Raw genomic sequence first — 144179 nt, forward strand, 5'->3', positions numbered from 1 at the left:
TATGGAAAAGACCTCTGTATTTATCTCAACTCACTTAGGGGGCGGTTGACTCCCAGTTTTCTTCCTCCTCCTCCGAGCATGAATTATTCAACATGCTAAACTCCTCCTCCAATTTTCTTTTAATTCTTTTCATCTGGTCGGATAGTTTTCCTTGATAAATAGCTTCATCAATATTTGGCATAAGAGCTTTAAAAAAACTCCAGTCTTTTATAGAAAAATTAATTTCACTCACTCGATCCTTTATCACATTTTCTTTATCTTCCTCTTCGTGACCGCATCGCTATATTCGGTAGGATAGGCTCCTTCTTGGAAACGGCGATCGTGAGCTGTCCCTCTGCATTTCTTTTACCTCTACCCCGGCACAAAGCACAGTTAGAATCGTACCAGACAGAGCTGAAGTGTGGTTCCCGTAACTCCCGTAAGGCCCTGTTAGCTTTCAGTTTCTTAGGAGCGTTCACAAGACCGTCCATTCTGTCTGCTTTTGTGTGTGTCGTAGCGTTTTCACTAAGTGAGTAGAATTTTATACAAGAACTCTTTCATTTCCTCCCACAGTCGGGGTTGGGAAGGGGTGGAGCGATATGCCTCTCCCTAACCCTATAGGAGGATAGAGAGATAAAGGCGTAACTCGGGGGCGTGAGTATTGTTAATGGGGAGTGACAAGTGTCCGGTTTATGAAAGACCCCCCTAAAAGGCGGGTTTAGAGATGATCAAGTATGACGGTGGTCCAACCCCCCCAGGGGCGGGGTATAGTTCATATTTTTATATTTTCATATTTACATAAATTATATTTTCATAGTTCATATTTTCATATTTCCATATTTTCATAATTTTCATATTTTTCATATTTTCATATTTGGGGCGGGCTTAATGTCATCCATCATATTTGGGGGCGGGGCTTAAAGTCATCAATCAAATTCACACCTCTTTTGACACTAACTATCTATATGTACTACTGATGATGGAGGCCACTGTGCTCATTGGGACCTTTAAAGCAGCAGAAATTTTTCTGTAACCTTCCCCAGATTTGTGCCTCGAGACAATCCTGTCTCGGAGGTCTACAGACAAATCCTTTGACTTTGTGTTGTGTTGTGTTCTGACATGAACTGTCAACTGTGGGACCTTATATAGACAGGTGTGTGCCTTTCCAAATCATGTCCAATCAACTCAATTTACCACAGGTGGACTCCAATTAAGCTGCAGAAACAGCTCAAAGATGATCAGGGGAAACAGGATGCACCTGAGCTCAATTTTGAGCTTCATGGCAAAGGCTGTGAATACTTATGTACATGTGATTTCTCTTTTATTTTTAATAAATTTGCAAAATCCTCAAGTAAACGTTTTTCACGTTGTCATTATGGGGTGTTGTGTGTAGAATTCTGAGGAAAAAAATGAATTTAATCCATTCCATTCCATTTTGGAATAAGGCTGTAACATAACAAAATGTGGAAAAAGTGACGCGTTGTGAATACTGTCCGGATGCACTATAATGTACTGTAAGTTATACTAAAACACAAAATAACATACAGTACAGCACAAAACACTACACTTAACATAAAAATAAAGTGTTTTATAATTTTCCATTCATTAGTATCCTCAACAGGGTTGGCTCCTGTTGCTGTGGAGTGCCCCAGCATGAAAACTACTATTCTTGGATTAAGTGAGCTGATGGATGGATGGACAGTTGCAAGCCCTGCCTCACAATCTGACAGTGACCAATATGCAGGCTGACCACAACTAAAACATGTGCCATTAGTTTCTGTTAGAGGATGAGCGGCAGAGGTTGAAAACACCAGACTTAATCAGTAACCTATAAATGGACAGAGATCAATCAATTTTACAAACTTTCTTAAAGTGCAAAACTAAATTGTAGTTGTGAATGAGCTCTAAAGTTGTAAATTTCAAACTCCTTATAAATTCCATTTTATGTGAAAATGAGTCATCCTTTTCATTAAATTCAAATTTCAGACAGTTGAATATTCAAAACCCCTGACTGTTGTGTCACCAATTAGTGGCACCACTGCAAAAGTCTATAAATCTGCACACTTATAAACATGAAAAAAGTAATCAAAACATATTAAAATGGTTTAAATATCTACAGATCCTAAAACTGACCAGATTGAGTTGGGCCTGCTGGTCTACGTAGGTTTCTTTTGTGTTAGAAAAGAATGCAGCTGGTGCTTCATTAAATGTACACAGGTATATTTGTCTAAAGTTTTATTTGTCTTCCATTACAATATCATAGTATCCTCAGCAGTATCCTTTGACCTGCAAAGCAGTTAATTCCAACGTCCCAGACTAATGTTTTTGTTCCAACCCAGGTGCTTAATTAAAAAACAATCCTTGCCAATAACATATTTTATTTAATATCACGACTTGTTAGTGTTTTAATTCTGCATTGTCAGGTCATTCTTAAATCATAGATGTTTTTCCTTTCTAATGATATCATTCAGATTATTTGAAGCCTAAAATGGATGAGTAACTCTCAGTTCTTCACTTTTTCACTTCAGTTTCTTTTTAACTATTTTATTAAACCAAAAAGTGCATGATGAATACCCACAGGTGTAAATGGAAACAAGATAGATGGAGAATTGCTAGTTCCCTTGTCATTTACGTCTCATTACTAATAAGGAGCAATTATAAACAACAAAAGCAGCTGTTTATGACTAAAATAAGAAATTAAGGGTTTAAACTCCTAACAAGTGAGGCAATGAAATTGATGCAGAAAAATGTCATTTAGCAATAAATGCTTCATCAGCAATAAATTACTTCTCATGGAGCAACTGGGTTGGAACAAAAACCTGCAACCATTGTGGTCCTCTGGTACCAACATTGCTCACTCCAGATTTAAAGGAGTTGAGTCCTAAATTGCAAATCAATTAAGTGAAGTTAAGTAGCATAAAAACACTTTCTATGAAAATAGTTAGAATGAAAACTTGTAACTATTGTGGCTCTCTAGGATTAGAGTTGGGAACCCCTGCTATATGAAGACCCACCAGACCCTTAAACTCCACATGGCCACTGCTGCTCACTAATCATAACCTCACTTAGCTTCCACTACTCTTTGCCAAAGCTTCATGCTGTAGCTCATCAATTGTATCCCCCTGTAGTTACAACAGTTCTGCACATCCCCTTTATTCTTAAATATTGGCACCAGTACACTTCTTCTCCACTCTTAAGATTCCATTAAACAATCTGGTTAAAAACTCCACTGCCATCTCTCCTAAACACCTCCATGCTTCCATTGGTATGTCATCTGGACCAACAGCCTTTTCATTTTTCATCCTCTTCATAGCTGTCCTTACTTTCTCCTTGCTAATCTGTTGCACTTCCTGATTCACTATCTCCACATCATCCAACCTTCTCTCTCTCTCTTCATTCATCAGCCTCTCAAAGTACTGTTTTCATCTGCTAAACGCTTGTGAGTACGTTTCCATCTTTATCTTTTATCACCCTAACCTGCTGCATGTCTTTCCCAGCTCCGTCCCTCTGTCTAGCCAATCGGAACAGGTCCTTTTCTCCCTCCTTACAGTCCAACCTCTCATACAAATCATCAAAGGCCTTTTCTTTAGCCTTCGCTACCTTTCTGATGATCTTGCGCCTTATGCCCTTGTACTCCTTGTCTACTTTCTGCATCTCTCTGACAATCCCACTTCTATTTCCCTATTCTACCACCAGGTTTCATTTTCCTCCTTCCTCTGTCCAGATATCACACCAAGCACCCTTCTTACTGTCACCCTTACTACATCAGCTGTAGTTGCCCATCTGTCTGGTAACTTTTCACTGCCACCCAGTGCTGGTCTCACCTCCTCCCTAAACTCAACCTTGCAGTCTTCCTTTTTCAACTTCCACCATCCTATGCTGCTTAACTACAGTTCACTTCATTCCTCTCCTTGACACCATACCTACCCATACTCCTCGTCTTCTCTGTTCCCTTCACCAACATGTCCATTGAAATCCGCTCTAATCACCACTTTCTGTCCCTTGGGTACACTGTTCATCCCTTCATCCAACTCACTCCAAAAATCTTCTGTCTCATCTATCGCACACCCAACTTTTGGGGCATATGCACTAACAACATTCATCACATCTCCAATTTACAGCTTCATAATCATTACTCTGTCAGACACTCTTTTCACCTCCAAAACACTCTTGACATACTGTTCCTTCAGAACAACCCCTACCCCATTTCTCCTCTCATCCAAACTTTGATAGAACAGTTTGAATTCACCTCTGATCCACCTGGCCTTACTCCCCTTCCATTTTATTCTCTTGCACGCCCAATATATCAACTTTCCTTCTCTCCATCATATCTGCTAACTCTCTCCCCTTACCAGTCATACTGCCAGCATTCAAAGCTTCTACCCTCAGTTCCACTCTCTTTACTTTCCTCCTCTCCCCACTCTTCTTCTCCTTCTTTGCCCAACAGTAGCCCAATTGCCGCCAGCACCCTGTTGGCTAATAGTAATGATGGCGGTCGTTGTTAACCCAGGGCTCAACCGATCCAGTATGGAAAGTTGTATTGTTGTCCACATATTGATTTGGCAAAATCTTACACCGGATGACCTTCCTGACGTAGCCCTCCCCATTTATCCGGACTTGGGACTGGCACAAAGAAACACACTGGTTTGTGAATCCACTGTGGCTGGGCTAGAATAATTAAGTGAGTTTATCTGGGGATAAGTCATTGGTTTTCATGAAGTCAGGTATTCAGTGTGACATGTGATGCCACATGATGGTTTTAAGACCGTGAAAATGGAATGAAGAAGAAGGCACAAAGTTGGATCTTTCAAGAAGGTCTTGGAGGCATGGTAGACCTGTTGGGTCATCAGAAAGATCACCATACCACAATGTTGTACACTTTCCACATACAAGGTGAGACACAAAAATACCCAAGACTGGGCTTGGGGCTTTCCTGGAAAACTGTCTGGAGGTCGGCCAGATGTGAATCATAGAACTAAGACCTCTCCTATACGACCCCTCAAACCGCCGACCACGTAGGTTTATCCTGTGAATAGCCCAGTCAGTATTTGCACAAAAATCGCTACACAAGTTGCTGCGATAATGTCAGGTGAAAAGATCGAACAGCAAATCAACATCAAATTTCTCACAAATTTTCTCTTTTTCCGTAAAGCAGTTTTTGACTGACAAAAACATTCCTGTCTTTGATCATCCTCCCAATGCACCCGATTTAGTTCCCTGTGATTTTTACTTGTTCCAGAAAATCAAAAGTGACCTGGAAGAACACATTTTTGTACAAAAACAGCAAGCCTGTTGAAGACCCTCAAGGAAAAAGACTTCCAGCACTGTTTCAATTAATGGAAGATATGTATGAAGCAGTGCAGAGATTGGGAGGAGGAGCATATAGAAGGTGGCAATGTTTAGAATGCTGTAATTCATCAATAAATAATTTTTTTACCAATCCGGTTATTTTTGTGTCTCACCTTGTAGATGTGACACCTTTTGTACATTGTTAAGAAAATCTTTGAATCACAGCCAGGGGATTTGCAGAGGTCAAACTCCAATAATGACATTGACTGCATTGACTGTGCTCACGGTCACAGAGTACATCTGGTTTGATGCCAGGGTTGTGCAGTCTGATGTTCTGTGAACACAGAATTTTAAATATAGAATCAGGTAATGAGGCAAAGTCAATTAATTATTCACTAAGCTAGAGATGTAAAACAAAAATTGAAGTCGTAAATCAGAAACTAGACAGGACGCCATTAAAGAGATCAGTAACTTAATAGCGCACCAAAATGTTAAATGAATCCAAGCACAAATAAGCACTCAGCAACTATGACTTTTTTAGGGTCGTGCTATGATGACACATGCTGTGCACTCCCAGAGCATTCTGGGATGGAAACCATAGCAACCACTAACATTAACATCTCACAATAATAATTCCGATCAATATGCAAAATGGCATTACGATAAGACAATAAAAGCGTATACTTTTTCATAAAGCAAAATAGTGCAAATTAAAACTAGAATTAAATTATCTGAGTTCCAAAATCCCACAGTTTTTGCCAAGAAAACTGCAAAATACCCAAGAAAAGCCACAAAAAATATATAAAATTGGCTAATCATAACACCTGAGGTCCATGGTCCCACTTATTCCTTGGAAGCAATACAGGTAATGGTGCAGAATGGCTAAAACAATGGGTATCAAGATATGGACCCAATAGTCTCTGCAGCGTGTGAGGATCAGATTAATTGCACAGTGATATACAGGAGATTATGGCACCTGTGGTACAATCTTAGTGCCAGTCCCAGCAGGGCAACCCCTAACCACACTTGGATGCCATCTCTAAGGTATACCTAAGTAATGCCAGTGCTCTTCCCTAAGTTACATTCTCTTCATCTCCAAGGAGACAACAGTAGGCCTTCTGCACTCTCTGTACAGCACTGTTCTTGTGTTGGGGGGAAAAAAGGAGCAGACAGGTTAACAGGTGGCTAACTGGGAAGAGAAGTCAAAAGGCATGCAAGAATCGAAGTAGGAAGACAAGGGAAAGGCAAAATCATAATTCGAGAAAGAAAACAAAGCAGGATCAAAAACAAAAATTAAACTCAATTATACACAAATTTGGATGGTGAAAGTTTCCCCCAGATGTTATTTGTGTCATTGTGGAATTGACATGGGGGTGCGACCTTTACAAGAACGCGACTCTGGTTACTTCCTAGCAACAAGGTACCGAAGCAACAATGTTAGAATAAAAAAAAAGATTGCGTTGGGTATCTTTAAATAAAACAGAAAAATAAACAATAACTTTCATAAAGTATCTTATACAAATGAAATACTTAAACAAAAAGCTTCATGACTATAAACAACACTATTACAAGGAAAATCATTTTCTCAGAAAAAAATTAAAATAAAAGTGGTTCATGACAACAACTCACAGAATACTCAGTGAAACATGACACACAACCCACTTTGTCATCTGTGTAACTTTGACATACTACATAGCAGCTTGTACAAACAACCATTGGAGTTTAACTCCATGTGCAGCCACTTTCTGAACCAATATATAATTCCTTTGCTTCTTATCAATGTCTACTTATTTTATATTTATTCTGACATGAATACCTCACAGCCAATGCCAGATCCTCCTTTATGCCTGAGGGTCTTGTTCTTTATCCCTTCTGGGTTCACTACCTCCACTTGCAAAACCATCCGAAGTCGTAGCGTTTTCTAATCCAGTTAATCTAAACCAGGTTTGCAGTGGCTGCTGGAGCTATCCCAGAAAGCATAGAGTGCAAGGCAAGAACAAATCCTGGTCTGTGCGCCAGCCCATCACAGGTTAAACGCACAGACACCAAGCGCACATTAGGGCTAATTTAGCATCACCAATTCACCTAACCTGTATGTGTTTGGACAGTAGGAGGAAACTCGAGCACCTACAGTATAAGAAACCCATGCAGAAACAAGGAGAATATGCAAACTCCAGGCAGGGACATGAACCCTGGTCTCCTTACTGAGAGGTGGCGGTACTACCACTGTGCCACCATGCTGCCTCCATAGACAGTATTTGGCTTGGAAATATATTTGGTTTTACAAGAGCTTCTTTTTTTAGAAAAGTCTATTTTGTGCCTTTTCATTAGTGTACTGTTCTGGTACTGTGGTCCCTAAAGATCAAACCACTACTAGTTAAGCATTTGGTAAGTTTAATTGCAAACAGTAGAATTTAAATTAATAAAAGAAAAGGTCTAGGAAGACATTTTTTTCTGTTCCCTTGTTTCTCCTTCTCTCAGTTTAAACATTTTCAAACCATTTATTAAGTTTGTCAGTAGTCTTTCTCATCAGAAACTCTGGTTCTTTAATTAAATTAGGGGGCTTTGCCCCCTGCTCGCTTTGCTCGCCAACCCACTCAGCCTATGCTATGCATCAGTCACTTTGTGTCTTTGCCAATCACGTATGTGGATTTCACTTTCACCAAACAACAAATATTTAATTCTCGTGGATACTACTCTTCATTGGGAAGAAACACTACTTTACTTCAAATGTAAACTTAAAACCCATCGGTTTAAAATGGATTTTTCTCTATGATTACAGTGGCTTTGTTTGGCCTGATGTATTTTCTGATGTTTTAAGTTGTTTATAATGTGTTTTTTTTTATTTATTGTTTGTTCGGTGTCCTTGAGTTCTTAGAAAGGCGCCGTGTATAAATAAACTGTATTATTATTATTATTTTTCCCAGATGGCAACATGAATTAGACAGTCCACAAGTCTCTGACTTATAGTTTAAATCTAAACAATATATTCAATCTCTTTTCACTATGCCGTTATTTCACTGAGTAATAATTTCTGTTTGCGCTAATACAAAATTTGCAATAAGTGTCTCTCTGAAAAAGTCACGTCTCGTCTCAGACTAAAAAGTTTTGTCTCATCCCAAGAATTTTTTTTATTATAATAGAGAGAAAAACACAGGCTGCTTTTCAGCTGCTAATATCTTCTTTTGTCAGCCTCAGACCGCTGTTGGTTTTCAGTAATACTTCCAGACTCAAGCACTACTCAAGGAGGACAAGATGTGGTGGGAGAAATCACTTTCTCAACTTCCCATGTGAATAAGAGTCGCTACATGAAACATGTCTCTATGTGATTAAAGCCTTAAAAGGCTTTCCCCTGCCTCATTGCATGACTGAACATTGAACAGCTGATGAGATCACAGTACATGAACTTTGTGATCTTCCTGATATAAAATTAGTCGTGTCATAGCATGATCAAATATTGCAGTGAAGTCTACCTCACTTCGCTCTTTTGGCCTGCTACTTGTCCCAGTGATTCATTCTTTTCCTCTGCCAATTTTCTCCGAGGTCCTATTTCTGTGGGTGGATTTCAAATGCCAAAATAATTCATGATAACTATGAGATAAAAAGGTTAGTATAGCTGATCTGTTCCAAATCACCTAATTACTGTGTGTTTCATACATACTGAGGCAACTTAAGAGTCAGCAGTTGGACCAAACTGCAAGAACTTAGGATTTGGTGCCTGATTTAATATAAAGTTAAGATCTTGAATCAGAACAAACACAGCTTGGGTATCTTGCTTGGTGTTACATTAACAAGCCTGGGTGAAGAATCAAAATTGGAACCATGTATTCTCAGCTCTGTCCTTATAGAGCAAAAGTATTGTGACAAATGAGAGGAAATCATTCAGTCCATCAGGCTTACATGTTTAGCTAATAGCTAATCTGTCCCAATAACTCTTTGCTTCCTGGCTTCACTGATTAATTTTCACTAATATCCTCAAGTATGTTAATGAAGGTTAAGTTGAAAGAATTTAGCTGGATCTGCTTTACCCATGCATTTCAGAATTTTGAAAACCCATATTAGGTCCTTACAAAGTTTCCTCTGCTTGAGACTGAATAGGCTTAATTCTTCCCGACTGTCAGAGTACAACGTGTTCTTAAGTCATGGGATGCACTTGGCTGCTCTCCTCTGCACAGCATTAAGTGCTGTTATGTCTTTTTTGTAGTACACACAGTACTCTAGATTTGGTCTTACTAGTGTTTTACATAGTCTGAACGTAGATTGATTTATTTTCAACAGTTTTAATGATATAACCTTACATTTAATTTGCTTTTATAGTAGTTTCTCTACCTTGCCTAGATGATGAAAATGTTGTGTCAACATAAACCCCTAAATCATTTTCAGAAGTTGATTCTTTTATGACAGTGTCTCCCATCTTGTATTTATAATCGATAACCCTTTTGCCCATGTGTGTAGCACTTTTCTAGATTAAACTGCATTTTCCAAGTGTTCACCCTGTTCTGAAGCTTGTCTTGGGGCCTCATGTATATATGCTCACACCTGTTTCCACGTTTCCATCACGATGTATAAAAACAAAACTTGGCATATGCATATTTCTTCTCGGTTTGCAAACTGGTGGCACCCAGCGCCAAAGCAGTGCTACTGTTTCTGTGTAGTCTCCTTTTTTTTCAGATTTGCATCAGTCACACAGGATTTATCAAATATATTGAAATTAACTGCATTATCTTTTACAAATTTAATTCACTTGATTGTAATCGTTTTGTAACAATATAATGGTGCATGGAATGAACCAAATATCATAGCTGTACCACTCAGAATATTTAACCCATTGAATGTATGTGTGGAATCATAGCTGTACAGTAGTTGATTGGAAAACTCTGTGGTGGGTTGCGTCGAGAGTGCAGAGGATTATCAGGATACAGCTTCCAGCCCTGGAGGAGATTTATAACACATGCTGCCTTAAGAAAGCCACCAGCATCTGCAAGGGTTCCACTCAGCAATGCCTTGTCTATTCGAACTTCTCCTTGCCTCGTCTATTTGAACTTGTTTCTGCCTAGCACTTGAAGTTAGCTGGGGCTGTATGGATGGAATAATTAAACATGTATAATGAAGATTTTTCAATGTTTCATAAAAGTTTTGAAGAATCAGCATTCTAAGCTTACAGCTGGCTTTACATTTATTACAGAGCTCATTGTGTGGCGATTTGTTACGTGGAGAAGGTAAATGGAAGGAAAGGAATTGGGGTTGGTACTGTATGTTTGACAGAGACAGTACTGCTGCATTAAATTATTCCTTCAGGGTTGCACATGTCCCAGCAACCATCTTGCGGGAGGTGGGAACAATCCCTGGATGGGGAGGCAAGAACAATACCTGAATGGGGTGCCAGCTCATCACTACCACTGTGCCACCGTGCCCCGACATGTTTAATACAAGCTTTAATAATATCAAGTATACATCTTACTATTCTAAAATGTTCAGAGAGCCTAATATCATTAATGTGATGTGCAGTATTCTGTGTGGCAATCAGTGCCTGCACGGTCCTATTTACAAAAGAGAAAACCCATTTAAGAAGCACAAAATGATTAATGACTGGGTCGGGGTACACATGCTACTTTAGTTATGATGGGATTTGAGAAACTCTGGTAAATTAAATATCGATTTTAAGATGACGTTTATGATGTTCTACTTTAATGACAAAATAAACTATGAGATTAAAGTGAAAATTTCGAGATTAAAGTCTACATTTCAACCTTTTTTTTAACTGTGTCCCTAATTTTTTTTTCTTTTCATTGTGCAGTATATAAAATATATATTGTGGCATCCCGGCCGGGATGCCCAGGAGGACCGGAGGAGGGCTTGTACCTCCTCCAGACCGCAAGGGGGTGACCGCCCTGGTTACGTTGGGGGCCACGGGTAGAGGGCTTGGAAGCTCAGCCCTGTAGGGACCCTTGGCCACTGCCAGGCGGCGCCCTGGTGCCTGAACAACCCTGTAGCCCAGCACTTCCGCCACAGGAAGTGCTGGGGGGAAGAAGACAAGGGACACCCGGAGGGCTTCCGAGTGCGCAGCCGGCACTTCCGCCACACTGGGGCGTGTCTGCGGAGGAGTGCCGGGAAGCAGCTGGAGCCCATCCGGGTTCCTATTTAAGGGGCCGCCTCCCTTGAGTCGAGAGCGGAAGTCGGGTGGAAGAGAGAGACGGAGCTGGAGAGAGGACTGGAGGTGGCCAGGAGAAAGGCACAAAGGACTGTAAGGCCTGGACATTGGGGAAATGGTGCAAGAGGCACTGGGGAGTGCACAAACTGTAAATAATTGTAAATAAACATGTGTGTTGGGTTAACTAATGATGTCCGTCTGTCTGTGTCCGGGTTCAAGTTCACTATATATATATATATATATATATATATTATATATAATATATGTATATATATTCTCTGTGCAATATATATAATATATATATATTATATATTATATATAATATAATATATGTGCGTATAATTCACAGTAAAAAATTGCGTATGGACAAAAGTGGAAATGGGCGTATGCAGAAAAAAATCTACATGCGTAAATCTGGGCGTATGCAAAGTTTCATGCACTTCCCCTTTACAAATCCTTTACAAATCCCAATGAACGTGAAATTTAATGAACATGCATGCGCCTACAGCCCCACACCGAATCACCATCCATTCAATGTTTGGTTAAAAACCAATGGAAAAGGCATATGAGAAAAAGAAGAATTTCAGTGAATGCAAAGTGGAGGCAAGGAAAAACGTTTTATTTGCTGGCTTACCTAGTGGTAAAAGCAACAAAAGCGTGGTGAAGACACTTGAAAGTTGAAGTTCATAAGGTTGCACAGTGCCCGAAAGAAAAAGGAAGTGGTCATATATCATAGTTGACGTGAAAAGGCTTGTCTCTGTTTATTCTATTTTTAGATAATATTACAAAAGCTGACCCCCAGGCGATGGTCAGGCAGTGATGATGCTGCTGTGCTGAGCACTGGTTGCACACACACCTCTTCCTCAGAAAGCGGCCATCTGGTTGTGTGCTGATGGACGCTGTTCTGGAGTCACAAAATGCAATAGTGGATGCTGTAAGAGATGTGGCCAATGAACTAAGGAATATAAGGATTGCACTATGTGATATTAACCACAAATTAATGAATTGTTTAAAAATAAATGCTGCATCTGATTACCCATTTTAACATTCTACTAATTACATTCAAACAATATGTAATGCTGTCTGACTTGGCTAATCATTTGGTGGTTTGGGGTCAGGTTCATCATAGCGTATCTCTTTGTGTACATGCTTGCACACTGCAACACACTATCTGTGGTCTATAGAGCAGCACATTAATGGAGTGGAAATGCTTTCTATTTACATAAGCAAATTCATTATCTGAAGGTGCCTTTATAGTGTAGCAATGGCAATGAGCACCACAACAGATTAATTCTCTGAGGTGACTTGCTATTCTTAAAAGGAGTGCTTTCCTTTTGTAGCACTTGTTAGAAAAAGCACCTGTAACCATGCTCAGCTGCCGTTTTTATAGGATCTCCTGTTATATATTATGCAATGCCATTTCATTCTTTTTGGTTATTCATCCCTGGCTGATGTACAGTAACTTGTCCAGTGTCATTGCAATAGCAATGTGCATGCAACTGACTGCTCTGATTACATTTGGAAAACCAGACGTTGCTGCGAATTTCACTTTTACATTTGCCAGTTCAACCAATGTGTAAGGAAATCTTATCTATCTGGATGATAAGTGGATAATACCATCCTATACAGCTGGCACGGCACGACTCAATGACGTTTGTGAAATACCGGAGCGTCAGCAAGTTCACATTGAAAAGCTCCTGTGGCTAAAAACCTGAGAATGGGCAGAACATGCTGTAATATAATGAAACCACTCTGAAACTCCAAGAAGAGTTAGGAAATTACCCCATATAACGTCCGTCGGACTAAATGAAAAATGATGGAAAAGTCGATCAAAAAACCAAAGCATTTGATAAAACTGTAGTCATTACTTGAGGTTTATATACGTAAAATGGTGGCAGGAAATGATTTAACACAGGAAATGACACCAAAGCAGACAGACAAACGTGATGTCATCAGGGCAGAACTGGATTGAGATCATCCATAGTAGCCGGAAGTGATGTCATCACGGAGGGCCGGAAGTGACGTAATTGGTAGTAGCCAGAAGTGACGTCATCGATGGTATTAGGAGACAGGATTATAGTGTAGTGGCCATTTTGGGAAACCGGAAGTATTATAGGTAAGTGGATGTTATGATTATTTGTCTTTCGTTCTGTTAAAAGAGAGAGGCATTAGTACACACAATCAACCCTTTATCTTGTGTAATATCACTCACCTTGGGGCTTGTTGGCTGCATACACTTACACCTGAACACCAGCAAAACCAAGGAGCTGGTGGTGGATTTTAGGAGGTCTAGGAGGCCCAGGCCCCTCATGGACCCCGTGAACATCAGAGGTGACTGTGTGCAGAGGGTACAGACCTATAAACACCTGGGAGTGCAGCTGGATGATAAATTGGACTAGACTGCCAATACTGATGCTCTGTGCAAGAGAGGACAAAGCCGACTATACTTCCTTAGAAGACTGCCGTACTTCAACATCTGCAATAAGATGCTGCAGATGTTCTATCAGATGGTTGTGGCGAGTGCCCTCTTCTACGCGGTGGTGAGCTGGAGAGGCAGAATAAAGAAGAAGGATGTCTCGCGTCTGGACAAACTGGTAAGGAAGGCAGGTTCTATTGTAGGCATAGAGCTGGACAGTTTGACATCATGGCAGAGCGACGGGCACTGAGCAGGCTCCTGTCAATCATGGAGAATCCACTGCATCCACTGAACAGGATCATCTCCAGACAGAGGAGCAGCTTCAGCGACAGACTGCTGTCACTGTCCTTCTCCACTGACAGACTGAGGATATTGTTCCTCCCCCATACTATGTGACTCTTCAATTCCACCCGTGGGGGTAAATGTTAACATTATTATACAAAGTTATTGTCTGTTTTACCTGCATTTTTATCACTCTTTAATTTAATATTGTTTTTTTTATCAGTATGCTGCTGGAGTATGTGAATTTCCCCTTGGGATTAATAAAGTATCTATCTATCTATCTATCTATCTATCTATCTATCTATCTATCTATCTATCTATCTATCTATCTATACTCTGTACATGTGACAAAAAATTAACTTCAGATTATACTTAACTTGTATTGATTCTAGCATTATATTCTATTATGTGCCTGTTATGTTGGATCCACAACCCTGCCAGGGATAAGGTAGATTATAAATGTGTAAATATTCATTGATACATATGCTTTGTGGAACCTGGCCCGGACACAGACAGGCAGACATCGTGTTAAGCACCACAACACATGTTTATTTACAATATTCTATATACAAGTGCACACACAACCCCAAATATTCCCCAAAGTCCAGGCCTCAACAATGCCTTATCCTTCTTCAGGCTGCCTCCTGTCCTCTCCTCACGAGCTCCATCTTTCTCCGCTCCCGACTCAAGCCATGGCCCCTTTTATACACAACCGGACGTGCTCCAGGTGCCTCCCGATTAGCTTCCACCGGCACTCCCAAGTGTGGCAGAAGTACCAGCTGCACATCCGGAAGCACTCCAGGTTTCCCTGGTCTTCTTCCAGGGCTCCTCAGGCATTGGGGCGCCCCCTGGCGGTGACCATGGGCCCCTATAGGTTTGAGCTTCTAAGCTCTGTTCCCGTGGTACCCAAAGCCACCAGAGCGGTCACCTCCTCGTGGTCTGGTGGAGGCGTAAGCCCTCCACTGGTCCTCCTGGGCATTCTGGCTGGGTAACACCCTCAGCCACTTGCCACAGCTTTAAGAATGTTGCTGTCATAATAAATGCCATCTCAAAAGGCAATATAAAGCAGATCAATTAAAGATTCACTTCTACTAAGTTTTGTCTAATATATGTAAGACCAAACTTTCCCTTCCACACAATCATAACTGTTTCTCCTGGAGAATCTGCAAGCATTCCCAGTCATATATAAATATGTGACGGTTGACTCTCTAAAACAGTAGTCAGTTTGTGTCTCATTCCAGTCTCATAAGTCTAAAATAACTCATCTGGCATTTTTCCATTTCTTAGCATCAATCCTTGATTGCGTGTTTGTTCACAGCTGTGGAAATACCTCATTTTTGCAGCATGATTCTCTTGGTCATTGGTATATATAATGACATACATTGAAAAACATGGTAAAGTCCAGTATTCTCAATGGGGAACAATATGTACTTCCCTCACCTGCCCACTGTGTTTTGAAAGAGAATCGCGTTCCCACATACACATGTGCCATCTCTCTTCTGGACAACTCCTGAAAAGAAAGATAACATCAGGCACATACAACAGAGATGCCATGCCCAACTTATTAAAATGAACTTTGTGTGTTGTAAACCTGAGCTGCCCATTGATATCCTGTCTGTGAAAAACACAAACAGTACAACTGAGACAACATGCATCCTGATCTGGTGACATAGCAAATTTTACATCACTGTTCTGGACAGAAACAATTATCAAGTAGTCCAAGAGGTTAAAAACAGATTTAGTCTTGGCTATGGACTTCTGGACCAATTCTGTGTAATGCATATAGGTTGTACACATTTGGAGGTGGGGTTGTGACCATAGAGTAAACTGGACCAAGTATAAGTATGAGGTTCAAAGGTATTTGATCCAAGCCATTCCACCACAATATCTGCATTCTAGGTGTAAAGTTCATTCAAGGAGTACATTGTATAGCTTGGCCCAATTAGCAACCCTAATGTTTCAGCATCTTTTAAGTTTTCAGGTTTCCAACCTCAATGACAACTCGGAGGTTTTCTTCCCTGACAGCTGACTTTTACTTTAGTGAATTATTCTGTTGTACACTTCAATGTTATCATGTCTCTGTGAGGAAGAATTCATTAAATTAGATGTCCAAAAGATTCTGCTACAGAACTCAAGAAAGTAACATGATATTTCCTAAAACCTGCTTTAAAAGTGGCATCAAATGATACATTAGAGCCACCATTTTGTAACTAAAAGTAGTATTTACAGTCCTCAATGTCTTTACTTAGCTTGGTGGCCTTTGGTAATTATTTCAACAATAACAAAAATTTATTTCTAGTATACACCAAAATCACACAAGAAATGCCTCAATTGGCATTACCAGGGACTGTTAATACAAACAAGAACTTCCCTAATCTAATTTTGATGACACTAATGTCATTAGGAAAATTTTGTTGTATATTGACTGCTGACTATTTAAGGAGTGCGTGAACATCAAGAAAAGCTTGACTTAGAAATGCCACTGGCCTAGTCCAAGGGCCAAATTGATGTTCTATCCAGATCATTACTAGGTTTAACCCTGGGGGTGATTAAGAAAATGTGAAGACCCATGATACCCCAGAATGGTAGGAGTTTACTAAGATAAAGTTTACTAAGTACTTTACATATAATAGAGAGAAGTGTTTAGGACAAAACAGAACCGGCCATTTGTGAAAATGGAGGCAATTTGAGGGATGAGTTGAAATCATCAACCTGCTTTAAATATTAAATATCATATTAAAAAACTTTTGCTGCCAGGAACTATGTGTGTTTTGAAAGGTGACAGCTGTAACAATAAGCTCATTCACAATCAGGAACATTTTCACTGTAAAATACTGACTCATCTTATCAAACACCACCAACATGTCGTTTTTATGAAATGCAATTTTCTTTCCTTTTTGCTGCCGGACAGTGTGTTTTAAAGGACGCTAGCCACTAGCTATATCAGTTTTAACACATCACAGCACATATTCATTCTGATATACTGTACAATTACCAGTGAACTTGATAGCATGATCATGAACTGTAAAAGGAAATCAAACTGTTGTCTACCCATTTTAATGCTATAGTGCTTTCTGCATCATTGCTGTCCATTGTGCAATCAATTAATCAGCTTTATATAGTTTTTCTTCTTCCTTGTCACTGTGCTTTTGGTAGAGCGTCAGCTAAGTCTGTCTCCACCATCTTTGCCTATCCTCTACATCCTCCTCATGCAACTCTTCTGCCTAAATGCCCCTGCCCATACACCTGAGCTTTCTGTTTCTCACTTGACCTTCTACCTGCAACATGCCATTCTTCATGCTCTCTCAATTACCTCTCCCTTTTTTCTACTAACCACATAACGATATCATAACATTCAATCTTTCCTATTTTTCTCATTAATCTTTAACTTTTCTCTTAACCTTTTCATTTTAAAAGAAATGACTTCTGCCATAGGCTGGTATGTTATGCTGTAATTGTTGGTAAAGGATTCCAAAGATACTGTTCTCCATCAAAACCTAGGCGATTATCACAGAATTTCCTGCAGAAATGCTCGATCATTGATTCAGCTCTGCCAGTAAATCCTGCTACCACATCCTCATCTGTGTGCTCCTTGGTTTTCGCAAATGATAGAGGGTGCTTGAAAACCAGAACATCTCAGTTACAGGAAAAAAACACTATAGAAAACCAGCCATGTGCATGTAACCCCAATGTGATGTAAAAGGCAACTAAAAAGGAAGTTGAAAAAAGCTTGCCCCACTGCTTAACGATAGAGTGGTTACTCTGAGGCAAAGGATCTATGGCGGTATAGGGAATGTTGCTGGTTTAAATCTCTGTTACTGCCAAAGAAGATCCTACTCTGCTGGGCACTTGAGCAAAGCCCTTAACCTGGAATTGCTCCAGGGATGCTGAACAATGGCTCACCCTGTACTCTGACCCCAAGGCGTATGTGAAAACTATCCATCCATTTTCTAACCCGCTGAATCCAAACACAGGGTCACGGGGGTCTGCTGGAGCCAATCCCAGCCAACACAGGGCACAAGGCAGGAACCAATCCTGGGCAGGGTGCCAACCCACCGCAGGACACACACAAACACACACTAGAGCCAATTTAGAATCGCCAATCCACCCAACCTGCATGTCTTTGGATTGTGGGAGGAAACCCACACAGACACGGGGAGAACATGCAAACTCCACGCAGGGAGGACCCGGCAAGCGAACCCAGGTCTCCTAACTGCGAGGCAGCAGCGCTACCACTGCGCCACCGTGCCGCTCCATGTGAAAACTAACAAATTCCTAATACAAGAAATTGTATAAGGTGAAATAAAGAGCAAAAAAAAAAAAAAAAAAAGCTACTTCCTTACAGTTAGACCATTTAGTCAAAGCCTATGCCCACCACTGGAAATTGTGGGTAATGTCTGCAAAGGCATACATTTTGATGCCAAACAATAAACCATGCCTGATGAGTATATGAATAGTAGAAGTGCTACAACACTCACTATATGCAATGTGCGCCAGGATCCACAGTGGGTAAAGAGGCAGGCAGTAAAGTACTGTATTAGGGATTGTATTTGGGATTAAGGATCCATCAAAGTTAGGGCAGGGGAAATTGTGGATTTGTTAGGGTAGTGGAAAATAAATGTATTTACTACTATGCAGGAAACAAGGCAGAAGGGAAGAAGTATTAAGGAGACAGGAAGTGGATTTAAATCAGCTTTACACATTTACCGCCTTCTTTCAAAGTGTTTTCACAAGTATTCATGTTAAGTAAATCATACAGTATAACTGGTTTTAGGGAATATCATGTTACTTTAATGAGTTCTGCTGGTTTGGACATCTAATTTGTTGAATTATTTCTGATAGAGAAGTTTACAAAAGGAAGGTTCATTCAATTAAATGCCTCTGTCATGGGAAGAAAGCATCTGAGTTGTCATTCAGTTAGGATAAGATAAGATGATAAAAATGCTGAAATATTACGGTTGATAAATGTGCTAAAGTATCCCATGATAGTCCAGTATTCATATTAGAAAGCAGCCAGTGAGTAAAATCAAAAACTCTGCTGCTTCTGCAAGTAAAACTAATTATATGTAAATTAATCAAGCCTATAAAAAAGATTATACTCAAAAAAAGAAATAGACCACGCATCAAACAGATGTACTTATCAAGTGACATAAAAGATAGGTTGTGAGCCCCACAGAAATACGCAGCACAACACTTGTGAAAATTAAAAAAATAAAAACATCTAGTGTACCTCTAAAAGAAAATGTAATCCAAGTATCCTAAACGGCATATCGTGTCCTAAATGTATACTGTCTTGGGGCAAATCCCACATTAATCTGCTTTACATATGCATTAATATTTAAAATTACATTTGGAACTTAAAATACCACAAGTATGTTTTTAAACGTGAGCGAATGTGGAAAATACTAAATATAAACTAACGTAAATCAGCACTACCCACTAAGCTGTCTCGCAAGTTACACCCCGTCTCGCAAATGAAGGCGTGGCTTAAATGGGGACGGGCTTATATCACGTTCCCTAAACGTATGCCGCGTCTCTTACTTGAATATTCAACAGGCGTGCAGTGGGTCGATGCCTTTCCTCGCTTGCCATTGGTTCATCCGGCCCGAGCTGTTCCAGACGGAAGCAGCTTCGGTGTGTTACTATTTAAACCAAGTTCCCTGGCGTCTTTCGCTTGCACAGATTTTCTCTATGTTTATTAATTTTATATTTCATTAGTTGTGGCTGGGGAGCAGAACATTATGGCGTATTTGTACTAAGGTTTAATTTTTCTTTTCTGATTTTTTTTTTTTTTAATTTGCTTTGGACGAGCTTTATACTCAAAGGAGACAGGCATGTTCGAGCTGGAGGGTGGCTGGAATATCTCTTTCGCCGGTTGCGGATTCCTAGGCGTGTATCACATCGGCGTTGCCAGCTGTTTGCAGGAGCAGGCGCCGTACCTGATTAAAGATGTCAACAAGATCTACGGGGCATCTGCAGGAGCCTTGACTGCCGCCGCCTTGGTTTGCAAAGCCTGCCTAGGTAAGTGCCCAGTTCACATCCTTTGTCAAGCGCTGGTCACGTTGATGGGTACAGGGGGAGGACAGCTCTCTGCGCGACTCTTGTAGATTTGTCATCGACCGCTGGAAGTGCACGATATATAGTGAAACTAGAAAACACAAGCTGGTAAGTTTAGATCATTTATCATTTTCTGTTTACAAGCTTCAACATTCAACAATTATTGGAGATGCGTGTAAGTGTGTCTTATAATAACTCATCTTACTGGACCAAGATCAAGTGCCATGCAGGTTAAAAATGCAAAAATTATGTAGCTTTACAGAAAGAGTTTATAAAAAGAAAGAGTAGATAAGACAAAGTAGTTGGAAACTACTTTGCCCGTTGCACCTTCAGAAGCTTTCGATTAGTTCGTTTTATATGTCAGAATTACAAAGTTTAGATCTATCTAATACAAAAAAAAAATCCAGGTAACAGTGATATAACCATTTTCATCTGTCCGGGGACTGGCAACTATTTGCTGTCCATATACCATTTAAAACCCTGGTTTTGGCACACAGTACTACAAGAACGCATGTCCACCCTAGCCCCAGAAATGTGATGGCACTGCCTCTCTTGCGAAAATTGAACTGCTAGTTCCAGTTTTAATATGTATTAGAGAGCCACGTCATTAGACATCAACTTTTGTTGCCTGGCAACCCAGCTTTTCCAGTACTGACATCCGTAACCACTTTTATACATTTTAATGCAGTGTTTTTTATTCACGTATTTTAATTGTGGCATGTCTAATCAACTACTTTTAACAGAATGCTTTGCCCCACAGCTTATTTTTGCACAGCACCTTTCACAAGCTATAGGCCTAGCATGCTTATACAGCTCCAATGCATTAAACATAATTAAGTAAATCGTGCAGCATTTTTATACATAAATGGAATATTTACTGCACATTAACAACGTTAAATGGCACTTTGAAGTGATCTCATTGTCAAAATAATAATCTAATTTTAATTCACATTATAACCAAGATAGTCAGGTTTTTAGAGCACTAGAAGTTTTCTGTACTTATTTTTTTTTAAGTTTTTGCTCAGATAGCCATAATTTTTAAATTGCATCTGACAAAAGAATCTGTTTTATGAACCTGCTTTATCCAGTCAGGGTCCAAGTGGAACTGGAGCCTTTTCCTGTAGTACAAGCCACAATTCCATATTCAGCCTAATGTGTGGTGCCAGGGTATTGTAGGTTTTATTTGCCCACACACCCACACTTGTTCATATAGTGCAAATGTAGAATTACCAATTAACCTGCTAAAGCTATATACATAAGTTGGCCTGGCATCAAATAAGAATAGCAAGCTCAATCCACTTTGGAGTAGAGTGGCTTTAACTTTGCTGAGGTCACAGAGTTGGATTCAATAGTCATTTCTTTTAAAACAAGAATTGAGAGGAAGAGGCTGTATAAATATTAATCTTCAGGATCAGTGTTTAGTGTTCAGAAATATTTTTACCTAGCTATTTCATTGACATTGTACATTTAAATAAATTTTGGTTTTGGGGCAAAACCTCAGGGGACACACTAACATGTGTATTGAATTCACATTGTATTTGAATATTTGTTAAAGTTATTGTCTATAAATTGGCCTAATGTGTGTAAATGTGTCGTGAATGGCCTGCAAATAACTGTGTTTCTAACAATTGTTAGTATTGCTTTCCTCTAGATGTTACAGGGCTAGGTACTAAAACCAATGTGTAATCCACCCAGGAGCTAAGCTCTAGACCCTAACATTGGGGCAAAGAACTTCAGAATATGGATGGATTTAAAACTAATATAAATCCTCCATCATAATATAGAGAGGAAATCTGCAAAAAAAAGTGTACTGGGTTAAGTAAACTACATGTAGAAAGTCCAGTTTTGACTACTGTCCAATGGCATTAGTCATGATCTTGGCTATCAAATAAAGGGTACTTGTAAAAATGTACAAAGTATTTTCAAAAGCTTTCTGTAGGATTTGTAACATTTTATGTCTTTTTAACAGAAATATTTAGGGGGGATGTTTTCAAGGAATGTGCACATTTTTGTACCACTTTTTGACAAACTGTTTTGCTTGGAGTTGAATGGGAGGAAATGCATACTTATCAAAATCATTCGTCCTGTACACTAGAATTTCTAAAAAAAATTTCTAGAGCTTCAGTCTTTTTTTGACAGCATATGCTTTTTTAATCCAACAATCTGAAGACCTTGTTAACAGGTCATATTCTAAATTCTGTTAGGAATTAGGTCTTGCAATAGACTTGCACTCCATCCAAGGTTGGTTTAGTGTTCAGAAAATGAAGCAAGAGCTATACTCTCTTGTTATAAGAGCTAAAACTGTTCGCTAAGAATAGCAATACAAGTTACTGCAGTCTGGATTTTACAGTAGTAAATCAGAAGTCATGCTGTGATGCCTCTTGCCTCTATTAGCTGAATTTGCATTTCCTAGAAAGCTGGACACTTTGTCCAAAGTATGACCGTGATTTCCTCATTGACTGATTGGCTAAAGCATAAACAAAAATCAGCTGATAAGTGCAGCTTTATTGTGTGCAACAGCTGTTTGACACCAAGCCAGTAAAGGGCGTTCTGTGCTTCCACATTGTACCAGTGAAATCGGAGCAAAGGAGAGCATAAGATTATTGCTGCATTGATATAGTGTTAGAAAGAAATCTGGCCATGTGCATTTGTTTGCAGTTTTTTTTTTATATATATGTTAGTATGTCTACTGACTTTTATTCAGTCTGCACTATAATTTCAGTATGGTATTATATAATTAAGCAAGTGTATTTCTAAATGTTTATTGGATCTAGTATATACATTGCTTTTCATTGAATTTTAGTTGTACTGATCCAGTATTGTTGGCCAGACTGTAATCCACAATTTTGTGACCCTGAGTTAATCACTTCATATGGTGGTGCTTCAGCTAATACAAAAATATTCCAACATTTTCAGACCTCCTTAAGCCACTTCCAGATCTGGGGGGTGGGCTGGACACCAGGTGTTGGCAGGGCCCCCAGAGTCTGCCAATTTAGAATTGCCAATTACCCCAATTTACATGTCTTTGGGGGTCTTGGCAGAAGATTGGGGTGCCTGAAGGAAAATGTGTGTGTATGTTAGTAGTACCATATAAAAATATTTCTTTAATTTTATAAATTAAGCGCCTTTTGTAAATTCACTGGCAGCTATTCTTTCCACATTTCCTGATTTATACAATGAATGATCTATTTTTTCCACTGATCAGTTAATTTTAAAAAGAAATGTCTGTGTCCCTTTTGAAGGTGAAACAATTGATTTCTGTTTTTGCTGGGCGGTCTCCAGTGCAAGGGCTCCTCCTACTCCTCCTTTAGTTGTTCAGCACTTTTTCCCCTGAGCTTTGCTTGATTGGATGGCTGTGTGAGCTGATTTCTGTGCACACTGTGATGATAATGAGCTGAAGCCTGGGGTTACTGTAGGTTATTGACCTTACTATAGGACAGGCAGTGGTGCTGTCCTTTTTTTTTTTCTCTCCTTCTTCTTTTCAAGCTTTACAGAATTTCATTCTTGAAATTAAAGCAGAAGTAAACTGACACTTGAACAAGAGAGGCAATTAGTTCAGATTACATTTTATATGCAGAGCTCTAAGTCTTGGCCTGTCAGCTGGAATTATGCTTCAGAACCTGGATTTTCTGGTAGTCAGAACTTTGTAAAATTAAATGTTGTCATCCAGTCTTCAATTGTCTTAAAGTTAGTATTATACTTACCTCTTCTTTGGTCTTTATTTGTGGTAGTTCCTTTCTTTTTTCTTCTTCAAATTCTTTCATGTTTTTTTCTCACAGTGAGTGCTAGTATATAAAATACTATTCATTCCTTTTTTTAGTTACAAAACAAAAAAACAAACTCGATTTTGTATCTTACTTAAGAGGCTGAAACCAACTTGGTCAAGGTAAAAAGGAATAACTAGTGATTCCAATCCACTGTAAGGCACAATCAAGCATAAAACCACACTGGACCAATGTAGATTTGTCAGTCAACCTAACATTCAGAATTTTGGTGTCCTCTTTTTCTTTCGGCTGGTCCTGTTAGGGGTTGCCACAGCGGATCATCTTCTTCCATATCTTTCTGTTCTCTGCATCTTGTTCTGTTACACCCATCACCTGCATGTCCTCTCTCACCACATCCATAAATCTTCGCTTAGGCCTTCCTCTTTTCCTCTTCCCTGGCAGCTCTGTCCTTAGCATCCTTCTCCCAATATACCCAGCATCTGTCCAAACCAATACAATCTCGCCTCTCCGACTTTGTCTCCCAACTGTTCAACTTGAGCTGACCCTCTAATGTACTCATTTCTAATCCTATCCATCCTCGTCACACCCAGTGTAAATCTTAGCATCTTTAACTCTTCCACCTCCAGCTCTGTTTCCTGCTTTCTGGTCACTGCCACCGTCTCCAACCCATATAACATAGCTGGTCTCACTACCGTCCTGTAGACCTTCCCTTTCACTCTTGCTGATACCCGTCTGTCACAAATTACTCCGGACACTCTTCTCCACCCATTCCACCCTGCTAGCACTCTTTTCTTCACCTGTCCTCCACAATCCCCATTACTTTGTACTGTTGATCCCAAGTATTTAAACTGATCAACCTTCGCCAACTCTACTCCTTGCATCCTTACCATACCACTAACCTCCCTCTCATTTATACACATGTATTCTATCTTGTTCCTACTGACCTTCATTCCTCTCCTCTCTAAGGCATATCTCCAACTGTCCAGGGTCTCCTCAACCTGCTCCCTACTATCGCTACAGATCACAATGTCATTAGCAAACATAGTCCACGGGGACTCCTGTCTAATCTCGTCTTTCAACCTGTCCATCACCATTGCAAATAAGAAAGGGCTCAGAGCTGATTCCTGATGTAATCTCACCTCCACGTTGAATGCATCCATCGCTCCTACCGCAGACTTCGCCACCGTCGCACGTCCCTCGTACATATCCTGTACAACTCTTACATAGTTCTCTGCCACTCCCGACTTCCTCATACAATACTACAGCTCCTCTCGAGGCACCCTGTCATATGCTTTCTCCAGGTCCACAAGGATGCAAAGCAACTCCTTCTGGCCTTCTCTAAACTTCTCCATCAACATCCTCAGAGCAAACATCGCATCTGTGGTGCTCTTTCTTGGCATGAAACCATACTGCTGTTCACTAATCACCTTACTTCTTAACCTAGCTTCCACTACTCTTTCCCATAACTTCATGCTGTGGCTCATCAATTTTATTCTCCTGTAGTTGCTGCAATCCTGCACCTCCCCCTTATTCTTAAATATCAGCACCAGTACACTTCTTCTTTACTAGTCAGGCATCCTCTCACTTTCCAAGATTCCATTAAACAGTCTGGTTAAAAACTCCATTGCCATCTCTCCCAAACACCTCCATGTTTCCATAGGTATGTCATGTGGACCAATGGCCTTTCCATTTTTCATCCTCTTCATAACTGTCCTTACTCCCTCCTTGCTAATCCGTTGCACTTCCTGATTCACTATCTCCACATCATCCAACCTCTTCTCTCGTTCTCTTCATTCATCAGCCTCTCAAAGTTCTCTTTCCATCTTGCTGCAACATACTCTCCTCGCTTGTGAGTATGTTTCCATCTTTATCCTTTATCACCTTAACCTGCTGCACATCTTTCCCAGCTCTGTCCCTCTGTCAAGCCAATTGGTACAGGTCCATTTCTCCCTCCTTAGTGTCCAACCTCTCATACAACTCATCATACGCCTTTTATTTAGCTTTCGCCACCTTTCTCTTTACCTTGCGCCTTGTACTCTTATCTACTTTCTGCATCTCTGACTATCCCACTTATTCTTTTTCTCATTCTCTTCCTCTGTATACTCTCCTGTATTTCCTCATTCCACCACCAGGTTTCCTTTTCCTCCTTCCTCTTTCCAGATGTCAAGCCAAGCACCCTTCTTGCTGTCACCCTTACTACATCTGCTGTAGTTTCCCAGCTGTCTGGTAACTCTTCACTGCCACCCAGTGCCTGTCTTACATCCTCCCTAAACTCAACCTTGCAGTCGTCCTTTTTCAACTTCCACCATTTGATCCTAGGCTCTGCCCTTACTTTATCTTCCTCTTCTTGAGGAAGACCACCATCCTATGCTGCTTAACTACACTTTCCCCTACCACCACTTTGCAGTCTTCAATCTCCTACAGATCAACTCTTCTGCATAGGATGTAATCTACCTGTGTGCATCTTCCTCCATTCTTGTACGTAACCCTGTGTTCCTCCCTCTTCTTAAAATACATATTCACCACAGCCATGTGGCAAAATCCACTATTCTTTGACCTTCTTCATTCCTCTCCTTGACACCATACCTACCCATCACCTCCTCGTTTCCACTGTTCCCTTCCCCAACATGCCCATTGAAATCTGCTCAAATTGCCACTTTCTTTCCCTTGGGTACACTGTTCATCACTTCATCCAACTCACTCCAAAAATCTTCTTTCTCACCCATTGCACACCCAACTTGCAGTGCATATGCAGTAACAACACTCCTCATCATACCTCCAATTTCCAGCTTCATAATCATTACTCTGCCTGACACTCTTTTCACCTCCAAAACACTCTTGACATACTGTTCCTTCAGAATAACTCCTACTCCATTTTTCCTCCCATCCACACCATGATAGAACAATTTGAATCCACTTTCGATCCACCTGGCCTTACTCCCCTTCCATTTAGTCTCTTGCATGCACAATATATCAACCTTCCTTCTCTACATCATATCTGCTAACTCTCTCCCCTTACCAGTCATACTGCCAACATTCAAAGTTCCTAACCTCAGTTCCACTCTCTTTACTTTCCTCCTCTCGTCATTCATAATTTTGATGTACTTAGAGAAAACCCAAATGGGAAGAATGAATGCACTTAACAAGCAATCATCTGGCTGGGAGCTTAGCCCATATGTGAAACAGCAACACTATCAGCACTTTTATGGTGCCACTTAAAGGAAATGTGTTTGGATTGTATGTGCGTCCACTGGTTACAATGAACTTTTTAAAAAAAAAAAAAAAAAAAAAAGTTATAATCAAGTATCCGTGGTTTTCTGTGAATTTGTTATATATTTTGTTTACTGTTGTTACTGTAAATAAAGATTCCACCTCCCTATATATATCACACACAGTTACATAGGCCTACATTTCTCACTTTACCAAAAAAATAAGATTTGTAAATTAAATGAGTGGATATTCCACCTGAATACCATTGAAAGGGACTGTATATTTTAGCAATTGTATTTTTAAATGTGTATTTTTTTTTTTGGTGTTAACTGGCTAAAATCAGCCAGTTCAAAGTACATGTAACATGAAATAGGGAAATTTTTAAGAATCTTGCTACCTCTACCATTCAGATCAAAATATTTTACTATAATTTATAATACTAAACTAAACTAATTCTGACAAGAACAAATCCTGTCTACCTAACTTCTCCAAAATAACATCAAGTTGAGATTTGAAGGTCACTAAAGTCCTACTGCCTACTGCTACTTGGGTAATTTATTCATTGAGTTATAGCTCTGTTCAGAAATCATAAAATCAATACATTAAGCTAAAGACTTTGCATTTGATATTTGGAATGATTTCTGATTTGTATGTTTCCAAGAGAAAGGTTTGTGTGTAAATTTCAGTTTCTTTTAGACCTGGGTTTTTAGTGACAGATCATTGAGTTGATGATGTATAAGATTGATGTATAATTTACTACATTCCATTTAATTTTTTTGCCATTCTCTAGGCGAGTGCTGTGCTGATGTAATGGAAGTTGCTAAAGAAGCAAGGAAAAGGAACCTTGGCCCTCTTCATCCTACATTTAATTTGGTCAAAATTCTGCGGAATGGTCTATACCGCAATCTGCCTGATGATGCTCATGTGTTGGCTACGGGACGTCTCTGCATCTCTCTGACAAGAGTATCTGATGGTGAGAATGTACTTGTGTCAGAATTCAACTCCAAAGAGGAACTTATTCAGGTGTGTGATAAGAATATCATTTAGAACGGTTATGACTTATTTGGTCCATGCAGAGACACAGTGGTTACAATCTACTAATTTGAGGCTTATTTGTGTTATACTTTTATACAGTATAGTGCTATGCCAACCAATAACTTGAAGAGCAGTATAACATGGCTTTTGTTCTACAAGGTTGATGGCTTCATTATTGTGTATTTATATCTGCACCAAGTGTAGGTCTGTGACATAAGTGTTACACAGGTAAAAACAAAATTAAAGTGGGCAGAAGGTGAGTAAGTCAATAATGGATCATAGTTCAGTATTTAAGTATTTAGAATTGTGTAAATGATAGTAGGAAACCTATCATATGATGGTGGTTTTATTGTATAGCAGCAAGAGGTTGGTCTGCTCCCTGTAACAATTTAGTAACACTAAACTCCTAGGTAAAATTCATTTTGGTAAAGTGATTATGACAGGTACAGTAGTTCACCTGACAGTGCAATGACAAGCAGCAATAATGATTACCATGGCAGACTTTTGATTGTTAACTAGCTATATATGAGTAAGGGAACTTTTGGCAGGGAGCACATTTTTAAATTGCACATACTCTGAATGCAACCTTGTAGTAGAAAACTATCTCTGAAAAGTCTGCCCATTCATTTTCGACTCCACTTGATCTTGATCACTGTCCCAAAGGTCTGAGTCTTTCTAAGCAAGATCAGGTGTAAAGCAGTAACCAACCTGACAAGAAGCCAGAATGAAATACACATATAAAATACAGAAAGTTATTTACGTTAGAGATTTCTATTGTGAAATTCAATTTTTGGCATTTTAACAGTACGTGAAGTCTCCACCCTTGCCTTGGTTATAACCAGGCTTGACAAAGCCATGTGGTGTTGGAGTTTGTCACAGTTTTGCTAAACCAGTTGATACTGAGAAATAATAGGATATCCAGACAAATTCTGTCTACATGCCAATAGTGTAGTTTGGCAAAGTATCTGGGTGGGGGTTTGGGAAAGAGTTATTTCCTATTCCTGAATAGTTTTATAGTTTATATTAATTAAACCCGACTTCAGCTTTAAGAATTGTAGTTTTTTGTTATGTCTGTGTTTGGTACTACTGCATTAAGAATCAGTGTGCTTCATTTATCTGCTGCATAGTATCTTCCATTTCATTATCGCTAAAATTTAAAGATACCTATTGCAAAGCACTTGGGAGGGTGGTGAAGTTAGCTTGGTAGATTAGTAGTGCACAGCTCCCTGTGGGACCAGGGCATATTGTATAAAACCCATACTGCCGTAGAAAGGCTAACAACATTATTAAAGACTTTGAACAGCCTTTTCTCAATCCTCCATTCTGGCAAGGAGAATAGGACCACTCATAGCACCCTTTTTTATCTTCTGGTTATAAAGCTGCTCAGAAAACACTAACGCAAATAAATGTGTGAGCATTTTTTATATCTGTTGCCTATCGTATTTAATGTATGGGTTATATTTGATGTTGTGATACTGCATCCAATAGCCTGTGGGTGATATACAGGTAAAAATTGCATTGGACCATGCACGCAAGTAAAATTGTGAACATTAAGTTATTTTGAAACCGAATATCTGTAAAATGCCAAATACAGTGGTACCTTAAGATACAAGTGCACCAACGTATGAGTTTTTTGATACGAGCCATCACTAGGTCGATTTTTTTTTTTATTTTTATTTTTTTTGCCTTGAGTTACGAGCCAAAATTCAAAATACGGGCCATCAAAGATCTTGTGGCTGCACATTCCAAAAAACTGACAACGGAGGAGTTGATGGAACTACAGACGCAGCAACATACAGAGGTTCTGCAGGAGATTGGTATTGCGGAGGAGGTTATCTCTTCAAGTGAGATAAATAAACTGTTGGCAATGTGGGGAAAAGTTTCCAACTATAAAGAAAAGAAACACCCTGAAAAAGTTACAACTGGTCGTGCAGCGGCGCTATTTAGTGACACTTGCCTAACTCATTTCAGAAACATTCTAAAGGGGAGGACAAAACAAAGTTTCTTGGACAGGTTTCTTTTGAAATGCCCTGCGAATGAAAGTGGCGAAAAGCATGGCAAAAAAGAAAAAACTAGTGAAGAAAATTAAGTTAAGCAAAAGTGAAGTGAAAAAATTGGGGTGGTTTTTTGGGCGCTGGCACAAATTAATCTCATTTCAATTAATTTCAATGGGGAAAACTGATTTGAGATACGAGCATTTTGACTTACGAGCTCGGTCACAGAATGAATTAAACTCGTATCTCAAGGTACCACTGTATTCAAGTACCAAGGGAATGCATAGCTGTGGTCCATTGTGCTGTATCATTAACAACTGGCATTCTTTGCAAAAGACATTTACTGTAGAAATTTTGTTTCAGAATTTTTTTTTTTTTTTGGAAAACCTTAGCCATTCTTCCCTGTACAGGGGAAATGGTTATGGTTTAGCCTCTATCAACAAGTAATTGGGAAGTGGAAAAAAGATAAAGTCTCCTGTATCAATTTCCTGAATCTATTTAATCCAGTTTTTAGGGTTGTGGGGAACTGGAAATGTTACCTTAAATTGTAACATATGCACTTTGGTCCTGTGTGAATAGTGGCAGGTTTGGAGTTTAGAAAGATTTTTTGTTATAGTTGTGGGAGGCTGTGATAAAGAAACTAGATAAATTTTGGTGATGGGATTTTACATTTACCACAAAACCATAGTTAGCCAAAAGGGAGTCGTCTGGACCTATAGCAGTGAGTTTTCTGTGTTGATCAGAGTAAATATCTAATCGTAGAAAAATATGAATGTACAAGTTGTCACTAATGACTTTGCTGGTGTGTTTTTTAATGGTGCTTTAAAATGTTTTGTTAGGTTTGAAATCCCTGTATTTCTAATCCCTATCTCTGCTTTACCCTTCAATGAAACCTCTTGATTGACACCACCCCATCACTATCCTAAACTTTTGAAACTAGAAAGATTTTGGACTAGATTAGTGTTAAAATATGTTTATCATATTGATTTAAGTACAGTGCAAAATACTTTACAATAAAATAATGTTATATAACAGTACAGCATTAATAAAATACAGCAGGCTAATTTCCATCCTATCTGATAGTGTATATAGCCTCTATAGTATAGTATCAGTTAATTCTTTTCCCCTTTACTGTGCGATTATGTAATTTCAGGAACTTGCCTACACTCAACTTTTCTCTACATTGCAATTTGCATACTTTTGAGAAATTAAACACTTTTTTTTCATTCTGGTTAACCTGAGAATTGGTAAATTCTTCTAAGACAGATGGCTTGATGCCATAGTGCAATTTGATCACCTTTAAAATGTACATTTTTGTTCTCTTGCTTATTCTGGAATGACTGTTCAATAAACAGAATACTGAGTACAATTTTTAAAGTTAAGTAAACAAATAAAGTCTTGGTTCACATAGAAGTCCAAAGTTGAGACTTCTGCAAAGTGATGAATCGTAGAGTGAGCTTTTCTAATCTCAGCAGAGAACTTGTAAACAAAAAAAAATCTAAAAGTTCATATCTGGGTGGACTTTGTAATAGCTGAGTACTACAATTTTGTAAATTATGTTTTTCAAACTGAATTAAAACTGAACGAATATGAGTTACACATAGGCCAACAGAGTTTGCTTCTGCACCCTTAACAGTTACTGGAAAATTTATCTGGAAATATTTTTCTACCTTGTATGGAATCGCTAGTTTCCTTAGGACTTACGTGTGGTTTTGGAAAAAAAGATGACTAGCCTGGTAGAAATCCTTTTTAGTGGTGAAGAACTGAGCTCAGCTTACTCTGGTCAAGTTATTTTAATTTGACTCCCTTCCTGGATTTATACATCATGGTTTTTACACTAAAAAAAATCATTTCACATATAAAATGAAGGGTCAGTTGGTAAGCAAAATGTGGCATTGTATTTGTAAGCCCAGCTGTCTCCATAATATTTCAGATTTGTTCTACTATTCAAGGTCATCTACAAATTTAGATTATACAGAAGCAAAAAAAAAAACCACTAAAAGTAGCAAGGCGACTCCCATTGCTATAAATAATTGAAGCCTTAAATTCTTATTTTGTTTACTCATCCTTCATTTTCCTTGTGCTTACTAGACAATCTTTTATTGTTTCATGTATGGGTTTATAGTAGTTTTGTGCTTGGCATGTGCTATGTGACTGAATATTAGGTAGTGTACTAAACTGTATGCTAGCATAAAATATCCTGGGAGGCAAAAAAGGAAAAGAATAAACTGTCAATTGGGTATTGGACAACAATCTCTCATGAAATGCAGAATCTGGTCAACATTCAACCTTGTTTGCCAGCTTCTTCATTTGTAAACTGACAGCAAATGCTGACTTTACCAGCTTTTTACAGAGGTGTTGCCTCTAGTGGCTAATGCAATATACTGTAAAACACAAAGGCTGAATTTTCATTTCTCACCACAGACTCCATATGTAACCCTGAGCAAATTGTTTCACCGAACAGCGCCTTAAGGTGGAAATGTTGAATCTTTTCTTTTCTGTACCTATACATTTCTTACAGGCAGTGCTCTTTAATGAAATGTGTGGAATAAAACACAATTGCAGTTTTAATGCGTGTATTAATAATAAGATCAATTTTGAAAATTAATTAATAAGTACTTTTTGTTAACTTCACATGAATTCCAACATATCCCTTCATATCATTACTTCATGATGTGGGCACTGCACCTGAAGCTGCAAAATAAATGATCTTATATGAAATATGTTTTTGTGCAGATTTGTATGCATTTCTTGGATATACAGTATGGGTTACAGTTATGGGTAGCCCTCCTGTACCTTATATACCATAGCCACCCATCAGTCTTCCTACCCACTACTCTAGTGCATGGTTAGCAGCAGCTGGAGTCTATCGCAGCAGTCCTAAGGTGCAAGGCAGGAACAATTACTGAACATGGAGCCAGTCAATCATAGTTATGTACAGTGTAAAGTTCTTAATTACTGAAATTTTAAAATTAACCATAGTCCAAGTAAGTGTTTTATATGTATTCATTAGAGGCAGTTGCTGTCATCACAATTCTTTTATAAACTGAGTGTCATTGGAGGCTTTGTAATAAACTGAGAACATGCTAGTTAGGATAGGATTGTGTGTAGGACAACTGAAACTGTTTTACAAAAGATTAATCAAAAAATAGTGACATTAGCCATCCAGTTTTTCTGGACCCCAGCTGTCCTCTGGTAGTATTACTGTGTTTAACAAAGGCATTAAAACTAACATCCCATATAATCTACACAAATATAATTAAACTGTGTATTCCATCTTTGGAATCCCTAACCCTCGTGTAAGAGCAGTTTATCTTAATGATTGGTCTTTAAGTAGAGACTTTTGATTTCTGTACAAAAATGTCAATTCACAGTCCATGGCACTGTCTGTATGGCATTAAATTGGGTAAAACCCTAGTGTTGAGTCAATCAGAGTAGATAGAACACTCTATACGAAGGAGTACACTTTTATAATCTCCCTTTATGTACTTATTTAGTGAATTTGTTCTACTGGGAGGGGGTACCTTGTTATGCTAAGAGGAAGTTGTGTTAGTTACACAGTGTATATTGTACATTAAAATCGCTCTTCTGGTGCATTTTAAAGTAGAATTCTTGGTGTTGGTGCATTTAATTATCTCGGGCATATTTATGATCTAAATATGTTTTCTCTTTGTAGGCACTAATCTGCAGTTCATTTGTCCCAATATACTGTGGACTAATTCCTCCATCATTTCGTGGTGTGGTAAGTGTGATCTAAAAAAATCTATAAAGGAATTTATTGTTGATTGAATTAGGACTTCCAAGAATAATTCCCTAGGTTTTATCGGCATGTGGTCCCTCCTGCTGAGCAAGGCAATGACATTCTCAAAGCTGTTCTCAGAGGTGGTCACTTGGGGTCTGGTCCTGTGGAGGATGTCTTAACCATTTAAAACCTACCTGGTGATTATCAAGCCAACTGAGGATTTACTACTTTCTTCCTAGCACTCCTTCTACTATATTCCAAGAGCAAACAAATGTAAGCTTCAGTATATATTATTGGGTGGGGGAGGGGGATGTATAATGCATTCAAGTTTTACATTGCTAATTTAATCTTATTTCTGCTGTACAGCAGTAAAAAAATAAACAAAATGTTGGATTAGAAAAGAGGTTAAATAAAAAGCTTTTAAATATCTGTGGTTGTCAGTTATTCACAGATAAAATCAGCCACATATTCTCATTATTTTCAGCAAAGCATATACATGTTTTGTAAATAAGAGAATAATTCACTACAGATTCAGATGACCCTTGGGTTTTCTACCAGGCTTTTACGTATATTTACTTTGTAGCACATGTGTTCTTGTAATCTATTCACTGAAGAATTTTTCTACTGCCCATTTAGGAAATTGACATATTGCATGATAGTATTTATCCACATATGGGAAACATGAATACAGATTTCTTGTTTTACGTGCACTACTCTGCCCCTAAAGATGTCTGAAACCGCAATGACCTTTCATAACACAATCTTTCTCTGATAGGTTTTGCAGTGGTCCCAGTTCCCTCAGAACTAGGTTCTTTTGGCTCATAGCCTAATGTGAACCAACACACATATCCTATTTTAAATTGTGCACAACTTCCTCTTGCTAGGATCTACACTTTTCAAAATAGGCATCAGAAGGTAAACTGCTCAAGCATAAGAATAGCAATTGGGTTAGTGTAGATCATCCATCTTGAAACAAATAGCTAAAAGGAAAGCACATCAGTATTTTGGAAAATTCAGGTACACAATGAATATGAGAGGTTCTTGACTCTTCATCTGTGTACTGGTAGCTTGGTTCAGTGAAAATGTCCAAAGACTGGATGACTTGATGAATTTCATCAAGACCATACTCTGATAGCAACATTTCAACATCTTTTTTTATTTTTTTCTTCAAATATTGTTTACAAGTCCAATAAATGAAACAATGGCATAAAAGCCCCTTTAAGTTCCAATACATTCCTGGCTATATAAGAATTTGTGCTTAACCTTCAACTCTTATCTTATTTTGTAGCACATCACACCTGCCTAGTATCCGGTCCTCTTTCATCAGTGTTGTGGTAACTGTTGACTTTGTTTCAGGTGTGTGGTGTGTGTTTTTTTTTTTTTTTAAGCAGACAGTAGCCTAATATAAGTACAAGCTGCTATTGCAGTTTGGACTGAAGGCATTATTTAACAAATTATACAACATCACTACAATTTGTTAGGCACTTACTCTTGCTTATGCTTCATGTTTTGTTCCTTAAGTTTCAATGCTTCCATAAGTATTCTTATTTTAATAGTGTGAAGAGAGTGGAATGAGGCAGTAGCTTGCTGCTACTATTTATCTTGTTTTTGTGTTCACCACCTATCTAATAACATTGTAATACTTTTAATTGGCATTGGTCCTTTAAATCTAAACTGGAATCAGCTACTTCCCTTTCTGGTGGATTGAGCATAACTGCCATAGTTTCACTCATTTTCTTTCATCCATTTTCTAGTTAGTGTTTTTGGGTATGCAGTGGTGACATAGTAAATGTGTATTAGCATGCCAACTTGATGATTAAACAGTAAATCTGTATTAAAGCAATTATTGCCAAGGTAGACATTAACTTCCTATTTACAACCCCAACATGCTTTTAGATAAAATGCAAGTTGTGCCTTACATCCAATTATGCTGGAGCTTAAAAAGTCCTATAAATATTTTATTAACTAGTTTTACTGGGCTCAAGGTTCAAAACTACAAGGTGTTAGCATATAATTAGCAAGCCATCTTTAAAGATACAGTAGTATCTCTGTTCAAATTTTTGTGGACTGGGATGTTATTAGAGTTGTTCTCCACTGCTATTAAAATGATAAAAAGATAAGATTTTAGTATAGAATTTCAGCATAAATGTGAGGGTATTTACATAAAAAAATAGATGAATAGTGCACATCAATTTCAGTGCTTGAAAGCTGGCTGCCTTCCTGCTCCTTGGCCAGATATGTGTTATTAAAAGTTCCAAAGGATGATTCTAAGTGTGGTATTTTCATTTGAAACCTGTTGCTAATGTCACTTAAAATAAAGACCAAAGAGGGTTGTCAGTGCACCAAGAAAAGCAGGCCATTTGGAGGCTGAAAAAATAAGAATAACAAACTTTTTAGGTTTGTTAAAATCCACTATATGGTACAATATTGTAAAGAAAACACATAGTTAAGCTCCGGAATACAAAATGACCAGGTAGTCCAAGGACGACTACTTCAGTGAATGATAGAATCATCTTACCTGTACAGAAAAAAAAACTTTCAACTGTCAGGATGTAGGTGTAGTTGTATCCAAGACACACGAAGACTGCACAAGCATAAATTCAGAGGGTTCACCACAAGATCCAGACCATTTGTGTAAACCTTAAGAATAGAAATTCCAAGTTACAGTTTTCTAAGACGTCAAATAACTTTTGCAGGTTTAGAAAATGTCTTATAGACAGGTGAAGATTGATGGAAGAAGAAAAAAGAGAATAATAATTCTAGGAATTCCACTTCCTTTATGAAACCTGGTGGATGCAGTGCTAAAAGCAACCAGATTTCCGAGATGTAGAGAGAGACATTTTATCTGCTCTGATTCAACAAAGCATGTCAAAACTCATTGGACAACACTTTACACGGCAGCAGGATAATGAAACAACAAACCATATTTCTAAGACAAGAAAAGAGTTCTTCAAAGCCTAAATGGCTGAGTCATTCACATCACCGTAATATGATACCACATGCATTTCACTTGCTGTAGACAAAACTACTAGCAACAAACCCCGAAACAGGCAGGAACTGAAGATGGCAGCGCAGACCTGACAGATCACAATGGAAGTAACCCAACACCTAGTGAGATCTATGGGAGCAGGACTTAAAGCAGTCACTGACTGCAAAGGATTTGCAACCAAGTGTTAAATACGACAATTTTATTTAAGGTCATTTTAATTTGTTCAGTTACTTCTGGTACCTTAAAGGGGGATTGAGGGGCAACCACATACGAGGTGTGATCAAAACGTACGGTGAATGTTGATGCAGAGCACCATCCAAGAGCAATGCAAAACAATTCAATGCAGGTTCTGACATGTCCATTCAAGAGCCTAGTTTGTGACAAGTTAACTAGTTTGATACTGTCAGTTGTTTGTGAGCCACTGTTGAGTTCAATTGTGTTTTTCTTTTTTTTTTTTTTTTTTTATTTTATTTATTTATTTATTAATTTTATTACAATCAATACATAGCAATCAAGTTTTTACAAAAAAAAAGAATTATGCTAAGAACAGATCGATCCCCACCCTTGAGAGAGAGAGCAAGCCAAACGGTGTAAAATTTAAGGCTTTTAAAAATACCTAAATCAACAAATTCTCTGTGCTTTATAAAATCATTTCAAAATATTACTGATTAGATCCTGCCATGTTTTGAAAAAGTCTGCACAGATCCTCTAACTGAGTATTTGATTTTTCCAATTTTAAATAATATAACACATCAGTTTCCCACTGACTTAAAGAGGAGAGTTTGGGTTCTTCCAGTTTATCAGAATAAGTCTGCGTGCCAACAGTGTAGTGAATGCAATCACAGTTTGTTTGTCTTTCTCCACTTTAAGACCCTCTGGAAGAACCCCAAACACAGCTGTTAATGGGTTAGGAGGGATTGTGAGTCCAAGACTGTCTGAGAGGTAATTAAAATTATTTGTCCAGAATAATGTTAATTTGGAGCAGGCCCAGAACATGTGACCTAGTGAGGCTGGGGCTTGGTTGCAACGTTCGCAGGTTGGATCATGCCCTGGAAACATTTTGAGAGTTTTAGTCGAGACAGATGTGCTCGATATATAATTTTGAGTTGTATAATTGTATGCTTTGCATATGGAGCTTGAGTGAATTCTCTGCATTGCTACTTTCCACTCCTTTTCTGATATATTAATTGAGAGGTCATTTTCCCAGTGTCCTCTTGGATCTTTGAAAGGAAGGGATTGTAAAAGGATTTTATATATTGTAGAGATGGAGTCTAACTCCTTGAAATTGAGCAATAATTTTTCCAGCGTGGATGAGGGTGCAAGATGAGGAAAATCTGGAAGGTTCTGTTTAACAAAGTTCCTGATTTGAAGATAGTGAAAGAAATTTGTAGCTGGAATGTTAAATTTGGAATGTAATTGTTCATAGGATGCAAAGACGTTGTCTATATAAAGATCTCTAAGCAAGTTAATTCCAAATTTTTCCAGATATTAAAACTGCATATGTTTGTGAGGGTTGAAAGAGGTGGTTCTTTTGCAGGGTGCCACAGAAAGAAGCTTCTCCGTCTTAAAATGCTTTCTACATTGGTTCCAGATTCTAAGTGAGTGGAGCACAATTGGGTTATTAGTGTATTGCCGATAGCGTGTGTTTATTGGAGCACAAAGCAAGGAATACAAAGAAGTACTGCAGGATTTTACTTCTATTGCGGTCCATGCCTGTGTATGTTCTTCTATTTGTGTCCAGGTTCTTATCGACTGTATATTTGCCCAGTAATAAAACTGGAAGTTAGGTAGAGCCATGCCGCCTTCTGCCTTTTGTCTTTGTAGGGTCGCTCTTTTGATGCGTGGATGTTTAGAATTCCAAATAAATGAGGTTATTGTTGAATCTAATTGCTTAAAGAACGATTTATTAATGTATATTGGTATGTTTTGAAATAAAAAGGAGCTTAGGAAGAATATTCATCTTAACAGTGTTAATTCTTCCAGCTAGTGTGAGATGAAGGGTTGACCATCTATGCAAGTCTTGTTTAATTTTTTCCATACAGACGACGAAATTTTTTGATAAAGAGCTTTATGTTTACTTGTGATGTTTACCCCGAGGTATTTAAACTGTTCTGCAATGATAAAAGGAAGGGTGTCTAATCTAATATTATATGCTTGCGAATTCACGGAAAGAGTACACTTTTATTCAGATTAATTCTGAGACCAGAGAGCTTTTGAAATTCTGTGAGTGCTGCTAAGACTGCAGGCACAGAATTTTCTGGGTCCGATATATACAGTACCATGTCATCTGCATATAATGAGATTTTCTGTTCCAGTCCTTCTCTGCTAATCCCCTTTATCTGATCAGTATTTCGACAATGTATTGCCAGTGGTTCAATGGCAATTGCAAACAGCAGTGGTGACAAAGGGCATCCTTGTCTTGTGCCACGTTCTAGTTTAAAGTAGTCTGAGCAAATGTTATTGATGCAAACTGAAGCTTCTGGGTTAGTATACAGTAATTTAATCCATGCACAAATGTTGGGCCAAACCCAAACTTCTCCAAAATAGTAAAAGGTATTTCCATTCAATCATGTCGAATGCTTTTCTGCATCCAATGATAATAATATTTCTGGGGTGTTTGATTTAGTTGGTGAGTATATTACATTAAACAGGCGTCGAAGATTTGAAGATAAGTGTCGGCCCCTAATAAATCCAGTTTGGTCTTGTGATATTATTGAGGGAGCACTTTCTCCATCCTTCTAGCTATGATTTTAGAGAGTATTTTAACGTCGTTATTCAGAAGTGAAATTGGTCTGTATGATGCACATTGTAATAAGTCCTTATTTTGTTTTGGAAAGACAGTGATTAGTGCTTGGCGAAAGGTTTGTGGAAGAGATTGGTTATCTCTGGCTTCTGTAAATGTTGCTAATAGGAGTGGAGCTAGCTGAGCGGAGAATTTCTTGTAAAACTCTGCAGGGTAGCCATCAGGGCCTGCTGCTTTTCCACCTTGGAGTGACTTTATAGCATCCAGTAATTCTGATAATGACAGAGGTTTATCGAGCTCCTCCACACTAATAGCGTCAATTTGTGGTATCTGTAATTTATCCAGAAATGCATTAGATTGTATATTGTCTTCTTTAAACTCAGTAGTATATAGGGATTTATAGTAGTCTCTAAAAGTGTACATTATATTTTTGTGTTCGATGATTTTATCTCCATTCGTGTTAGTAATTACGAGATTGCGTTGCACTTGCTTGTGAATTTGTTGCGCTAAAAGCTTATTAGCTTTCTCTCCATGTTCATAATAATGATGTCTGGATTTGTAAATTAGTTGTTCGGTTTCTTTAGTTGTCAAGAGGTTTAATTCTGAATGTAGAGCCTGCCTCCTCTTATGTAGAGTCTCGCTTGGTAGTCTGGCATGTTCTTCATCTATTTTAGTAATTTCGCTTTTTATCTCTGCTACTTTCTTCGCTCGGATTTATTTCTGTGGGAAAGATATGAGATAATCTGTCCTCTTAAGAAGGCCTTAAGAGTTTCCCAGAGTATTCCTGCAGAGATCTCAGGGGATGTATTTGTCTCTAGAAAGAATTCAATTTGTTTGGATATAAATTCAGTACAATTCTCGTCAGCTAATAGAAGCGGATTGAGACGCCATCTGCGGGTGAGTGTATGGGGCTTAGTAATTTCAGCTCCAAGATCATCGGAGCATGGTCTGAAATAACAATAGCATCGTATTTACAAGATTTAATCTTAGGCAAGAAGTTATTATCTATAAAGAAGTAATCAATCCTTGAGTAGCAATGATGTACTGGTGAGTAGAAAGAATATGTTCTTGAATTTGGGTTTAAAACCTCCAGGGATCTGATAAGTTGTGATCAGTTATAAACTTTGTAATTATCTTTGCGGTGTTAGTTGCGTTCCCCTGTGGAGGAAGTCTTATCTAAAAGTGGATTTAGAACACAATTAAAGTCCCCAGCCATTATAAGTTTATGAGTGTTCAGATTGGGAATGGATGCAAATAAATTTTGTATAAATTCCTTATCATCAACATTAGGTGCATAAACATTTATCAAAATCATTTTACAGTTAGATAAGTCTCCCATGACCATCACATATCTCCCTTCAGGATCCAATACTACATCTGATGCTACAAATGGTACTGTTCTATGTATGAGAATTCCCACCCCTCTAGTTTTCTTTGTAAAACTAGAATGGAACATTTGGCCAGTCCAGTCTTTTGCAGCGGAACTGATCCTTACTTAGTAAGTGGGTTTCCTGTAAAAATACTATTTTAGCATTTAGACCTGTTAGGTGAGAAAGTACTTTCTTTCTCTTTAATTCGTGATTCAGGCCTTTAACATTCCAGCTTACGAAGTTAACTGTCCCATCATGGAGACACTGATTCTGAGTTTTTGGTGTCATATTATAGTCTTAACTGGAAGTGAAATAGTTTAGGTCTTAATTTCCTATTCCCCCAAGAGTTGTTGCCATGCAGCTTATTATTACGTTGATAGTTATAATTATAAAGATTGAGATGATAGATTAGATATAGATCAAGCCTGCTCTCTTTCTCTTCCCCTTAACCCCCACCCTCCCTTTTGCCTCCCCAGGTGAGGCTAAAACCCACTTCATGCAGTCCCAGTCCTCTGACATACCCAGAGACAGAGCACGTCCAAAGCACATCAAGCCCCCATGCAGTGGCGCTTTAAGGTTAAAAGATAGAGATATCTGTTACCAATATAGTCTTTAAAAGAGGAAAAAGAAAGAAAAGAATTTTGCACTTAATATATATATATATATATATATATATATATATATATATATATATATATATATATATATATACATATAATCTTCATCAATTTTAGTGCATTAAGATGATATCCCCAGATAATAAACCCAGGTGATGGTGTTAAAGATGTGTCCAAAACAAGCATAACAAGTCTTAATGCAGTAATAGCAATAACAGCAAACCAAGGGTATGATATTGAACAGTCTCATTTAGGGTACACATGAAATAATTAGAAAAGAAAAAAAAAAGAGGAGGAAAACGTAATTAAGCACAATAAAACACAAACATTTAGCCCTAGTAATACTAAGTAATGATAAGTAATAAGTAAGTAATAATAATATAAGAATATGAGAATATATGCTGATAAAAACCCGTATTTTAAAACAAATAGATCAGACAGTAGATTATTAATCCTAGCTTTATCATTTACCGCCATGACTCACAATTATGTATCAGAATAGTCCCGGGATCAGCTTTCTTAACTCATTTTCTGCCTCCTCCTTGCTAGCGAAAACATAGAAATGACCCTGCCATTCCACTTTCAGTTTTGCCGGATACAGGAGGCCGTATTTGACATTGGCTTGCCGTAGCTGTTTAATATTATAGAAGGCGGCGCGTTTGATAGCTGTTGCTGGAGAGAAGTCAGGGAAGACGCGAATGTGGCAATCTTCATATATAATATCTTCCTTTTTTCCTGAGGAGTTCCATCACCTCTAACTTAAATGATAATCGTTCAAAACGGACTATAAAAGATCTTGGTCGGGTCTGACGGTGTTTGATCCAGCGTGCTGTAAGCCGCTGCTATCTCAGATTCTGCTTTAAAGTCGCCCCCGATTATTTTAGAAAAAAGTTCAGTTGCGAATTTCACCGGGTTTAAACTTTCTCGATTCTCCGGCAAGCCTTCAATTCTGACATTATACCTTCTATTCCCATCTTCTAAAGCAGCCAGTCTGTCTCCAAGTTTTTCTCCGAGTTTTTACATTCAACTGACATTTACTGCTCTTTCCTCGGCACTGGCAGCTAGATGTTCGCTATTTCGATCCGATTCGTGAATGTCTCACTAAGATGCTCCAATCGATCAGCAAGCGTGCTCAGTTTAGCGAGTTTTTCTCAATGCGCTCTTCAATTTTACCCAGCACCTGTCGAAGTTCAAGCTGTACCTCTTGACGAAGCCTTTCATTTGCCTGTTGGATTTCCTGTCGCAGACATTCATTGGCCTGTTTCATCTCCTGTTTCAGTCTCTCATGTGCCTTTGCCGTTGCTTTCTCATTAGCCTTCTCGCTTTTCTTTATATCTTGCCTGAGGTCAGCGAGCAACACTTTCAGTTCAGATAGCTCAAATGTGCCTTCTTGTACCGTAGATGAAGCAGCAGACTCTGCTGAAGCCGGTGTCCCCGCTGCTCCAGTCCCGCGTGATTGCGTAACTGAAGCCGCGGACCTCCCGGCCTTTTCCAGTTTCAGGTAATCCTCTCCAATCGGCGAGCTATCCACATCTGCACTCACGATCGCACCTTCGCTCCCCTTTTCGCTCTCAGCAGGCGACGATGTAGCGGACCGTGGTCCCGAGGAGTCTGTACTTTCGCCCATCTGATCCAGGTCTGTCTCTGAGAGGCCGTATCTCGAACTAGGGCTTGCTGATCGCAGCTTGGATGTAGCTTTAGTCTTCGATTCTTTCGACCCCCTTCTTGTTGGCCATGTTTATATGTGTTTACATATACTGTAGCGGTCCCTCTCGGGTTGAATAAATACAGGATATCTCAGAATAATAAGCAAATAATATGAAAAATAGCACCACTGCTAGCGGAGCTCCACTTCAGACGTCCATCTCTCGCATCGGACGAGACCAAGGATGCAATTGTGTTTTTCAAGTTTGTTAATAATGGATATCGAGCAACGCATTAACATGAAATTTTGTTTCAAATTGCAAAAAGCTCAGGAAAACCCATCAGATGTTAAAATCGGTTTATGGTGACACCGCACCAACAATTAAGATTGTTGACAAGTGGTTTGATAGATTTCGTTATGGATCTGACTCGGTTGAAGACAAGAAAAGATTAGGATGTCCTTCAACATCAATAACCAAGGAGTTGGATTCAACCGCTCTGTTACCTTTCGCTAGGTAAAGATGTTTTGAAATTCATACATGGTTTTTTTTATAGATTATACATTGGAAATTGATGCTCACATTTTGGTTTGTGTGCTTTATTTTGTCCCAGGTTCTTAAATATTGGCCTTGTATGGGATTCCTGTGTTTTGCATATGTTTTCCTTTTTAAAGTGTGACTTTGAAAATTGGCTTTTAGTTGTGTATTTATCCCAAGTGTATATTTGCATCGAAGTCATATCCAGGATTCGTTTCTGTTTAGCTCTTAGTTTTTACTGCGATAGGCTTTAATTAATATTGTATATGAAATAGAGAAAGAAGATGTCTAACTTATCCATATCTTTTACACTTTTTCTTGCTAAAACACATACACTTTTAATACATTTTCTTTAATTTCCATTGGGATATTAAACCTGAAAATGGAATAACTACTTTACAGAAGTTGTAATGAAATTTTGCGTCATTGTAGTGTATCTTCACTACTGCAACAGCAATTGCATGTGCCAGCTCAATGAAGAGTTTCAGATTAACCTACTAAAATACATTGTTGAATTATGAAACTGCAGTATCTAAAAACCAATGTGAGCATGCTGAGATGTGAGAGAAACTGCAACCTACATGCAAGGAATGGACTGGGATTTGAAACCAGATCCCTTCAAGAAGTAGAGCTGGCCTTTGTGCAATCCTAAATTAGAAAACTTTAATAAAAAACCAAGGGAATCAACTATTACAAATTTGCTTCTAGATATTTATTAGGGAAACCCAGAGTGCAATAAAATCCTATTTTAGTTACATTTTAGTGTGATCTTTTTGAAGAATTAACAGGGTTTTACTGTAATGATGCATTTAGTTAAAGGTACTTTTCAGTGCCTACCCTTTGTTTTGTGGGAAATTTTGAGCTACAAAAACTGCTACATGGTGCAGTCGGTCTTCACCTGTCAAAACAAGTTCAAGAATGTGAGTGTTAGAACCTAACTAACTAAATGAATATTTACTTCCTGGCTTTGTAGATTATCCCTAATACTGTTGTATCTTTACAGGTTTACCGACTATCTTATTATTTATCGACTGCTTAGAATGTTATTTTTTTTCCCCCCATTAACTACAGTAGTTGGTTTATATTAGTAATACTGTTTCTTTAAGTGAACTGGAACATGTATCTGGCCAAATGTCATGTCAAGTACACACCGTAAAGACAATGTTGTGGCATTCTCGCTTATCTTTTAATCCAATATGTAGAAGGATGTCTTAAGAATGTTTTTCGCATCTTAATTGTCTTGGATTGACTAAATAGTGAATTAGCGTTAATGAGATAAGCCACCTTAAATAGTGTTTTGTTGCTATGGGATTTAAGAGTAGTGAGTCCTTAATGTTTTTCATTTCAACTTTTGTGTGTGTTTTTTCTTTTCTCTCTCTATATCTTTACTGTTCAAATGTTGGGGCTGGCCTAGCAACTCTCTCAGGATAGATACACTGACAATCTAGATTAGAGATTGAACTAGCAAAATGTTTAGTTTACAATACATTGTCTAACTGCAGTGGGAACATTAACAATTGTAATATATAATAACATTTTAATACACACTTAACTCTGTTCAGAGCAGCTGAAGCCTATTATTGCAGTATAAGTCACAAGGTAAGAACCATGGGCCTCATGCATAACGCTGTGCATAGAATTCACACTAAAACATGGCATACAGACAAAGGACGAAATGTGCATATGCACAAAAAATGGAGATGCATAAATCTGTGCATATGTCAACTTCCACATTCTTCCGCTCCATAAATCCTGGTCAGTGTGAAAAGTAACACTTTTCTCTCCCAGAATTAGGTCTTTTTGAATGTGCAAAAGACAATGGCAAAAACACAGGGGGAAAAAGCGTTGCAGTGATATAAACAACAAAAGGAGGTTGATTGAATGACAGAGTGGTCGAAAGTTCAAGTTCAGAAAGTGCCCAAAATAATAAATAAGTGGTCAGATATCAAAGTAGCGGTGAAAAGGTCTAGTCCACAGTTTGAGTGTCATATGGAACCGTATTATGGTACAGGGAAAAGGAAAAACTGGGATACAGTGTGAAAAAGGTAGAAATTTCCACTTTAATCACTTAGTTTATTTTGCCATTAAAGCAGAACGTCCTAAACTTCATCTTAAAATCGTTTAATTTAACAGTTTCTCAAATCCCATTGTAACTAAAGTAGCACGTTAAATGTTTCGCATTCTATGTACTCTTACATGTGTGAATCAGTACTCTTCTGTGTGTGAATTAGCACGTGTTTCTTAAACAGGCTTTCTCTTACCCCGACAGGACACAGAATACATTACATTAATGATGTTACAGCTCTCTGAACAATTTGAATACTAAGATGTATACTTGATATCATTTTTATGATGACAGAAATGAAAGCATGTATAAAACATTGAGGCACATTGGCGTAGTGGTAGAGACAAACTGGAGCCCCATCCAGAGATTGTTCCTGCCTTCCGCAAGACGCTTGCTGCCCCGTGCACAATCCTACTTTTTTAAAATAATTCATTGCAGCAGTATTGTCTTTTTCAAATGTACTAACCCCCGATTCCTGTCCTTCCTTTTCTTTCTCCAAATAACCAATCACCACACAATTGGTTCTTTAATAAATTTCAAGTCATTTGTAAGCTTAGAATGCTGATTCTTCAAAACCTTTTAAGGAACATTGAAATATCTTCGTAGTGCATGTTTCTTTTATCCATCCAGGGTCCCGCCAATCCCAGCAAGCATACAGCGCGAGGCAGGAACAATCCCTGAACGGGGTGACAGCTCTTCACTGACACTGCGCCACTGAAACCTTGCATATTTAATCATTGACAATATATATTTAAACAAAGTTAAAAATGTATCTATATAATCTATAATAATAAAAGGCAAAGCCCTCACTGACTGACTCACTGACTCATCACTAATTCTCCAACTTCCCATGTAGGTAGAAAGCTGAAATGTGGCAGGCTTATTCCTTACAGCTTACTTACAAAAGTTAAGCAGGTTTCATTTAGAAATTCTACACGTAACGGTCGACAACGTCCGCCATGTTGAACTTTCTTATTTATGGCCCCATCTTCACTATATTTGGTAAGCGGCTTCCCTGCGCTAACCGAAACCGATGTACTTACTTATTTCGATGGTATGACGCCACTGTCAGCCGACATATTGAACTTTCCAACGTCACCAATTTTCAAACTTCCGGTGTAGGTAGAAGGCTGACCCCATCTTCACGAAATTTGGTAGTTGGCTTCCCTGCGCTAACCAAAACCGATGTACATACTTATTTCGGTGGTATGACGCCACTGTCAGCCGCCATATTGAATTTTCCAACATCACAAATTCTCCAACTTCCTGTATAGGTAAAAGGCTGAAATTTGGCAGGCTCATTCCTTACAGCTTACTTACAAAAGTTAAGCAGGTTTCATTTCGAAATTCTACGCATAATGGTCATAACGGTCAACAACGTCTGCCATGTTGAACTTTCTTATTTATTGCCCCATCTTCTCGAAATTTGGTAGGCGGCTTCCCTGCACTAACCGAAACCAATGTACGTACTTATTTCGGTGATATGATGCCACTGTCAGCCGCCATATTGAACTTTTCAACAGTCGTTCCTTATGGGCCCATCTTCAAGAAATTTGGTACACGGATTCCCAACGCTAACTGAATCCTACTTACGTACATATATACATCCATAGCCTGCAGCTCGGTCACCATGTGAGGCGGCGGGTCCCCCATCCCAACGCCTCCCACGTTGTTGGCTGCCTGCCTATATAAGGCCGTTCGTCACTCCAGTCTCTAGATTCCCTTCCTTGCTTCGCCACGGGATTCACGTCTCCCTACTGATAACTACAGCCTTTTTGTTTAATCCACGGCTTCTCCGCTGTTTTATTGTTTATTACAATTATAGTTATTGTATAGATATTTTACACTTACTTTACATTGCTCAGGTACCCATTTCCTTTATCATTCCAACCCCCATTACCATGTCTATCGAGATGATCACCATCGATCAAAGAACTATCACTAACCGAGTGGTTTCCATGCCCGGAGATACTACCTACCTTTTCCATTCTCTTTGTTACATATTGCACGGCCATATCAGGCTCACACTTGATATCCGGAGAAACATTGTGTCTTATGTATTGAATGACTGGACAGGTTCAAGGTGTGGACTGATGACCGTGCACGAGATAATTTATACTACGCAGGAGCACTATAAGAGTAAAATGCTGAAGCCCTTCACCTATGGTTCTGCATGTGAGTTGATGGCTGCCGCTGAATTGTTCGGTTGTCGCTTTCAAGTGTACCGAAATGGCTAAATATTTTACACCTTTCGACAACCGCCAATGCCTCTTAAACATCTTAGATTCACAGGTGACGATTTCAGTAGTGGACACTTTGATGTTTATGAATGTTTAAACTCTCAATAGCTGGATGTGATTTTATCGCTGAAACCGGTTGTGTGCTTACAACGCTTGACAGATGCCGAATGTCACTTCAATACAACAAATCCTGCAAATACTGTCATAATTGAAACAAACCATGAAACTCGAACCTTTTTTGAGAAAAGATTACTGTTCTCATGGCCAACTGTAAGTTGCATGCACAAGAGTAAGCTCAGCGCACAGCTTGATCATGTTACAACCGGAGGGCCGAACTGACAACATGGTATACAAAGAGATCCTTAAATAATTATTGGCATATTTTCCCTCAGTTTAAAAAGGTTAAATTTTCTTCTTAATGAAAATTTTAATGCAGTACTTCGCCGCTGCGAAGCGTGGGTATTTTGCTAGTGTAATATAAATACTTTAATGCATTTCATCTTTAAAATATCAAGAGCTCCACGAAGACCGCGCCTGGTGCATCATTATATGGTTACAGGTTGATTACAATCAGATGCCTTGAACTAAAAGATTTGCGGTTAATTTCAGGGTATTTAATAAAGCCGCATCAGGGATGTGAATCAAATAAAGGGGAACCATACAGGAACAGTAACATTGCTTTGACACTGGGGGTCGCCAGTTTACAAAACTGAGCCCAAAACGTGTGTACACTATGGTTTGAGCTCATGTGAGAATGTACGTGGCTTTACGCAGTTTAGTTTTTTACATTGCGATGTGAGCATGGAAACGGGTGTACGCACCATATATACATGAGGCACCTGCTCTTAATGGGGTGCCAGTACATCCCAAGGCCTACTTATACCTACACATAAATACAGGGACAATTTAGTGAGTGGGTTTCAGTTAGAAGTGGGATTCTAGTAAAATGAGTCAATGGACAATAAAAGTAATTTGCCATCAATATAAAAAAGTAAGATTTTGTCAATCATTGCCATGCACCAAAGCAGAAGTTGCATGTCCCAACATAATTTAAAATAAAGGGTTAATCAGAATATTATTCAGTTTTAAACTCTTTAAAACGTTAGCTTCAGGCAGAGGCTAATTGTTATTACCTCTTTATATTGCACAGTGTGGAGACAAACATCTTTCTAGTTTTTACAATTAGGATGGTTTACCAGGCTGTTAAATGCTGTATGAGTAGTGTAGCGATTGATGAGCTGTGAGATAATCTATACAAGAGAATTTGCCTGCCCACTCTATGGTCTGATATGCCCAACCCTTGTGTAGAAGAAGCTAGTGCTTGCTGTAAATAGCCATGATATTTACGTTTTCAAGGTCCCTAGCAGACATTAGAGATGGGCTCACTATTTTTTTAGTATACAACTCTAGCAGGTAAATTTACTTGGCTTTTATTGAGTGTTATGCTTAGTAGGGCTGCTCCTTTGTGAGGATGAAGACCTGTCTTACCATGGACAGGTTTGATAGTTAACTGTGACAATAAAAAAGACCCTTGCACATCTCTTTTGGTTCACTTCAAGCACTGTACATACTGTCCACACATAGTTTTGTATATACAGAAATTGAATACACTCATTAAAATATGACACTATCAGTGTCTGTATTATTCCAATGTACATCTGATCCTATGCTGTTCACTATTGTCTGTGTAATAGTTTTTCCTATTAGTTTTCCCAGAGGGGACTGGGCGGTCTCATGGTCTGGAATCCCTTCAGATTTTATGATTTTTCTCCAGCTGTCTGGAGTTTTTTTGTTTTTTCTGTCCACCTTGTCCATCGGGCCTTACTCTTATTCTATGTTAATTAATGTTGACTCATTTTATTTTTTAACTGTGTCTTTTATTCTTCTATTCTTCATTATGTAAAGCACTTTGAGTTACATTTTTTTTGTATTAAAATGTGCTATATAAATAAATGTTTTCAGTGTATATGCACTGTTGTCTTGCTGCCTTTTTTTATAATATTACTGTTAGTACCTATGTAAAAGTGAAAGCAGATGACTCTGCAAAACGCTGATCTCCACACTTACTAAAGAATGATTGTCTGTTTTTTACTAAATATATTATTATCTAATAGAATAATTTGACTGTCATGCCAGGGCATTGAGCTGATATTAGTTTTAGTTGAAAAGACTACCATTAACAAACTAGCTGAATGCCTTGATTATCCAAAAGTCTGAAGATGTGCAATCTGAAAGCACCCACTGCTTGCATCAGATTGTCTAGGGCACGACTTCTAATACCTACTGTATATTGTGTTTTTTTTTTTTTTTTTTTCTCCCCTATATTAGTGTAATTTCAGGTAGCATTCTATGTATGCCGTTGTGTGTCTTTTGTTAGCAATGTGAGGATACCAGCAAGTTAAGAATTTTATTGCAATATGGACATGTGACAGTTAAGCTTGAACTTGCCACACTTTACACAGGATATATATGTGTTGTGACAGTTTAGGGCTTTCTTGCTCCCTTGTACCCTCAGACCACACGTGAGACACCAGATAAAAGTCCAAATAATTGATTTATTATTATAAATAAGTGCACAAAGCACACACCTCTCCACAATTCTCAATAAACAATAATCCAAAAATCACAATCCTTCACTCTCCCAGACGCTTAGCCACCCTGCCTCCCAACTCCGCTCAATTGTCTGGGATCTCCCACAGTCCTTTATAGTCCTCGACCCGGAAGTGCTTCTAAGCCCTCAGTCCATGTGATTATCCAGCACTTCCGGGTCAGGTAAAAACTTCTTCTCTTTTTTCTTCAGCCTGGAAGTATATCATTACTTCCGTTCCCGTGACTTGGAAATACTTCTATACTGAAAATATAAATCCCTGGGCCTTCCTGTAGCGACTCCTGGCGGCCCCCATGGTATCCAGCAGAGCTGTGTATTACGACTCCACTGTCTATAATTCCCTGCTGCAAGGAGGGCTCCATCTGGCGGCCTAGGGGGTATTGGCCGGGATGAATGGCCGGCCATATCTCGCAGTACTCCCCAACCCCCCAGTGACGAATCATGATGATTCGGAGCGGCCAGCCCCGCGAGGGATGTCCACCTCCAGGAGGAGTTGTTGTTCGGGCCCTGGCGAAGTCCAGAAAATTTCCGGGAGAACCTTGGGGGAATATTATATAAAAAAGGATTTCTGTTCCACGTCCTCCCAGGACAACTTCGCCATCAATGTCCCGGTCGGCGGCATTCGTAGCACAGCCGCCTTCCTCCAGTGTGTATCCCTCTGCGAGTCTGGAAACAGTCTGGAAACTTCCGCTCCGCCCCTTTGTCCACTGAGGAGGGTTCCACGGCCGTCCCTGAGCTTTCAGCTCGCTGCTCAACTTTGTCAGGAGACCCCCTCTTTATTCTTGTGATCTCCTGTTTAATCTGGGGCATGTACACAGTTTGGGTCTCTCTATTAGTGAAAGAGAGCCCTTTTACTGTCTGCATGCCCTTTGATTTATTAACATGGGTCGGGGTCTTTAGGACCGAATGGCTCCGAGAGACTGCACCATCCAGCTGCTCCGGCTCGACCGGCCCTTCTGTAAACGTTTCGGCCTCTCTTGTAGGGCACGCGTCCACTTGGCACCCGCTATGGATTAAACTCTGACCTGTGTCACTCTGCGTCCCTATTTCATTATATACGGTACAGGTAAAACTCGCCTGTACCGCCAAATCAATCTTGATGGGAGACTCCCGACCAAATCACTGTAGGAATTCATCCACCTTTCTTAAAGGCGCTTCAGCCGCTGCTCCCAACTCCCCAACGATCTTCTTTATTGTCTCCATAACCTGTAAGAAATTGTGCATGGGCTGAAGTAACTTCTCCAACTCGCACACGTCCAAAAAGTTACTTAATTCTAAATTAAATAGTTACTTAATTAAGGTATGCTCAGGAGATCTCTAGCCTTACCCTCCGGCTGGGAGCCAATAAGCACGCCCGCTCCTGGCATGTGCTCGGACAGGTTCTGGAAGGGAGTCTGGGAATTGGAGTTCTTTTGAGAGGTCCGCGGTGCCGCTTTTGGCTGAATGCGATCTGTCTGTCTCAATTTATCGATGGACCAATCAGTAATTTCCCGGACCTCCTTACCTTTTTGTAGGGAGAGTGGTGCTTCGCTCGCCACCCTTTCCCCTTTGGAATAACCAAGTCCATCTTTTCCTGGGAGAAGCCACAAACGGCTGGACACTGACCTTTTTCCCACAATCCTTAGGGGTGGGTCACGTGTCCGTCGCCGGTACAGCTGGACACTGACCTTCTTCCCACAATCCTTAGGGGTGGGTCACTTGTCTGTCGCCGGTACCTGACATGCCGAAGTCCTTCGTTTTATTTGTTCGCCTGAACGAGAGGGCGCCATCGCCTTCGGGTTTTTCTTCTGCCTCCCGCAGAGCCTCCGGATGGACATCTGGGAGGTATGAGCACGGGACAAAATGTGTTATTTTAAAAAGATTTTCAAACCCTTCCCTGGCACATACCTCCTTGAAGTCCTCCTCGTCCGGATGCTTTTCCCGATATGCGTAGCCGCTCCATGGCTCGTCTTGAGCGCAGGCAATGCTGAGTGCTAGACCTCCACTTGTGTTACCGCTTTGCTTGTTCTTCCTTTTTCCCATGACGGACTTGATAAAGGTGAGGTTTGGCGATTTTTTTTTTTTCTCTGCCTGTCGTGACGCTGCCTTCTTAGGGTTCTGTCCACAGTAAAATTTTTTAAATACATGTCCTCTGCCAAACCGACGGCCAGAGAATCCTGCCGAGACTACGCCAACTGTGACAGTTTAGGGCTTTCTTGCTCCCTTGTACCCTCAGACCACACGTCAGATACCAGATAAAAGTCCAAATAATTGATTTATTATTATAAATAAGTGCACAAAGCACACACCTCTCCACAATTCTCAATAAACAATAATCCAAAAATCACAATCCTCCACTCTCCCAGACGCTTAGCCACCCTGCCTCCCAACTCAGCTCAATTTTCTGGGATCTCCCACAGTCCTTTATAGTCCTCGACCCAGAAGTGCTTCTGAGCCCTCAGTCCATATGATTATCCAGCACTTCTGGGTCAGGTAAAAACTTCTTCTTTTTTCTTCAGCCCTGAAGTATATCATTTCTTCCGTTCCCATGACTTGGAAACACTTCCGGGCTATACAGAAAATATAAATCCCTGGGCCTCCCTGCAACAGCTCCTGGCGGCCCCCATGGTATCCAGCAGGGTTGTGTATTACTCCACTGTCCATAATTACCTGCTGGCATTCGGGGCACCTCTATGCTGCAAGGAGGGCTCCATCTGGTGGCCTGGGGGTATTGCCCGGGATGAATGGCCGGCTATATCTCACAGTGTATAGGTGTGGGTGTTGCACTTGTGTAATATTTTGCATTTCTGTTTTAATGGTTTTGCTCTGTGGTTTTTGTTCATTTTGTTAATTTTCTCTAGGGGATCAATAAAGAAGTGCCTGTGTTTAAACATTTACATTTCGAGATGTATGAAAATGTTGCGAATTTTTTTTTTTTTTTTTTCCCCTTAATATATATAATTCTACGTGCCTATCTTCTGGACACAGTATTATAAAATAATAAATTTAATTAATTGGAGATGTAGAAGTCCTTGTATTTGTCATTTTTACAAAGGATCTTGATAAATGCACTTTATACACATTAGTTTTAATATTTATATACTTCATACAGTTTGTAGCTAGTAATCCACAAAAGGTGAAAATGAATCATGTATTTTAAAATAGTGGGGTTTTTTTTTGTTTTTTTTTCCTTTGTTCCAAAGCTTTCAAAAAAACCTATCGGGGTTCATCAGAAGAAAATGATTAGACCTACAGGAATCAAAGGCAATATATACTGTAGCAAATGAGGGTGTGGGGGCGCAAAAGGTGGGTGGAGCAATAGGGTCGAGTTTGGAGGCTGTTGGTCATAAAGTCTTTTTTTATTATTCAAGTGTCCATCTTTTTAAGCCTGCATATGCTGGGTTCATGTCCACATGTCTGTTAATGACATTTTCATGCCATGATTCAGGCAGCTCTCTGGTACTTTTAGTATTAACCCAGAATTTTACTTGCACTGTGTCCCATTTCAACGTGTGTCTGGTTGAAATTGTATTTGTGCGTATATCTAAAACGCTTGCAACTTGCATACCAGAATATCACAATGCTGTCAGAAGGAAAGACCCATGATCTCACATATATGCACATGCAAGTTCAACCAGACACGTTTAACTGGGAATGGTGCAAGTAAACTTCAGGACTAATACTAAAATGCCAGAGACCTGGCTGAATCACATCAACAGACATTTGGATATGAAAACGGCATATGCAGGCTTAAAAGACATTATTATGACACCTAGTAGGTTGTTGAAAGCTTAGGAATAAACAATTTTATTATGCATGATTTATTTTCTTCCTTTGTGGATTACTGGCAAACCATATCACAGACCTACTCTTTCACTTAATACAGTATGCAGCCTTTAGTTGGTTGCTGTGACAGTGACAAACACAATACACATTTTGGGGGGGAATAAAATTAAACCACTTTTTTTTTTATACTTTTACCTAAATATGGTTTTAAGTTTTTACGTTGTAATATTCAGACAGAGTGACTGGCATGTTTGTAACATATCTGAGATTGTATATAATATTTTGAAATGTAAACTTGCTGTCTCTATAGATATAATTGAAAAGACACATTTCATGCTTTCATATGTAAAATTAGCTAAAATAAAAATGTGCATATTAGAAAAGCATACAATTTCAAGAAAGGAACTGGCTCAAGAACTTGCACAAGTGTCTTTGATATTTTTTTATTGCAAATACTCCAGAAACTCATTCTGTGCTGATAACAGAATTATGGGCATGTGTTCTGGATATCTGGCCCAGAGCCAGCTCTGTTTAGGAGTTTTTTTTTATATAATATAAAAGACACCAATACTTTTAATTTGCACTTCTTTTAGAGCGTTCATATCCTACTCTTAGTGTTTGTTTTTTTAAGTACCATTATTGAAAGTTTTTAGTAAATAGTTGATTCTTGTTTTAATAGACCAGAACAAGCAGCCCAAGAAAAGCTAAGAGCTCCTGGCCATTTAAGTGCAGGGATAGCATGGCCAAAAGAAACCACTGTCTATTGGTATTTGGACTTAGAGTGAATCAATTGCCTCAGGATTGTTACTGTGAATAGCCAGGAAATATACCCCAGTATTGCATACTAATGGCCATCTGCTGAAAAGAGCAGAATCAATATGGATCAGCAGTGGTTAAAAATTGGGGAAAGCATGGAAGCAGAGTGTTTGGAAATTTTCATATGGGCAATTGGGGCACCCACTCCACCAAGTTAGATTGTGGCTAGTCTTTTATTAAGCCTGTAAGGTGAGGGGCAGATAACATTTTTATTGCCAGTTATTTTGTTATACTATATGATTATCAGTACCTTTTTATTTTTTACTTGTTTTTGCTTCCTTTCTTATATACTTTGAAAATGTGCCCACCTGTGTAAATGGGAACTAATAGGATAAAAGTTAAAAAATATAAAATTCAAAACTGAACCTTTTTTAAAGTTTTTATCTTTCTCTGTAGTCTAGGCCTAGGCAGATATTTTGGCATGGAAGAAAGAAGATTGAAAAGTAACTATTGTAGTTGTATTGTGTGATGAACAACTAATACCAGTCAATCTGTTTGCATTTGAGATTAGGTTAAATCATGGCCTTGGTTAAATATCAATTCAGATGTTACAGTTGGTTGTTATTGATTGGTCTTGGTGATTGTTTCACAACATTTTGTTGCACACTAAAAAGCCTGGCTGTACTGAAGGACATGCCTTGACTGAACTTAGATTGTCCCATTAATACGACTTTACAGGGGTACTCTTCACATCTCCTCTCAATGCCTTCATCAATAGTTAAGATTTTGCACCCTAACTGCATCCCTAGTTAATGCTTAGTAACAAGTAATCATCCATTGACCCATTTTAGTAACCACTTATTCCAGTTCTAGACAAATGAGAAGCTTGGGTCTATTTCTGTCAGGAAACCAGCACGAGGTAGTTCTCATATCTATATTTAACCACTTCAACCTCCAGTAGTTGAGTCTGTCTACCACAAGGATTCTCAAACTCAGTCCTGGGGGACCCCTGTGGCTGCAGGTTTTTGTTCCAACCAGATTCCTAATTAGTGACAACACCTGATAGCACTGATCTCATTTAATTAGGTGGTATTATTTATCTTTTATTCTACATTCAGAAAAGCACAGCAGCATTGTTTTTACATTTATAAGAAACTTAGAAATATTTCTGTTTTTGCTATGGATTTAAATGCTTAACTCTCTTTTTATTATATTTTGCCCTTTCTCTGTGCAGTTTGCTTCCTTCATTGAATCTTAATAATGACAACTAAAAACAAGCAGAGCAGAAACCCAAGCAAACACTCAATTGTGAAAGGCTGAAACTACTTTAGCGTCAGCCCCACAAAGTAGTAAATAAACAATTAGAACACCTAGAAAAGTAGAATGACAAACAAGATAAAAAAACTGTTAAAAAGAAAAAAATACATATAACTGCTTAATATATTTTAATGTGTTTTTTTTTAACCAAACTTAGTTTTCTAATTTGTATATTGTTCCCAAAACAGGGAATCTGGGAAAGAACAGTTCACTTAATTAGCCCAGGAGTCCAATGAAAAACTGAGGCTGGTTGGAACAAAAACCTGCAGCCACAGGGGTCCCCCAGGACCGAGTTTGAGAACCCCTGGTCTACCATATAGCCTTAAGCAGACAAAAAAAGGTGCATTTACTCTATTACAGGATAGCTAAAAATATCAGTAGTGGCTTCAGTAAGTTTTCATTTCATATAGTGACTTTCATAGAAAATTATTATTGCACCGTGCTGATCAAACCAATTATCAGTAACTTATAATTTTTTTAAAAAATTTCAAATTATACATTGAGATATTTGGTTGATTAACCAAGAGTGAGTACAGGAAAACTAATTTTTTTGGGTGAGCAAAGAGAAATAAAGGCCTGCAATGTCAGTTGAGAATATTTAAAGATATTACTAATTATCTCATACAGGTAAGAAGTGTGTTGATTTGTCTGTATTTAAGAAATGCTCCATAGTCCTAGGTTCAAGTACTTTACCAGTTATTGCAGATGTAGACTTAAATTACATTTTTTTTTTTCTTTTGTCTTTTAGCGTTATGTGGATGGTGGAATCAGCAATAACCTTCCTCAGTATGAACTGAAGAATACCATTACAATTTCTCCATTCTCTGGAGAAAGCGACATTTGTCCTAGAGATAACTCCACTAATTTCCATGAGTTACGTGTGACGAACACAAGCATTCAGTTCAGCTTGGGGAATCTCTACAGGCTGACAAGGGCACTTTTTCCTCCTGAGCCCAAGGTATGCAATAATCATGCTTTCTGGTTTATAATGTGTAGTTTCTGAGGTAGGATCTTGCCCTCACTCAAACTTGTATCAAGAAAATTAAGAAAATAGTGGTGTGTGTGTGTGTGTGTGTGTTTGAAAATGCTAATTCTATTAACAACCATAAAGAGAGCATGTTGCTTCCCCCAGATGAATTTGAGACTTGTGTGACCAAACCATCAGCCAATATTATGGCATCAGTCTTTTTTTAATCTTTGTACCTTTTTTTTTTTTTTTAATTTTTTTCTATTCTTCTAAAATTTACATTATTAGGTTATATGGATAATTTGTATACACTATCTATTAGAATGAAAAGTGCAATACACTTTATTAGTGTACTCTACAAAAACCTTGAAATTTAGCAAATCAAAAATGTTGTACTTCATGAGCATCTCACAAATGGTGTCGTTGGAATTGTGGACTGCACTTCCACTCTGTATAAGATGACTCTTCGGCACGTAGATTTTAAGCACTGGGCCAGCTAGTGTGTCTATAAAATTTAAAATTTTAATTGGATGTGTTACAGTACATCTTTTCAGATCATCTTGTGCAGAATTAATTATCACAGCTGTAACTATTTCAGTAGTTGTAGTTGTGTAATACCTGAAATACTTTCCTCCCTATAGGAGAGCCACATGTGTATTTTTTTATTTTTTTTATTCTATTGTAATCATTCCATACAAATAGATCAATTTTTTACAAATCAACCCCACCGCTGAGAGCATGGCCAACAGCATAAAACTTAAAGCTAGTAAAAATAAGTAAATTGATGAGTTTAATAAGCGGATAAAGATAAATGGAGAAGAAAAAGAAATGGGAAGAGAATCTGCTTCCTCGGTGCTTTAAGAGCTTAATCTAAAATGTTATTGATTTAGATCCTGTCAGGTTTTAAAGTTCTGCACAGATCCTCTAAGTGAGAATTAGATTTTTTTCCCCAATTTCAAATAGTATAAAACATCAGTTACCCACTGACTTAAAAGAGGAGAGTTAGGATTCTTCCAGGTAAGATAAGTCTATGTGCCAATAGTGTAGTAAAGTCAATTACAGTTTGTCCTTCACTTTAAGCTCATCTGGAAGAACACCAAACACAGCTGTTAGTGGATTAGGAGGGATTGTGACACCAAGGCTGTCTAAAAGGCATTTAAAGGATTTGGTGCAGGCCTAAAACATGTGACCCAGTGAGGCTGGAACTAGCTTGCAGCATTCGCAGGTTGGATCTTGCCCTGGAAACATTTTGGACAGTTTTAAACGAGACAGATATGCTCGATATGTAATTTTGAGTTGAATATTTGTACGCTTTGCGCATATGAAGCTCAAGTGAATTCTCTGCATTGCTACCTTCACCTCCTTGTCTGATCTATTGAGTGAGAGATCCTTTTCCCACTGTCCTCTTGGATCTTTGAAAGGGAGGGACTGTGACAGCATTTCTGCAATATATAAAACCATTTTAGAGTCCTCAAAACTGAGCAATATTTTTTCCACCATAGAAGAAGGTGGGAGATGAGGAAAATCTGGCAGGTTCTGTTTAACAAAGTTTCTAATTTGAAGATAGTGAAAGAAATGTGTTGCTGGAAAGTTAAATTTGTAATGTAATTGTTCGTAGGATGCAAAGACATTGCCTATGTACAGATCTCTAAGTGATTTAATCCAAAATGTTTTTCAGATATTAAAAACTGCATATTAATTAATACAATTGTCAGAAAAAATACATTCTTCCCAGGTTGAAGTCCATTCTTTTTTTTTTTTTTCCATCTACTGTATTTAACCTGGACTTGGGCAAACCAATCATGTCCCTAGATTGTTTCTTATTGTAATAGTTTTTGTATTTTTTTCTCATAGATACTAGCAGACATGTGCCAGCAAGGATACAATGATACCCTTCGGTTCCTGAAAGAAAACAGTAAGCAAACCTGTATTTTACAGTTATGTTGGTAAAAAAGAGACAAATTAAGTTTATTTTTCAATTGGTGGAACTGGGGTGAGAACAGGCCTTGATCGGCTGTTTTGATATGGGAGAGTTTTGTCACAGTATTAAAGTTTATATCCACACCTCAAAAATGTGCATGTATAATTGGTAACCCTAAACAGGCCTGGTGATCAGGATGTCTGTGTTCGTGCTCTGTGTGAATCATAGTGATATCCTGTAATTTATTTGGCTTAACAGAAGTTTGAAAAACAACTGGAGAATAATCAGTCCTTCAGGCAGGTTTGCTAGTAGATGAATTGTCCCAATATCTCATTTAGATATTCTTATAAAGTATTGCACTTCTCATTCTGTGGTTTGTCTAAACTACACACAGGAGATTATAATAGTCTTTCATCGAGAATTACAAAAACAAGAAGGCAACAGTATAAACAATCGGGCAAATTTATTATCAAGGAATGTTTAATCAATTAAACCCAGAGTTCTAACTTGGATTAAAAAAAAATCAAACTCTGAGATTAAAAAAAAATCAAACTCTGAAAGCACAAGCCCATGGGAATGTTACTTCTGGTTTGCAAGTCATTTGTTTTGTAGAGGCATTCAGATAAATTATGAAAGTCTTTCTTGTCTTAAATTTGTAAAACTTTTCAAACAAGGCAAATTCTGAACTGTTTTGATAAATATAGCTACACTTTTTCCTGGAGAAAAACAAATCAGTCTTTTCACAGTTACACTCTCTAAGCCTTTCTCCATACCACGCTCTGACTGCATATTTAAAAAAGTAAAAATTTACAACCATATTTAGGTAAAACTGTTTATTATTCCTCCATAAAATTAATTTCATGTTTGTTACTGTGACAGCAACCATTGATTTTTTACAAAAGTTCAGCATTATTGATTTAATATATTTTAGATCAGGGGTAGGCAAAGTCAGTCCTGGAGGGCCACAGTGGCTGCAGGTTTTTGTTCTAAACCCAGTTGCTTAATTAGAAAACAACTCTTGGTAATAATTAAATTTCATGGCTCATTAGTTCGTTAACTTTTGGTTGGAGCAAAAACCTCCAGGCACTACGGCCCTCCATGAACGAGTTTGCCCACCCCTGTTTTAGATCCTTTATTTTTAATGCTATATGGAAATAATATAGCATACTTTATAAAAGGATAGTGCCAATACTCAGAATTAAGACCACAATTCCATCTACACCAAAGGGAAAGTTACTGAAAGCATGAGCAGCTTTAAATTTCTTTGAGTGAGTTTCACTGACAAACTGGAGTAAGCATGACATAGTTCAGCTCTTTTAAAAAGGTTCACCAGCGTCTTTACTTCCTCAGGCATCTGAGGACAGCTCACATTTATTCTGTTCTCACTAACTTCTATAGATACACAGTAGAGTCAATTCTCACTGGCTGCTTCAAACCCTGGCATGGCATGTGTTTTACCATCTTGTGCCAAGCACTACACAGTGTGCTGAAGGTGGTTCATAATACCAGCACTGAGATGCCTTCTATTCAGGATATACAGTGGTGTGAAAAACTATTTGCCCCCTTCCTGATTTCTTATTCTTTTGCATGTTTGTCACACAAAATGTTTCTGATCATCAAACACATTTAACCATTAGTCAAATATAACACAAGTAAACACAAAATGCAGTTTTTAAATGATGGTTTTTATTATTTAGGGAGAAAAAATCCAAACCTACATGGCCCTGTGTGAAAAGTAATTGCCCCTTGTTAAAAATAACCTAACTGTGGTGTATCACACCTGAGTTCAATTTCCGTAGCCACCCCCAGGCCTGATTACTGCCACACCTGTTTCAATCAAGAAATCACTTAAATAGGAGCTGCCTGACACAGAGAAGTGGACCAAAAGCACCTCAAAAGCTAGACATCATGCCAAGATCCAAAGAAATTCAGGAACAAATGAGAACAGAAGTAATTGAGATCTATCAGTCTGGTAAAGGTTATAAAGCGATTTCTAAAGCTTTGGGACTCCAGCGAACCACAGTGAGAGCCATTATCCACAAATGGCAAAAACATGGAACAGTGGTGAACCTTCCCAGGAGTGGCCAGCCGACCAACCAAAATTACCCCAAGAGCGCAGAGATGACTCATCCGAGAGGTCACAAAAGACCCCAGGACAACGTCTAAAGAACTGCAGGCCTCACTTGCCTCAATTAAGGTCAGTGTTCACGACTCCACCATAAGAAAGAGACTGGGCAAAACGGCCTGCATGGCAGATTTCCAAGACGCAAACCACTGTTAAGCAAAAAGAACATTCGGGCTTGTCTCAATTTTGCTAAGAAACATCTCAATGATTGCCAAGTCTTTTGGGAAAATACCTTGTGGACTGATGAGACAAAAGTTGAACTTTTTGGAAGGCAAATGTCCCGTTACATCTGGCGTAAAAGGAACACAGCATTTCAGAAAAAGAACATCATACCAACAGTAAAATATGGTGGTGGTAGTGTGATGGTCTGGGGTTGTTTTGCTGCTTCAGGACCTGGAAGGCTTGCTGTGATAGATGGAACCATGAATTCTACTGTCTACCAAAAAATCCTGAAGGAGAATGTCCGGCCATCTGTTCGTCAACTCAAGCTGAAGCGATCTTGGGTGCTTGACCCAAAACACACCAGCAAATCCACTTCTGAATGGCGGAAGAAAAACAAAATGAAGACTTTGGAGTGGCCTAGTCAAAGTCCTGACCTGAATCCAATTGAGATGCTATGGCATGACCTTAAAAAGGCGGTTCATGCTAGAAAGCCCTCAAATAAAGATGAATTACAACAATTCTGCAAAGATGAGTGGACCAAAATACCTCCAGAGTGCTGTAAAAAAATCATTGTAAGTTATCGCAAATGCTTGATTGCAGTTATTGCTGCTAAGGGTGGCCCAACCAGTTATTAGGTTCAGGGGGCAATTACTTTTTCACACAGTGCCATGTAGGTTTGGATTTTTTTCTCCTAAATAATAAAACCATCATTTAAAAACTGCATTTTGTGTTTACTTGTGTTATATTTGACTAATGGTTAAATGTGTTTGATGATCAGAAACATTTTGTGTGACAAACATGCAAAAGAATAAGAAATCAGGAAGGGGGCAAATAGTTTTTCACACCACTGTATACAGTGCTCTCTCCCTTAGAAGGGCAAACAGTACAATTAAAGACCTTGGCAATCCTACAGAGCTACTTTTCTCATGCTTCTCCTCATTTCAGTGACACAAGATCACCAGAGGATTCCAGGACAGTTTCTACACACATTTTCTAGGGTTGTTGAGCAGTCAATCATAAGAACAAACATTGTAGTATAACAAGCAGTGTGTGTAAATGTAAAATTTGCAAATACATTTTGCATATAGTGTATGTACACTGTATGTGTATGTATATTTTATATATGTACATATATATGAAATACACAGTGGATCTAAAAAGTCTACACAACCCTGCCAAAATCACAGATTTTATGTCATTAAAAAAAATGAAACCAAGATAAATCCAGTCAGAATTTCACATTTATTACAAAATTGCAAATAAGGTGAAAACAAAAAACTGGTTGCACACCCCATAAACTAATACTTAGTTAAAAAAACCTTTTGATTTTATTACAGCACCTTGTCTTACTGAGTTAAGATTCTATCAGTTTGGCACATCTGGACTTGGCAATTTTTGCCCACTCTTCCTTGCAAAAAGTTCCAGATCTGTCAGATTACTAGGGCATCTCCTGTGCACAGCTCTCTTTAGGTTACAGATGACCACAGATTTTCAATTGGATTAAGGTCTGGGCTTTGGCTGAGCTATTCCAAAACATTGATCCTCCTTTGAAGCCATTGCTTTGTTGATTTTGATGTATGCTTTGGGCCGTTGGTTCTGAACGCAGCCACATCCTTGATTATTAAAGGGTGTGCAAACTAGGTTTTTGTAAGGGTTTTTTTTTTCCCTCATTCTTTTTCACCTTTGTATAGATTGAATTTTTGCAATAAAGTTGGAGTACATTCTGACAGGATTTATCTTGGTCTCCTTTTTTTTATTGCACAAAATCTACAATTTTGGCAGAGGTGTAAGGACTTTTTATATCGTGTGTGTGTGTGTGTAGGTTTAAAATTTTGTATTCCGTAATTCACAACAAAACGCTACAAGTCAGTACATAGCACTGATCTTCATTTTCTTGATTTATACATACTGACATAGATGCAGTGGAGTGGGAGGAAAGGGGGTTGGGAGGAGGGTTACGGGAGTCCTGGTAAAATGCTACAGAAAAGATGTGAAGGTGAAATTTCATAAGAAAATCGAATCAATGTTATATCACATAAGTGCTAAATAACGTATTTTTGAGTGGCACTAAAACCAAAATAAGTTGCTAGTACCTTTTTATTTAACTGAATCTGCCAGGTACTTTACAGTGTTGACTGCCCTAATATAATGACAAAATTCTACAAAACAAGTAGGAATAATCATTACACTTCTATTGTTCCAGCTTGTAGTATCTTTACTAATTAATGGAAAAAGCAACATAACCATCTAAGTAATGCACGGTATCCGTTTTTAAGTGAGATAGCAGCTATGCATATCTTTTTCAGCGTGCCAGGAGCAAATGCGTAGGCAGAGCAGTGTTTTCCAAAATTTTTTTCTGTGGTGGCACACTTTTTGCAACCCAAAAAATCCCAAGGCACCACCACTATTTTACCAATCGATCTCTTACATGTGCTAAATTGTCTGAAGCGGCGTGACAGGGTCTGGGGGGTGAAAAAAATAAGCTTCGAGATTGACATTTGCAGAAACAGTACTTAGTGAGCAGTTTGAATGCATTTTCCAGTTGTTTCATCCACTTTGCCCACTCTTACAGGCGGTCCTCACTCTGCTGACCCAGAGTTAGAGACAACTCATATGCCCATTGGCCTCCGCTCTGCAAGAGTTGCTTGCGAACCTGCACCCAGGCAGATGAACCCCTGACACGTCTCCTGACTGCTACAGTGCTCATTAAGTTCTGTGTCTGCAAAACAGTGATCACAGTGCTGCTTTAATGTCGGCTTCTCCAGTTAGTCTCTCTCTGTGGTCTGGATCCAGGAGCACTACACTCTTGGTTCCTTGGCACATCACTTGAAAAAAAACTTGTATAGACTATAATTATCAAGTCATTGATGGTGATGAACAATTAAGGATAGTATTTGCAGAGTTTTAACACAGGTTTTAATGTATGCCCATTTACAAGATGTGTATACTTTCAATTAAATCAGTCTTTACTAGTGCATTCAAAATTAACAGTCCTTTCATTTTTTACTTTCACACATCTGTGTCTCATATGCTATGGTGATTTGACAATTTAATACATTGGCCACGTTTCTTATTGCCTTCTTTTCAACTTGCCTTTTAGGAAGGCATTCAGATTCATGCTGTACTTGTATTTTGTTAAAAGGTCAGCTTTAAGGTCATTTATGTAAGTTTAAACTATGACATTAGTTTGTTTTTTAATTAATTTGTGTTGATTCTACATTAATATTGTAATTCAGTGTGAATTTACTTCATGACTTATGGATTAATGTTATAATTACATGTTTTAATGTTCGATGTGATTAATCACAATTCATTTCATACATTTATGTGATTGTTTTTTCCCCTCAATTCCCAGTTCTTATGTGCATGTACAGTATGTATGTATGTATGTATGTATATGTATATGACACACACAATCACCAATCAGTCATAAGATTAAAACCATTCCTGCCTTTTGCTGCCAAAACAGCTCTGAGCCATTGAGGAACAAACTCCACGAGACCTCTGAAGGTGTTTTGTGGCATTTGGCACCTAGATGTGGGCAGCAGATCCTGTAAGGTAGGGCTTCCTTGGACCTGTTTTTTCCAGCACATGCCACAGATGCTGAATAGGATTGAAATCTAAGGAATCTGGTATCCCAAGTCTTCACCTTGAACTCTTTGTCATGTTCCTAAAACCATTCTTGGAAATGTTTTTGCAGTGTGAGATGGTGCATTATCTAACTGAAACAGGCCACTGCCATCTGGGAATACAGTTATCATGAAGGGCTAAACATGGTCTGCAACAATTCTTAGGTAAATTGTACATGTCAAAGTAACCTCCACATGATTGCCAGGCCCCAATGTTTCCCAGCAGAATATTATCCAGAACATCACACTGCCTCCACTGGCTTGTCTTCTTCCCATAGTACACTTTGCTACCATCTCTGCACAAGGTAAATAATGCACATGCACTGTTGGTGGTGGATGGGGTTCAGCATGAGCACATGACCAGTCTGTGGCTACACAGCAAGCTGCGGTGCACTGTGTTGACACCTTTCTCCTGTCCCGCATTATGTTTTACAGCAATTTGTGCTACAGTAGCTCTTCTTTGGAATTGGAACAGACAGGCTAGCTTTTGCTCCCCACATGCATCAATGAGACTTGGGTGACCATGACCCTGTTGCTGTTCATCAGTTGTTCTTCCTTGGATCACAGTTTGGCCTCTTGGATCATTATGTTTGCACATTTATTTGGCTTCCAACACAATACTTTCAAACACTGACTGTTCAATTGCTACCGAATATATCCCAACCCTTGACAGGTGCCATTGTAACTGTTTTGTTTATTTCATCAGTCAGTGGTTGCAATGTGGTATATTTGTGTGTGTGTATATAAAATAAGACACGAAGGTCTGTGTGTCCAGTCCATGTGATCAATCTGATTGGTCAGTTTGGCTTTGGTGATGTGATGAAAAATGAAGTACGAGTGTGAGACACAGGAGGAGTCATGTGGCGAGACATATAAAGCTGGACAGGAGTTTGGAAGAGTGCCCTAAAATAATTACAAAGTCTTAGAAACAGGCTTTAGGGAACATGCTCAAGACAGGGAGAGCAGATGAAGAGATGCTCACACACGAAAATACAGAGGAAAGGTGCTGAAGATGCACAGTGGAGACCAAATATTTTTACATTTTTCTATAATCTTGCTTTGACAGGTACTGTGGCTTGTGTGTCTTATACATAAAATAAAAGAGAGTGTGTGTTTATTTCTGAGAAATGCAATTAGGCATTTCATTATACTTGATGAATGAATGTAGAGTAAGATGTCAAAAAATTACTAGGGTTAGCAACTGATAATTTTATACATAACAAAAACCTTGTTTACATTCCAGTGGTCTAATATTCTGTATGGCTTATATTTCATTTTTAGTGTGTTTTTTTTTTTTTTTGATTAATAGATCTTTTGAAACAGCACAACCCTACACTTACGAGGCCTATATCAGAAGTTCAACATCCAGCAGCTACATGTTGTCCTGGTAGAGATAAAGCGAGCAACATGTCATCAAATACACTGAAAGAAGACCGAATCAAAAACAGAATGCGGAGTATCCTCCGTCTTCTGTGCCCACAGCACTGGACCCAGGATGATTGTCTCATTGAGAATCTACCACCAAGACTTCAAAAAGGTAGCCAGCTGAACCTGAAACACTGACAGTCTATTCCTGTTGACCTTTTGTGGAGCTGTAATTTACTAAATATTTTTAGAAGGAAATCTATTGAGTACTAGAATTGTGTAGGTACATATACTTAAAAGAAAGGCAAAGGGGGGTTCCACTGCATGTGCCTTGTAGTGACCAAGATGATAAAAGCTTTTTAGAGCCTAAGCTGGTTAAATTGAATTGAAATTTCTTATTTGGGGAAAGTAGTGTTTACAAAGTAATATTCTGAAAAGTATTACAGGCATAATAGGGAAATCCATTTTACCATTTAATTAACAGAAAACCAAAAATCTGTTCCTTTCTTATAAAAGGTCTAGTTAGGGTGGAGTTGAGGAGGATACTATGATAGTGAAGAAGATGGCCCTGGCCAATGTTGGCTAGGTCAATGTCTGTGCATGCAGCTCAGTACTCAAGTTGGGTGTTGGACTGAACTAATTTTATAAACCTTACAATTTGTTTACTTTTCTAATCAGAAATGCAAGAATGCTTTCCTTTTAAATACTGTTGTGATATTCAGTATTCTAACATCAAAAATGGCAGCCTTTCCTAGAATGATGTCACACATACAACTTTTCTTCAAAATACAGGAAACTGTATACTAAATAAAAAATGGAAAATGAATGAACCTGCTTAATATTTCGTTTTCTATTTTCCTAGCGTTTTTTGAAGCATGCAAGGAAAAAAGTGGACTCTATGCCCAACTGACCAACCTGCTTCCAATGCGAGTGGCATCATATATGTTGCTCCCTTATACTCTTCCATTCGAGTCCGCTTACTCTTTTGCACTAAGGTAAGTACATTTCAAGGATACATTTAATTAGTGCTGCTTTCAGTTTACATAAAGACTTGTCATCATTTCAGATGATGCTTAGTATATTGTTGTAAAATGTAAGCTCATGGCCTGTGACAAAGAAACTTTTTACACAAGTAGATCTCTGAACACACTGAAAGAATGTTTATCCATCCTACTTTTTAAATTAGCTTTCAGTGTATAATTTAGTATTGGCCATTTTGCACGTCTTTGAACAACCTTTCTTAAGCATCCACTACTACTGTAAAACCTGTGCTTTCTTGCAATGGAGTTGCAAACTGGGCTTATCTGTTGGCTCACTGAAAAGATTACGGTGTCAACCTAGCCTCTCCAAGTACTAGCCTGTAAATGCTGGAAGTGCCAATCACTTGTATTGTAATACTTAATTAAACCACCTGTGTGTATGTATTCAATTTAATCTTTAATACTGAAATTGCATGTGGATATTTGTGTTTTGCTAGAATGGTAGAATGGCTTCCTGATTTTCCAGACGATGTTCGGTGGTTACAAGCTCTGATGAGACAAATTGGGTCTTCCTTATACCAACATGCCAAAAAGAGAATGGGATCAGAGGAGCAAAGGTAGTTTTTTTTTTTTTTTTTTTTTTATTATGATTTTTGTGATGTTAACTAGAATACCTGAATTTGTCATTCTTTTTCTGTAACAAGTTTTTCTAGTTTTGTTCATCTGTTATTTTCCTATTTGGTAGTATTTTGCATCATGTTAAGCTAATTTGTCTAGGAGTAGAATGATCAGCAAACAAATTAATCTATTAGTTTACTAGTACTTTTATGTTGAGTACTGTATAGCAAAGCACTGCCCAAAATTAATACATAGCAGTTGTTTTTAAGATTAATTTAGGTGTAGGGTATTATGTAAACAATGCACTTATAGCAAGGTATAACATACAGTGCATCCGGAAAGTATTCACAGCGCATCACTTTTTCCACATTTTGTTATGTTATAGCCTTATTCCAAAATGGATTAAATTCATTTTTTTCCTCAGAATTCTACACACAACACCCCATAATGACAACGTGAAAAAGTTTACTTGAGTTTTTGCAAATGTATTAAAAATAAAAAAATTGAGAAAGCACATGTACATAAGTATTCACAGCCTTTGCCATGAAGCTCAAACTTGAGCTCAGGTGCATCCTGTTTCCCCTGATCATCCTTGAGATGTTTCTGCAGCTTAATTGGAGTCCACTGTGGTAAATTCAGTTGATTGGACATGATTTGGAAAGGCACACACCTGTCTATATGAGATCCCACAGTTGACAGTTCATGTCAGAGCACAAACCAAGCATGAAGTCAAAGGAATTGTCTGTAGATCTCCGAGACAGGATTGTCTCAAGGCACAAATCTGGGGAAGGTTACAGAAAAATTTCTGCTGCTTTGAAGGTCCCAATGAGCAGAGTGGCCTCCATCATCCGTAAGTGGAAGAAGTTTGAAACCTCCAGGACTCTTCCTAGAGCTGGCTGGCTATCTAAACTGAGCGATCGGGGTAGAAGGGCCTTAGTCAGGGAGGTGACCAAGAACCCAGTGGTCACTCTGTCAGAGCTCCAGAGGTCCTTTGTGGAGAGAGGAGAACCTTCCAGAAGGACAACCATCTCTGCAGCAATCCACCAATCAAGTTTGCAGGGTAGAGTGGCCAGACGGAAGCCACTCCTTAGTAAAAGGCACATGGCAGCCCGCCTGGAGTTTGCCAAAAGGCACCTGAAGGACTCTTTAGACCATGAGAAACAAAATTCTCTGGTCTGATGAGACAAAGACTGAAACCAGGCAACGCTCATCACCAGGCCAATACCATCCCTACAGTGAATCATGGTGGTGACCGCATCATGCTGTGGGGATGTTTTTCAGCGGCAGGACCTGGGAGACTAGTCAGGATAAAGGGAAAGATGATTGCAGCAATATACAGAGACATCCTGGCAGAAAACCTGCTCCAGAGCGCTCTTGACCTCAGACTGGGGCGACGGTTCATCTTTCAGCAGGACAACGACCCTAAGCACACAGCCAAGATCTCAAAGGAGTGGCTTCAGAACAACTTTGTGAATGTCCTTGAGTGGCCCAGCCAGAGCCCAGACTTGAGGCTGTAATTGCTGCCAAAGGTGCATCGACAAAGTATTGAGCAAAGGCTGTGAATACTTATGTACATGTGATTTCTCAGTTTTTTTATTTTTAATAAATTTGCAAAAACCTCAAACTTTTTTCACATTGTCATTATGGGGTGTTGTGTGTAGAATTCTGAGGAAAAAAATGAATTTAATCCATTTTGGAATAAGGCTGTAACATAACAAAATGTGGAAAAAGTGATGTGCTGTGAATACTTTTCGGATACACTGTACAGTAGGGTTGCTGCTGACCAAGCTTCAGGATTACTTCCATGGTCAAATGGCATTATTGTTCCTATGGGAAAGCAACTTGGCACCCTTGTATTTCATTAAGGATTGAAATTGTGATGTATAGAGTGATGTTCATTTCCTACAACAATCAATATAGTCCCTCTGTCCCAAACTGGCCTTCACCCATTATCCTTCCGCTCGACCTTACATGGACAATCTGGCAACAGGCGCTTCAGGTGTTGTACTTAGTGAACATGTACTTGCACTTGGCAGCCAGTAGATTCTCCCATCTGTCATTCTCTGACTCTTAGTAAGGATATGAACAACTTCACCACTCCTGGGTTGCATTACCTCTAGTTTCCTGTTCTGAGAATACATTATTAAATGCTTCATCCCATGTTGAACCTGCCTTGTTGTTTTTAGAATACCAGCTCAATTTGGGCCTACCTCCTCATTGTAGCCTCTGATCTCCCACACTTTTCATGCATAGTTACTCTTTCTCTGTCATTATGGGTCTGTCCTCTGAATATTTTTTGTTGAGACTTTACACTGCCCTGTGCCATTCTCGCAGTACCCTTTCCCCATATAGCCATTTATCAATTTGGCATTCCTTCACAAAAACTAAGGCATATGGATTTGAATTTTATATTTAAAACCAATTTGTCTCTTGAGCTAACTTGAAAACCAATTATGATTTGTTTTTATTCATCTTTCTGTAATGGCAATTGTTCAGCTTAACTGGTATATATTTTTTTTTTCTTTCAGTCAATCTGTTTTGAGAAAATGTATGAGCTTACCTCCTAAACTGAACATGCAGACATCTCCCTTTAGCCTGGGCACATACCACCAAATGTCCTCTGTAGAGCTGGACCATTGGTACTGGGACATTCCTACTCCTCCTGCCCTCCAGCCTAAGCACACGTCCCCAAATCAGAAGGGACCTGGTTCTTCTCCTCGTCAAATCTGCTTTTTCACCAGCTCAGATTCTGAAACAGAAATTGCATCTGATGAATATTTTGAAACTTGCTCTGAAAATGGGTTTCAGTATGATGAGACGTAGAGTCAATTTAACTTAAAAGTTGAACATTAATTTTAAGAGCCTTACCAAGCTCACCTTCCTCAGCTACAAAAGGAGCGAGAAAGCAAATTAAGTTAAATGTGTGCCCTAGTGCTATTATGAGTGTGACTGAATGTTGAAAGACAGATGCAGAAAAACTATTATTAAAGAAACTGAAAATAAGCAAAGCACAGCTTTTTTCCCCCCACTTTTAAAACCTCGGCATCACAAAAAACATTTTTTTTTCTCTTGCTACCTCATTTTTTTATATTTATCTTTAAGGAGCATTACATACCTTCTTCAGTCTTTGTAAAATGTGTGTTAGGTTTTTATGTACAGTATATTTAAAGACAATTGCACAAATTGTATGTATTTAAAGCTAATACTACTCAAAGTGCCTTGTCATATTTTTATTTTTGTTATTGTCCTTTTGTTTGGTCTGTTCATAATTTTTAAAATTCAGTATTAGGGTGCTGCTTTTGTCTCTAAGTATTTAAAATGTAACTTAAATCTTGCATTAAGAAAGTTGTGCTACAAATTCTCTAAAATACTAATGTTTTGATATATCAAGAAAATGACTGGGCAGGCCAGATAAAAGTAAAAGCACATAAGAATGGTACTGTATGTATATATAATTTTAAAAGATTGTAAATTGGTGCATTTCAGAGTGCCTTTTTATATCCAAGATTGGACAGAGCTCCCCAAACCATGACTATTAAGGCAAACCAGGGGGTAGTTGGGTGGGGTAAGAAGGGAATTCTATACAGTATTTAATTTCATAAATTAGTGGAGTTGCCAATGGCACTTAGGATCCAGAAAAGCTAGAGCTTTTCTCACTGCTTGCTGCCTTAACCACAGTCCAAAACCAGGAGTTTTTCTCATTTAGAAAATATTGGGGTATGTTTGGAATTGTTCCTTTTTCCTATAGAGCCTCATTGGGCTCACATTTTGTTCTCTTAGTTGGCATTTTTTTATCATAATGAGCTGTAATATTAATCTGGATAGGCAATATTGGAAAGTAATTTTACAATGCACTGAGTTAAATCCGTTTTTCACTTAATACAGGACTCTGAAATCAACAGTACTGCACACACTTGGCTTTAAATGTTCGTTTAAATAATGCATTTTCTTGACATTGTCTTATTTCAATTTAAATTTCTTGTAATGTTTTTCTGCTTATGAATCATGTTAAATTTCTTGAACTTATTGTCTTTAAATTATTTCAGAAGTGACCATTTGTTTAAAATATCTTTTTATTAAAGTTTATTGTATGTATAAATAATAAATTTATTTATACAGTAGATTAATATAAATGGTTTAGAACATAAATAAAACTGAAATGTAATATTGCTTATTTTTATGCAAAAGTTCATTTTTTTGTATGTAATATTTTTGAGTATACACTGTATATGTAAAATAATATTAAAAGCACTTGTATCAAGAGTTGTAAATTTTGATTAAAATAAACAAATGGATGGATGGATTTTTGAGTTTCTCTTAATATTGTTACTGCAATGAAATGTGGAATTCCTACAGACGTTATCTAGGCAAATTAATCTCATTTTGATCTTGCTGCATGTCTTTAGAAGTTTCTTTTTACAGATCAAGCTCAAAAAAGAAAACTGCTAAAACTGGGATCTAGCTTTAAATCAGTACTGTATAAATCTCCCTTAGAGAGGTTGAGAGCATATACTGTTAGAGTGGTGGCTCAATTTGAAGGTTGCTGGTTCAAATCCTGTAAACACCACAAGTAACCCTACTCTGTTGGCCCCTTGAGCAAGGCCCTTAACCTGCAATTGCTTTGTCCTGGGTATGATGATAATCTCCATCCAGCCCTACAAACAGCCACCATAACTCTAGCCAACATTTTAAAAAAAAACACGCTTCCTTACCAGAGTTTAAAATAAATAAATGGGTAATCAGCTACTGAACAAGAACGGTACTAGAAATTCTCCGGCATATTCAAACCCCTACATGTTAAAATTCTGTTGAGATAGATATAGCATCCAGGAGATTAATAAAAACATTTAGAAATATGATTACCATTATTAAATGGTAAAAAACTGGAGCTTATGCAGTACATCTTGCTATGCAGATATCTTGAACTGTGTTCACTTTCGGTTTGAATGTGTTTTAACAGACAATAGCAATCCATTTCTTACCCAAAATAAATTCACTAGCCAACAAGCTCTTAACAAAGATGACTTCATTTTGTAAGATGAAAGGGAATGATAATTATACAGAACAGTTGCAAAAAAAAAAAAAATTTCACCAACAATTAAAGATCTCCACTATTGATTCAATGTAGAAGATCCACTTTCCTAGCAACAAAAATATGTGCTCAGGAAATCTAAAACCTGACTCTCCTCTTCTTCTACCATATTAAGGTACTTTTGTAACGGTGCCTTCTGGTGGCAATTCGATCTCACTGCATTACAAACCTTTTTTTTTAATGTTAAGGGGGCAGGTGTGGTGTAGCCCATATTCCCTTTGAGCCATCAATTTACCTGTTTAAGGCAGCAGGGCTCCCATTAGCCATTTGCCATGCTCTTTCACTACCAGTCCCTTATGCCATAGCGCCATTTTTTTTTTTTTTTTAAATCGGGTATCTATGTGAGTTGTTCCACTTTGTGCCCCAGGCAACTCTTTGCCTGCTGAATGAGCACCTAAAAAAACCTACAGTTGGTAATCTAAAATAAAAAAAGCCAATAGGACCCTTGCCATCTTCAGTGGCAAGGGCCATTTGAATATACCGTAACTGGAATGGACAAAAACATACTGTATCTAACAATTTAACATGTATATTTGGGGGTAAACTGAAAACATAACAGACATTTGTTTTAAACATGTTGACAGATATGTAATTTAATCTCACTAACATAGAAAAATCAGTTTGTAAAGTGCCTTATGATGATTTACTCTATGAGAGCTGTTATATGAAATAAACATGATGGATAAAAATTAGGAGACAAATTTCCTTATGCATTATCTGCACTTTGTTTAACAGAAATTAAGCACATGTGACTTCCAGAGCTATGTGCCATCCCACCATCTTTCCCCTTTGCTTTGTAAAGAGAGATTTAGCAAAGACTCATTTACAGGCTGGGTGTGGAAAAATTTAGGGAATGTTTTGCTGCACAGAACTTTGAAACGAGTCATGGCACACAAATTGAGAGATTATACAATACAGTAAACTCTTTTCCTTTGGGGAACTATGGTTCGTCTCACTGTACCATTTTCCTGCTTGGAGAATGAAAGAAAACACCTTTTGTTTATGAAGGAATCCCTGCTTACCACCTCAAAAAGAGAAACATGAACCATTACAATTTTGTATACATTAATTTAGTTCACAACATATTTTAAGGCATGCTGTAAGATGATAGAGCATTTGAGAGTGAATTCAGTAAGCAGTCTTTCACAGATGACATAGTGAATATTGGTAACACACTAAATAGTGCTATAGCTGTAAGAAAGATAGCATTATTCTATAGTTTGTGGAGATGAACAAAAAATTCTAAAATACAATTCTGATTTATGAAAAAGGTTTTATCAACATCATTTAAGGTTTCTGGTTTAAAATTCACTACAGGCCTAATGAGAGTCCAAAACAATTGTTTAAGTAAGGAGTTCAAAATGAATCCCTGGAGAAAAATCTGGCTGCATGAATAAGCACTGCAGCTTTCCAGAATCAAAGTTTTCCAAACTTAAGTTGTATTTTGAACCATCTTATTTTAGAGCTGGAGAATACCCTGGAAAAATAGAATGCAAGGCTGGAGTGACTGATGGGATATTCAATTATCTGTATCAGTTAGCTTGATGACAGCTTCGGTCTGTACCGGGAACTGAGAAGGATGGCTATGAGGGCTCTGAGGGTAGATAAGGAGGTGTTTGGTGACCCACATCCTAGTTACAGTGGAATCAAAGCATTATGCTTATCGGAATCTATTCCTCGGAAAGTCACAATCATGGCGGGTGATGGAACAGTCCTTATAGATGACGTTGCAGTTTTGACCCTCTGGGCTGGCTACTTTGAGCAGCTGTTTAAAGTCAAGCCTCTGGCTAGGTCGTTGGACATCTCTGGGTCCATGGTTCTTGAGGCTGATCCTCCAAATAGCTGTGAACCACCCAGTCTCGCCGAGATTGCACAGGTGGTGAACAAGTGGAGGGTAGGGAAGGCTGTAGGGATCTGTGATGTCCTCCTGGCATTGCAAGCAATCTTTGCTTCCATTTGGGAGACGAGTGTCATCCCAACTGACTGGAAAACAGGACTTGTCATCCCTATCTAGAAAGGGAAGGGTGATCACCTGGATTGCGGCAACTACAGGGGAATAACACTGCTCTTGGTGCCGGGTAAGGACCTTGCTAGGGTCATCCTCAATAGGATCTATGATCACTTGCTCACCTACCAGCAACTGGAGCAGTCGAGTTTTACACCTAAGGAGTCTACCATCGACCCCATCCTGGCACTGAGGGTTCTCAAGAGTGCAAATGTGAACATAGTCAGTGTTTCTTTGCAGCCTTTGTCGATTTTCAAAAAGCATTCAACTTAGTTGATCGAGCTGCCCTGTGGGACATCCTAAGACTTCGCAGGGTCCCCCCAAAGTTTCTGGATGTCATGGTTGGTCTGTACACTGGTATTGTGAGTGCTGTACATAGTGCAGGGAGAAACTCTGTGTGGTTCCCAGTTGATTCTGGGGTTTGCTAGTGTTCTTACTCCTGCCCTGTTCAGTGTTTGCATGGACTGGATGTTGGGCAGGGTTGTGGGGTTCAGCAGCTGTAGGGCATCTGTTGGTGAAGAAAGATTCACTGATCTTAACATTGCTGACAATGCTGTGATCTTCACAGAGTCAATGAATGCTCTGATCGGCGTTCTCAAGAGACTGAGCAAGGAGTAGTGTCTGGGCTTGTGAATGTCCTGGATAAAAAACAAGACCTAGGCCTTTAATGGCCTCTTGGGCACAGCTATTGGCAGTGTGTCTGTCTGCGAAAAGAATGTCAATGGTTTTGAGAGGTTTACTTACCACACCACCAACATTCATGTCTTTGGTCACTATACCCATGATGTCAGTTGACAGATTGGGAAAGTATAGTGAGGTCATAAGGTTGCTGGAAAGAGGTGTGTGGCAGAAGGTCGAAGTCTTTAGAGTCCTGGGGCCTCATGTATAAACAGTGCATACACACAAAAATGTTGCGTACGAACGCTTCCACGCTCAAATCGCTATGTATAAAACCTAAACTTGGCGTAAAGCCACACACATTTCCACGGTAGCTCATACCCTGGCGTACGCAAGTTCTGCGCTCGGTTTTGTAGACTGGCAGCACCCAGCATCAAAGCAGTACTACTGTTCCTGTGTGGTTTCCCTTTCTTTTTTAGATCCACATCCACGATGGCGGCTTTATCAAATACACTTAAATTAACTGCATATCGTTCAAAAATTTAAGGCACCTGATTGTAATCAACCTGCAACAATATAATGGTGCACAGAATGGCCAAACTATTCCACTATCATGGCTGCTTTGGCGTGGCTAGAGGACATCGCAAATGAAAGGATTAGAAGAGAACGCATATTCCGAGATCATACTGATTTCTTGGCACATGATGATGACTGGCTTCTAATATGATTTAGATTTCCAAGAGCGATCCTCTTGGAGCTGTGTGCTGAACTGGCGCCGACTTTACAAAGGCAGACTTTGAGTAATTGTGCTCTCCCTGCTCCTTTGCAAGTTTTGTCCACTCTCGGGTTTTTAGCCACAGGAGCTTTTCAGCGTGAACTGGCTGACCGATCCGGTATTTCTAAGTCGTCACTGAATCATGCCATGCCAGCTGTATGGGAAGGTATTATCCACTTGTCAAGAAGATATAAAAGATTTCTGTACACTCTTGTTGAACAGGCAAACATCAAAGCACAATTTGCAGCAATGTCCGGTTTTCCCAATGTAATCGGAGCAGTCAACTGCACACACATTGCTATAAAAGCACCTTCACAGAATGAATTTGTTTATGTAAATAGAAAGCATTTTCACTCTATTAATGTGCAAATCATCAGTGATGTGAAAATGCGCCTCACAAATGTTGTTGCGAGATGGCCTGGCTCAACTCATGATTCATTCATCCTGAGAAATGGTAGTGTGGGAAACAAACTTGAAAATGGTGTTGTGCGTGATGGCTGGCTTCTCTGTAAGATAAGACATTTATTATCTTTTTGGTCCCAATTGTACGTTATCTGTATGATGTAACCATATAACACGATTACTAAGGTGACAGTGGGTACCCGCTGAAGATATGGCTCCTCACTAATCTCGCAAACCCACTGACTGAACAAGAGCAACATTATCCTGATCTCCACTCTCAGGCACGGGCGTTGGTAGAACATACTATAGGGCAGCTTAACGGCCATTGACGCTGCCTGGATAAGACTGGTGGAGTGCTGCTCTATAGTCCACAGAAAGTGTGTCGCATCGTGCAAGCATGTAGCATTCTACATAATATGGCACTCATTCGTAGCTTGCCCGTACCTGAAGAGATGTGACATGATGAACCTGACCCTAGACCACCAAATAATCAGCCACAGCGGACAATTTACAAAATTTAGCATTACAATGTCGCATGAATGTAATTAATAAAATGTAAAAAACGGTAATGCATCATTTATTTTTTCACAAATTCATTTAATTTTTGGTCAATATCACACAATACTGCCTTTATATTTCATAGTTCATTGGCTATATCCCGTTGTGCATTGGCTACATCTCTCACCGCATCCACCAATGGATTTTGGAATTCCAGAACTGCATCAGTCAGCACACGGCCAGATGATCACCTAGCAGTTTCCGAGGCAGGGGTGTCTGAGCAGCCAGCGCCGGAAGATATGGTCAGCACAGAAACAGCAGCATCATCGCCTGGAGCCCTGTCCTCAGCATTGGGGTCAGCTTTTGTATTATTGTCTAGAACTAAATAAACAGTAATTAATACAGCATCTGCAGCCTGATTGCTTATCTTATTACACATGCAAATTATTTACATGAGTATGGATAAAGGTAATCAAAAAAGTAATAAAAACTCACCGTCGCCCACAGTGATTTCAAAATCTCCCTCCCCTGCTGGTAAAATGCCGGCAATAAGTGTGTTGCCAATAATTGCAGCAACTCGCTGCTCAAATGGTGTGAGCGCCAGGAGTTCACTACCTCCTCCAGTGGCGCTAACATGCAGACGATGAACTGCGACTCTCCTTTTCATGGCAACTTTAATGTCTGACATTGTGTTGAATGAGCTGTTGCTTACAGAGTCCAGAATGAGGCACATTACCTGCATTGTTAGGGAGCATCAGTTATGGCACTATGGCCATGTGCCACTATTCTCAGCTCACAGGATCCTCATTATTGTGGACCTGAGTGGCTTGACCAGGCTAAGAGGTCACTCACATAACACCTGGCTGCGGCAGATAGATGGGAGTGTGGGACTGGACTGTGTGTCTGCCTGGGGGGTTGCCAACCAGGATCCCGAGCTGTTTCATCATGAGGTGGGTGTGGAAACAGGGTGTACCAGCGAATGCTGCCCAACTTCACCTGACCTAACCTGTAGCTGTGAGCAAACTGAAGGAAGAAGCAGTCTTAGAGCCCTTAAAACTACCCCTGCATATTCCGAATCGTGGATCTTTGCCCAGTGTGGGACTTAGACGATTTGATTATCCGGTAAAAGCATTGGCCTCTGTTGCCCTAGAGTAACTGTAAACACTGTGCTTTAATAAAATCCTTATTGTCACACTACCTCCGGCTTACCTTTAAGACCAGTCAAGGCTAAAATAATGTTAGTATTAAAGTATTTAACCAAAAGAATAAATAAAATTATTTGGCTTAAATTCTATCTTTTCAGTCAATTAGCAATAGCTAAATACACTTGATTGGCAGTTTATTAAGCACAACTGCCTGTTAATGCAAATTGCTTCCTGCTCCAAACACCCAATAAAACGGATGAAATTTAATATACAGAAAATGCAGACATAGACAAACAGTTTAACCGTTTTTCAAGCAAACATTACAATGAAGAAAATGTGACTTATCTTGGACCATGGTATGGTTCTTGGTGTGCAACACAGTGGTTCCTAAATCTCAGAAACAGCTGCCCACCTAGGATTTTCACATACTGAAGTGTGTAGAGTTTACAAAGAAGGGTCTGAATAGCAAAAAACATCCAGTGAGCAGCAGTTCTTGGTAATAAAATAGAATGAACAGACATGTTCAAGATATCAGAAAGATGTAGCTGATGTCACCACCCAATCAGTACTCTAGCCTTCTTTTTCACTTGAGGGGTACATTAGCTGACTATAATGTGAATATTATGAGTACTGCCACTGGATATACACTGCTCAAAAAATTAAGGGAACACTTAAATCTTACATTAGATCTCAATGAACAAAATACTCAAGTGGAAAATCTTTACTGAGTAATACTGTGTAATTCTTTGACAACAAAATCTAAATTGATCTAAATTGAGTAAAGAGAAACTAAAATTACCAAACCTTTGAGGGCTGGATTCAACATCATACTGAAAATCAAAGTCAAAACTTAAAATCACAGACTGATCCAACTTGCATGAATTTCACTGGTGTGTATGGCCCCCACGTGCTGTATGCACTCCCGATAACATCTGAGCATGCTCCTGATAAGACGGCGGAATGTATACTGGGGTATCTTCTCCCAGACCTGGATGAGGCATCAGATGCACTGCTACATAATGTCCCAGAGGTTAAACTGAACTGAATTAAAGAACATGCAGGTCAATAATGGCATCATTGCATTTGTCATCCAGAAACTGCCTACACACTCTGGTCACATCGTCCTGCACCAGGAGAAACCCAGGGCTCAATGCAACAGCTGTCAGGGTGGGTAACATTACCTACACATGTGGAAGGTCTGTGTGATCCTCCAAGGATATGCTTCCAAAGACCATCACTAAACAACCGTCAAACTGGTCATACTGGATGATTTTTCTGGCTGAATAACACTCATCATGGCATCTCCAGACTCTTTCATGTCTGCCACATGTGCGTGGTGTAAATCTGCTTTCACCTGTAAAGTGAATGGGGCACCAATGGCGGAGATACCAATTGTGGTATTGAATGCCAGTCGAGTTGCATGGTGATGCACTGTCACCATAGGTCCCAAATGAGGTCAAGCCCTCATGCTACTCTCATGGGGTTTGTTTCTGACAGTTTGGTCAGAAACATGTACACCAATAGCCAGCTGGAGGTCATTTTGTAGGGCTATGGAAGTACTCCTCCTGTTCCTTCTCACTCAAAGGAGCAGATGCTGGTCCTACTGCTCGGTTGATGGAACTTCTGCGGCCCTGTCCAGCTGTCCTTGTGTAATTGCCCATCTCGTGGTATCTCCTCCATGCTTTTGAGGCTGTGCTGGGAGACACAGCAAACATTCTTGCGACAGAAAGTATGGATGTACCATCTCGGAAGAACTGAGCTACCTGTGCAACCTGAATCGGTTGCAGGTACCACCTAGAAAAACTAGAAAAGAATCACTCAGGAAGGATAAGAAGAAATTGTCTGTAGCTACCACCTACAAAACCATTCCAATTTTCAGGGTTGTCTTGCTGTTGCCTCTCCAGTACACCTGATGTCATTTTCATTTGCACCAAAGTAGGTGAAGTTGATTTGCAATCACTTATGCTCCCTAACTGGACATATTGATATCTCTGAGGCTTAACTGACTTGGTGTCAGACTGTGATGATTAAGTGTTCCCTTAATTTTTTTGAGCAGTGTATAACACTAATCCTTGTGCACTGGCAGCATAGGCCGCATGGCTAAATTGCATGCATAACTAGCTATGTGCTAGACCTATAATCCAAAACAAGTTTTAAAGAAATCCTCCCTTGCCATCTCCCACAAAAAGAAAACACAAACAACCCTATGAAATATTATTATTATTATTATTATTATTATTATTATTATTATTATTATTATTATTATTACTGCATACAAGGTGTTTTTTTATCTTCTGCATGGAATAAAAAAGTGCAAAGCATCTGTACAGAGTGTGTAAACAAAACAGATGTCCCTGCTATTCCTGGAGCAGGCTGCTGCTTTATTGCATGGCTAATATGTGTCCCAGGACTGGAACTCTGAGAGCACTATGATATATATTGTTTGTGGTCATCCTTCCAACTGTGTCTTTTGTTATTTGAGAAACTGTGGCACAGTGGTTAGCACTACTGCCTTACAGCTCAGGTCACATTTTTGGTCATAATATTTGGTCTACCATAGTTAGCAGACACTTAAAAAGTCCTCAGGAACTATTAAAACACCACTGAAACATTATAATTCACTCAAAACTAGTTCCTCTCTCCCCATTGACTTTAATGCATTTCATGGGGTTCATTGAAGTTCCAGAAGATTTTCGTGATTTCACCATACTCACAGTGAAGTGAAGTCCACAGGGGCTGTTGTTCACTACTAAGCACTACTGCTGACCATATGTATCCCTTTATAGCCTCATTGTAACCTTTTTTGGGCAGGGTAGTGTGCCATGTTATAAGGTATTCATCATCTTAAGTTATTTCAACAAACATGGCAATAACTAGTTTACCTCATTAGCCTTCACCTATATTCCATTCAATGGAATTCAATTCCATTCACCCTTATGATGAAGTAAAATGGGAGGCTTAAAGCATAACAATGTGGTCAAAAAACCTAAAATGCAACTAACTCATGATTGAGGTGCCAAAGTTTATTATTTTTTAACATAATCTGATTCTCTCTCTGTCTGGTCCCAGTTCTTGTGTTTTGGCTACTTAATGAGGAAACATTTTGCTTGATGACTATATATCCATGTGCTTCAGGTTTCTGCCATTAGATCCTACCAATCAACAGAATTACAAAAAACACCAAATCTCCTCATGCTGATATCAGTTCATCTAAATGCTCAAAAAAACCTTAATTACAAATGGCAGGAAAGAGTGAGGTATATGACAGGCACAAATTACATTATCTAAAACCCTCACTTACTCTTTCCAGGAGTTTGCTAAATATTTACATTTCCTTTCAATGAAAACAGTTATTATCTAGGTTCTACCTCTTTTCAAAATGAAAATAAAAACTGAAATAGAAAACTCTGAAACTTCATAACATTACACACTGACATCACACACTACGTGAATGAATAAATGTGTGGAGGTATATACACATCAAATAAATAAATCATTCAGTTCCCTGAGGTTATTGAGCAGGGCAGCTACAGAAATAAATGCAGTTTAATTAATCATTTTCAGGTGTTTTTTTCACATAATGCACGAATCACCAATTGAAATAGGCATGTCCGTCTACTTGTCTATACGGATCACTCAGCCACCAGTGGTCCAATTTTGAGGTGATGTGTAAAACTTACTTTCAAGGAAATTTGTCACAACAGTTTAATATTTGTTGAAATATCTTAAACAAATGGCACCATATAAAGTTTTCAGATTTTAAAATGACCCATTGAAATTTGCAAATTTCAAACTTTTCAGTATTGAAATGGAGAAACATTCTGTGCAAATTCAACTATGACTTAGTTTATTGTTTCAATTTTACCTTGAGAGAGATCACTTCAACTTGTATATTTTATACATTTTCATCTTTTACTCATATGACAGCCACTTGGCTCCCCAGAACAAGTTAGTCAAAACTCTGGAGGCACACGACCAAGCACAGTTAGCATAGACTGAACTAACAGTATTTATGATATTGCATAAACTACCTAATGGCTGTATAATATGTACCAAGGATTTTGTAGTTTTGCCTTTTTATATTCGTTTTTATTTCTGCATTATTTCTGATCTTACTTGGAAATTCAGTTTAGTTTATGTTTCCTTCATCATGTATTTGTATTTTATTTTTATATACATTAGTTTCAGTTTTAGGTTTAGTAATTATGGTATGGTTATACTATCGAGTTTAGTTTTGTGTCACAAACAGATGGATCTGTGCACTTAATGGGACTGGATATAATATGAGTTTAAAAGCTTACTGCACTACATGGTTTACTATCTGGTTTTGCTTTTGTCTGTTAAAAACAAGTATAATCAAAATCAGATACTGAATATGAACAATTTGCACAAATGTGCACTGACTGTTGGCATGTTTCATCTTTTTCTTTTCTTGCCAACAATGGGCCAATTTGTGATGGAATTTAGGTGAATTTTAAGGTTTGAGGGCTTTTCTTCTCTAAATGTCTACAGCACACAACATATACTGCTCCAAGACAATGTACTTATAATCAATGCCTTCAATATTGTATTAAAAAATCTCCCATATTGGGCCCTTTGTTATTTTCAACCAGCCATATTGATATCTGACTACATTTCAGGCACATACAATTTATAGACTGAATTTTGCCCCCTGCAGGCCTGAAAAGACATCAAAAATCAGAAAATAGTTGGTACTGTGTTCTGACAGGTGTGATTATGAAAACCATAGGGGTTTAGGAGGAACAGGGCTCTTAGGCTTGAATCAGTGTGCAGACCCCACCTAGCTGTATTGAGGAACACAAAGAAAAACAAGCATGTAGTGTCAAGTTTATAGCTGGTGAGACTTGAATAGCCCATACACAAGAACAGCCACAAAACAACAGAAACAGCATCTGAGATTAGGAGCAATATATATATATCTCTTCACTCGCCAACACCCAAGTGCTAGCCACTTCGTGGATCTGCTGTTCCCGTATGGGGAATCGGATATACAATTTAAACAGATTGTTATTTTCATGGGAATTTTTACATATGCATAATAGAACTAGCTATTTTACATTACAGTGAGTAATTAACCATAGTAAAAAATAGTAAAACGTAATAAATTGAAAGAAAATTATGTTTCATGTTGTGTTACAGGTATTCATTGCGTTATATGTTTTTGTTCTGTTTGGCTTTGAAATTAACATGCAAATACTTTTTAAACTTACACTTTTACTGTAAAACTTCAGTAAAAACAATTTTTTTAATTAACTTTTCATCAATATCTCATTGAATTCTGTGTTTGGACTTACATCATGACAACACAACGTATAACTGCCTGTGAGTGAATATCATTTGTTTCTCTCTAATAAATAAACCGACTTTTTCAAATGTTTGTGCCTGTGATTTGTTAATTGTCATAGCAAAAGCTATTCTAACGGGAAACTGTAAATGTTTTAATACAAATGGCATATCAGGATCTTCTTTGGTGTCTAATGTTATCCGCAGAAGATGTACTACATTACCTTTGTTACCACCAGGTAAAATTTTACATGTCAGAATTGTTTGACTAATTTTGAATACAACTAATCTTGTCCTATTGCATAGCCCATCACTCAGACATAAATTATGCAATAACATTACGATACATCCTTCTTTCAACAGTAATTCGGCCAGTGGAAGACCAGACAGTGTTAACGGTTGTAGATATTCTATGGGATATTGTAAGTTGATGTTTTCATCTTTTGCACCATCACCACCAACTGTTTCAGCATAGTCTATTGATACGAATTTAACCATTTGCCATGTAACCGATCAACAATTTTCGCGTTAATTCATTTGACTTGATCATTTCACTATGCAAGGATTGCCCGTGTATTCCTTTCTTCTGTTGATAACTGTTTGGGATGAAATTCTTCAATAAGATTTGGACATAATAAGTCTTCTTTTATTGGGAACTTAAAGTGAGGAAAACATAAAAATTTATAACAGCTGAAAACGCAGGAACTGTGTCTGACAAAAGCATTCACATGAATGAGAGGTGAGAGGACCGTGGGTGTGTTTGAAAATAGTTGAGTTGAGGGCTGGACCTGAAAAAATCTTTTGGCAATAGTCTTGTCTTGTGGGATTTGAAATTTATTTCCAATTTACTCTGATCAACCTTAAAAAACTAAACTAGAAATTACAAAAATGCTTCAATTACATTTATTTTATAGGAATGGTTAGGGGTGCCAATAATTGTGGCACACATGTAAAAAGTTTATTTATTAATGTGAGATATTTTTCCCAATGAATAAATGTATTTCAATTAATGGTTGGATTTTTCTCTTTTTTGTGTTGTAAGCCTGTGTTTTTAGGAAGAAAAGAATTTATTAGAAGCCTAAGAACACATCTTAATGAGGGTGCCAATAATTGTGGAGGGCGCTGTACAGTGATCCCTCGCTATTCCACGCTTCGACTTTCGCGGCTTCACTCCATCGCAGATTTTATATGTAAGCATATCTAAATAAATATCACAGATTTTTCACTGGTTCATGGATTTCTGCTGACTTTTACTGTAAAACTTCAGTAAAAACACTTTTTTAATTAAATTTTCGTCAACATCGCATTGAATTTTGATTCTGTGTTTGGATTTTCATCGTGACAACTGTCACAAGAACGAGACATGGACAGATAAAGGTTTGGGGCAGCCACCCGTATAATGTGGCATCCTGGCTGCAAAAGTCGTTTTAACAAATAATCAGCACTGAAGTGCATTCAACTGAGTCCAAAACAAGACTGAGGAAACAAAGGAAAAGGGGCAGGTTTTAAAGGGGGAGACAGGAAGTGAGGTCATATGGATCCGGCACGTGGTCTTCCACCGTTGGTTCATAGCCGGACGTGACATCAGAGGGACTGGAGCTGGTGTGGCCGACTTCCATTGGCTCAGTCCCGGAAGTGATGTCAGGAGAGCCAGGTGAAATCCCCCGGGAATGGTCTACAGGCAAGGGAGAAAAAGAGTCAGTGCACTCTGCCACACCCCGGCATGCCTCCGAACTGCCTTCACTCAAGCCCTTTAGCTGCCTCCCATGCGCACATGTGTGACACAACGCAACATATAACTTCCCGTGATTCAATTTCGTTTCTTTCTCTCTATTAAATAAAATGGCTTTTTCAAATGTTTGGCTCTGAGATTTGTTAATTGTCTTTGCAAAAGCTATTCTAATGAGAAACTGATAACGTTTTAATATGAATGGCATATCAAGATGTCACTTGTTGTGTAATGTTCCCCGCGGAAGATGTACTACATTTTCTTTCTTGGATATATCCTTCTTTCTACTGTAATTCATGCGGTGGAAGACTAGATGGTGTTAACGGTTGTAGTTATTCTTCGGGATCTTGTAAGTTGATGTTTTCATCTTCTGCACAATTACCACCATCTGTTTCAGCGTAGTCTATTGATAAGCATTTCACCAATCTGCCGTGTAACCGATCTGCATTTTTGGCGTTAATTCGCTTGACTTCATCATTTCTCACTACTAGGATTGCTTGTGCACTCATTTTTTCTGTTAATAACCCTTCATGATGAAATTCTTCAACAAGACTTGAACATAATACGTTTTCTTTAATTGGGAACTTAAAGTTAGAAAAACGTCAAAAGCATTCACACGAATAAGAGGTGAGATTACCGTGTGCATGACTGAAAATGGTTTAGAGGAGGGTGTGACTTGAAAAAATCTCATGGCCTAGGTCTCACCTCGCGGGACTTTAAAAAATCTTCCAAAAAATCTTGTCTCAATGCAGGATTTTTTATTATAATATTTATATATATATTGTGATGGGTGGCCGGCTTCATATTCCGGCCCTCACCCCCAGGCCGCCAGGAGGAGCTCTCCCGACAGCATGGACGGGCCCCGAATTCCAGCAGGGCCTCATGGACTATGTAGTTTTTATGCACAGCCCTGCTGGATACCTTGGGGACCACTGGGAGTCGCTGACGGGAGGCCAGTGGACTCATATATTACCTATAACCCGGAAGTGCGTCATAATCCCGTGACAGGAAGAAACGACGTGCTTCCGGGGTAAAGATGCGGACTATTTACCCTGACCCGGAAGGAATAAGGACTTGTGGACTGTTGGGCAGGAACCCCACCGGGTCAGGGAGTATAAAGGACTGTGGGAGCTCCCAGACGGCGAGCTGAGCTGGGTGGTATGAGCTGAAGGATTGGATTATTGATTGTGATTACTGTTGATTTATGAATATAGTGGAGGAGAGGGTGCTTTGTGCACTGTATTGTTCAAATAAAAATAACATTTGGACTTTTACTTGGTGTTTGAAGTGCTACCTGAGGGTTCAAGGGAGCGTTAGCGCCCCCCTACTGCTACATATATACAGTGCATCCGGAAAGTATTCACAGCGCATCACTTTTTCCAAATTTTGTTATGTTACAGCCTTATTCCAAAATGGATTAAATTCATTTTTTTTCCTCAGAATTCTGCACACAACACCCCATAATGACAATGTGAAAAAAAGTTTACTTGAGGTTTTTGCAAATTTATTAAAAATAAAAAAACTGAGAAAGCACATGTACATACTGTAAGTATTCACAGCCTTTGCCATGAAGCTCAAAATTGAGCTCAGGTGCATCCTGTTGCATCCTGTTTCCCCTGATCATCCTTGAGATGTTTCTGTAGCTTCATTGGAGTCCACCTGTGGTAAATTCAGTTGATTTGACATGATTTGGAAAGGCACACACCTGTCTATATAAGGTCCCACAGTTGACAGTTCATGTCAGAGCACAAACCAAGCATGAAGTCAAAGGAATTGTCTGTAGATCTCCAGGACAGGATTGTCTCAAGGCACAAATCTGGGGAAGGTTACAGAAAAATTTCTGCTGCTTTGAAGGTCCCAATGAGCACAGTGGCCTCCATCATCCGTAAGTGGCTGAAGTTCGAAACCACCAGGACACTTCCTAGAGCTGGCCGGCCATCTAAACTGAGTGATTGGGGGAGACCTTCTCTTCCATATATATATATATATATATTTGCAGCTGGAGATCCACAAATAGAGAAAATGAATCACGTATCATAAAGTATTTTATTCCTGAGCTTTCAACCCCTACCAGGGGTCATCATCAGAGGATAATGCTTACACTTACAAGAATCAAAGGCAATATATAGCAATATATTACGTCGGGGTGGGGAGGGGTGTCTAAGTCCGTGTGGTTTTTATTATTGGGTGTAAAGCCTTGCTTATTATGAATAAGTTCTTCTTAAGTTTGCATATGCTGGATTTATGTCCAAGTGTCTGTTGATGGCGTTCTCATTTGATAACCAGGATTCAGCCAGCTCTCTGGCACTTTTAGTATTGGCTTTAAATTTTATTTGTACATTGTCCCAATTAAATTTATGTCCTGTTGATTTAGTATGCGTATAGATCAATGATATCACTCTGCCAAAAAACTCACTTTCATTTCAACGGCAAATACTACACTTAGAAAGAAGGCATGCCAATGGGATCACCGTTATCAGGACTTCTAGCAGAACTGGTAATGCAGCGATTTGAAAATGTGGCTCTATCTCAGTGCACACCCAAAATTTAGATACGCTATGTAGACGACACATTCATCATAATAAAAAATGATCAGCTGAATGAATTCTACAACCACATCAACTCAATATTCCCTGCAATCCAATTCACAATGGAGAAAGAAATTAACCGACACATCAGCTTCCTGGACATCTACATCGAAAGAAATAATGACGCCACCCTGACCACTAGTGTTTACCGTAAAGAATGCTACGCAGGCAAGATATTACACTTTGCCAGTAACCTCCCGGTATCTCATAAACGGAGCTGTGTTAAAACTTTATTCAGAAGAGTCCACACCCATTGTAATATGAAGGAAACAAAAATGAAAGAGAGACGCTATCTCTTCCACCTTTTCAATTCAAACGGATACACAAAAACAAATGATTAATCGAAGCCTACACAGAAGACGCCTAAAAACTCAGCAAACAATTGACTTGAATCAGAACCCCCACCCCACCTGGCACTCACTCCCTTATCGCCACGATGTGTCTAAAGGTGCAGCACGCATCCTGGCCAAGTCAGGTGTCAGAATAGCGCATAAACCCACGAACAATCTGCGCACGGTCCTCTTTAATGCTAAAAACAAGAAATCGACAGCAGAAACACGAAACGCAGTGTACAGCATTCAATACACTCCGTGCTCAGCGGTATACATTGGACAAACTTCAAAAAGAATCGCAACAAGTATACAGGAACACCGCAACGCCGTTAGAAGAAAGGACTCACTATCATTGATCTATACTCATACTAAATCAACAGGACATACATTTAATTGGGATGTACAAGTAAAATTAAAAATAAAAAAGCCAATATTAAAAGTGCCAGAGAGCTGGCTGAATCTTGGTTATCAAATGAGAACGCCATCGACAGACAGACACTTGGACATAAATCCAGCATATGCAAACTTAAGAAGAACTTATCTATACTAATAAAAGGCAAAGCCCTGACTGACTGACTCACTCACTCACTCACTCACTCACTCACTCACTCACTCACTCACTCACTCATCACTAATTCTCCAACTTCCCGTGTAGGTAGAAGGCTGAAATTTGGCAGGCTTATTCTTTACAGCTTACTTACAAAAGTTAGGCAGGTTTCATTTTGAAATTCTATGCGTAACGGTCATAACTGGAACCTACTTATGTAAATATATACCGGCTATAGCCTGCAGCTCGGTCACCATGTGAGGAGGAGTTGCGTCCCTCATCGTCACGCCTCCCACATAATTGAGTGCCTGCCCATATAAGGCCATCTGTCAGCGGCAATCCAATAGAAACACTCTGCCGCTAAATATTCACGGGTGAAGGACTGCTTATGCAGACGAAGATGAGATGGTCAGGGTGGTGTTTGGCACAAACTCAGCGAAACTGCGAGAGAAACTTTTAAGTGCCGTTGTCTTAGCTAACATTAAATAAAGCCGTGGACATCACACGAGATAGCACAAGCACAGCTGAGAACCTTCGATGCATGTACTCCGAGCGGCTCACATGAACTGACTGTGAATGCAGTACGCAGACAAAAGCAACAGTTCCAAAGAGCGCTGAACAAAAAACGCATTACACAATTGAGAAGGCAGTAAAAGAATATGAAGCGAGTGACGCATACAAGCATATTCATAAGTGCAGCTACTGCGGAAACAAAGCACACGGTGGAAAAAGTCAATGTCCAGCTAAAGGAAAACCCGTGCATGCAGTGTGTGATGTCTCAAATAAAGAGGAAGACGAGCTGTTTATTGATGCAGTAAGAAAGGAATCGATGAATGAAACCTGTTATCTTTACAGCGGTTGACAAACACAGAATGTAACTTGAACACAACACATCCACCAAATACGAACCTGATTGAAAGAAATAATGCTAATCAAATCCTTGAAGACAGCTACACTCATAAAAGTGACAAAACAATTACATTGACAATCATGTTACGTTATTTTTAAAATGTTCCCTTTTCTTTTTCATAACTCCTTTAACACACTACTTCTCCGCTGCGAAGAGCGGGTATTTTGCTATATATATATATTGTCAGGGATGCCAGGGGCAACGACCTGGCCGGGACGCCGTGAGGGACCGGATGTGGGTCTGCGCTCACCCTGGATCACGTGGGGGCCGCCATCCTGGTTGCTTTGGGGGCCACGGGTTGAGGGCATGGAAGCCCCACCCTGTAGGGGCCCGTGGTCACCGCCAGGAGCGCCCAATGCCTTGGGGCCCTGTTACCTCAGCACTTCCGCCACACCAGGAAGTGCTGGGGAAAGATTAGGAGGACACCCGGTGAGCTGCCGGGAGAACAGCCGGCACTTCCGCCACGCTGGGGCGTGGCCAACGGGGGAGTGTTGGAAACCACCTGGAGCTCATCCGGGAGTGTATAAAAGGGGCCGTCTCCCTTCACTCAGGGCTGGAATCGGGTGGAAGCAGGATGAAGCAGAAGAGGTGTGGAGGCGGCCCGAAGAAAGGCATTTTGTGGCCAGGACTGTGTGTTGGGGTATTTGTGCACTAAATGGACTGGGTCTGTGTGACTTTATTGTGTAAATATTGTAAATAATAAACGTGTGGTGGTGAGTAACAACATGTCCGCCTGTCTGTGTCCGGGTCGGCTCCACAATATATATATATATATATACCCCGATCTACATACTGTCAAACAAACGAACCACACGCTGTGGCGCAACGCAAGAGGCGGATGTTAGCCGATTTGCTGACCAACCACAAGCGTTACCTGGTAAGTAACCACCCATACAGTCAGATTGTGATTCAGACTACGAATGCCTTGAATGTAATTATCCCGATCTACATACTGTCAAATAAACGAACCACACGCTGTGGCGCAACGCAAGAGGCTTGGCCTCTAGCACTGACGTCTGAGGTTCGACGTGGTACATTTTCTGATGCGGCTAGATGGAAACAAGTTTGTCACACTGTCGCTAAATACTCGCAGAAAAATCCACAAGTTAATAGACACGCTGTCACTAAAATACTCGCAGGCAAATCCATAACTTCATGGAGACGCTGACGACAAGAAAGCAGGAAAGAAAGAAAGCTAGGTAAAGAAACAGAAAGAATATCTTATTTATACACATCGCAAATATATTCACATGTACTTAACCTATATTACAACTATATACACATATAAATTAGACACCCAGACACACACAATCCCCACACATTCCCCAGTCCTTTATCTGAACTTTTGATTTATATAAAAGAGAGTTGGGATCAGAGAGACTGTGTTTGTGGAGGGATGGAAAGTTAAGGCGGGTGGGGGAGTCACGTCATCATCTCCCCTCCCATCCACCTCATTTCATTCACTTCATTTCGCTCCGAGCTGAGCTCCGCAGTTGACACGGTCTTCCCGTTCTTTTTCCTTAGTGTTTAGTCCTCTCTCATTTACTGATTTATATAAAGGAGAGTTGAGATCCGAGAGACTGTGTTTGTGTGTTTTTGCAGGGATTGAGAGTTAAGGCAGGTGGGGGAGTCACGTCATCATCTCCCCTCCCATTCACTTCATTTCATTCACTTCATTTCGCTCCGAGCTCAGCTCCACAGCTAACGCGGTCTTGCAGAAACAACTTTGTGATGCTGCCACCAAATACTCACAGAAAAATCCACAAGTTAATAGACACGCTGTCACTAGAGTTTCTCCACACCCTGAATCCTCCAGGCACTCCTGAGCATAATCTGATTTTGAAGGTTGGGGCACCAATAATGTTACTGAAAAACTTACAGCCACCGAAACTTTGTAACAACAGGAGACTTCAGGTCATGTGTCTGCAAAACAACCTAATTGAGGCAACTATTTTTACTGGCAGTTGCTCAGGGGAGAGAGGTTTTATTCCTCGCATCCCCGTTATACCCTCTGATCTCCCATTTCAAATCAAATGCCTCCAATTTCCAGTAAGGCTCTGCTTCGCAATGAAAATTAATAAGTCTCAGGGACAGACCCTACAAAACATTGCCATTGATTTAAGGCAAGATTGCTTTTCACATGGCCAAGTATACATTGCATGCTCAAGAGTAAGCTCGCACAGCTTGGTCATATTACAACCGGAGTGCCGAACTAACAACGTGGTATACAAACAGATCCTTAACAAATAATTATTGGTATATCTTCCCTCAGTTTAAAAAGGTTTACTTTTCTTCTTAATAAAAATTTAAAAGCAGTACATTGCCACTGCGAAGCGCGGGTATTTTGCTAGTTCATAATAAACAAGATTTTACACCCAATAAACCCCCACCACCAGCACACAGACTTAGCCAAACGTAATTTATTGCTATATATTGCCTTTGATTCCTGTAAGTCTAAGCATTATCCTCTGATGAAGACCCCTGTGAGGGGTTGAAAGCTCAGGAATAAAATACTTTATAATACGTGATTCATTTTCTCCCTTTGTGGATCTCCAGCTGCAAATATGCAAACCGTATCACAGACCTTCTCTTCCATATATATATATATATATATATATATGCATATATATATATATATATATATATATATATATATATATATATATAGTACAGTGGTACGGAAAGTATTCAGACCCCTTCAATTTTTCACTCTTTGTTATATTGCAGCCATTTGCTAAAATCATTTAAATTAATTTTTTCCTCATTAATGTACACACAGCACCCCATATTGACAGACAAAAAAAATTTTTGAAATTGTTGCAGATTTATTAAAAAGAAAAACTGAAATATCACATTGTCCTAAGTATTCAGACCCTTTGCTCAGTATTTAGTAGAAGCACCATTTTGAGCTAATACAGCCATGAGTCTTCTTGGGAAAGATGCAACAAGTTTTTCACACCTGGATTTGGGGATCCTCTGACATTCCTCCTTGCAGATCCTCTCCAGTGCTGTCAGGTTGGATGGTAAAAGTTGGTGGACAGCAATTTTTAGGTCTCTCCAGAGATGCTCAATTGGGTTTAAGTCAGGGCTCTGGCTGGGCCATTCAAGAACAGTCACAGAGTTGTTGTGAAGCCACTCCATTATTTTAGCTGTGTGCTTAGGGTCATTGTCTTGTTGGAAGGTAAACCTTCGGCCCAGTCTGAGGTCCCTAGCACTCTGGAGAAGGTTTTTGTCCAGGATATCCCTGTACTTGGCCGCATTCATCTTTCCCTCGATTGCAACCAGTCGTCCTGTCCCTGTAGCTGAAAAACACCCCCACAGCTTGATGTTGCCACCGCCATGCTTTACTGTGGGGACTGTATTGGACAAGTGATGAGCAATGCCTGGTTGTCTCCACACACTGAGGGGAGGCAAGACACATGACAGCCCGCATGGAGTTTGCTAAAAGACACCTGAAGGACTCTGAGATGGTGAGAAATAAGATTCTCTGGTCTGATGAGACCAAGATAGAACTTTTTGGCCTTAATTCTAAGCGGTATGTGCAATACAGAGTCTTCAGACGGTAGTGCTTCGAAGAAGAGGAAAGCTATCACGTGACGTGAAATTAGACATTGTAAAGAGATCAGAAGGAATAAAGGTAAGGAATTTTTTTACACTAATTTTTTGTCATTTTTTTCTGTTACTACAGTACAGTACATGTATTTTTCTTTTTTCTGTGGCTTAGTTGTGTATTTATGTTCTAGATTCTGCAAATGTGTTAGGAAAGGTAAGTGACTTGGTGTGTTTCGACTTACACCAAAATTCGGATTACATCACTATTGTAGGAACAGAACTGTGTCGTAACCCAAGGACCCCCTGTACTGTATATTGGGCTCAGTCAGAATTACAGCCAACATGTTGTGTGTCTGCGTGGGCTTCCTCTGGGTACTCCAGTTTCCTCCCACAGTCCAAGGACATGCAGGTTAGGTGGATTGGTGATCCTAAATTGTCCCTAGTGTGTGCTTGGTGTGTAGGTGTGAGTGTGTGTGTCCTGCGGTGGGTTGGCGCCCTGCCCATGGTTGGTTCCTGCCTTGCACCCTGTGTTGGCTGGGATTGGCTCCATCAGACCCCCGTGACCCTGTGTTCAGATTCAACGGGTTGGAAAATGGATGGATGGATGGATGTTGTCATTTATGAACAGACTGAAATTCTATAAGGAATTATCTGTATTGCCAAGCACATTCAAAGCAAAACCATCACCTTAGTACGGTTCACTAACTATTGACCCAGAACCCATCATGCTCTCATTATCTGCTGCTGAAGTTATCACACAGTAAATTGCTTTCTTTGTCACACACTTTACTAAAATGCCCATTTTTGAGCGTGTTCTGTTACCGCAAATTTTAATTCATGTCAATAGATCGTGTGTTTTAACTAAAACCCAACATTCTGCATTTTGTTTGGCAGGTTTTCGAGTGTATTGTATTTCGATTGAAGACCATGCATTAATCATTCCAAAACTGAATGTAATCCAAAAATCAATCAGTGTGAAAAGGTGGGGCAAGTGGTATAAACAGTTGGGATAATAGGCCTTACAATCACAAGTGTGTTCATCCAGTGCTAAAGATATTGAACAGGGTGTTAAAAAGGGAGAGGATCAGCCATCTCATTTAACTGGTTGGCTATGTATGTATCCATGTCGACTGGTTGCTGGACAGGGCTGTTGTAACAGAAGCAGCAACAGAAGAACTTACAGCTGCTACAGTAAAAAGAGATACTGTCCCAAAGAGCTGCAGCATACTAATGGGTAGATCATCACCTGGGGTGTTTGCACTCCAATATTCTCCAAAATAGGGTTTGTAAATATATGAAAATGTGGATGACAGCACTAGCTACTACTAAACTTCTTAATGTGTTAGTTACGACTATCACATCAAGAGTGGAACAACAGGCAAGCATAACACATTATTTAGACAACTTAGCATAACAATAAACTTTTCCAGTGTGACTTAAAACCTACTTTTTACCATTCTGTATGCTTGCCACTATTGAGGGATATATCTACACTACTGTTGATTAACATGTATTCAAGAAAGAATCATAAGCACATAAAGAGATGAGTATTATATTTTATTAAGTCTGAGCACTGTAAGAACTCAGCCACAGGGAATGTACAAACCAGTGCGTTTCTTTGTGCCGGTCCCAAGCCCTGATAAATGGGGAGGGTTACGTCAGGAAGGGCATCTGGGGTAAAATTTTGCCAGATCAACATTTGGACAACAATACAGATTTCCACATTGGATTGGTTGAGTCCCAGATTAACAACGACCACAACCAATACTGTTAGCCAACAAGGTGCTGGCAGAAATTGGGGTACTGTTGACCGAAGAAGGAGTAGAAGAGGGGGGAGATGTGTCCTGAGGAAAGAGGAGAGAAGGAAGGTAAAAAGAGTGGAACTGAGGGTAGGAACCTTGAATGTTGGTAGTATGACTGGTAAGCGGAGAGAGTTAACTAATATGATGGAGAGAAGAGGCTGATATATTGTGCGTTCAAGAGGCTAAATGGAACGGAAGTAAGGCCATGTGGATTCAAATTATTCTATCATGGTGTGGATGGGAGGAGAAATGGGGTAGGGGTTATTCTGAAGGAACAATATGTCAAGAGTGTTTTAGAAGTGAAGAGTGTTAAACAGAGTAAAGATTATGAAGCTGGAAAATGGAGGCGTGATGATGAATGTTAGTGCATATGTCCTGCAAGTTGGGTGTGCGATGGATAAGAAAGAAGATTTATGGAGTGAGTTGGATGAAATGATGGACAGTGTACTCAATGGACAGAAAGTGGTGATTGGAGCGGACTTCAATGGACATGCTGGTGAAGGGAATAGAGGAGACGAGGAAGTGATGGATAGGTATGGTGTCAAGAAGAGGAATGAAGAAGGTCAGAGAATAGTGGATTTTGCCAAAAGGATGGGTATGGCTGTGGTGAATACGTATTTTAAAAAGAGGGAGGAACACAGGGTGACATACAAGAGTAGAAGATGCACACAGGTAGATTATATCCTATGCAGAAGAGTACACCTGAAGGAGATTAAAAACTGCAAAGTGGTGGCAGGGGAAAGTGTAGTTAGACAGCACAGGATGGTGGTTTGTAGGATGATGAGAGATCAATAAGAGGAGGAGAGTCAGGGAAGAGCCAAGGATCAAATGGTGGAAGTTGAAAAAGGAAGAATGCAAGGTTGTGTTGAGGAAAGAGGTAAGACAGACACTGGGTGGCAGTGAAGAGTTACCAGACAGCTAGGCAACTACAGCAGAAGTAGTAAGGATGGCAGCTGGAAGGGTGCTTGGCGTGACATCTGGACAGAAAAAGGAGGAAAAGGAAACTTGGTGGTGGAATGCGGAAGTACAGGAGAGTATACAGAGAAAGAGGATGGCGAAGAAGAAGTGGGATAGTCAGAGAGATGCAGAAAGTAGACAAGAGTATAAGGAGATAAGCCGCAAGGTGAAGTGAGAGTTGGCGAAGGCTAAAGAAAAAGCTAATGATGAGTTTTATGAGAGATTGGACACTAAAGAGGGAGAAAAGGAAAGAGTATTTTGAGAGGCTGACGAATGAAGAGAATGAGAGAGAAGGTTGGATGATGTGGAGATAGTGAATCAGGAAGTGCAATGAATTAGCAAGGAGGAAGTAAGGACTGCTATGAAGAGGATGAAGAATGTAAAGGCAGTTGGTCCGGATGACATACCTGTGGAAGCATGAAGGTTTTTAGGAGAGATGGCAGTGGAGTTTTTAACCAGATTGTTTTATGGAATCTTGGAAAGTGAAAGGTTGCCTGAGGAGTGGAGAAGAAGCGTACTGGTGCTGATTTTTAAGAATAAGGGGGATGTGCAGAGCTGTAGTAACTACAGGGGGATAAAACTGATGAGCCACAACATGAAGTTACGTGAAAGAGTAGTGGAATCTAGGTTTGGAAGGGAAGTGATGATTAGTGAGCAGCAGTATGGTTTCATGCCAAGAAAGAGCACCATAGATGCAATGTTTGCTCTGAGGGTGTTACATCAGAGATCGGCTCTGAGCCCTTTTTTTTTGTAATGGCAATGGACAGATTGACAGATGAGATTAGACAGGATTCCCCTTGGACTATGTTGTTTACTGATTACATTGTGATCTGTAGCGAGAGTAGGGAGCAGGTTGAGGAGACCCTGGAGAAGTGGAGATATGATCTAGAGAGGAGAGTAATGAAGGTCAGTAGGAAAAAGAATGAGAGCAATGACAAGAAACCCAGTGTAATGGTGAGGATGCAGGGGATAGAGTTGGTGAAGGTGGATGAGTTTAAATACTTGGGATCGACAGTACAGAGTAACGGGGATTGTAGGACAGAGGTGAAAAAGAGAGTGCAGGCAGGGTGGAATGGGTGGACAAGAGTGTCAGGAGTAATTAGTGACAGATGGTTATCTGCAAGAGGGAAAGGGAAGGTCTACAGGACAGTAATGAGTCCAGCATTGTCAAATGGGTTGGAGATGGTGGCACTGACCAGAAAGTAGGAGACAGTGCTAGAGGTGGCAGAGTTAAAGACGCTAAGATTTGCATTGGGTGTGACAAGGATGGACAGGATTAGAAATGAGTACATTAGAGGGTCGGCTCAGATTGGACGGTTGGGAGACAAAGTCAGGGAGGTGAGATTGCATTGGTTTGGACATGTGTAGAGGAGAGATGCTGGGTATATTGGGATAAGGATGCTATGAACAGAGCTGCCAGTCAAGAGGAAAAGAAGAAGGCCTAAGAGAAGGTTTATGGATGTGGTGAGAGAAGACATGCAGGTGATGGGTGTGACAGAGCAAGATGTAGTGGACAGAATGATATGGAAAAAGATGATCCGCTGTGGCAACCCCTAAGGGAAACAGCCGAAAGAAGAAGCATGAGCCCTGTAAAGGTTAAATTACAAAAGGCTTATGCCTGTATATTTATTATGTATCTGAATAACATGGAAACCACCAATATATTATAAGCCAAATGTCAGGTATGCACAGAAGGGTGGGGAAGTGAATAACTTTCTTCCGGATAAGACATGTGAACTTGAGTTGAAAATATTGGCATCAACCATTGAACTGGTAGTAGGTGGAAGTAGGTCTTGTCAAGTGTATATGATGTACAGAGAAAGACGCTAAGTCCAGTGAGATGGGAAATACTGGTGGAACCAGTTGGAGGCCGGATGGTGGGGAGCAGAATGATGGGAGTCAGATGACAGAGACAAATGTGTTGGGAGATAAGAACTGTAATAAAAGTATGGTTTGCTCGCCATTGGGTGCTCATTATACTTGATTTGAGTCTGTATGTTCACTCAATAAAGCCTGATTCTGCTATTTGTGCGCCTTTTTTTGAAAACTGAGTGCCATACCTTTGCTACCACAAAGAAATATGTAGAAGTGGAATGCCCCTTGTCCCAACCTTTTAATGCTAATTGGCAATTTAATTACATTCAACTTTGGCATGATTAATGAGTGGTCCTGAATCAAAAATCAATACACTCAGAGAAGCCACTTAGCAAAATGCAATATGTTTGCTTTGTTTTTAGTTATGATCTATGGACGTTATTTCAAATGTGGTACGCTTTTGTATTACATTTTAACCTTACATAACAATTGTGAAAAGTATTCAATCATTTGGTCGATGTTTTTAATTATGACACAATAAAACCATGACAAAGTGAAATGCACCATGATTATATGTGGTGCACTGCAATATAGATAACATGTTGGATTGGCACAAATATCCATCCATCCATTATCCAGCCCGCTATATCCTAACTACAGGGTCACGGGGGTCTGCTGGAGCCAATCCCAGCCAACATAGGGCACAAGGCAGGAAACAAACCCCGGGCAGGGCACCAGCCAACCGCAGTGGCACAAATATTTTGGCACAAATAATCTTCCATTGTATTTACTGTAGTCTACTAGCACATGTAATTACATTTTATTATTGGTTATTTTTGCAATGTTTGTTACAAAATTATTTAATAAAAAATGTGATAATTGACTCTTCCAAGAAGTAACTAAAACAGGTAAAAAGCACCGACTTTCATATCAATTACCTAATTCTAATGCATCCGAATGTAACACTATATGTACATTTTCTAAACGTGTATGTGTGCATATGTTGTATTTTGAGGTCACTGTGTGGAAGACTTGCGTTGTGTGCTAGGCTGGAGGTTGGGTGAACGAAGTGCATGAGTAAAAATCCAGGACTGTAAAGGGATGTAGGGCTTTCGTTTTTTTTTTGGGAATTTGTAATAAATAGTGCTTTCTGTTAAGCAATGATTAAGCTAGAAAATTTTAACACTGTAATATGTATAAACATATTTATTATTAGCTTTATTTAAATATTAGTTATCCCCATCTATTCTTTTTCATTTACTTCAATAAAGATTATTAATACAAAGATTTTGAAAGAATGACGAATTAATAATACAGCACGAAAGTACCGCTCAGATACATTTTAGTCGTTTCATCTTGCAAAACAATGATACTCAGGGAATGCATCTAAATTACGCGCATAATATATAATATTTACAAAGAACATTAGTCATTTTTATCAATATTTACCCCTTACATTACGGTTTCTGTCATTGGTAATATTAGTAAGCAGCAATGCAAAGTTAATCAAAAATTATGCAGGGCCAAAAAGTTTAAGTTGCAAAACATTTACAAAATACCAAAAGATCAATAACCCATCATATTGGCCGCTTCTTCTGAAGCAACATATTGGTCTTAAAAACGCTTACTCTTCCGTTATCGTTGTGGTAGAAACGAAGGAAAAACTCCACCTAAATTTCCCTTTGATGTCTTTGTGAGACATTAACACTTTAACAACTTCTCCCAGAATGCTATGCACAGTGCCGCAGTGAATGCTGGGTGTGAGAGGCATGGAAGAGACGCCGGCACAACGTGAAGCTGGAGAGATTCCTTGTGCGGAGTCTTTTGATCACTTTTTAGTACGACATGAAGCGGCTCTCAGGTCATCTGCAGTTCCACAGATATTTTGGAAGAGTTTGCATTACAAGCTTATTAACGAGGTTTGTGTTTGTCACTGTGTATTTTTTGCCCTAACTAATGCATTAGCCTTCAGTAAAGTAACTCCTGCCTTGATTTAGTGGTCGTAGTGTAGTTACCCCTGTCCCTTTTACATAATTGTTTAACAATAATAATTTTAAAATGTTGGCAGAGTTAATCGGACATTGCTAATATAAGAGCAATCGATCAATTTAAAACGAGTTAATTAAAACTAATCAGAAATAAATGACATACAAAGCGGAAGAAAAAATAAAGTTAATTGCAGCCAAGCTTTTGAATTTTAGTCCTGTTCATGCCATCAGCCTGCATGCTTTGGATTAAGTGGGTTGAATGATGGAGGGATGTTTACTATTATTTACCTGACATGCTGGATACCGCTGCTGCCTCTCAAGTTTAGGTGAGGTGTTCACGCATTATTTCAACTTTTAAGAGTTTTTTTTGTCCTGGTAGTTTGGTTTTCCTTCTATATCCCTTGGACGTGTAGTTGATTGGTGACTCAAGTTGGGATGTTCAAGGAATATGTGTTGCGATGGACACAGTGACTAGTGATGGGTTTCTTCCTGCCTTGTGGCTTTCCTCCGATTTAAATGTTTTAAAAAATGGATTTTAGATCTACATTTTGGATATAAATTTCCCCCATCAGAATATTTCAGTTTAGAATAAAACATTTTGGTGTGTTAATTAGTTTTTTTATAGTAGATGAATTGTTTAGGAAAGCAGAAGTTAAGATTTTCCGAAAATTTGAACACAAAATTATACAACACAATGACACATTTAATATTTCTGACCTAAATTCATTATATTTTACATTTCAATTAGATTTACCATTCTCTTCAAACACATTACCATTTTGTTTATGCCAAATTTATATTAAACTAAATAAGTTAAAAAAAATCACGTTTGAAAAATTTTCACATTGTAGTATATAAGCCATGCATATTGTGTTAAAAATAGGTAATTCAGGGTTTTCAATCCTGGTCTTCTAGTAAACGGGTTACTTAATCAATGACAGTTGATTCTTATAAATTCAAGTACATGTTTAGTGTACATATGACAGTTTCCAGTTAGTCGACAATAATACAATACAATAATGCAATATGCATATTCATCCACTATTATATATACCATCTGCTTCTCGCAACTGAGAGGGTGTGATGGATGTTTACCTACTGGCCGACCAGACCACAAGCATCACCTGATAGGTAACCACCCAGGTAATCAGATTGTGATCAGACCTATGGAAATACAGTATGTATATCTATATATATCTATATATCTGTATACAGTATATCTATATATATATATATATGTATATATCTATCAATCATATATATACACTAGGGGGCTCCGCCTCCTTCTCGCTTTGCTCGCCCACCACCGTGGTTTACCAGATATACAATACAATACAATTTATTTTTTGTATAGCCCGAAATCACACAAGAAGTGCCGCAATGGGCTTTAAAGGCCCTGCCTCCTGACATTCCCCCAGCCTTGACCTTCTAAGTAGACCAGAAAGAACTCCCAAAATAAAATCCTTGTAGGGAAAAAAATTGAAGAAACCTTGGGAAAGGCAGTTCAGAAAGAGACCCCTTTCCAGATAGTTTGGGCGTGCAGTGGGTGAATACAATACATAGAACAGAATAAATCCTCAATACAGTATAAAAATAAAAATTCTAGATTAGGATTTGTTTAGAGTCCTGGAGACCTCATTCATCAAGCTGCCTCTCCCATTTGGCCATTCCACATCCACACTTTAAAAACTTTTGTAAAGACAATACTTGTCCTTTATTTTCGGCCCCGTGCATAGTTGCCGTCGCATCATCTGTTGTCTTCCTGCTGCTGGTGAGCTGCATGTTTTGCTTGTCTCTAGTTATTGTTTTAAGAGCTGGGAGCACATGATGCTTGTCTGACAGATGCAATCTAACAACTGCTAGGTTAGATGTCTGTGGACTTGTTTTAAATGATGGCTCACTGCCTGGTCTCGCGTGACGTTGTAAAAACAATACTTGTTGTTTACTTACGGCTCCGGGCATGGCTAAATTCTTTCCTGCAGGACGTATAATGCTGAAGACCATGTATCGTCTACTAGTCATTCATTTCACAGGATTTTTTTTATAATAGATATATATATATATATATATATATATATATACAGGGTGGTCCAGATCTAATTATGCAGATCCAGATCATCTCGATGACTTTGATTTATGCGGGGATGATTCCAGTTCAGCGCAAAGACGATTCTTCATGTCGTCAGTTTGCACACCTCTCGATGGTCCGGGATTTTTTGGGTGATTTTCTATGTAATAAACTTAATAGGTTATAGCGTAATGAAAATTGCATAATTAGATCTGGACCACCCTATCTATCTATCTTTATTTATTTATATATATATATAGTAAAAGCCACTATATAGCGCCCGACCCGGCACAGACTTACACAGAGGCACGTGTAAAACAAACAGGCTTTTATTTTTCTCTTCAGCCGTGGGGCACGTCTTCCCCGTGTCCCACAGGCCCAACACAGTTCCAAAAGCACAAAATACAGCACAAACAACCCTTCCAGGGACCACCACTCCTCCCAGGCAACCTCGTCCTCTTCCTCCCGATTCTGGCCTCGAATGAAGGGAGGCTGGCCCGTTTTATAGCCCACCCAGAAGTATTCCAGGTGCTTGACCAGCTGGCCCTGATTGCACCTCCGGGTGGGGCTGATAACTCGTCCAACCGGGTTGTTGGCTCGGCAGCACCCCTAGCGGCCACCCCATCTCCCAACCAGGCTGTGGAGGACTTCATGTCCCATGGAGCCACGTGGGAGACGTAGAAACTAATAACGGCCGGGGAGGCTGCCACCAAGCGTCCCGGGGGAGGTATTGAGCTGTCCATGGTGGCTCCCCCGGAACATATGCAGCAGGGGTGTCCCGGCCGGGCATGGGACCCGGCTGTCCGTCACAATATATATACTGTATATATATATATATATATATATATATATATATCACACACACACACAATGCATCCGGAAAATATTCACAGCGCAGCACTTTTTCCACATTTTATGTTACAGCCTTATTCCAAAATGGATTAAATTCATTTTTTTCCTCAGAATTCTACACACAACACCCCATAATGACAACGTGAAAAAAGTTTACTTGAGTTTTTTGCAAATTTATTAAAAATAAGAAAACTGAGAAATCACATCTACATAAGTATTCACAGCCTTTGCTCAATACTTTGTCGATGCACCTTTGGCAACAATTACAAGCTCAAATCTTTTTGAATATGATGCCACAAGCTTGGCACACCTATCTTTGGCCAGTTTTGCCCATTCCTCTTTGCAGCACCTCTCAAGGTCCATCAGGCTGGATGGGAAGCGTCGGTGCACAGCCATTTTAAGATCTCTCCAGAGATGTTCAATCGGATTCAAGTCTGGGCTTTGGCTGGGCCACTCAAGGACATTCACAGAGTTGTCCTGAAGCCACTCCTTTGATATCTTGGCTGTGTGCTTAGGATCGTTGTCCTGCTGAAAGATGAAATGTCGCCCCAGTCTGAGGTCAAGAGCGCTGTGGACCAGGTTTTCATCCAGGATGTCTCTGTACATTGCTACAGTCATCTTTCCCTTTATCCTGACTAGTTTCCCAGTTCCTGCCACTGAAAAACATCCCCACAGCATGATGCTGCCTCCACCATGCTTCACTGTAGGGATGGTATTGGCCTGGTGATGAGTGGTACCTGGTTTCCTCCAAACGTGACGCCTGGCATTCACACTAAAGAGTTCAATCTTTGTCTCATCAGACCAGAGAATTTTGTTTCTCATGGTCTGATAGTCCTTCAGGTGCCTTTCAGCAAACTCCAGGCGGGCTGGAGTATATAAAATACTATATATATATATATATATAAAATATATATAAAGTGGTACCTCGGTATACGTCTGCTTTGGAATAAGTCCAACTTGGTATACGTCCTATTTGGACACGAAAAAGTTTGCTTGGTATTCGACCTTTGTTTGGAATACGACTCGCACGCTAACCTTGTTTACCTCCCTTGAGACAAAGCCACGACTGCCCACGAGCGTTAGTGCGCCAGTTGCTAGCATTCAGTGAACAACCCACGCTATAACTCTCTGTGAACTTTCATGTGTGTGGTATAGCGGGTCCACAGCTCCTGTCAAAGTCCAGCTTTAAAATAAATAATCACCGCGCTTGCAGCTTGGTGAGGGGGCGTGGTAGTTATGTGGCTTAAGGTTGTCAGGTCGATTAGCGATGTGGGCGTTTCTCACCAAAGTGCACTTGTGAGGGACCGTCCGCATTCATGATTGTCCCTGGGGCTGCTTATCTTGATAAAAAGAAGCGCGGGTCGGCTAGAAGGGGAGGAAAAAGAAAGAACGGACGGGAGGTTGAGTGAGTGAGTGAGTGAGCGAGCGAAGTAGCTGAAGTAGGCAGAGTTAACGTCAGCTGCAAGTAAGGCGACTCCCCTGTTGGGAAGCAGGGGGGCTGCCAGGTAAAAAGGCACCGGGCTTCTTCTTGGGTTTTTTTTTAAGAATGCTTCCTGCTCTATTTTAACTTCGTTGTTTTTAAGAAGACTTTTTTCTATTGTTTTAACCTCCACGCTTTCACTTCTGATTTTATGGATTATTTATTGGAACTTTGGAGACTGCACTTTAATTTGAACACCTTGTTTTGTTAATTGTTTTAACAAAAGCACTTTGCACTTTTTCACCATCCCCTTGCTTTGTTGTTACCGATGAGGTTAGCAGTGAGGCACATTACCGACATTGTAGGGTTCAAGGGCTCCCCCGCAGCAGATGGGAGCATACAGCAAACCTGCATCGTCACAACGTGATTTTGTGTTTTTTTTCATGTAAATTTGAATTGATTGTTGAAAAGTATGAAGGTGGCATGCGTATCCGGGACATGGCTGTTGCATACCGTTTGCCAAGAACGACGGTATCTACGATTGTGAAAAACAAAGATGTTATTAAAAAGTAAAGTGAGGTAAAATTTTCATTTATTTCATCTAAATGCTTTTGTATTTATGTATTTTAGTTTTAAGCAGTGTTTAAATTATTTTATACAACCCTATCAATGTATAATATGCCAATAGCAAAAGGATTTTTTTTTCATGGGAACGGATTAATCATTTTCCCATTATTTCTTATGGGAAAAATTTGTTTGGTATACGTCCTGTTTGGTATAAGTCAAAGGGTCTGGAATGAATTAAGGACGTATACCAAGGTTCCACTGTATATATACAGTGGGTACGGAAAGTATTCAGACCCCCTTCAATTTTTCACTCTTTGTTATATTGCAGCCATTTGCTAAAATCATTTAAATTAATTTTTTTCCTCATTAATGTACACACAGCACCCCATATTGACAGACAAAAAAAGAATTTTTGAAATTGTTGCAGATTTATTAAAAAAGAAAACTGAAATATCACATGGTCCTAAGTATTCAGACCCTTTGCTCAGTATTTAGTAGAAGCACCCTTTTGAGCTAATACAGCCATGAGTCTTCTTGGGAAAGATGCAACAAGTTTTTCACACCTGGATTTGGGGATCCTCTGCCATTCCTCCTTGCAGATCCTCTCCAGTTCTGTCAGGTTGGATGGTAAACGTTGGTGGACAGCCATTTTAGGTCTCTCCAGAGATGCGCAATTGGGTTTAAGTCAGGGCTCTGGCTGGGCCATTCAAGAACAGTCACAGAGTTGTTGTGAAGCCACTCCTTCGTTATTTTAGCTGTGTGCTTAGGGTCATTGTCTTGTTGGAAGGTAAACCTTCGGCCCAGTCTGAGGTTCTTAGCACTCTGGAGAAGGTTTTTGTCCAGGATATCCCTGTACTTGGCCGCATTCATCTTTCCCTCGATTGCAACCAGTCGTCCTGTCCCTGCAGCTGAAAAACACCCCCACAGCATGATGCTGCCACTGCCATGCTTCACTGTGGGGACTGTATTGGACAAGTGATGAGCAGTGCCTGGTTGTCTCCACACATACCGCTTAGAATTAAGGCCAAAAGTTCTATCTTGGTCTCATCAGACCAGAGAATCTTATTTCTCACCATCTCAGAGTCCTTCAGGTGTCTTTTAGCAAACTCCATGCGGGCTGTCATGTGTCTTGCACTGAGGAGAGGCTTCCGACAGGCCACTCTGCCATAAAGCCCTGACTGGTGGAGGGCTGCAGTGATGGTTGACTTTCTACAACTTTCTCCCATCTCCTGACTGCATCTCTGGAGCTCAGCCAAAGTGATCTTTGGGTTCTTCTTTACCTCTCTCACCAAGGCTCTTCTCCCCCGGTAGCTCAGCTTGGCCGGCGGCCAGCTCTAGGAAGGGTTCTGGTCGTCCCAAACGTCTTCCATTTAAGGATTATGGAGGCCACTGTGCTCTTGGGAACCTTAAGTGCAGCAGAAATTTTTTTGTAACCTTGGCCAGATCTGTGCCTTGCCACAATTCTGTCTCTGAGCTCTTCAGGCAGTTCCTTTGACCTCATGATTCTTATTTGCTCTGACATGCATTGTGAGCTGTAAGGTCTTATATAGACAGGTGTGTGGTTTTCCTAATCAAGTCCAATCAGTATAATCAAACACAGCTGGACTCAAATGAAGGTGATCTCAAGGATGATCAGAAGAAATGGAAAGCACCGAGTTAAATATATGAGTGTCACAGCAAAGGGTCTGAATACTTAGGACCATGTGATATTTCAGTTTTTCTTTTTAATAAATCTGCAACAATTTCAAAAATTCTTTTTTTGTCTGTCAATATGAGGTGCTGTGTGTACATTAATGAGGAAAAAAATTAATTTAAATGATTTTAGCAAATGGCTGCAATATAACAAAGAGTTAAAAATTGAAGGGGGTCTGAATACTTTCCGTACCCACTGTATATTTTTATATATATATATATTATATTATTATATATTAGCAAATCTTTAAATATAAGAAGCAGTAGAGTTCCACGTTTCCTACTGAATAATATTAATAACAATACAGTAATAATAAATGACAATCTGTTGTTGTTCCTAAACTTACTGTTATACAGTGTTACTAGTGAAAATTTTAACTGCTTGTATTATCGTGGTATTTCCTTCTACTTTTTATCTATTTTCTCTAAGAGTAAGTGTACTCGGCAAGTTTGTTACCGGGTTGGTCTACTATTGCACTTTAAGATTAACATGCACATATACATAGATATATGCATACACACCGACCCTAACCACAAAAGTACTGTATGAAAGACGTATACACGTGCATGTTATTCTCTAGCACTTTAACCCACACAGGTACCGTATGAATAACACATACACAGTCCACTTTCCTTCGTACTCCAAGAGACTTGCTTATCAAAGGCTTAATTAACGTGCAATGTCTTACATATATCTCAGACCTAAATATTACCTTTGGTCTCCAAGAATATATTCAAACATACGAAAACTCAATATCCCTGGCTATAGGCCTTTTATCAACCAGTGAATGTTTTACTTTAAAGCACTGTTCATTACTGGACAGAGCTCTTCAACCGCAGCTTGGATCATATGGCATTTTTAACTGTTCCAGGTGCTCAAAGATATTTACCTTATTACCTCAATCACTCTAAATATGAAGACAAAGTATAAAAAGTTAGAGGTTTATTACAGGAATAATAATACCATTAGGGAAAATCATAAAAGAAAATGGTGGATAGTAAAAGTGGATAGCAAAGTCTGGATATATATAGTCTTTAAAAAAAAAAAAGCTTACAAAAAAGTAAGCATGACAAAGATGAATGTCGCAGGCAGCTTGTGATATAGCACTCGTAGTTGTTCATTAGTTGCTTTTCTGATGATCGGATGGAAACGGCCACACGTTGCCGGCAACCTCTTCTGAATTCGCTCTGTTCTTTTCTCCAGAGTCTGTCTCTTCTGCTGCTTCTTCTTCTGATGTTGCTCTTCAGACGAGGCATATTTATTATAAAATTCTACCGGTGTTTTTGCAAGATGTTATTATTAGATATTCCAATTGGCCGACTGTCAATATGATGAATGAATTCACTCCTCTATTTTCCCAAACAATAAAGGTTTCTGATGTTGCTTAGTACTATTGGCATGTCTTCCTTTCCCAGTCTGTAAACCAATTTAGCAACTTGTTGTCCCAGATCTCAGGTTGTAAAGTAATCAATAGCCTGAGTCATCTCCTGAATTGCTGGTCATTTCAAACAAATGATACTGTGATTTAGGAAAACAGATTGCCTTGGATCTTAACTGTCCATGCAAGTATTAAGTTCATATGTTGTTTTGTCTTGAACAAAATATAATGAAAATATAGTCCACAATTTACAGATTTTGTACCCCACAACGCTGCTATTATTTAGGTGTTTGATCCGTGCAATGAGCTAGCATTGAGTGCACATCTGACTTGTGATTGTCACCTTATATAATTAGTGTTTACCAAAGAAATACACATGAGAAGCTTTAGCACAACATTTTCATTTAGGAAGAAAAAAAAAACTAAACAAAACTATCTGCTGCTGTTTTAACCTTGCTGCTATGCAGTGATATACTGTAAGTCAAAATTGTAACATATTATTTTGATATTGGTGGAATGTAATGAAACGGCACCCATTCCAAAGTTGTTTCCTTGTGCTTGGTGCTGCCAGAATCCGTTTCTGCATTTGTGGATTAAACACAAGAGGATTAGTGGATTGATATACTGTTTATTGGGCAGCACACAGTGCACCAAAACCTAAATGTGTGCTCTAATGAAAGCAATTCTGACAAATCAGTAAACATCCATCCATCCATCCATTATCCAACCCGCTGTAGCAAAAGGAAGTCTATTATAACCTTCAATACAAGTAAAAAAAAACAGTCTTTTCTGGTGATTAAATCTGGTAAATAAGTACAGACTGATCTTATAGATGGATAATAGTAGAAACTCTTAAGATTAAAAATGAAAACTATACTGTAATAAATCACTTTCTTGACATAACTCACATATATTTACTTCTAAGCTAAACTTATACTATATAACACACTAAATACTAAAGTATCTATCTATCTATCTATCTATCTATCTATCTATCTAAATAATACATTACTCAACACTGGTCTCTTTAGTTATAAATTTGATTTATGAGGAAACTGGAAATGAATGAAGCAAAATATTCATGACTAGTGATGAGCGAACATTGCCAAGTTCGCTACGCTGTGAGTTCCCTGAAATAATAAAAATGTTTGGTTTGGTGAACTACATTAAAGTCAATGAAGAAGAACTAGATTTGATTGCATAATACTGGTGCAGTTGTCTTTAAAGTGTCCCTGAGGGCTAGGGAAACTTCTGCCAACTATACTTGACCAATTTATTGCGGCCAGAAAGGTGACCTGAGCTGTGCAGCAGCAGTGCCAACCACTGCACCACCGTACCTCCCTAACATCAAAGAAGAAAAAATGCAGTCAGAGTCGCGCAATCATAGACTTCGCCAAAACAAACCGGAAATACCAAAATTATAGTCAAAAGTCAGAAAAAAATCTGTAGGTCTTTTAAAGGCAGAAAATTCAAAGTGGCGTGTCATGATTGAAGCCACTAGCTTGTTCTGTTTTTTGAAGTCACACTGAAGGTTCTCCAGACTGTCTGTACTGATGCTATCAAAAAGATAGAAACATCTTGTAAATAGTAATGAAGCTTTTTTTATTATTATTATTTCATAGAGTCTCCTCTGTTTGGGTTGGCACCAGGCTCCTTCAAGATTTATTTTCACTCTCGCCCTGCCATATGGGTAAATGTTATGCATGCATAGGGCATGCACCTTTTTCTCTTATATTGACATGGAACTTGAAGATTGACCTGCACATTTGGCAGCAAGCACAAATAAATTGTCCCATAGAGACTGTAATGCAAATGATCAGAATTATGTTCCTGGGGTGGTGGTCCCATCAATGCTGGCTGTCACAGCTCCACAGGGTATCACAGTGGCCTTGCAAAGCATTATGGGATGCTGATATTAAAGAAAAAAAAATTCTCCTAATCCAGCCGAATTATCAGTAAATAATTTGATGAACAAGGGCGAACACAAATGCAGCAAATTCAGTACAAATAACACTTTTGTGAAATTCCCTAATAAACACAATTCATGACATTACAATTTCTCAAAAAGTGGAATCATTAGAAGTAACAGACAAAATATTATCTAGTTTGCAGTAACAGCCATGAATATAATGATCTAGAACATTCTTCAATTTTCCAAAACCAGTTATGCCATTTAATTCCTTGTGTATGCTGGTTAGTACATTAATTAGTACACTCTCCTACTAAATTGCTTAACAGATACATCCATATTGAACCAATTTAAAGCCGCCAATCCACCTAATCTGCATATTTTTGGGATGTCATTAGCATTGCTACATCATTTCTCCAGGTTTGTGCATTCTAATCTCGACTTGTGCATACATTCTCCTTAGAGTGTGCTCATTCACCCTGTGACTTTACATTAGTTTCCTTCCCCATACAAATGATGTGACAGCCTAGCTTGACTGGCTACAGTTGTGGAGAAAAACACATTCTCACCTCAAAGAAAAACACTGATGAGCAATCAGTATAAGACTTTATTTCATAAGGCACAAAGCTGTCTCAGTTCAGGGAAGCCTCATATTTATTATAATTCTTATCACTAAACAACCTTTCTTTGTACATTTTTCATTACTATTCGACTCCTAAGACACAACTCCCTCATCAGTAACTACCAGGTGTTCATCTGTAAACACTCTTTCTAGATCTGAATTCTTCCATAAAGAGTCGATTAGGCCTGACAAGATTATGAAATAAAGCACCCTAACCTTTTCAACATGATACATATGGCATGATTAAGTAGCCCTGAACCATACATTGCTTTTTTTATAACCTAACTGTACCTTGTATTTTAAAGCTGTTATGCTGTACCAGAAATGAAGCTCCCACATTTTTTCACTTTGCCTTTAAGACCTGTGTATATAACACTTTCTTTTGAAGCAGTTTTGATTAATTGTTCAGTTCATCTCTATATTTGCTCTGACTTTTTCTAATTGCAAATGTTGTATTCGCACTTCACATAAAGTGTGTTTTTTGTCGTAGTGTAAAGTAACTACATGCAGTTTCAGATTTGCTGATGTGAAAAATGTCATATAGTGCAGTTGCTTCATAGGTTATGTAAAGTATAACAACAGTATACAATTTATAAAGTGGATTGTGCACATATTAATCAACTTCATGTTTCCTGACTGTCCAAATATATAATTCTTCTTTGGCTTTATCTTAAACTTTATCTTCATTGTATCCTTGAAGGCTAAATACAGAACTGAAACCATCTATAACTCAACTCTGTACTGTAGTTTTAGGGACCTAAGGCTTGTTTTATATGTACACTATTGTAGCAATTTGAAACTGTTGATCATAAGGACTTTTGAAGTAACAGATGAGTGCAGCACACAGGAGCCTCTAATCACAGTATGTGAAACACACATCACTGCTCAGATTCTTCTTTAATTGTAGTGTTACATATTTTCAAGTTAAGATTTTAAAAAAAAATAATAATTGTATAAAAAATTATTAAAATTGCTAAACAGAAAATGCAAGGTTATCGTATGTTGTCAATAATTTATCTTTCGGTAAGCAGCATATAGTTTAATTATTTTCTCTTATAGTTATTGATAGGAGAATACCTTTAAACACAAATATTGAGAAACCTATGCCATATTATCAAGTATTTTGAGCATCATCTCCCACCTGAAGGACTTTTTGATGCACAGACTATCTGCATTATTGTAGAATAAAATAACAGATTTAATATTCTCTTATTCAGGTCTTTGATGCTGGACAGTTCTTTGGTATAATGCAAACAGAGGAAGCAGATGATGTTGATGATGATGAAGATGAACAGCCACAACTGGAAGAAAAGAAAAGATCAAATCCAGGAGTTGAGCTTTCTTGTAAAGTTATTGTGACCAATGAAAATGGTGTTCGGACTGAAGATCCTAACAGGTAGATGGATTAAGGGATGTACTTATGCAGTTAAGACTTCTTAATGTTTCCTAATGTTATTTTTTCCTTCTCAGTAAACAGTGGTTTATATGACAAATACTTTTGTTGATAACTCCCCAATGACAGTGATGTGGCATATTTTTGACACATAACTGTTTTGTCTGTAAAATCTTGAAGGGGGCCATACTGGATGATTTATTCATTTTTTAAGTTTTGATTGACTGTATGAGTGGCACATTAGGTTAACAAAATATATAAACTAATTGAAAATGTATATCTTTATTAAAATGAACAGATATAGTGATCAGATTGGAAAAAGATTCCATCTAATTCTTAGATGTTTTCTTTAAAGTTGCATTCAGTACTAGATAAATGCATTTGTAACAGTAACCCACTAGATGGCACTTTTTACCAACAAAAGATGACATGCAAGAAATTTCTTAACTGGGAATTTGTTGACACAGAAATGTAATTGTGTTTGCTTCATTGTGCCTGTGTTTGCATTTCTGCCCATTTCTCAGTCAATGGATTTTCATTTTATATAGCAATTTTCACAGCATGAACCATACACAAGGTGCTTTACAGAGTTACTAAGTTTACACTGCAATATCAAATAATTGTAATTATTAATGTGATAAAATCTCAGTAACTATAGATAAAAATGCAGCACTGACAGGGTCTTAGAATACATCTTCACAATTGCTTCATCAAAATGAGTATAAAAGATCAAACACAATTACAGTATAAAAAGAACGAAGATGAGCTTTTAAAGATTGAGGTTAAAGCTATTGTAACACCTAGTACATAGAAACAACTCTGGCTCAGATAAGTACAAAATATTTGATGTCTCTTGCCTTTCTTCTGTCCTTGGTAATCGCTTTATCTATAGCATTCCCTTAAAGCCTGCTTCTCATACTCAAGGCGCATTGCTTGCCTCCTGTCTACTTTTTTACTGCCAACAATGGTAGATGGGCTGCCTCCATTATCTGCTGTGAATACATCATTTGTATTCTTGCGAGTACCTGCCATCTTTGAAGGTGACTTGAGTTGTGCCTCATCAGTATTTAGCAACCCAGTGTTGCTCACCATGTTATTCATTTTATTGTTGCTGAAATGCTACATTTTAACTTCTTAAAATAATTGTCACAATGATGTATTAAATTTTGCACCCCTAATGTATCACGTCATCATGAGTACCACTGAACCACAAAAGCCAAACTGTCCCATCAGATTGCTTGAAGAGGTCGGACAACCCCCCACCCCACCCTACACACACACACACACACACACACACACACACACACACAACAGACACACACACACAGAGAGCTAACTGTGTAAATCAACTTTACGATCTCAGCAGTATAACAAGTTTATGTAATAGTAGCAGCACATACAGTTTTAGAACAGTTTTATAAGGAAACCAGTAACAGCGTACTGCACGATAACATGCAGTGAATACACTTGACTTGAGCATTCCTAGTTCTCATCCTCTTTCTCTGTACTTTTGCACAGAGGTTGATGTGCTTGCTGCTTCCTGGGCAGCTCTTTTTTTCTCCCCCCTTGCGGCCCGCTGCTTCTCTTCTTTCGTTGGCATCTTTTCGCATTAAACCTGATTAAGTTAGTTTTTTTGTTGCAATTACTTAGTACATTTTCTTAAATTTTTAACTTAAGCTGGCATTTATGTCTTCAATCTGCCTCAAGAATGATTAGCGAAGGTGGTAGGGAATGAGAACGGCGCCCATATGCATGTGCCGCCCGGCCGCCCTGCTGCATGCTGCCAAGAGTTGATTCTACAGTAAAATAAAATAAAAATAAAAAGAGTAATAAAAATCATCATCCCGAAATCGAATAGTAGACGTCACGTAGTATATGTGTACCAAACTTCAAGTCAAAATGGTGAAACGGTTTGCGAGCTACAGGTAATTTAAAATCCTGGACAGACAAACAAACAGCCAGGGTAGCGTATTATATAGGAAGATAGCTGAGTTTTGGTAAGGGATGTTCCAATCAGGTTTTTTAAGGCTGATAGTGTTAACGGATTTCATATTACTTGATTCTGATACCAATTCAGATTTTTTTTTTTCCCTTTATCCCTTTAAAACAATTTTTACACTAAGGTCCTGCATAACCAGATGCATAGAAGCCTTATGTCCCATATTAAAGTGTATTTTCATAATTAAACTATAGACCATGGGTGTTATCTGTTTATTTTGTGTTAACAAAATGGAATTCTGTAGGCTTATTGTTCAGTGACCATACAAATGCTAAAATAAATAAAAGTTACTTAAATTGCATACTTTAACTAATAAAATACATGCAAAAGTATGTATGCATAATATATATATGGCATAAAAGAAAATTTCTCATAATTACAAGCTGCCATTTTTTTTCTATATTGTACCAATCTCAAACAAAGCTTAATTTAACAAAAGGTAGTTTTCACCCCTTCTGTAACAAAAAATATATATATACTCTCACACAATCAATTGATATTGGCAATTACACACTGCTTAATTGTAAATATACATGCACTTATAGATTTTAATAATTAATTGCATTACAGCTTTTTTGCTTTAAAATATACATTTACTATTTTTATACAGGTGTAATGTATCAGCTAGACATTCGGAATTCTTGAGGTATAATTAGAAAACATTGATTACCATTTTAATTATGTAGTACTTGTTTATTTCCAAAACTTATTCTGTATGACACGCAGCAACAAATAATAAACACAGTTCAAATTTGTAAAGCTGCAAATGTGTTAGATGTTTGTTTAAAAAGAAGATATAAGACTAAAATGCTTAACGGGTTTATAAGCAAAAGACAAATTTTGCTGTTAAGCTAACGTTTTTGTTTTTCCAATTGAAAATGTAAGCTGCACTATTTAAAACAAGCTTGCTGTCCACGCTAAAATGGGATCCGTTTTAATTAAAGCACAAAAATAAATAAAGTTCTAGTTATTTTTCTAAAGTAAAAAGGTCTAAATTCATTTAAGTAGCTTCTCTTGCCATCTAATTGCACAGGACAAATCCACCAATTTCTTTTTCTCAGTTTATTACTCCACTTTCTGTAACGCAAAGGCTAATATTTCAGTCATCTCTTGCAAAACTAGCCTCGACTTGCAGCTCTTTGTTTACACTGCAGGAAGTTTGTGGCAAAAAAGAAGAGACCCGCTTTTTCTCAACTACCGTAATACCGTATGCAAAGGATTCCTGCAACTAAGTTATCGTAAATCTTAGTAGTACTAGGGTGTTGTACCGTGTTAGCCATTATGAATGTAGAGAAAACCAAGCAAAATGACACCTTTTATTGGCTAACTAAAAAGATTACAATATGCAAACTTTTGAGGCAACTCAGGCCCCTTCTTCAGGCAAGATGTAATACAGAAACTGGAGTACCCTATGTTTATATGCACACACTAGGACAAGAAACAACATTGGTAAATCTTTAAATGAAAAATCTTAAATGTAAAAAATTAATAGGTTCAATCAGGCTAAGATTAATTTAACAAGAGAGAGAACAGAACAATGTATGGTCAAGATCCTTGGATAAGATAACTGTCCAACAAAGTCCTTTGAAGTCTGTGATGAGTTTTTCAAAACAATGTGGGTCTGTAGACAGGTTGTCTGTGTCAGTCTGAGAGATGCAAACAGTCCTCATACCTGGCTATAAAACTCTTGTCTTTATTCAAGCCATGTTGAAATGTATTAAATTTTAACACGAGTTTAACTTCCCATTCTTTTCTCTCTTGCTGTGTTTTGAAGTTGCCCATAAGCACTGTGACTTTAAAGTCCCTCTCACAGTGTCCATGGCTGTTGAAGTGGGCCGCTACAGGTGTGTTGCCATGTTTAATGTGGAATCTGTGTAAATTCATTCTCTGGCGGAGTGTTTGTCCAGTTTCTCCCACATAGAGTGTAGTGTCAGGACATTAGGTGTAGTGTCAGAATTAGGTAGACAACATTAGATGATCTGCAGGAGAATGATCCCTTTATGTGATGTTCTAGTCGGCAGTGTGGTATAACTGTACGGTCTGTATTGTAGATGTGGGCACACGTTTTACATCTTTTCTGTTGGCAGGGAGATGTGCCATTTTCTGTCGGTTCATTTAGGGAGCTTCGGACAATTAGTTGCTGAAGGTTTGGTGGTTGTCTGTATGCCCCGAGGGGAGGCTCAGGAAATACATTTTTCAGTGTTTTGTCGTTGTTTAGCATTGGCTGAACTTCTTTTATAATTTTTCAAAGTATTTCAAGATGTGGGTTGTAGGTGACAACAAGGGGGATGCGGTTCTTGTTGTCTTTGTTTTTATATTCCAGAAGGTTGTCTCTGGGTATGGCAGTAGCTCTTCTTATTTGAGTGTCTGTTGTTATAGGGTTATAACCTTGTCTGATAAAATCTTGTCTGAGCTCCTGCAGTTGTTGATCCCAGTCTGTCGGGTCTGAGCAAATACGATTGTACCATATTGCTTGGCTAAAAATAATGGAGCGCCTTATATGCTTGGGCTGGAAGCTGTCACTTCTTAGGTAGGTCTGTCTGTCTGTTGGTTTGTGAAAAACAGAAGTTACAAGGGTGTTGTTTTTCAGTTTGAATGGTGGTGTCAAGGAAGATGACTTTTGTTTTTGAGTAATTTTAGAAAAGCATTGGGCTGAAAAGATTGTTTTTTGTGACTGGCCAATTTACTGATCACCAATCAAGTCTTTTTTTGTGGAAATTGGCCTATTTAGACCAGCGCCCAAGCAATTGGAGCATCCCCCAGCTATGATATAAGTACTGAGGGATAATAATGGTTACTGTTTATTTCAGTTAAGAACTCTCACAGTTACATTCCACATCACTAATGTTTGCTCTTAAAACTAACTTGATTGCTTTGCCATACTGAACTGCTCTTTCTATACCTTTTCTTCCTTAAAGTTTTTCTTAATATTTACAAAATATCAAATCCTAGGTTTCTCTATGAGGTGAGTAACTGCATTCCTGGTTCACAGAGCAGCTAGAGTAGGCGATTGCTGTAGCCTTTAAGAAATATTTCAGGTATTGTGAATTTAATTCCTTTAAGTTTAATTCAGAGTAACAAATGACATTTTAAGTAGAAAAATGAGGCTCTAAGGGCATTTAAAAATTATTGAGAATAGGTAAGAATATGCTTTCCTATAGTGAGTTGTTGTTGATAATGTTCAACAAATATCTAGTTCAAAGCTTAGACAATAAGTTTTTATTTCATTTAATTTTATTTAAATCTTGAGTATGGGAGACTTGAGAATACCAGATGCCTTTGCAAAAATCTCCGGCGTACAAAGCTGTTGCAGTTGAATTTACAGTATATGTGAAAAAGATCTCTTCTCACGGACAAAAGAAAAATATTAAACCTATCTAATAGCCAAGGTCATTCTCAGTAAATCAAATGCTTATATGAAGGAGACAGCTTGGCAAAGAACAGCACAGCTATGCTTAATTAAAAACAGCAAGGTCAAATTAAGTTCACAACATGTTAAGATAAGTGCACAATCCAATCATTCATTGCATGTTAAGGCATTTTCACACTGATAGTCTGTTTGCTTTATTCCAAATCAGAAGGTGATTAGTTGCTTTGCTTTAGTATCCAATTAGTTTGGATGTGTTTCACACGGCAAACTCAAGTGAATGAGAAGTAACAACAAACAGGTGACAGGTGTCTGGTTGACTTATGTCATTAGACAGAAATAATTTTTTCCCAGGAAAAATTATCATGAAAGGTTGAACTGTGCATGTACACCATCGAATTTGAAATAACTATATGGTTTGTTTATCAAATAGAGCTCTGAGAGTGGAATGCCTATTATCTGATAACTAGAAGACTACATGAAAATGATACTTCACCTGCTACAGAAAAAACTTGTTCTTCTAAGCATCTACTTAGAAGATGGGAATCTCTAGTGAGGGCATACAGGGATGTGCCTCAGTTTCATTCAGACAGTGTACATATCAGATGAGTTTCATTTCATTGTACGATGTTGCATATTTACTCTCCAGTAACCTAGTACAGTATATGAATGTCAGATAAGCTATTTAGTTTATCTTAAATCACGTCTCCAGGCTTTAAGCCTGTAAATATGTGTTCATAATGTTCACTTTGGGCTGTTTGATTTAAAATTTACACATAGTGTCAAAGTTAATGTTTCTTCAGTTTCCGCTTTTTGCCTGGTGTGCAATTGCATTGAGAATTTCTGTGAATGTCATCTGATAATTTCTCCAAATGAAATGACCTGGTTTTATAGTTTTAGGTGTACAGATTGAAGAGAAAAGGAGACAGGATTGTTCCTTGTGGTGCTCCAAGTGTTGCTAACATCTGTGTCAGAAACGCAGTCCTTGAGTTTCACAAACTGCAGTCTACAGACAGACAGGCAGACAGATAGATAGATAGTCCGTCTGTCCATTATCTAGGACACCATATGCTCATCCACCTGCATGTCTCTGAACTTAGCCTTTATCAGGGATGTGTGAGTGGTATTCAAGTCACTGGAGAAATAAAACTTCAACTTTATTGTCATGTGTACTCTTTAAAATAAAAAATCTTATTCTGCGATAAACAATACGCAAGAATACACAACAATAAACTAAAAATATTCAGGTCAAAAAGAAATGCAAAAACTAACAGAAGTAAGAGTGCATGTGCAAATAAATAAATAATTCAATATAAATTCTGTAGGTATATGATCTACAGATAGCCTTCTATCCTTCAGACACGAGCTAGCCTGCAGTGCTGAGGGAAAGGGTAGTGGATGGGTTCTATTTACAAGCCTGATGACATAAGGGAGAAAACTGTCTTTTAGCCTTGATGTTCTAGCTGTTATACTCTTGTAGCGTCTCCCTGATGGAAACAGTAGGAACAGTTCATGTTGTGGGTGGGTTGTGTCTTTAATACTATTATGGGTCCTCCTGAGATCTCTGGTGTTATGGGTGTCCTCCAGTGCAGGGAGTGCCTTTCCAATGATATTTTGCACTGATTTTACCACCCGCTGTAGAGCATTGTCGTCCCATGCTGTACTGTTTCCAAACTAGACTGTGATGGGGTAGGTGAGTATACTCTGAATTGTGCAGCTGTAAAAGTTGCTGAGGATGCTGCTTGGCATGCCAAACCTCCTCAGCCTTCTCAGAAAATACAAACGCTGCCTGGCTTTCCCTGCCAGGTCTGTGATGTTAGATGTTAGATCAGTGTTACTTTTCATGTTTTCTGGACGCCTACCATATCAGTGCCACTGATTAGGAAATATACTTGGGCTTAGTGAATGTATCTGTGGTTTTATTCCAATACACATTTCCTGTTCATACAGTAGCTGTCTGAAACTGAGAGACATTGATTCCTGACAGAGCAGGAGTACTGTGTGGAATGCAATAATTGCTTCTTTTACTGTATTGTGGCAGCAGAAATTGTAATTGAGAATAATGCATGTTAATTGTGGAGCTCTATATTTTTATGTTTTTGTTAAAATGAAGAACACCATACACAATAAAGTTATATAAAAATGTCTCTGGTTTCTCTAAAGGTTAGATTCTAAGCATTGAACTGCTTACCTAATCAGAAACAAGTACTAACCTTTTAAGAAAATTATTTGTTTTTTATCAGTTGCATTGAAGCTTAAAACCTGTACTGTCCTTAAGATCCTAAATATGTCTTTCTTCACAGCAGATTTTAAAAGAAAACCAATATTTCCTGGCTACATTGGAAAGGCAGAAACAACTTTTCAAGGAGATGTAATTTGTAAATTCAGGCTTGTACAAATAATATATAATACACAAGTAACATATAAAAAAATCTTCTAACAATTGTAAGCTACAATATGAAAAGAGACTGGCCAACAAATAGAGGTTAAAAATGGTAATGCAAGTAGTTTTTACAGTGTATGAAGGGAAGTAAGTAAAGTGCTTTCAAGCTCATCATTTCTGGAGTCAAAGCTCAGAGGCACAATTATTTTGTACATTTATTAAAGAGTATTATTTCCCAATTAGAAAATATTTTTAATGATTCTGTATTTTTACATTTGTTTCTCGATTCCAGTATATTTCTTATAGATCATGCCTGGACATACCGGGTTAATAGTGCTCAGCAGCATTTACAGGAGATTCCTGGACTACTCCATCGTATGACTAACCTTATGAAGATTGATTTTCATGGTGAATTCCCTGATGAGAATGTGGTGAATAAAGTGCTCTCTGAGATGTGGAAGTACAACCAGACTTACCAGCTGTCCCGGGGGGTAAGGAATAGATGCTTTTTCAGGATGGGGTGAAAATTTATTTATTATTAATAAGTATTTTTATTTTTTGAGCTGTATGCAACTTCTTTTTTGTATTTAGTTGAACCCCACTTTGTACAACTGATACAGTATTCTGTTTCTAATTAATTTTAATATTGTAGCAGCAAATTTCAAAAGTCTGAATTAGAGTAAGCTGCCCTAGTTCAGGGTGTTCATAGAAAATGTAATGATTTACTTCATGAGGTATAAGTACATTATAAACAAGAACAGTTGCAGCAGATGTTTGAAATGATAAAAACGTATGCATCAAATGTTTATAAAGTCTAAATAGTCTCTATTGTAATAGAAATATGTCATTTTTCACCCTATGATAGAAGTCCATAGAAGGTTACTGTACATTTCTAATACAGGATCAAATATTAAAATCAACATCATATTTGTGATCACTGACCTTGAAATAGTCTAAAACGATACCCCATGTGCTTAGGCTTGAAATGTATCATTTTTAAGTTTCTGGAAGTGGTTCCTTGAGGACTAGGACCACCAATAAAGAATCATGTCTCAAAATATAGGCAACCTCAAAACAGCATAAAAGTTGCATTCCACAAACCTATATTACCAATCTCTCCTTTTTTTTTTCAAATTTTTGTGAAATGGAGTAATTTTGATCCCTCCTATCCCTGGTGAACTACTGGGATCAGTTTATGTGGCATGGACAACTTCCAGTCCTTATGATTGTTTTTGCTGAAGACACTTATTGATTTTCACTTTATCATAAGGCTGTAATTTTCTGAACAAAATATGGTCCAAAAATGCCCTAAAAATGAGGGATTTTCCTAGTGTAGAGGGCCAAAAATAGGGGGGCACCCCCAGAAACTTGATGGCTTGCGTAACTAGATATCAAGATTAGTTGAACGATTTTATCATATGTGGAGGGTTTCAAATACTGGTAAATCAAGAGGAGCCAGATCGAAAAAATAAATAAAGTGAGTTCAAAGCATTTCCTAAGTGCTCCACAACGGTGACAAAATAACCACAACAGAAATAATAAGTCTATACTTAGCTTGTATTAAAGAGTCTCTCAGCCTATATATCCATGGTTAAGCTTTTTCTGCAGACCCAAAGTAAAAGTTGACAGAGATGAACATACTGGGAGTGTATAGAGGGTTGGAGTATAAAGTAATGCAGAGTAGTGGTCCCAGGGTTAAAAAGATCAGCAGCTTCTGTTCTCCAGCAGGTCCATCAGTGGTGAGATCTCAAAATGGCAGGGTTTGGCAACACTTTTTCTAACTTTAGTATAAAATTGTTTTGGCAAAATTAACCAATCATTGTTGAACTAGGAGTTTTGCCATCCTTTTTGTAGAGATCTCCATGAAGCACAATAACTTTCTCTGCATTTCTGCCAGCAGAGCCTAAGAAATACTTTTTCAATGATTCAGTATATAGCAAAAGAAATAAAACAAAGGCAAGCAATATATAATAAAAATGCAAGCCCTTTAATTATAATAGTAATAATAATCAGAAATAAAAATACAGTATATATTGTGTATGAAAATATTTAATAAGTAATCTGTTAATATGGATGCAAAGCTCATGAAATACACAGACCACAGTGACACAATAATTATTATTAATCTTTAGCTTACTTGCTGCTCTGAGCAGAATTATTTAAACAGAGATGAAGACAGACCAGGCAAAAAGGGTGTAAGTGTCCACATGGACCTGTCAACCCTGGAGTTGAATGTCATATCAGTTTCAAATGAAATTTATTGCATCTCTGTTTTGATGATAGTGTTTTTAGAGTTTTAGAGTTTTATTTATTATAAATTTTCTATTAAATGCTCGTATAAGCTAGAATCAGACAATCCTATATTGAAGTGTGTCAGATCCTTTTCTTACTATTATGATATTTGCAAATATCCATGGGAATAGAAGAAGGCAAGCTTTCACAGCATGGTGCCAAGGTAATAGTTTGATTTTGATCTCATCTGACCATAAGACCTTTTTCCACTTGGCATCAGAATCTTCAAGGTGCATTCTGGCAAAGCTCCTTAATGTGGCCTTTCTTGAGAAGTGGCTTTTTCCTTGCTACCCTCCCGATCAAGCCACAATTGTGGAGTGCTTGTGAAATTGTTGTCGCATGCACACAATGATCACTCTTTGCCATAAAATCCTGTAACTTCTTCAAGTGGCCATTAGGCTCTTGGTAGCCTCTCTTAACAGTTTCCTCCTTGCTATTCCATCCAGTTTGGAGGGACAGCCGATCCAGGGAGGGTCCTAGTACTGTAGTACCAAACATTTGCCACTTCTTTATTAAGGACTTTACTGTGCTCCTTGGGATTGATAAAGCCTTTGAGATTTTTTTGTATCCATCTCCTACCTTGTGTCTGCCCACAACTCTGCCCCTGAGATCTTTTGAAAGTGGCTTGCCGCCCATAATCAGTTGTTTGCTGTCAGTTGCACTACCAAGCAAGGGAATGCTCCAGGCACAGCTGTTTGTATGCTTCACTAATCACACTGATTACAATTAAACACAGGTGGAAGCCAGTAACCATGGTCTACAATGGAAATGGTGATTACTTACACCTGATTGAGTTTACAGATATTGTTTAGGAGGGGGGAGATGCTTTATTAATATCAGTATTTCTTGTTTTTTATTTTTTAAAATTGTTCTGAACTGTAGCTGTGGTATCTTTCACTTGGTTGTTATAGATTGTATTGAATAAGTAAAGCTGGAAAAAAAAATATTTGTTTGTGTGTTTTCATTTAAGGCTGTAAAGCAAAAAAAATAGGAATATTTCGAAGGGGGTGATTCTTTTCTATACCGACTCTATGTGTGTATATGTACAGTGGGATGCAAACGTTTGGGCAACCTTGTTAATAGTCATTATTTTCCTGTATAAATCGTTGGTTGTTACGATAAAAAATGTCAGTTAAATATATCATATAGGAGACACACACAGTGATATTTGAGAAGTGAAATGAAGTTTATTGGATTTACAGAAAGTGTGCAATAATTGTTCAAAAAAAATAGGCAGGTGTATAATTTTGGGCACCACAAAAAAGAAATGAAATCAATATTTAGTAGATCCGCCTTTTGCAGAAATTACAGCCTCTAAACGCTTCCTGTAGGTTCCAATGAGAGTCTGGATTGTGGTTGAAGGTATTTTGGACCATTCCTCTTTACAAAACATCTCTAGTTCATTCAGGTTTGATGGCTTCCGAGCATGGACAGCTCTCTTTAACTCACACCACAGATTTTCAGTTATATTCAGGTCTGGGGACTGAGATGGCCATTCCAGAACGTTGTACTTGTTCCTCTGCATGAATGCCTTAGTGGATTTTGAGCAGTGTTTCGGGTCGTTGTCTTGTTGAAAGATCCAGCCCGCGCAGCTTCAGCTTTGTCACTGATTCCTGGACATTGGTCTCCAGAATCTGCTGATACTGAGTGGAATCCATGCGTCCCTCAACTTTGACAAGATTCCCAGTCCCTGCACTGGCCACACAGCCCACAGCATGATGGAACCACCACCATATTTTACTGTAGGTAGCAGGTGTTTTTCTTGGAATGCTGTGTTTTTTTTCCTCCATGCATAACGCCCTTGTTATGCCCAAATAACTCAATTTTTGTTTCATCAGTCCACAGCACCTTATTCCAAAATGAAGCTGGCTTGTCCAAATGTGCTTGAGCATACCTCAAGCGGCACTGTTTGTGCTGTGGGAGAAAAGGCTTCCTCTGCATCACTCTCGCATACAGCATCTCCTTGTGTAAAGTGCGCCGAATGGTTGAACGATGCACAGTGACTCCATCTGCTGCAAGATGATGATGTAGGTCTTTGGTGCTGGTCTGTGGGTTGACTCTGACTGTTCTCACCATTCGTCGCTTCTGTCTATCCAAATCTTTCTTGGTCTGCCACTTGAGCCTTAACTTGAACTGAGCCTGTGGTCTTCCATTTCCTCAATATGTTCCTAACTGTGGAAACAGACAGCTTAAATCTCTGGGATAGCTTTCTGTATCCTTCCCCTAAACCATGATGGTGAACAATCTTTGTCTTTAGGTCATTTGAGAGTTGTTTTGTGACCCCCATGTTGCTACTCTTTAAAGAAAATTAAAGGAGGAGGGAAACTTACAATTGACCCCCTTAAATACTCTTTCTCATTATAGGATTCACCTGTGTATGTAGGTCAGTGGTCACTGAGCTTACCAAGCCAATTTGAGTTCCAATAATTAGTTTTAAAAGTTTTGGAATCAATAAAATGACAACGGTGCCCAAATTTATGCACCTGCCTGATTTTGTTTGAACAATTATTGCACATTTTCTGTAAATCCAATAAACTTAATTTCACTTCTCAAATTTCACTGTGTGTGTCTCCTATATGATATATTTAACTGGCATTTTTTATCGTAACAACCAATGATTTATACAGGAAAATAATTACTATTAACAAGGTTGCCCAAACTTTTGCATCCCACTGTATATATGTATATGTATGTATTACATTTTTACTGTAAAACCTCAGTAAAAACAATATTTAGAATTAACTTTTCGTTAATATCGCATTAAATTTTGATTCCGTGTTTGGAGTTACATCTTGACAATGCAACGTATAACTGCCCATGAGTGAATATCGTTTCTTTCTCTCTAATAAATAAACTGACCTTTTTGAATGTTCGTCCCTGTGATCTGTTAATTGTCATAGTAAAAGCTATTTTAATGGGAAACTGTAAACGTTTTAATACAAATGGCATATCAAGATCTCCTTTTGGTGTCTAATGTTATCCACGGAAGATGAACTACATTGCCTTTCTTGTCGCCTGTTAATTTTTACATATCAGAATTGTTCGGCCAATTTTGACTACAACTAATCTTGTCCAATTGCATAGCCCATCACTCATACATAAATTATGCAATAACATTACAATACATCCTTCTTTTAACAGTAATTCAGCGGAAGACCGGATGATGTTAACAATTGTAGATATTCTATGGGATATTGGAAGTTGATGTTGTCATCTTACACACCATCACCACCAACTGTTTCAGCATAGTCTGTTGATACACATTTAACCAATTTGCCATGTAACCGATTGATAATTTTTGCGTTAATTCGTTTGACTTCATCGTTTCTCTGTGCTAGGATTGCCCATGTACTTATTTCTTCTGTTGATAATCCTTTGGGATGAAATTCTTCAATAAGATTTGGACATAAGTCTTCTTTTATTGGGAGCTTAAAGTGAGGAAAATGTCAACATTTATAAGAGACTAGCAAAATACCCGCGCTTCACAGTGGAGAAGTAGTGTGTTAAAGAAGTTATGAAAAAGAAAAGGAAACATTTTAAAAATAACACAACCTGATTGTCAATGTAATTGTTTTGTGACTGTTATGAGTGTTGCTGTCATCAAGGATTTGATTATCATTATGTCTTTCAATCAGGTTCGTATTTGGAAGACGTGTTGTGTTCAAGTTACATTCTGTGTTTGTCAACCGTTGTAAAGATAACAGGTTTCATTCATTGAAGTGTTCACTACCCAAATCGCTAAAAGCAAGGAGGCGCATATTTTGAACGAAAAAGGGAGAAGACAGCGAAGGAGCAGAAAAGTGAGAAGGAAAACTGTTTAAATAAAGACCTGGGAAGGTGAATGGACAGAAGCAGCCAGTGGTACAGCAAGGAAGACTCCGTAATAAGGACGGTTGGGTGCACATAGAAGATGTAACAATAGGATTGTTAAGCCTTATGATAATGTTCCCGCACAAAGGGTTTAGAGAGACGCACCGGGAGAAGTATAGAATAGGGAACCCTGTGTGACTGTTCTGCTGTTCTCCTTCGACAGTTCTGTGGCTCTGCATATTTGTATGCACTAGGGATGCACCGAAATGAAATTCTTGGCCGAAGCCGAATAATAATGAAATGCTTGGCCGAAGGCCGATCGTGGTATTTTGCATTTTTTTCCATTTATTTTGCCAATTTTTTCACCATTACAATAATTAAATAGTAAAAATTTGCCTTTTACTATTTTGTGTTGCTTTTCAGAGAAATAAATCAAATAACAAAAATACAATTTCAAAATATTTATTTAACACTGAAAATTTTTTTTAACATTCCAGCAGATATTATACAAACAAAGCACAATGTAACTTAAAATAAATAAATTAGTAAAATAAAAAAATATTTTTATTTGGCCATCTTTGAAGCCCCCCTTCTTGAATAGCCTATGTTAGGCCTATAACTGACTGCTAAAAGAATGTAACTGTATGTCTAGTGGCAGGTTCTTCTTTATGAAAAGTAGCTTCTCTGCTTTCTCAAATGAAAGTCGGTTCCTCTTCTCATCGATGACATGAGATGCAGCACTAAACAGTCTCTCGCTGTCGGTGCTTGTGCATGGAGCAGACAAGTACCTGCAGAATAGTTGAAATTTTTATTGCAGTTTTCTGACAGTTGCTCATTTCAAAACAAACAATGTCTTCAAGATAATGAAATGGTTGAAACCCAGTGTAGGCCTACTATTTTACTACACTGAAAATAGTTAAATTTGTACAAAATACATAATATAAAATATAGGTAGTAACACTTTACAATGTTTCCTTTTGTTAACATTATTGCATTAACTAACATTTGAGCAATACATTTGTTATGGTATTTATTAATCTTCGTTAATGTAAGATAATGAAAAATATTTAGTTCATGTTAGTATAAGTGCATTAACAATTTTAACAAATAGGCCTACCACTTTTGATACTTTTTAATTCAAAAATTAAAAATGTGATACTTAGTTTTAATACTGTATTAGTAAATGTTAACATTAAGATTAATAAATGCTTTTAATAAGGGTTTTTCATTGTTAGTTAATGTTAAAAATATAAACTACTTATAAAGTGTTACCATAATCCAAAATATAAATAAAATCTTAAATTAATTTCCCATAGAAGTAGCCTACCTGCGTGCCATCTGCGCCAGGTCGGAAAGCGGCCTTGATTGGTCCTCCAAAATTCGAGAGGGCTATTGCTCCTGGGGATGGGGACTTCTGAGAGATAACCATCTAACCGTTGAGCGGTTGAGCTTGTCCTCTGTCTTGCAAATGGGTTATTCTCTTGGAGGATCTCATCGAACATGTCAGACAGCGAGACTGTGCGCGGCTCATCTGTAGTATGAGCCCGTTTACTCTGAGCTATTTTCATCTCCTGCGCTGTGCATCACCTGACCGTCTCCATCACCTAGCGGCTTTCCCAAATCCAACTTGGCCTGGATCATTTCTCGTGTTCGCAGCTTTTTCCCCACATCCAAGTAATGATCTTTATATCGTGGCTCAAGCACAGTCGTGATGCAGTACAGGGGTTCTGAGTCCGCCTGACTAAATCGTGTGCTGACAGCTTCCAAGAGCACACTTTTAGTTGTTTTAACTCCGTGGTCTGTTTCAGCCTTTTTGTTTAAAAGACGCTTTAGTGCTGCAAGTAAAGGTATGACGTCTGCCACAGATGTATCAGATGAGCTTATCTCTTTTGTTATCTGCTCAAAGGGGGCGAGAAGAGAGAGAACGTTCTCGATTAACACCCACTGGTATGAGGTGAATGTTGCGGGCAGGTCATGATCTGCTATGTATGAAGCCAAGACTCGCTTTTGCGCAAAAAGGCTTTCCAGCATATAATATGTACTGTTCCACCTTGTGCTCACATCTTGTTGGAAACGTTTTTGTGGCGTTCTGAACTGTTCTTGGATAGATTGTAGGCGCACATAGGCAAGCGGTGAATGTTTAAAATGGCTAACAATTTTCCTGCCTATCGCTATCACATCTGCTATACTGCGCTGACTCAACAATCCCTCATTGACCGCCAGTTGAATTGTGTGTGCCATACACCGTATGCCTTTCAGATCACTATCTTCCATGGCTTTAGCTATATTTCTTGCGTTGTCACTGACTACCGCATGCACTTTAGATCGGTCGATACGCCAAGTGTCAAACATGTTGGCGAACGCCTCGGATATGGCTAAAGCTGTATGGGACCCTCTAAACTCTTGTGAGTGAAGCACAATCTTTTGTAGCTTGAAATCTGTGTCGATCCACTGTGCAGTTAAACTCGGCATACTGGTGGGTCTCACATCCAAGCTCCAAATATCAGTCGTGAAGCTGAGGGCTGCAATATCTGTAGCCAAGAGCTCATGGACATGAGTTGAAACGACGTTATACATCTCAGGTAAACACACGTCTGAGAAATGCCGTCTACTAGGCATGGTGTAACGGGGCTCAATATGGTCTATAAGCCTGCGAAATCCAACATCCTCCACAACAGAGAATGGTTGATCATCCAATGCGATGAATTCCATTATCCTTTTAGTAATACCTTTAGCTTTGGCACTGTCATTGGCAAACTTTTTTGCCTTTTCAAAGAAGTCAGCCACAGATGGAGTGGGTGTCCTAGGACTGGGAGGAGCTACTTTCCTTTTCGCTGTTGCCGTAGCCGCCGCCGTGTCTTTCTCGTACTCTGCATGATGTTCGGGATGTCTTGATTTTAAGTGATAAATTAAACTTGAAGTGCTGTACGTTTTTGCAGATGCACCCCCTCTGGACAATTCAGCAGAACAGTGTCTGCAAACAGCCGTTTTTGCCTCTTTCTCTGACGCTTTAAAGTGCTTCCACACTGCTGACATTTTTGCTGCATAAAGCGCGCCTCTCACTCTACGCGGGTTACTATTTGATCGCGTCATTAAAACGTCATTGTTCGGCAAAATTTATTCGCCCTTTTTACTTATTATTCGGTTGCCGAACATTCGGTGCATCCCTAGTATGCACCTCTCTAAACTTGCATCACTGGTTCCGCACACAATTCGGTCACGTATAAGGGAACTTTTAATCACCCCGAAATAGCATGTGCCTGCTAACACTCTCAGATCTGTGACATAGTCGTCTATATTTTCTCCCCTTGCGTGATTTCTTGAAAAAAAATCTGTACCTCTCTACAATTTCGTTTATTTTTGGGTTGTAATGTTCATCAAATTTACGTATCATCAAGCTCATGGTTAACTCATCAGGTCTTACATCACCGGTCATCGCTTGACACAATTCTCTGCCGCTCTCTCCAATAAGATAACGGAATAATCTGACCTTAGTGTTTTCCTCTGCCTCCGGCATTGCAAGTTCTGTGAATAATCTGAAGTCGTCCTTCCATGTTCTTCATGACTTCGCCAGGTCTTTAGCATCGAGGCTTAATGTCAGCGACAGTCTCAGACCCTCCATTTTCCTTTTGTGTGAGCGTCTCCACGTCCTGAACTTTTAACAGCAAACTGGCGTGACTTTCGCCGCAGTTCCATCACCTACGCTGCCACTATGTTTCTCTCTCGAGATTATTAAAAGGCACAGACTCATGCTTCCAGTTTATGTCTGGTTATTTCACAGTAGTTAAAGCCAGAACAAAGTCAGTTAACGTGAGCCGCTCGGAGTACATGCATCGAAGATTCTCAGCCGTGCTTGTGCTATCTAGTGCGATCTATCTCGTGAATATTGTATTCGTCTTAGGCATGAAAAACGCCAGCGGCAGCATGTCTATGAACCTAATTTAGAGTTGAGCTTTATACCCCGCTTTCCTATTCGTTTGCATAAGCATAGTCCTTCATCAGCAATTTTAACTCCGTTACAGCAATTTTAACTCAGCTACAAAGTGATCAAAAGTCTCGTTTATACCATGCATCTTCTCATTATACTTGTATCTCGCAAATATCGTATTCGTTTTAGGCATGTGAAACGCCAGCGGCAGCCTGCTTATGAACTTAATTTAAACTTAAGGTTTACAGCTTGCTTTGTTTCCGAAGTAGCTGCACTTATGAATATGCTTGTATGCGTCACTCGCTTCATATTCTTTTGCTGCCTTCTCAATTGTGTAATGCCTTTTTTGAACAGGTTTCATTCATCGAAGTGATCACTACCCAAATCGTTAGTCGTGAATCTAAGATGTTTAACAGGCATTCCCGGTATTAAGTTGTGGATTTACTTGCGAATATTTAGCGGCAGCGTGTCTATGAACATAATTTAAACTTAAGCTTTACACCTTGCTTTCCTATTGATATGTGTACAAAAGGCTTGTTTAGCGTCAGAGGGTTGTTACATCACAACTGCAAAGTCAGTTCACGTGAGCCGCCCGGAGTACATGCATTGAAGGTTCTCAGCTGTGCTTGTGCTATGTCGTGCGATCTTGCGATGTCCACGGCTCTATTTAATTAATGTTAGCTAAGACCCGGCACTTAAAAGTTTCTCTCGCACTTTTGCTGAGTTTGTGCCTGACCATCTCATCTTCATTTGCATAAGAACAGTCCTTCACCCGCAAATATTTCGCGGCAGCGTGTCTATTGGATAGCTGCTGATGGGCGGCCTTATATGGGCAGACACAACTCTGCCTTACACAGCGACCGAGCCGTATATATGGACGAAAGTAGGTTCCAGTTATGACCGTTACACGTAGAATTTCGAAATGAAACCTGCCTAACTTTTGTAAGTAAGCTGTAAGGAATGAGCCTGCCAAATTTCAGCCTTCCACCTACACGGGAAGTTGGAGAATTAGTGATGAGTGAGTGAGTGAGTGAGTCAGTCAGTCAGTCAGTGAGGGCTTTGCCTTTTATTAATATAGAAGAAAGAGCAGGAACTGTGCCTGACAAAAGCATTCACATGAAAGAGAGGTGAGAGGACCATGGACATGGGCCATTAACCTGAAATGGTTGAGAGGAGGGCAGTACTTGAAAAAAATCTCTTGGCAATAGCCTTGTCTCAAGATTTTCTTTCATAATAGAGAGAAATAATCAAACACTTTTACGTTGGGGACAGGTTTTTTTTTTTACTGTATTTCTATATTACATCTGCAGTGGACACCTAATGCAAGTTTCTTAACTGTTTTTTGATTTGTAATCTTCAGTTTTTCTTTCTCAGTCCTTAAGTTGGATTGTGTGTCTTAAAGCATAAATACAATTAAAGAAAACTGATGTTATTGGGTTTTTTTTTTTAAAACACTCTTAGGCCTCTTAGCTGGAATGTTTAGAGTTATTATAGTCACTGTTTCTTAAACTTCATCTGCACTTTAAGTAGTATATGATGGTAAGCAGTATATGGGTGTCCATATATTCTCATTAATGGGAAGTAATGGGAAGAGTCAATTTATTTATAAGAAATAAATTTATGATAATTTTGTACCTTTAGTAAAATTTATGTTTTTACAAGTGTTGTGGAATCGTGGACCTCTTTTTTTGATTTTGATCAAGTATATTTACAATTGTTTTCTTATGCTGTCTCCCTGAAGAGCTCCCAGACTTCTTACCAGAGATAAAACCTTCTCTGAAATGTTTGCACAACACTAAGCCACCTCTACATCTATGTAAACCCACAGGGTTTACAAGGTATCAGACTCTCTTGCATGAAACACTGAGTATTTTCTGTATGTGCACTTTTTGTGTATATTCCTTGCTACACTTGCTATTGTGCACACCCCATCAAGACAAGTGTTGGAGCAATGATAGAAAAGAGCTCACATATGTCTTTAACATTTAAACACTTTATTGTGATGTATACTCGCTTGTGCTGCGTTGGTTGGCTGTACACATTGTTTGATCATTACTATTATTATTAGAATTTTACAGCTGTACTAATACATCAGAAATCATTACCAGTAAACTTTGTTTAATCTAATCAATAGCATTTTTTGCAAGTCATTTAAGTATTTGAGCATACTAATAATAATAATTCTTTACATTTATATAGTGCTTTTCTCACTACTATTTGAGTATATGGTCATTTCCTAAATGATATACAGCAACCAGGAGAGGTTCAAACACCTTGGAAGGCCTGGCAGAATACTCCTTTCTTTTCTGTCTCTGTCCATCCTGGATCTTGGTTGGGTGTCATACACTCTTAGAGGCTGTAGGGAAGTGTAATGAGGCTTACTGAATGTCTCTGCAGCTTTAGACATACCCACATATATCCTGTGCAAACCCCTATTAAATAAGGTCACATTGCTAGATCATGCTTGATTATGTTAATGGTTAAAATGCACAGCCAGATCAAACATCAATAGTCTTGTAGATAAGTCCATTATGTTCCACCGTTTGATATCTCTCTTACATATCTCTAGCTTGTTACCTTGTCATCTGAAGGATAGCCTGGCTGGTTATGTTTCCATTTCTAAGATGGTGTGGTCAGTTGACACTTTACCAATTTATTCACATAAACAACTATGTCCTCAAGTCACCTCTTGGAGCCTACAGATTTTTTAGTAGTTGTGCCACCTGAATCTCTAGAGCCATTTCAGTCTGTATGTAAAGCACCAAGGCCGCCTTGTTTCCAGTATACTGCACATAATTACCATACTGATATAATTTAAGGTAAAGATCAGACTTCACATACAGTATGCTGAAAGGGCATCATTTTCACTTCATGAGTTTCTGATTACTCTTTTTCCCTTAGGTTTGTATTGCTATTTCCTTGACTAAGTAAAGTTATAATCTGTCTTTACATATTTTATTGTCTGCTAGATTATTCATTTGGTTCATCATCTGTTACTTATGTATTAACAGACTGCCGAGGAAAAACTTCCAGTGTGGTACGTCATGGATGAATTTGGCTCTGAAATACAGCATTCAAATGAACCAACCTGTTGCACTGCTCCTTTATTTTACACATCACAGCAGATTGCTTACACCATCCTGTGGCCTCTCCGGGATCTGGACAGTGGAGGTAGCTCTGTTTTCTACCAGGTTATTTGAGTCACTGTTGTTCTTGTATATACAACTGATTAAAGCATTTATTTCAATGTACATGTATTAAAACCATGTTCTGTAGAACCTGAATGTTTGAGAAGTGACATAAAATAAAAGGAACAATGAAATTAGAGTTATTACATAAACATTATGTAAAATAAGAAAGATGAATTAACAAACAAGAGTGTTGACTTAGTCGCTTTCAGGATTAGAGATTTGGAAGTATAAATCTAATTTGAGGTATCCACACCGTATTGTGTGCATCACCTTCTTTAGTGTCCATGGCATCGTTGTAACATGAGCAATACATACAAGTGTTAGAAAGGATGATACATTTACCAACATACAATAAAATTGAAAACTGCCTAATAAAAAATTGTATTGGACCTTTATTAATGGAAGAAAAAGGCCATGATATGTAAGAAAATAATACAAGAGATAACTGTTTAATTGTGAAAGAGTTTTTGGATGACACTATCCTAACTTTGTTATGCAGACCCACAAATATGTCCTCCACCTCAACTCTTATATTCTTATCCTTGCGTTCATCTGGCTGGGATGGAGGCCACTTACATCCAGGATTCTGGTCCAACTTCACCTAGTGCTGACTCCACATCCTCCTCTCCCCTAACCTACAGACCCCAGTAGCAGAGGCTTGTGGCTGGTTTAGTTAATTGTTTCAGTCATTATACTCTTTAACAGTCCTAATATTCCAAAAGTAGAAGCAAAGCAAATGGATGTGACAAATCACTATACAACATACAGTAGATGTTTCAGCAGCTTTATAGATTATGCTGGCCGACACACCCAATATGTGTTCGTGTTCAGTCTCTTAAGATTAACATTTCTCCAACTCGGAAGACTTGCTGTATCAGTGATCTTGGTGGCTGTGCTTTTCCTGCTTCCTCTTTTGCTGGTTCTTTCTATTTGAAGCCAATGACTTTTTAAAGCTTGTCTCAGCCAAGGTGAAAAATCCAAGTCCTTTACTGCTCAATGTAATTTTGACAGTCCTTATCAGTACATATTTATGAAGTAAAGGTAATGGTTTGAGAGTCTCATCTTTTACTCCTCTGGAAAGTCCAGAAAATTTTACCATTACCATTTTTAAAGTTTTGACATTTCTTAAAACTGCTCAAAAAACATTAAAGGAACACTTTGAAAACGCATCAGATCTCAATAAGAAAAAAAATCATGCTGAATATCTATACTGATATGGACGGGGTAAGGTGTTAGGAATGAAAGGATTCTACATTGTTTGATAGAAATGAAAATGATCAACCTACAGAAAGTATGAAAAAATGATGCGGCAGGCTAGTCCATTTTGCCAAAATTTCAATGCAGCAACTCAAAATCGTACTTAGTAGTTTATATGGCCCCCACGTGCTGCTTGTATGCATGCCTGACAATGTCGGGGCATGCTCCTAATGAGACGATGGATGGTGTCCTGGGGGATATCCTCCCAGATCTGGACCAGGACATCACTGAGCTCCTGGACAGTCTGAAGTGCAACCTGGTGGTGTCAAATGGAATGAAACATAATGTCCCAGAGGTGTTTTATTGGATTTAGGTTAGGCAAGTGTTGAGGCCAGTGAATGGTATCAATTCCTTCATCCTCCAGGAACTGCCTACATACTCTCACCACATAAGGCCAGGTATTGTCGTGCACCAGGAGAAACCCAGGACCCACTGCAGCAGCATAGGGTCTGACAATGGGTCCAAGGATTTCATCCCGATACCTAATGACAGTCAAGATGCCATTGTCTAGCCTGTAGAGGTCCATGCATCCCTCTATGGATATACCTCCCCAGACCATCACTGACCCACCACCAAAACTGTTCATGCTGAATGATGTCATAGGCAGCATAACATTCTCCATGGCTTTTCCAGACCCTTTCACGTCTGTCACATGTGCTCAGGGTGACCAGCTCTCATCTGTGAAAAGCAAAGGGTGACAGCGGTGGACCTGCCAATTCTGGTATTCTATGGCAAATGCCAATCAAGCCCCATGGTGCCAGGCAGTGAGCACAGGGCCCACTGGAGGTTGTTGGGCCCTCAGGCCACCCTCATGAAGTATGTTTCTGATTGTTTGGTCAGGGACATTCACACAAATGGCCTGCTGGAGGTCTTTTTGTAGGGCTCTGGCAGTGCTCATCTTGTTCCTCCTTGACCAAAGGAGCATATACCGGGCCTGCTGATGGGTTAAGGACCTTCTACGAGGGGCCCTGTCCAGCTCTCCTAGAGTAACTGCCTGTCTCCTAGAATCTCCTCCATGCACTTGAGACTGTGCTGGGAGACACAGCAAACCTTCTGGCAATGGCACATATTGATGTGTCATCCTGGAGAAGTTGGACTTCCTGTGCAACCTCTGTAGGGTCCAGGTATCGCCTCATGCTACCAGTAGTGACACTGACCGTAGCCAAATGCAAAACTAGTGAGAAAACAGTCAGAAAAGATGAGGAGAGAAAAATGTCAGTGGCCTCCACCTATTAAACCATTCCTGTTTTGGGGGTCGTCTCATTGTTGCCCCTCTAGTGCACCTGTTGTTAATTTCATTAACACCAAAGCAGCTGAAACTGATTAACAACCCCTTCTGCTACTTAACTGACCAGATCAATATCCCAAAGGTTTCATTGACTGGATACTATACTCTTATTAAAAAGTGTTCCTTTAATTTTTTGAGCAGTATATAATAGTGATATACTGCCATTTTCAATTAAAGTTTCTTCTATGCAAGGCTGTGTTCTCTGCATTCGGTCTACTAACACCAGTATTGTGTGGCTAAGACTAGCAGCTGGCAGCTGTTACTGAGATCAAAAGTTCATGCAAGGAAAAAACAATTAAAGTCTTATTCATATTGTTGTTAAAAAACTTTTAAACTGTGGACACTTTTGTAAGGTGTCGTTTTCTTGTGACTGAAGACAGAGAGATATCAATCAATCAATCAATCAACATTTATTTATATAGCACATATTCATACAAAAAAATGTAGCTCAAAGTGCTTTACAAAATGAATAGAGAAATAGAAGACACAATAAAAGATAAACATAAGTCAACATTAATTAACATAGAATAAGAGTAAGGTCCGATGGCCAGGGTGGACAGAAAAAACAAAAAAAAACTACAAAGGCTGGAGAAAAAAATAAAATATATAATATATAGATATAATTAAAGTTAGTTAAAATCCTTTATTGATACACACCAGGCAAAGGTTAAATGTCAGAGAAGCACAGTCCTAGGACACCGCCCTTCATCTGCACCGAGGGGCCCGTGTCCCCCATTCTTATAGGGCTTTAGGACTTTAGTTACATAAGCATTATCAAATAATTTAAGGGTGGAGTACATCTGTTGGGGCCTGATGAGTCTACACCCGTTAGACACCCAAGAAGCAGCACTTGTCTCGTACAGTGTAAGCATGCAGGGCCTGCATGACTCCTACCACACACCCCGTAGAACATGCTTTCTGTTACGTACATTCAGATTTGTCAAGCACAAGTTATTGACCTATATTTTTATTTTTTTCACATTCCCCCCTTTTTGACAATCTGGGACGTGACAAGGTAGAGGTAATTAGATGGAGGAGGGAAGGAGGGGGAGAGGAATAATGGGATGAGGAAACAGATGTGGCAACTTGCAGCATACGTTCCTCGTGTAACATATAGGCCTTGACCATGGAAGCAGTGAAGTACTTAGATACAATATAGCGAATAAGAGGAAAGATGCAACAACTAACAAGGAGAAGGACGATAAATGCTACTTCCAGAGAAGTAAACACTGACTTTAACCATTGCCTCCAGGATCCAAAGGGGGATATAAACCACTGATCCCAAGGGTTGGGGATGCCAGAGTTAGTGGCAAGTTCATTAGAAAGGGCTGTAAGGCCAGCTAGTACACGGGTAATAGAACCATCAGGTGCAGTATTATTAGGGATATATGTACAACAGGCGTCACCAAACATAGCACACACTCCAACTTTCTCAGCAAGTAACATATCTAGGACCAAGCGATTTTGCCAAGTCATTAGGGAGGTACGGTCTAATTGCTCATGAATACCTTCCACAGCTTCTTTAGTGAAGTTGAGGAATCGCTGTTGGTTATAATATAAGTAGTTTATCCATTCCACATTCTTATTAATGGTGACCTGGGGTATTATGGATTCAAACCCAGCAGCCACCTGATCCCTTGCTTTAAATTTGTCAGGGACTCCTCTGAGAACTCCTATGGAATCAATATATACTCCTGGGCCGTGTAGGGAAAACCCAGAAGAGGAGCCTGGGAGGGAACGGGTTCGGTGGGAAAGAGTGGAGGGCTGGGAATAAGAGGAGTGATACGGAGAGTGTGAAGGGGGTAAGGACAGTAATCGGAAAGGCATAACTAGCTGTACAGGGGCACAAGTGCCAGACCAATCGGAAGGCAAGATATCAAATAGTTTTGACCTACGGCACATCCACCAAATATCAGATCTAGGGGTAGTTTGGGAAAGTAGAAATAGTGAAAGAGTGGAATTAAAAGAGGAGGAGTTGACATGGAAGGTTTGGGAGCAGAAGGAGGAAGGTAATTCTCCTACCCAAGCAGTTCCATTTGATTTAAAACATGTGTAATTGCCTTCGTGGGACTGAAACATGGGGGGTAGTCATATGACGGGTGGGGGGGAAAAGAAAAGATAGAGTAGCACAATTAGAATTAGTGGGGGTTTTGGGGGCAGTAAATAAGTAGAGAAGGCAATTTAACCCAGTGGGGTCAGAAATGTCGGATAGTGGGAAAGGGACTGTAGCTAAATAAGAGTGTGCAGCTGCGCAAGCATAGCAATGGGAACGGTTAACCTGTTTTGCTGAATAGATTACCCACTGCAACCATCTATTCTGGTCTCCATAGCCAGTTTCTACTGAAAAGGTGCTTGTTAAGGTGGTTAGGTTCAACATACGAACTATAGGGGCCGATTCGTCAGGCGAAGGAGTGGTGACAAGGGTGGAGGAGTTAAGAGAAACATTGGAGGGGGAAGGAAGGGGGTCCCGTACCCTAATATTAAATTTTCCCAAGGGGTCACTTCCTGAGACATAAGCCCCAAGGATATAAGTACCAGCGTCATGAACAGTAGGGTCCTTAATTGTAATAATCAGAGGATTACATTGATTTTCACCACAGTCATTAGTGGCATGTCCCTTAATTATAGAAAATCGAGCCTTTAAGCTGTATTCCTGGCTTTTAAAAGGGAAATACCCCCAGTCATCTGGTCCTGTATTTGCAAAGACAAGGTTCCATCGACCGCACCAGTCCTCAGAGACGAAAGGAGCTGAGACGCAAACATATTTGTCAGACCAGACCCATTGTTTTTGTCGTCCGACTCCACAGTCTACAACTGAACAGAAATCAATTTGCACTGAAGTGGTGAGTCGCTGCGTGACTGTGATATTCGGGTATTTCTCGTTCCGGTTCAATTTCATCTTATAAAGAAGGATATCACCACCCATTCTTGAGTAGCCTGAAAGTGTGCGGGCAGCAGACAATAGAAAAAGTAGTTTTAAGAGAGCCATCTTTTGCAATGCGATGCGTGGATCCAGGCAGGCAGTCCTTCAACCTTCACGACATGAGGTGTGGATAGAAGAACTTGGAATGGTCCTCTCCACCTAGGCTGATGCCAGTGTTTCCTGTGAGTGTCTCGAACCAGGTACCCAAGGGAATTGGTGAATCCTTAGAAGGTGGGCTGGTCCTCCAGGCCTGATTAACCTGCTGGTGGACTTCCTTTAACGAGACTCAGACTGCAAGACTGGAGAGAAGATCATTGTCCACAGTATGCAAATTCATATTACCTACAACCATGCCAACGGGCATGGGATGTCCGGTCAGAATTTCGAACGGTGATAGTCCCAATTGTCGGTGTGTCCGTCCTCTCAATCCCATTAAAGCCAGGGGTAGAGCATCTGGCCAGGATAAATTGGTTTGTTCACAAATTTTTGCAAGCTTAGCCTTTAGGGTGCCATTATATCGTTCTATAATACCCCCACTCTGTGGATGGTATTTACAATAATGATGTACAGTAATCCCTCGCTATATCGCGCTTTGACTTTCGCGGTTTCACTCTATCGCGGATTTTAAATGTAAGCACATCTAAACATATATCACAGATTTTTCGCTGGTTCGCCGCTTTCTGCGGACAATGGGTCTTTTAATTTAGGTTACATGCTTCCTCAGTTTGATTGCCCAGTTGATTTCATACAAGGGACGCTATTGGCGGATGGCTTAGAAGCTACCCAATCAGAGCATGTATTGCATATTAACTAAAACTCCTCAATGCTATAAGATATGCTTCCCAGCACTGTGCTTGTTTGCTTCTCTCTATCTTTCTCGCTCTCTGCCTGACGGAGGGGGTGTGAGCAGAGGGGCTGTTTGCACAGAGGACACGGACACTCCTCTACAAAATGCCGCTTTATTGCGGTGCTTCTGTATACTTAAAAGCATGTATTGATTTTTTGATTGTTTGCTTTTCTTTGCGAGCGCTCTCTCTGACATTCTCTGTTCCTGACGCTCCTTTATGGCGCTCCTTTGAAGATAAGATATGTTTGCTTTCTTTTAATTGTGAGAAAGAACTGTCGTCTCTGTCTTGTCATGGAGCACAGTTTAAACGTTTGATTTAAGGGTGTTATTTCATGTCTAGAGGACTCTAATAATGTTAACAGGGTGGGAGAGTTTAGAAGGGCTTTAAATATATAAAAATAACCACACAAACATATGGTTTCTACTTCGCGGATTTTCACCTATCGCGGGGGGGTCTGGAACGCAACCCCCGCGATCGAGGAGGGATTACTGTACATTGATTTGGAGCCAGGTAGTTAATTCATTTATAATAGAATTCACAAAGTGAGTACCATTATCTGTTTCAAACTTCTGCGGTATGCCCCATCTAGGGATAATTTCTTTAATCAGAGCTTTGGCTACGGTTTTAGCATCATTGTGTTTAGAAGGGAAAGCTTCTACCCATCGGAAGAACACATCGACAATCACAAGGCAATATCGGTAACCTTTAGACGGGGTTAATTCAATGAAATCCATTTGAAGGTGTTCAAACGGACCCATTGGATTAGGAGTAACGGCGGGACTTACCTGGGTGCCTTTTCCCACATGAAATTTTTGACATAATGCACAGCGTCTGCAGAACTGCTCTGCATATGTAGAGAAGCCTACAGCTTCCCAATGTTTTTTAACATCTCGAACCATGGCGTCTCTTCCAGCATGGTCGAGGCCATGGGCAATTTTTGCCATACCTGGGAAGGAAGCCTTTGGGAGGAAAGGTTTGTTAGTTTGCTTATGAGTCCAAACTCCATCGGAGAGGGACCCATTTTTGGACCATTTTCTCTTTTCGATGTCCTTGGCTGCACTCTGTAAAGAAACAATCTGATTATCAGGGTCCTGATCATTTCTCTGTTGGAATAAAGAGATTGATGTGTTATTATATGCAGCCTGTTTAGCAAAATAGTCAGCTAATTAATTTCCTTTGCTGACAGGATCCTGTTTTCCTGTGTGAGCTTGACATTTAACGATCGCTAGTTTTGATGGTTTAGTTATGGCGTCTAAGAGGGATTCGATTAACTTTTGATGTTGGATGGGCTTGCCAGTACTGGTCTTAAATCCCCCAATTTCCATAATGTCCCATGATCATGGCAGACTCCAAAGGCATATCTGGAATCTGTATAAATTATGATTTTTCCTTCGGACAGCTGACATGCTCGGGTGAGCGCTATTAGTTCAGCTGCTTGTGCACTCAAACTTGATGAAATTCGATTTGCCTTCAGCAGGCGGTCCCCTTTGACCACTGTGTAACTAGTTGAGGGTGCTCCATTTTCCAATCTCAAAGAACATCTGTCTACAAAAATAATTTCTCCAGTTTCTAAAGGTGTTTCCTGTAGATCTACAGGCTTTACAACCTTTGCTATTTCATCATGGCAATTATGCGGTTCGCCTTCATTATTAGTTGGCAGAAGAGTGGCTGGATTTAAAATGGAGCATCTTTTAATTGTAACATTTGACAAGGTACAAAGTACATTCTGATAGTGTATTGCCCTAGCAGTAGTGAGATGTGAGGTCTTAGCCTGTACTAAAATGGAATGTACAGCGTGAGGCACTTTTACTGTTAGGGGGCTCATGAGCACTATATCTGTACTGGCTAGCACAGCTTCTGTTGTGGCAGCCACAGCCCTAAGGCAAGGCGGAAGTGCTGCAGCCACAGGATCCAATTTTTTCAAAAAATAAGCTATTGGCCTTTGTTTGTCCCCATGTAATTGTGTTAAAACTGCATTCATATATCCCCCCTTTTCGTCCACGAACAGAGTGAATGGACGAAAGTGATCCGGGAGGCCGAGCGCAGTCGCAGAGATGAGAGCGCTTTTTAAATCACAGAGAGCCTCCTCAGCCTGTTGATGCCAGGAGTATTAGCCAATTGTTGCAACAGCTGTGCTCTTTCAGTAAAATTTAGAATCCATTGCCGGCAGTAACCTAGAATGCCCAATACAGACATAACCTGTTGTTTTGTGACAGGTCTAGGAAGATTTTGAATGGTGTTAATGCGATCGCTAGAGAGAGCTCTTGTTCCACAAGTGATGTCATGACCTAGATATTTTACAGTTGTTTGAATTAACTGCAGTTTAGCCTTTGAGACTTTATGGCCATTTTCCGCCAGAAACAACAATAGTTTCTGAGTGTCCTGTGCACAATCTTCTTCCGTAGCACTACATAACATAATGTCATCTACATACTTTATTAATGTACTATTTCAATCTGGCCAAAACCCTTCTAAATTTTGAGCATGCGCTTTTCCATATACACAAGGCGCTTCAGTATATCCCTGAGGCATGACAGTCCATGTCCAACAATGGTTTTGGAAAGTAAAGGCAAACCAAAATTGAGAATCAGGGTGTACAGGGATGGAAAAGAAAGCATTAGCCAGGTCGATAACGGAGAAGTACCGAGCTGAAGGAGGGATTGTAGAAAGGATAGTGGAAGGATTAGGGACGATAGGAGCCCTAGGAAAGATAGCAGAATTCACTTGTTGTAAGTCTTGAACAAAGCGCCATGAACCATCAGCCTTTCTTACAGGTAAAATGGGGGAATTAACTGGAGAATTTTTAATTGGAATAATAGCACCACGTTTCACGAGATCGGAATGTACGGCGGAGATGCCAGCCTCTGCTTTGGGAGACAGTGGATACTGGGCACGGTGCAGGCGGAAGGAGGATTTTGGGTAGATCACCAGAGGCTCACAGTGGGCTATTCTTCCATAATCATTTTTTCCCTGGGACCACAGTGAATCAGGGAGCGTAGAGAGCCAAGAAGGGAAAGTAGTTTGCAATGAAAAAGCAGAAAAGGAAGGACAGCACAAAGCATGATGTACTAAAAAATCAGTTTGAAGCACAACTTTAGTTATCAAATGGTCTGAGGTATCAAAAATACCTGGAGCAACATGTAACCAGTTTGTTCTATTAAGACATTGTTCTACCCATGGTCCGATTTCCACCCAATGGACAGTACTTGATTTGGCTAATGAAACATGGGGTACTGAACCTCCGAGATAAAAGATACTCTGTGAACTTGTAAGATGGACGGATGCAGCAGCTTTTGTGGATGAAATGAAGATGCAGGGGATGTGAAGGGTTTCAGGGCAAGTGCCTGAAGAAAGAAAAGATTCTAGCCAGGGGGTGTCTACTTCTACAGGGAAATATTGGGCAGTACAGTATAAAGTGTCAGGGATATGTAAATGGGGAAAAAGACAGGAGGGAAAAGAGTGTAGGGCTTTAAGGAGAATGGTGTGTGGGGAAATATTTAGAGACCAGGCTGCAAAGGAGGGTTTGGGGTAAGGGGCAATTTGGCACAGTAACTTGGGGGTTGAGCAGAAAAATCCTTGGTCAGTCATATAAATAGAGAGAGAAAGCTTCGTCATGAGATCCCTTCCTAGAAGGTTAACAGGGCAGAGCTGATTTAAAAGAAATTGGTGCAGCAGGGTAGGTCCCCCAGAACGTGACTGGACTTGAAGAGGTTTGGAGACATGCAGAAGATGAGGCTGTCCAGAGGCAGTGAGTACAGTAACAGTCTCTTTCGAGGCAGGGACCCTAGCCAGCGAGAGGGTGGACCGAGTGGTCCCAGTGTCAACTAGGAAAACAGTCTCTGTGCCATTGACAAGCAACGTCAATAAGGGATCAGTCTCTGAGCTATGAGTGAGCAGTGGCTACTGAAGCGAGTGGCTGGGGGTCCCTGCATGTTCCAATGCTCTTGATCCGACTTATCAGGAAAAACAGGCGGGGGAGGGGGTTTCGGGGATTGTTGCTGTTTCTGAGGACAGTCCCGGCGGAAATGTCCAGATTTGCCACAGTTATAACAGGAATACGGAGCCATACTGGGATTAAAGGAGGAGGGTGTAAAGAGGTTTTCTGATTGTTCAGCGGACGGGGCTCCAAAGCCTCGACCTCGCCCTCGTCCTTTACCACGTCCCCGAAAACCAACTCCTCGTCCTCTTGCTAAAGCCCCTCCTGTGTAATAGTTCATCTGGGCGGCTATCAGCTTAGTTTGAGTGTCAGACTCTTTTTGCTTGGTTTGTTTTACAGCATGTTCCGCGTGTTGCTTGACTTCCTCAAATGCAGCGGACTCCCACCCAATACAGGAAGTTCGTACTTTGGTCTGTATATCAGATTTCAATCCCGAGACAAAAGGAGTAACTGCAGCACGGGTTCGATCATCGACATTCTCCAACCCTGAGTGATTCATCAACTGTCTCGTCTTTCTTTTGCTTAGCGGATGTGATAAGGGACCAGTCTGTGCCTTTCTTATATTTTTCTGCAATATTTTGCCTCACTGTCTCCCATTGTAACCCAAAATCAGCCTCTCCACCGGCACCCTCTCCTCGATGAAAGCTTTGATTCCACGTCCAAGGCGCACCGTTTCTATTTCCCCGACTCACAGTCAC

General features: G+C 39.1%; 2 protein-coding genes across 2 annotated transcripts in view; both read left to right on the top strand.

The window, feature by feature from the left end:
- Positions 1-19714: 19714 nt before the first annotated feature.
- pnpla3 (patatin-like phospholipase domain containing 3) lies at positions 19715-72345 on the top strand. The gene is made up of 9 exons (XM_039761832.1): positions 19715-20138; positions 27900-28132; positions 33815-33880; positions 57279-57488; positions 59352-59412; positions 66644-66871; positions 67562-67694; positions 68177-68296; positions 70826-72345. Exons 1-9 carry the CDS (start codon positions 19952-19954, stop codon positions 71118-71120), a joined length of 1533 nt encoding a protein of 510 aa, XP_039617766.1. The 5' UTR covers positions 19715-19951; the 3' UTR covers positions 71121-72345.
- Positions 72346-100103: 27758 nt separating this feature from the next.
- Positions 100104-144179, top strand: part of ttll12 (tubulin tyrosine ligase-like family, member 12) — a 101757-nt gene continuing 57681 nt past the window's right edge. Inside the window, exons 1-4 of the mRNA XM_039761833.1 lie at positions 100104-100287; positions 112083-112261; positions 120300-120498; positions 133049-133208. Of these exons, the coding sequence (XP_039617767.1) occupies positions 100120-100287; positions 112083-112261; positions 120300-120498; positions 133049-133208 (706 nt within the window). The 5' untranslated portion in view covers positions 100104-100119. The remainder of the gene's footprint in view (positions 100288-112082; positions 112262-120299; positions 120499-133048; positions 133209-144179) is intronic.

The sequence above is a fragment of the Polypterus senegalus genome, chromosome 8, assembly GCF_016835505.1.
Source record: "Polypterus senegalus isolate Bchr_013 chromosome 8, ASM1683550v1, whole genome shotgun sequence".
NCBI lineage: Eukaryota > Metazoa > Chordata > Cladistia > Polypteriformes > Polypteridae > Polypterus > Polypterus senegalus.

What these genes read in the sequence shown, in the direction of transcription:
- pnpla3 (XM_039761832.1), top strand. Translation starts at nt 19,952, where the DNA reads ATGTTCGAGCTGGAGGGTGGCTGGAATATCTCTTTCGCCGGTTGCGGA. An exon ending in TTTTTCCTCCTGAGCCCAAG is followed by an intron (nt 57,489 to 59,351) that starts GTATGCAATAAT and finishes TTTTTCTCATAG; the next exon opens with ATACTAGCAGACATGTGCCA. An exon ending in ACCACCAAGACTTCAAAAAG is followed by an intron (nt 66,872 to 67,561) that starts GTAGCCAGCTGA and finishes CTATTTTCCTAG; the next exon opens with CGTTTTTTGAAGCATGCAAG.